This window comes from Anser brachyrhynchus, assembly GCF_964034855.1.
Source record: "Anser brachyrhynchus genome assembly, chromosome: 1".
Lineage (NCBI taxonomy): Eukaryota > Metazoa > Chordata > Aves > Anseriformes > Anatidae > Anser > Anser brachyrhynchus.
This window is the reverse complement of record NC_137694.1, coordinates 177,235,546-177,358,045: the sequence shown is the minus strand read 5'-3', so window position 1 is coordinate 177,358,045 and position 122,500 is coordinate 177,235,546. Positions and strand designations below refer to the sequence as shown.

The 122,500-nt window shown below is 36.6% G+C and overlaps 3 long non-coding RNA genes across 4 annotated transcripts; 2 read left to right on the top strand and 1 right to left on the bottom strand.

Moving 5' to 3' along the window:
* Positions 1-17,661: 17,661 nt before the first annotated feature.
* On the top strand, positions 17,662-30,891 carry LOC308187594. The gene is made up of 3 exons (XR_013944813.1): positions 17,662-17,905; positions 18,779-18,890; positions 29,674-30,891. It is a non-coding gene; the product is annotated as an uncharacterized lncRNA (long non-coding RNA).
* Positions 30,892-41,554: 10,663 nt separating this feature from the next.
* On the bottom strand, positions 41,555-47,853 carry LOC308187853. Its single transcript, XR_013944957.1, has 4 exons — positions 47,775-47,853; positions 46,728-46,814; positions 44,034-44,074; positions 41,555-42,022 (listed from the first exon to the last, which is right to left on the bottom strand). It is a non-coding gene; the product is annotated as an uncharacterized lncRNA (long non-coding RNA).
* Positions 47,854-63,348: 15,495 nt separating this feature from the next.
* LOC308199033 lies at positions 63,349-81,846 on the top strand. Of its 2 annotated transcripts, XR_013954354.1 has the most exons (4): positions 63,349-64,357; positions 64,709-64,934; positions 68,753-78,746; positions 81,065-81,846. It is a non-coding gene; the product is annotated as an uncharacterized lncRNA (long non-coding RNA). The 2 variants fall into 2 exon arrangements; XR_013954355.1 differs by lacking the exon at positions 81,065-81,846 and having other exon boundaries at positions 64,760-64,934; positions 68,753-69,832.
* The last annotated feature ends 40,654 nt before the right edge of the window (positions 81,847-122,500 follow it).

Genomic DNA, 122,500 nt, shown 5'->3' with positions numbered 1-122,500 from the left:
TCATTTGGAATGATTAATTTAAAGACAAAGACAGCCAGGAAGGAAGGAGGGAAGGAGGGAAGGAGGGAGGGAGGGAGGGAGGGAGGGAGGGAGGGAGGGAAGGAAGGAAGGAAGGAAGGAAGGAAGGAAGGAAGGAAGGAAGGAAGGAAGGAAGGAAGGAAGGAAGGAAGGAAGGAAGGAAGGAAGGAAGGAAGGAAGGAAGGAAGGAAGGAAGGAAGGAAGGAAGGAAGGAAGGAAGGAAGGAAGGAAGGAAGGAAGGAAGGAAGGAAGGAAGGGGGAGGGGAGAGACAGAACAGACAGTATTTGGAGTTTGTAAAAGGTATTATTTCTCCCACAATTTTGTGATTTATTTCCTATGAACTGTGTTCATGTAGAATACATTTTTTTTGCTATTATTTTAATAAATCAGGAGTATCAGTTCATATAAACTCTGATTTACCAAAACTCACAAACTTTTCAGGCTTGAACCTAAAGACTATCTTCCTAACAGTAAAATAAATAGAACACAGATTTAAACCCCGTCCAGTTTCTTAATTGGTAGCTCTCACCTCTGGCACCTCTTGGCTTGTGTGAACTAGCACTTTTCCAGGTGATGTTTAGTTCTCAGCAGGCAGGATGGACAAAGACAATGGACGGACAAAGTCAATGGATGGACAGCTCGGCAGCAGGATGGACAAAGTGAGTGGTCTGTACAGTGCCAGTAATCCTTAACATTAGCCTATTCTATTTAATAATATAGATGCATCTAGTGAAACTGGATGCTCATAGTAACTCTGTCTTCAGCACTTTACCATCTTTCATATAAATCCATGAGCAAACTCTCTCTTATTTCTAGCCCTACCAGAATTACTTTGGAGGCCATAAGTTTTACTAATGGGTATTTAGATTTCCAGTATGCAGCTTTCTTGGGACTTATGGAATCAAAAGCCAAGAAGCAGCCATAAACATAGCATTTGCCATATTCCACTCAAACTTTTTTCCATACAGAAGTCTCAGGCAGTCAGTGTTTATGAGTGTCTGGTGTGAACTACCCACCTAATTACACACCAGTGAGTTATCATACCTCTAGGGTCTCCATAGGAACCATCTAAAATGGAGTGGTTGTGGCTTTCAGCCATGCCTAGGTTCTTGCTTTTAATGCTGTGGTTTGACTTAAAGGCAAGTCTTAGAGATGACTGAACGATCTCTTAAGAGAATCAGTTAGATATACCCAAAGTTTTCAGGTATTTAATAGGGCATAAACAAATATTTTTAAATCATTGAATCATTAAAACTTAGGAAAATTTTTAAGGTATGTATCAACAACATCAAATGAACAAAAATTGGAGTTATAGTCTTTGTGAAAGGTTATGATCAATTGAAATAATAATAATAATAAGTATCTTAAAAGGTAGTAGCTTATTTTCATCCTCTTGTTTCTGCCTAATTTTCAGTCAGGTTGGTACAGAAACGTAGAATCAGTTAGACTGGAAAAGTGATCATCAAGTGATGATCATCAAGTCCAACCATCAACCTGACTTATCAAGCGCCATCACTAAACCATGTTGTTTAGTGCCATGTCCTCATGTATCTTAAACACCTTCAGGAGGCAGGCTCCACTACTTCTGTGGGCAGCCCATCCCAATGCTCAATCACACTCCTTATGAAGAAATTATTCCTAATATACAATATAAACCTCCTCTGGTGCAACTTGAGACTGTTTCCTCAAGTCCTATCACTTGCCATCTGAGAAAAGAGACCAATACCCTCCTTGCTGCAACCTCTATTCAGGTAATTGTAGAGAGTGACGAGGTCTCCCCTCAGCCTCTTTTTTTACCAGGAAAGGATAATCTTGTATTTGATATTCCTCTGAACATTTTCTTTCACAGAAGGTTATAGGAGGCAATTTAGGCAAAATTGCTCTATTCCAATACAGTTATAATGAAAACAATATTTAAAAGCTGGTAAGGACTTAACTTTGTCTTCATCCATCGTTCAACAATATATTTGATTAAGTGTTTATGTGACAAGGCTTTGATGGGAGAGAGGGGGAGACTGCAGGTGTGGTCTCTGTGAGAGGAGTCTAGGGGCTGCAGTCATGTTGGACAGAGTCAGTTCCAGCTGCCTCCAAAGGAGACCCACAGCTGGCCAGAACTGAGCTCATCAGGGATGCTAGTGGTGTGATAAAATCTTTAAGAAATGGTAAAAATGCTGTGTAGCAGCTGTGAGAAAGGAGTGAGAAGAATATGACAGAAACAAGCCTGAAGACACCAAGTTCAGTGAAGAAGGAGAGGAGGAGGTGCTCCACGCAATGGAGCACAAGTTCCCCTGAAGCCCATGGACAGAACCATGGTGGAGCAGGCTGTTCCCCTGCAACTGATGGTGTACCATGGAGAAGCAGGTAATCACATTTCAGCCCACAGAGGAGCCCAAAGTAGAGCAGGTGTATCTGGCCTGAAGGAGGTTGTAGCCCATGGAGAGATGACTCTTGGACAGAACTGCAGCTCATAAAGAGGACCTGTAGAGTAGATGATCTGGCAGGAGCTGCTGCCCATGGGGGACCCATGCTGGAGCATGTTCCTGAAAGACTTCACTCCATGGGAGGCATCCATATTGGAGCAATTCTTGAAGAAAGTGTGTCTGTGGTAAGACCATGTTGTATCGGTTAGGGAAGGATGGCATCCCATGGGAGGGACCCCACACTGGAGTAGAGAAAGAGTGTGAGGAAGAAGCAGCAAAGATGAAATGCAGTGGACTGATTGCAACTCACATTCTCTTTGTGCCACTCAGGGAGAGGAGGCAGAAGAGTAGGGAGGGATACTGAGCCTGGGAAGAAGTGTTTGGGGTCATGGTGCTTTCTTAGTTTTATTTTTATTTCTCACTGTTCTTCTCTTTTATTAATGGTAATAAATTATATTAATCATCCCCAAGGTGAGTTTGTTTTGCCGGTGACAGTAATTGATGAGTGATCTACCTGTCCAAATCTCAACCCATGAGCTGTTTCATTGTATTTTCTCCCTCTTTCCTGCTGAGGAGGGGGAGTGAGAGAGCAGCTGATCAGGCAGCTGGCAGCCAGCCAAGGTTAACCTACCTCAGTAATTCCTTGTGCCATATGCATGGTTCCATATTTTTCTGTTTGATTATAGTACTCAGAATCCATACCTTTGGGAAATAATACTTTTAACATCAGCCAGGACTATAGCTTTACAAGCTATAAGAAAAAAAAAAAAAAAAAGTAATTTATTCCTAGGAGAGTCACAATAAAAACAAAACAAGTTCTATTATTTTATTATTTATTTATTTATTTATGTTTTCCCCCTTGTCTTTTTGCTGCCAGCTGACTCTATGGATATCACATGCGTTGTTTTCATTTCTGTACATAGTAACCCACATGAGAGTTCATAAAACGTGCACGTTCCTTGTGATTTGGAAATCTCAGTAAATAGTAGAAATATATTAAGTTTGCACACTGCTAGTAGAACTGTTAGGGAATAAGAAACAATGACCCATACAAAAAGTCAGAACTCAACAGGGATATAAAGTATATTGATCATAATATAAGAAACCTTCCAGAAGAAAATAGTACAATATTCACCTTTTTCAAGTTTCAAGGTAGCTGCCTAGACAGTTGAAACTATTATTTTCATTATTATATTATTATTGTTGTTGTTAATTTTAATATTATTTAAACGCATATTTAAATAAACTTTGTGACAGAAATCTTATTCTTGTACACATTAAGAGTTGCAACAGACTATCTTCCAAGTATCTGCTTGTGGCTAGATAAATGTCATTTGAAACGAAATTTATTTAATATGTAAAATGATTTTTGGAGTTATCTAAATCTCTACATGTAGAATACAGATATAGGATTTTTGTCCCCTGATTTAGATGTCTCTATTAAGTGTATAAATTTAGGTGAAATGAACTTGGCCTTTAAGGTCACTTTGCCTCTTTTCAGCTGAGGTTCAAGAGATACAGTTCGATACTAGGAATTTATTTTTTTCCAGTTGCTCCCTCACATAGGTAGCAGAGATAGTAGACATTGCCGTAGCGTGATATCTGATCCCTTCCTCCAGTACATAGAGATGTTTTAATCACCTGATTCTTTGTTCTATTCTCAGTTATACATGGAAACATGTGCAACATATGGAAAAAAAAAAAAAAAAAACCTTAAAACATTTTCTTCTCTGCTACTTTCTTCTGTTAAAAACTGATTCTGGATAAGATTGATAAGATTTTCATATAAGCCTGTAACCAGTGATTCTTTCTGTGATTCTGGGCCTTTAAAGGTAGCTATCTAGAAGGAATCACTAGCTATGGGGATGTAGGTGAAAATTAGATGAGATTAATCTCAGTCTGAGAAGTTTAATTGTGGATTTCACATACGAAAAAAATAAATGAATATTGCTAATTTTCAGAAAAAAGTCCCTAATGAATTTGGTGGTTAATATTTGATAATGTTGAAGGAACTTTTAAAATATTTAATAATGTTGAAAGAACATTAAAAACAATAAAATATAACAATGCTTTAACACAACAGAAAATTTCTGTCCCTGCATTTAGGAAAAAAAAAAAAAAAAAGTCTTTGGCATTGGACTGAGTTAGACACTAAAGAAATAGTCTGAAGCTGTTCTGCACTAGATCTCCCAAATCTCTGTCCATTACTGATATATGCCTATAGCTGTTTAAGTACATTAACTTAGTCTTCAATAACTTCAAGAACTTATTAAGATCTGCGCGTTTAATCATCATTTTGGTTTATAAGATTTTGTGAAGCCTTGAGATAAAAATGCTCAGCCTGTCAACGCACTGATAAATACTTTACTTATTTACTGCCTTTTTCCAATCACTTCAGGAAGGAGTAAACATCATTATATTCTCTGACAAGCAAGGTAGAATTCAGCCAGACTGTTTGAACACCAACCAAAAAGTGAGAATTCCCTATCTCCCCAAACAAACATAGGCCTCAATCTAGAAGACGACAGCAATGCTGTTCCCATTTGCATGGATAGAGTTGTTACTTACATGCAAATAATAATTTGGCCCAGTAATTCTGGTTCAAAAGCAAGCTGGATAGAAAGTATAAAGTTTGGTGTTTTTACCCATTCCTGTTTGTGGGATTATATTACCCGGGTCCCACCAATATGTTGTTCTGTTGAATAATGGAGAATTGTGAAGCAAGATTGGCCTGTTAGATCCACACTACCTAATTGTCAGCTCACAACTACGTATTGGATTTACATGGCAAAGCTGAGGGGGGCTGCAGGGGTGGCCTCTGTGAGAGTCCAGAAGCTGCCCCATGTTACTTAAGAGCAAGCTCCAGCTGGCTCCAAGAGAGACCCGTTGCTGGCCAGAGCTGAGCCAGTGAGTGACACTGGTTGTGCCTCTGTGCAAGCAGATTTAAGGAAGGGGGAAAAAAAGGAAAAATAAAAAACTGCTGTGCAACAGCAGCTGGGAGAGAAAGGAGTGGGAAACAGCCTTGTAGAAACGAAGGTGAGTGAAGGAGGGCAGGAGGTGCTCGAGGCATGGAGCAGAAGTTCCTCTGAGGCCTGTGGAGAGGCCCCTGGTGGAGCAGGCTGTCCCCCTGCAGCCCATGGGTCCCACATGGAGCAGATCTCCACGCTGCAGCCCGTGGAGGAGCCCCCGGTGGAGCAGGTGGATGTGGCCTGGAGGAGGCTGCGGCCCATGGAGAGCCCCCGCAGGAGCAGGCCCCGGGCCGGAGCTGCAGCCCGTGGAGAGGAGCCCACGCAGGAGCAGGGGGTCTGAGGGGCGCTGCCGCCCGTGGGGGACCCGTGCTGGAGCAGTTTGCTCCTGACGGATGAACCCTGTGGTACAGACCCATGTGGGAGCAGTTCTTGAAGAGCTGCTGCCTGTCGGAAGCCCATGCAAAATCAGTTTAGGAAGGACGGCATCCCATGGGAGGGACCCCACGTGGAGCAGGGGCAGAGGGTGACCATGAAAGAGTAGAAAAGATGAAGCATTATGGACTGACTGCAGCCCCCATTCCCCGTTCCCCTGTGCCGCTTGGGAGGAGGATGTAGAAAGGGGTGCATGACGGGGAAAGTGGGTTTAGTTTGCTTTAAGTTTCTCAGTGTTCTTTTCTGCTAGTGATAAGCAATAAATTTTATTAATCTCCCTATGCTGAGTCTGTTTTGCCCATGATGATAATTGGTGAGTGATCTCCCTGTCCTTATCTCAGCCCTTGAGCCCTTTCCATTACATTTTCTGTCCCTTTCCCTTTGAGTAGGGGAAGTGAGATAATGGTTGTGGTGAGCTCATTCAGCTGCTCAGCAGGGTAAAAGCACTACAACTGCATAAGCCTGCTTGGGACTACTCCAATTTACATTTATTACAACACTATCTGGGCACTGTTCAGGAAATAATTTACTTATTGGATCTCTCCAAAAAGGCAGTGGGATGGGTACGTTAGCATATTTTATGCCCCACAATTCTCTGCAATGATCAGATTCTCCTTCAGAAGGCAGGCTTTGCCACCTTAGCCCTCCCACATGTTTTCATGTACATCCCAAGGCATGTAGCACACAATTCTAACTGTATTCTGTAGAAAGCACCACTGTTGGAGAGTGCAACATAGCCCAAACTTTTTATTTCAGGTATATGGAACCAGCCAAAAAACATTCAGTTAGGATATAGAGGAAATCCATAAGGCTCAAAACCCCTTGGACATGATAGTACATAGCTTGCATAAGGTCAATTAATTTTAGGAAGGGCTTAATCAATATGCCAGGGATCAATCCAGGATATTTTCTTTTATTTAACAGCATATACATAGTCAAAGGTTCCTAAACCTCAACAACTGATCATGGAGGCACTCAAGAAGATAAAAAGGAGAAGCAGGCAGTGTTTAACCCCACTGTTAATATAAGTGCAACCTCTGGAGAAAGAGGCATGGTATGATGGGACAAGAAGGCATCACAGAAGTAACAAAATGGGGCTTAAGTGGGGTAGCCTCCAGCACTTGCATGTATGTAAGGAAGTACTTAAAAGGTACTATTATAGAGAAATTCCCCAAGCCCTTTTTTGGATGTCGAAGTGCTTAGGTGCCTCTCTACAGTGCCTGTATATTGTCATGACAAAGACTTAGCATTATAGTGTATAATCGGGAACATAGTCTATTTTTCATTTTTCTGCAATATGACGTTGTCTATATTCTGCTAGTTAGTTAGTTTGTTTGTTTGCTTTGTGGTTTTCTTCTGTCTGTTTTGTTTGTATGTGTATTTTTGTTTGTTTGTTTGTTTGTTTGTTTGCTTGTTTTGGTCTACCTGTCAAATGTTTAGCAGACATGTTCAAGCACATCCATAAACTCCTTTGAATACTTATACATCATGAGAGATTAAGTAAAGCTGCCTGTATATTCTCTTGAGAGAGATAATTCTCAGGCATTCCTACAGTACATACCATACTGATATATCTTGTATTTTCACTAAATTAAAGAATGAACTGTTTTCAATTAGTCTATAATTTAAATGGTTAGAGATTAACAATTTTGTATGCCTTGAGAATAATTTTTGTTTTACAGACTTAGTGTCACATCTCTAATTCACATAGCAAGGTGGAAGATTCTTGGTAGGCACTCCAAAATATTAGTAGAGCTAAAAAAAAAAAAAAATCTGGTCACACATAAATATATATTTTTTGTACTCTACATTTCCTAGATACATATGTTACACCTTGCATCCACTAATATTAATCTTGATGTCATAATTTGCATAGCATGTTGCTTAGGAAGATAAAATTTTAGCAGTGTGGGACAACAGAGTGCTATCGTGAATAAAACGTGATGTGCTTCTGTTACTGTTGTATGTAGTCTCTGGGTTAGTGAAAATATGAACTGAGCAATACATTAGGCAATACTTGGCCAAGACTCTTTAACAAGGCACGGCCGTGTGTGATCTCTGTTATAAAGTCTGCAGAACTAAACCAGATTTACAGGATTCCCATATGTTATGAAATTAGATATGCCTAAATTAAAGTTTTGAGGTACCAGATGTAGTATGGAGAAGAAATGTGAACAGCATATTTTTTTTGATCACTTGTCTCTCTGTACATCTGCAATTAGCTTTAAAGTGGGGAAGGTAGAGTTAAGAAAGGAAGATAAGGAGACATCTCTCTACCTTCTTCTATACATATATATATATGTATATGTATATATTGCCTTCAGATGAGAATACTCTTAGTCAGCATCAGGTATAAGAATACCTTTTTTATTACTGATGATAAAAAGTGTCAAATAGTTAATGACTATCTTTGAACTTTGCAACTCAGAGGCACATACTGCATTTGACAGAGAAATACTCTTATTCCCATGTAAGCAAGAATCAGTTCCATCTTTCGTGGCTTCCACTGATATGCCACAGTTTTAATGACTATTAAATTTTCCACATCAGCTAACTGAGTCATAAAACATTTGACAGGAGGTAGCTCTCAACTTTTGCTTCTCTTTTTTCTTTCCAACCTTCTTGCAACACAACATTTATGAAGCCTCTTCATGAATATTTTTTTTCCCATGTAAAATGAATTAATAGTTTGTGTCAATTCTTTTTCTTATTATTTCTAAAAACATCTGTGCTGATAGCTCGTTTTTTCTTTTTCTCTCATAACATGGGAAATGTAAAAAAATAAAAATTCTATATTAATAAAAGGTATCCAGAAAGAGATATAAAAGGTTAAAATTTCATAACTATTGTTTTTAGTGGCATAGAATGAAATTTATCAAAGGTGATTATTCCTCACTATCCTAAAATACTTGTGGTATTGCCAAACATTTAAAAGCACCCTCAAATTTTTATTTTCAGTGAAATCATATGTTGCTGTTCTTTTCATTTTTACAGAGTCTGTTCTCAGCTTAAAAAAAAAAATCTTAAAAGTTTAAGTAAACAGATTTTATTCTTTTTAATAAATACTGTTTCTTTATGCAAGATTTCCAGCTGCAATTTGAGGAAAATTAATGTAAACAGTGGATTCAGCTGTTAAACAAGTTAGATTAGGAAATACGGTTATAAAATGCCTTTTTATATAGATAAAAAAAGGAAAATATCAAGGGAAGGGGGGAAATAATTCCTGTTGTTCAGACAGGTATATATATTTTCATCATCTGGTTTTAAAGTTACAAAAAATGGATTATAATATCAGACAAATCTCATCAAAGAAGTTAGTGGTACTTTTCACTCAGATTTTTTTTTACTTCAGACTTATCATAAAACTGTTATTTGTAGTGTACAAAAAAAAATATGATTGCTAATATTTAAGCTGTTGATTTTTTCAGGTTTGTCCCTCTGAAAATCTAAGCACAAATTTAATGTGAAAAACTAATCTGTGTACAGAAAAATGCAGCAACAATGACAACAAAATGTGAGCTATCTTTCTTGGTGGAGTCAAAATTACTTTGAAAACTAGGCAAAGGTTCTCACACTTGCCATTCTGCATGACAGAAGCAAGATGAATGACAGTTCTTCTGACATCACCTTGAAGAAGTCAGACAAGTCATTCTTTAATATGCTCTTTATCCTTAAATTGCTTAATCTGCATATTAATTAATTAAATATTGATAGTGCATATCCTCCACAATAAACTTACAATATGACATTCGATTAGCTTAACGTAGTTTTATCGTCATTTATACCAAAGTGGCATTAAATCATGACAGTATCCAACAAGCAGGTTTAAAAAATTGTGAAGTCTAAGCAGCTATCCTTATAACATACCCTATCCAGTCCAAGTATTAAAACAATTTTTGCATCTATTCAAAGCACATTCCAGTCCTAGCAAATACATGTATCACATTTTTGTCCCACTGCTTAACTACCAAACAACCCAAACACTTTCTATGCCAGGAATAATATCACTTGTGATTGTCAACATCTTTTAAAGTTTTTCTCCAAGTTACTAATCAAAATTATTTCCGAACTATTTCTATTAATTTACCAATACACACAAAAGGATAGATATAGTATTTTCTTCACCCTAAATATGGTGCTTTCAAAGTGCACCATTATTTTCACTGGAGTGGGACACGATATGAAAGAGAAAATAGCCATCTTCTAAATTACTGATGCAGTTATTTTCATATACAAATTATTCCTGGAGATCTCCCAGTTCCTTTGAGTGCTTCTAATTTGGAACAGCATGGTTTTAGTTGGTGGAATGCAATGAGAGTATAAACCTGTGTTATGTCTGAAGATGCAGAAATAAAGTCATTAGCATATAGAAGCAATACATTTTACATCAAGGGCAAATCAGTTTTCAGATGGCTGTTTTACCCTGTTAAAACATTCTCCCCAGGATCCAGATTGCTCAATATTATTGACACTTCATCAAGGTTGGCCAGTGTACTGAGAGAAAGCCCAAGTGAAATACGTCTCCCCTCAATATTTTAGCTCAACGCTATCTTTTGATACCTTCAGCTTTCCAGTCTCTCAGGTTTTCCAGGTTACAGATTGCATTTGATCACTTTCAGAATATTTCCATATCTTATTCTTTTTTCAAATAGTTTCACAGTAAATTAAATATCGTATAGCATTAAGTCCAACCAGAATATCAAAGAAACTAGCATAACCTGACAAGAAATAGTAATTTTAAAAAACAAGGTGAAAGAAGATCTCCTAGATCAGATGGAAATAAATCCCATTGAATTAAAAAAAAAAAAGCAGAAAATAAAAATTCTATAGCAAAAAGTAAAAGCCAATCTGACTGTTATTATATACAAAACTTCAGATTACGTCAGGAACTAGAAATCAAACTAAGAGTTTATTGAGGAGCTTTCTTGCATTTTACCTAGAATTAATGCTGCATTATTCATATGTCTCATATGAGACATTATTGATGCTCATGCTTTTTTCATCACAATGTGGGTAAGAGCTACCCACGATCATAGGCAATACTGCTGAGACTTCGGAGAGGGTGGTATAACTATGTTTACACAGTGCAGAATGATGATAACACTGCTTCCTACATCATCACGGTATTAATACTGCTTAATTTACTTTGAGATTAAATAGATCAGTCTATTCTGCTTTTGACTGTGGTTCTGGAGGCACTGCCTTTCAGATCTCTGCATTAGAACTGTGAAATATTTCACAGTCCTTTCCACAATTTTCAACAAAAGTTGAATTAAAAAAAAAAAAAAGCGACATCAAGGCATTTAGCTTTTTATTATTTTTTTTAATTCACTCAGTGTCTCTAACAAGCAAACAGTCATTTCATGCCCCTAGTCTGTCCTCCTTTTCCTGGGATTCCACTCAAGTTTATAGCCTTTCTAATTTTAATTTTTCTCACAGATATTGGTCACACATTGGCTTTATTTTCTCACTCCCAGACCTGAGCATCTCTTCCCATTCCTGGTTTCCTTTTTCTACTCCAGAACAGTTCTTGAGGGGAGGAGGAAATTGTGCACCACTACTGCTTTCAGACTTCCACCGCTTCAATATTCTGGGTCAATACCTTTGATGATGCTAGCAATGGTCTACCAAACAATCAAAACAATTAAAGAAGGTAAATTTTCATTATGTTAACAATAATTTGAAGTGAAATTGTTAAAAAAAAAAAAAAAGACAGATGACTTCATCTTTTTTTTTTTTTTTTTTTTTTTTTTGGTGAAAATTTGGCCTGAAAATTAATATTTCATTTTTCCACATTGGAAATATCTCTTTATCAAGATTTTGATATGTTTAAATGAAATGTTTGTACTTCAAAATGCATCTGCAGAAGACAGAAAACTCAACAGAAATTTTCTGCTATTCTTCCAAAGTTAATATAAATTATGTCCAAAATGATTCTCAATAAGATTTTAGACAGAAAATGTCCATGAAAATTTGTGTCTGTTTAACAAGTCTCCAAGATGGCTAAAAATATGTGGTTACAAAGAAAACTTCATCCAAAGTCATAATCTGGTTTAATTTCTTCCAGAGGTAAAGATGGTGCTTCTTGACTATAACCTCCATTTTTGTTTTCACTTTCATTCTCCAGTTCAAAATAATTAGATCTACAGATCCTAGAACTCAGCTTCCTCTGATATAGTTTGCTTTTGTCTTAAATGCATCTCACTTGAAATGAAAGATGGTATGTTATGTAAATATTTAAATTGTATTTACAATTATAGTTTTGATTTCATCACAATATTTCTTTCCAATACATAGATATAATATAAGGCTCTTCAAATCTCCCATTTTTCAGAAACAGACAACAGAAAGAGGGATTAGGGTAGGAAACAGGTATTTAAGATTTAAGACAAAAAGAGGTGCAGAAATGTTCATATTAAAGCTGAGCCCACAGTACTACTTTTCCCCTATCAACATAATTTTATGTCAAAAAGGAGTATATCTTCATGCTCTATGATCATCTTCCCGTAAATTTTGATTTGTGTGAAATCTTATATGACTTGACTTTCAACTTTAAATTATTTCTGAACATTGATATTACATATTTTTCTATTTCTCTACCTGTTTTTGTCTTGCCGACATGCTTAGATAGTATTGCAAAGAAAAACAAAAGCATACATAAAATAAATAAAACAAAAATGAAAACAATACCAAACTATTCCAAAAACACAGTACTTGGTGGATAAAAGATGGTTTCTGTAAAAAGTAGGTAATGAAAAATTAAAAGACCTTACCATACAGCTGTATTCAAATCTTTCCTTCCAGAAATGCTAATACTTTGCTATTAGGAACCATTATTGTGGCTGCAGACAGCAGTCAATATCTTCAGACTTTATAGTGTGCTAGCTTTACTACATGTCATGCTGAAAACATTTGAATATGGCTATGCGTAACTCATGGTTTAATTTTAGAAGATAAAGGTGAAAAAATGTAACTCCTCTGCTCATAAACAGCATTCCAGCTGTTACTCCACTGGTGTTTCAAGCATTTTCAAGTAAATTTATGTTTAGGTTTTGAATGACAGTAAAAATGCTTCACAGATGGCACAGGTCTCTTACTTTCCTCACCTTGCTTAAGATAAGACCTTAGTTCTAGACATAAAATAACTTAATTACTCTAGAAATAAGATGCATATTTGCATGTGATTTAAAACATGTCAGTAATCATTAGAAAACAGAGGTGCAGAGCACCACGTTTCTCAAAAAACATCCATATCTCTGTTGAAATAGTAAAAAAGTTTTATCTTTTACATCTTTCATCATTTAATGAAATCTGTAACCCAGAGTTAGAATTTGGAATTTTTAATAGTTCAGTTGGAAGGGATCTTCAAAGATCATCTAGTCCAACTGCCTGATCTCTTCAAGGCTAACCAAAAGTTAAATCAAGTTACTGAGGATATTGTCCAAATGCCTCTTGAACAGAGGCAACAGGTATGAAGCATCAACCACCTCGCTAGGAAGCCTGTTCCAGTGTTTGACCACCTTCGTAGTAAAGAAATATTTCCTCATATCTAGTCTGAATATCCTCTGGTACAGCTTTATGCCATTCCTGTGTGTCCTGTCCCCAGTTACCAGGGAGAAGGGACCAGCATCTCCCTTTCCAATTCCTCTCCTCAGGAAGTTGTAGGAAGCAATGGGGTCACCTCATACCCTTTTCTTCTCTGGACTAGATAAACCAAGTGTCCTCAACCTCTCTTTGTAAGGCATGCCTTCCAGCCCTTTTATCAGCTTTGTTGCCCTACTCTGGATGCTTCCAAAAACATTAACATTGTTTTTATATTTTTGAGCCCAGAACTGCACACAATATTCAAGCTGAAGATGCACCAGAACTAAGTATAATTGGAAGAAACATCTCTTTTGATCATCTGGCTATGCTGTGTTTAACGCATCCCAAAATACAGTTTGCCCTTTTGGCTGCCAGGGCACACTGCTAACTCAGGTTGAACCTACTGTTGACCAGCACTTCCCAGATCTCTTTCTGCTGAGTTGCACTCCAGCCACTCATCTCCCAGTCTGTACTTGTATCTGACATTACTCCATCCTAGCTGCAGAACACAGCATTTTCCTTTGTTGAAATTCATGGCATTGTTAATCAGCTAGTGCTCTAGTCTATCTAGATCCCTCTGCCAAGCATCTTGTCCCTTCGGGAAATCAACAGCTCCTCCCAGTTTAGTTTCAACAGCAAACTTGCTGAGAATGCATTCCACTTCTGCATCCAGATTATTGATAAAAATGTTAAATAGAATTTGCCCTAGAATTGAGCCCTGTGGAACACTGCTGGTGACTGTCTGCCAGCCAGATATATCCCCATTCACTACAAGACTTTGAGCTCTACCATCAAGCCAGTTCATCACCCAGCATAGCATGAACCTGTTTATCTCACAGCTGGACAATTTGTCCAGAAAGATGGCAAGAGGGACAGTATCAAAGGCCTTACTGAAATCCAGAAAAAAATATGTCTGCCACCTTCCTTTCATCCACAACACAGGTGACCTTATCATAGAAGTGGATCAAATTACTAGGGCTGGACTTTCCCTTGAGGAACCCATGTTGACTATGCTTAATAACAGGCATAGTCATTAATTAATTGAGTACTTAGGATCCCTGGACAAATTGTACGTGCTAGTAATTGAAGATGAGTGTCCACAATAAAAATAAATAAATTAATTAATTAATTAATTAAAAAATAATTTAAAAAAAAAAAAAAAGCAAAGACATCACCTTACTAGGATAGTCTAGAAATAAAGAAGTGGGAGATATTCTTGCAATCCAACCTTTATCCCAAGCTTCCTTCAGGACTTAAATGTTACATTCTGGGTGACCTTCTCTTAATTTAGGACTTGTACCAAGCTAATGAAATCACTTCAGCTGTGAAAGCATAGGTATCCATTGACATTTGAGGATCCCAAGGGTATTCAAGAGGGCTACAGTGTACAGAGCTGGTGGAAAGGAACCCTAGGAAGCCTGGGTTGGTAAGAGGTGAGGAGAATATTCTATGACATCTACAAGGACAGTAGGCATCTAATTTGGACAAATGAATTTACCCTTAAATGGTGAAGCAGAGAATCAGCTCTAGATTGTAAACACCTATCTTTACAAGACTAAACATATGTGTTTTACGTAAGCTTAAGGTCTAACCCATGAAGTTGACCTTATGAGAGTTTAGGGGCATCTAGATAGCTACTCAGCTTACTCTAAAATTGATGGTTATGTTTGATCGTGGAATCATAGAATCATCTAGATTGGGAAAGACCTGAAGTTCATCAAGTCCAGCCATCACCTAACACTACCAAGACCACCACTACACAAATCCCTTCTCTTAGATATCTCTAGGGATGGCAACTCTACCACTTTTCAGGGCAATCTGTTTCCTAACCTAACCACTCTTTCCATGAATAAATGCTTCCTGACATCTAATCTAAACCTTCCCTGGTGCAACTTGAGTCCATAAGCAACTTGAATAATGTAGACACCTGCTCCTAATGGCTGCCTTTTGTAGATGATTTCCATTTTAAAATGAAAGGATAGGGTTCAGTTATCTAAGTATAAGTGTTTCCTGACATTTGTGAGATGTGGAAAATCTTGCTTTACTTATAGCTGTCTCCCTAGAGTAGTGCAGGTTTCCTCTACATTCTGGGTTGTACAACCCAGCCATCTGCAGACGCATTGAATTCTCTTTGGCAACTCAAATGCCATTTGGTACTCATGGCAAGGCAGCTGAATCCTATCACATATGACTGACACTATGTGGGATTAATCTCTCTTCTTAGAGTTATCCATTCCATATGCAACTTTATTATTAGGAAAAAAAAAAAAAACTGTACACAAGGCAAAGACTAAAACAAGTTTTTCAAAATATGAAATCAATTGAGTAAAAGGAGGCTATTCCATTTCTTCAGCCAGATATTGCACAACAAAAGGCAAAATAGGACTACTTCACAGGACGTATAGTATTTTCAACATCCACCAGCTAATCTTATTAGACATAACCAACTTTGGGAATGCTGTTAACTAACTGTTGACACTATAAAGTCTATTACAGCACAAATACAGATGCCTACGCATTTTGAATGACTCTTAAGTTAACAGAGCTGGGTACCAATGCAGATTTAGGCACCTGCATGGCAGTCAGATTGTGCAGTTATCCCTTGTTCTCAATGACAACGTATGCCTATAAATTAACATGCCTGGCCCTGAAACCAACTAGTACAGAATGGCCACATCTACAACATGAAACTCTTTTATCCTCCCTGGGGAGAAGGCTACTTGCAAACTTCCGCTTGGACATAGATCCTTTCAACCTTCTAAACCTCAAACCATACCTGGAATTTGTTTGGAAGAATGATGTTTAACATGAGGGAAAAACATGACAGGGACTATTCTAACAGTTTAACATTACAAAAAAAAAAAAAAAAAAAAACTATTTTAGCTCCTATGAGCATTTCCAGGCATGTTTTTAATTTATTGGTTTGATGTCACCTTGTATTCTAAATAAAATGAATAGTATTAAAATATATTACGTTACTACTTAATGTAAGAGACCAATTTTTCATCTAAGTGGATTGGAAGAGGGGAAAAAAAAAAAACATTTTGATGCAAATGCCATCTTCATTGACTCTGAGCTGAAAAAAAAATAGTATTTATAGTATTACTACAGAGAACATCTCAACAAGGAAACATAATGAACTGTCTGAACTTAGAAAACTCTCTCATTTCCCCAAAAGTTACTTGAGTAACTACTTGTGCTCAATAGGTTTTCGTAGTTATTTGCTAAACTCACACATAATAAAAAATAAGCAAACAAACAAACAGAGCAGAGGATAGGAATCTTAGTATAATCAAGGGCTTAAGATAACCATATGTATATATATATTGATATATTTTGGAGGGTGTTTTTTTTTTTTTTGAGAGAGAGAGAGATTGTTCCTCTTATTGATGACTTTTTTTTTTTCCCAGCATACTGACATGTAAAATCATGTCTATCAATTATTTGCACAATAGTTACAGCTAGAATTACTGATATTATTTCATTCACTGAAATCTTTCCCTCTTCTTTTTTGTGAGCTGGGCCAAATGGTAACATATTTACGGTCTAGTTGCTCACCAGAGAAATATTTGCTTTAACTCTTGGCATGTTTCTGGACAGTTACATAGGAACAGCTTAAAAGCCTGACTTTTCTGACTTGGAGACAAATGACTAAAAAAGGTCACAGAATCACAGAATGATTGAGGATGGAAGGGACATCTGGAGGTCATCTGGTCCAACCCCTTGCTCAAGCAGGGACACCTACAGCATGCCCAGGAGCATGTTCAGACAGATTTTTAACATCTTAAAAGATGGAGACTCCACAGCCTCTCTGAGCAACTTGTTCCAGTTCTCAGTCAAACACTGGGTGATTCATATGTTAACAGCAGACCCAGCACCAACCCAAAGACCTTAAATACCATAATATTAAGGAATATTCAGATGAGGAATTACAGATTCAAGGTCAGCTCCTTCTGTCATTTACAAACCTGGAATCATGCTGTTGCTGACAACAGAATCATGTTATCCCAGAGGAACTGTAAGAGCAGTTTGTTCCTCAGTAGATCTTTTAAGTCAAAGAACTGAATGAAAGATTTGAATTTAACAAATGTGCAAGTTAGGTTATAGTAACCTAGTAGTAGGTTATATTTGTGGTGTATGAAGCATGTTTGTTCATTATTTCTCATGGCTATATTAAGAAGGAATGAAGGGAGTCGCCAGGTGGCTGTAAGGACCTTGAGGCTCCCTGCCTGTTGCTGTCTCAGAAGGAAAGTTGAGAGAACTCTGTGTAAATATTACAATTGCAAAATTGATAACCCACTGTCCTATCTTAAGACAAACCAGCATGACCGGTTAAGGAGGGAAAAACACCACATACCAAGCGGAGGAAGACTACGGCCTTCATCCGTGTGACCACCAGAGGGACCGGAGACGACCCCCTAGCAACAGTCGATGCAGCCGCAGTAGCAGGAAGGGGGGCTACGTAACCCAGGAAGAACTCGGTGATATAAGGGACTGTGAAAGGGGGGGGGGGATGTGCGCCGTTTGAGGAGCATGGACTCCCCGGCCGCCTAGCGCTGTTTTGCTTGTTGATCGCTTACTCAATAAACTAATTCTTTCTGGCCAAAAGAGAAATTTATAACAATATTAATGTAAATAATACATTTACATTAATAATAAGGTAATAAATACCTCCCTCTGTGACTGAAAAAATGATGTAAATAAATTCCTTTTGTCTTTCAAGATTTTCACATTAAGCAAAATGTACATTTCAATGACAGAATATTTTAAATGAAATTTTTGTAGCTGACCCCAATATAAAACGTATATTTTCTCAAGATACTGTTATGATCTTTGGAATTCACTTTGCTGCCATGTACATATTTTTTATTTTTTTTTTAATCTACAAAATAGGAAACTTGATCACCTTTATTAAGGATTCTAACACTGAAAAGCGTGAAAAACTTCATATAAGCAATCAATATTCTTAGGTCAATAGTGCAGTATGTGCTCAGTGCAAAAAAAATCCAAGAAAAGAGGATCTACATTGTGATTTTTGTAATGTATATTTAGACATCAGTGTTTTCTACAAGTCTTCAAAAATTACCATGTTTATTTTTGTTCTGCAATCACTTCAATTAATCAACTTAATTAGAAAATGGTAACATTCTAAATAATTTGCTATAAATAAACAATTTTTGCTCTGCAATTAGAAATTTTATTTTCTTTTACAGGAACTCTAAGAATTATCATTATTTGAGTTAATGCTTAAAGATATATAATGGCAAGTTTGGGGTTGTGAAGAATGTGGCTTTGCTTCACATTCTATATTATCCTTCTCTGTTTCAGGCTGTTTTCTGTCACCTCTTTTCCAGATGACTGCAGACTTGCGAATGTGATGCCCAACTATAAGAAGGGTCATAAGGAGGATCTGGGAACTAGAGGCCTGTCAGCCTGACCTTGGTGCCAGGAAAGATGATGGAACAGGTAATCTTGAGTGCAATCACACAACATGTGCAGGATAACCGGGGGATCAGGCCCAGCCAGCATGGGTTCATGAAAGGCAAGTCCTGCCTGACCAACCTCATCACCTTCTATGACCAGGTGACCCACCTGGTGGGTGAGGCTGTTGATATAGTCTACCTAGACTTCAGCAAAGCCTTTCACATGGTCTCCCACTGTATTCTTCTGGAGAAGCTGGCAGCCCATAGCTTGGACAGCTACACTGAGTTAAAAACTGGCTGGATGGCCAGGCCCAGTATGGTGGTGAATGGAGTTAAATCCAGCTTGTGACCCATCACGAGCGGTGTTCCCCAGGGGACAATGTTGGGGACTATCCTTGTTAATATCTTTATTGATGACTTTGATAAGGGAATTGAGTGCACCCTCAGAAAGTTTGCAGACAATACCAAGTTGGGGGAAAGTGTCGATACGCCGGAGGGTAGGAAGGCCCTACAGAGGGACCTGGACAGGTTGGATTGATGGGCAGGGGCCAATGGGATGAGGTTCAACGTGGCTAAGTGCCGGGTTCTGCACTTTGGCCACAACAATCCCATGCAATGCTACAGGCTTGGGGCAGAGTGGCTCGAAAGCTGTGCAGAGGAAAAGGATCTGGGGGTGCTGATTGATGCTCGCCTGAACATGAACCAGTAGTGTGCCCAGGTGGCCAAGAAGGCCAACGGCATCCTGGCTTGTATCAGGAATAGTGTAGCCAGCAGGGCGAGGAAGGTGATCGTTCCCCTGTACTCTGCTCTGGTGAGGCCACACCTCGAGTACTGTGTTCAGTTTTGGGTCCCTCCGTACAAGAAGGACTTTGAGGCCCTGGAGTGCATCCAGAGAAGGGCTACAAAGCTGGCAAAGGGCTTGGAACAGAAGTCCTATGAGGAGTGGCTGAGGGAATTGGGGTTGTTTAGCCTGGAAAAGAGGAGGCTCAGGGGAGACCTTATTGCTCTCTACAACAACCTCAAAGGAAGGTGTGGGGAGCTGGGGGTCAGCCTCTTCTCGCTAGTAACTAGTGATAGGACTAGAGGGAATGGCCTCAAGTTGTGCCAGGGGAGGTTTAGATTAGAAATTAGGAGACATTTCTGCTCAGAAAGAGTAGTCAGGCATTGGAACAACCTGGTTGCCCAGGGTAGTGGTGCCATCACCGTCCCTGGGGGTGTTCAAGGAAAGGTTGGACTTGGTGCTTAAGGAAATGGTTTAGTGTGTGACATTGGTAGAAGGGTGATGGTTGGACCAGATATCTTGAAAGTCTTTTCCAACCTTAATGATTCTATGATTCTAATGATGAACCAATTCAGATCTAGTTGTATACAGTGATTTTTAAGGTATGATGTAGTATTCAGCTTTTCTTACTAGATAAGCAATTAGGGAGTATTTTCTAACTGGACTGTGAAGTGCCTAGATCCATATTATGAAAATTCTATTTAGTTTACATTATATTTCATTAAAAAATAGATTTAAAAAAAAAAAGTAAAAATAAATAAAAATAATTAAAAATTGCACAGGTCTAGAGAGTTCTGCTGGCAGCAGAGTAGTTAAAAGTCCTCCATAATTCTTTGGCTATGTTTAAAAAAATAATAATCATCATGTTATTATTAACTCAATTAGACTATTACCTTCTAGACTTCCATTTTGGTACGTAAGGTAAGAATAACAATCCCGGTGACTCCATCCTTCCCCACCATACACTTTTCTTATCTTATTCTCCAAAGACTGCTTCACTAATTCTGGGAGGCAGGAATAAGATGGGTAAAGGTCCCAGATCCTGAAATAACTAAACCTGTCTCACCTTTTTCTAGATGCCATGAGGTAGAATATAATACATTTAGAGTGCTTAATGGAGTATGCAATCAAGATATTTAAAATCATTCATACAACAAACTGTCCCTAATCAAGTAAAGCTGCAGAAATTATTTTCATGACTCACTTCCATGGGGAAAAATATATATATATAATAATATTTCAACTGATTGACCTTGTCCCAGAGTGTCACAAAGAACAGAACTTCATTGCTAGACCATGGTAAAGAGCATTCCCATAAACAATCAAGAAAGCAAAAGAAAACAATGAAAAGAGAATGAGGTAAAGGATTGGCAGATTATAATGATACTCGAGAAATTTAAACATTAAGTGTGCATAAATGAATAACAAGGATCAAGTATCACAGGCTATTTTCAATAAGAATAATAATACATACAAATTAGGAGGGAAAAAAGATGAATCTGTTAAGAGCTGATGACAATTATATGTCAAAAGAAAGGAACAAAACATAATCCAATCACTTTTAACCTACTCTAACAAAATCAGAAGTATGTACGTATTTAATTCAGGGATCCTTTTTGAAAGAACAGAATGAAAAAACAGGTATACCTGCATAATTCCTATGGTTTTACATGTGGTAATAATAATATTAATATTTGCTTTTCTTTGGAAATGACTAAGCATTTGACTATTAATGAAAAAATATCAAAATAAATGGCAAACCTGAAAACAACAACAACAACACAAATGGAAAAAAAAAAGGAATATTTTGAGTATAAAGGAAAAATCTGGAAGCTACAGGTTATATTATTTCTATTAATAACCACATTTTTGTCTGAAATCACACTTTCTAACCCTATAGTGTAATTTCTGAGACAACATTGTATACCTAAGAGTAACTTGTGTTTAGGTAATTAGGGGTAGTCCTCTGATTCCAGTAGATCTTTATTTCAGTGGGGCTTCTCAAAACAGTTTTTTCTTCAATACTTGCAAAACTAGCTGATGTGATTTGAACATTGGGGAAGAATCAGTTTTGTTTTAAAAGAAATAAGAATTAGAATGTCATAGACTAGCTTTCACCTAGAACATCTGGAAAGTATGAGAAGAATGGTGAATGTCCATTTTAAGCAACAGAATGAGTTTGCAAGTATCAATATATGAACTTCTTCTGACACAAATAAATTAACTCATTATAATACTGAACTCCAGATTTTTCCATTTCTTTCAGGAACATTTACCAAGAAGAAATAATGGGGTTACTAACAAAAGTGCAATTTAAATTCAGAGACAAAAAATGACTTACATTTGGATAATGAGACTTTTGGAAATATGCAGGATACATGTTTAAATTTTGTACAGAAACAAATTTCATATTTGTGTAAATAGTTATAGGTAATTGTTTAAAATAGTCTAATTCACCACACAAAAGCATAGCCACCATTTTCCTAAGAAATCCAAAAAGAAACTTAAGCTTGAATAAAGGCTTACCGTTTAAAAAATAGATTGAATTATTGTAGAATCATAGAATAGATTGGATTGGATGGGACCTTAAAGATCAGCTAGTTCCAACCCTCCTGCCATTGGCAGGGACACATCTGACTGGACCAGCTTGCTCAAAGCCTCATCCAACCTAGCCTTAAACACTTCCAGGGATGAGGCAGCCACAGTTTCTCTAGGCAGCCACAATTTCCATTCTTACCACCCTCTGAGTAAAGAATTTCTTCCAAATATCCAATCTAAAACTCCCCTCTTTTAGTTTAAACTGTTCTAGTCCTATTACTACAATCCCTGACAAATAATTCCTCTTCTTCTTTCCTGTAGAATCATAGAATCAATCATAGAATCACAGAACAGCTTGGGTTGGAAGGGACCTTAAACATCATCTAGTTCCAACCCCCCCTGCCATAATCAAGGATGCCACCCACTAGATCAGGTTGCTCAGGGCCTCATCCAACTTGGTCTTGGAACACCTTCAAGGATGGGGCATCCAAAGCCTCTCTCAGCAACCTGTCCCAGTGGCTCACCACCCTCTGAGTGAAAAATTTCTTCCCCGTATCTAATTTAAATCTACCCTCCTTTAGTTTAAGGCCAGCGCTCCTTGTGCTATCACTACACTCATGCATTAATGAAGTCTTCATTTCATTAATTCTTGTCTCAAACCATATATTCCATTCAAAATTTCCTCCTAACATCTAACTTAAACTTCCCCTTCTTTTAGTTTAAAACCATTTCCTCTTGTCCTATCACTGCAATTCCTGACAGAGTCTCACTCCTGCTTTCCCATAGGCCTCCTTTAGGTACAGGAAGGCCACTATAAGGTTTCCCTGGAGCCTTCTCTGCTTCAGTCTGAGCAATCCCATCTCTCTCAGGTGAGTAGCAGAGTTGCTCCAGCCCCTGAATGACTTTGTGGCCATTCTCTGGACACATTCTAATACTTCCATGTCCTTCTTGTGCTGAAAGATTTACCATTAAAATAACTTCATTTGTATAGTAAAATAAGGATAGTATCAGCTTAATATAGAATATATATAATATATATTAGATGATAGCATATAAATAATGTGTAGTTAATCATAGTTACAAAATAACATTAGAAATATATGTATACCTGTACAAGTAAAATGGAAGGCTTTATTAGCATTAAAATAAGTCATATTCAGCATATGAGGATCTGGAATAAAATTTTGTATTTTAAAAGTTTTATTTAAATACGTGAGTGAAATTATTTGTTTTCACAGTAAATTAGTTCATGTAGTGAAACTCGAGAGGTTCACAAAAATTTACCTCTGCATGTCTCGTTTAGACGGTTGTTAGGGCACACAGAAATAGGCACTCATCTAATAAGTAGCAGCATAAGTTTCAATTTGAGTTCCATTATTTTAAGCTCCATATTTAGATTTTTAAGATTTTAGTATTTCTTATTTGATGTTGAGAATTTTAGAACTTTATTAGAACAATATACCAGTAACAGTGCAATATAATTAAATTATAAAAGAGATTTTCTTATTAAATAAGGAAACACGAAATGCCTATTTTAGAAAGTTTCACATATTTTTAAATACAAAATGAGAAATCCATCAAATAAAAGGTGAAAATAGAAATATAGCCTTTCTCCCAAAACAAGAAAAAGGAACAGATACTTGTCTTTCTCATTATTTTTCATTGCTGTGATGGTTAAGGGATTAGCTAATATCTTGAGGGGTAATACAATGCAGAAGGAATCCTTAAACAGACATCTGTTGAATCAATCAAAGCCTCATCACCCATCAATAATGAGCTTGTCATCTAGAATTAAATATTTTCTTCTTCCTTTTAAATGGAAGTAATCCACTTCATTGTAGACACCTCTCTCTTCTCTTCCTCTCTTATAGCATTATCACGTTATTTGGCATCATTAATATTAGAGTGTGTTCTTGTCTCAAGACACCTTCAACCTTTCTTTAGGGATAAACAAGTTAGAGAAACAGAATGGCTTCAGACACGTCAAGCCATCTGCACAGAAATATGTCCAGTTGACTTTTGAATATCTCCATGGATGGAGGCTTTACAACTTCTCTGAGCAACCTGTTCCAGTATTTGGTCCAATATTTTACCTCACAGTGAATAATTGTTTCCTGACTTTCAGATGGAACCTCCGGTGATCCCATTTATGCCCATTATCTCTTGTCCTGGCACTGGGCACCACTGAAAAAAAGCCTGGCTACATCCTCTTTGCACCTTCCCTGAAGGTATTTATAGACATTAGTACAATCCCCCTGAACCTACTCTATGAGAACTGTCTCAAGTCTTTGCTTTTTTTCTCATAGGAGAGATGCTCTAGTCCTTTAATTATCTTCATTGGACTCTCTCCAGCATGTCCATGTCTCTCTTGAACTGGGGAACCCAGAACTGGACACAGTACTCCAAGTTTGGCCTCCACCACCCTCGACCTGCTGGCATTACTTTGCTTAATGCAGCCCTGTATACCATTAGTTTTGTTTGCAGAAACAGCACATAGCTGGTTTATGCTCAACTTGGTGCCCACCTAGACCTAGAACTTAGGTCTTTTTTCTGTCAGGCTGACATCTGGCTTGGTGGCCACCATAAAATATTGGTGCCTGGGGTGCAATGTTTGGTTTTGTCAGAAGCTGCTTGTACATCCTTGATGACCTTCTTGTATTTTTGCCAATAATCCAATTCATCGGGATGGACCATCCTTGAGGTTGGAGGAGGTGATTCTTGAATTCTAACCAACGTTCTTGGACGCCTCTTCCTTCCAGGGCCTTATTCCATGGGATTCTTCCAATCAGATTTTTGAAGACACCGAAGTCTGCTCTCTTGAAGTCCAGGGTTGTGAACTTGCTTGTAACTTTCTTCTTTATCCCCAGTGTCCTGAACTCCACTATCTCATGGTCACTGCAGGCAAGGCTACTTGCCACCATGGCAGCCCCAACAAGTTGTTTTTTGTTTGAGAGTACGAAGCACATCAGAGCACCTATTCTAATTGGCTCTTTCATCACTTGGGTGAGAAAATTGTTATTAGTACTTTCCAGCAACTTCCTGGGCTGCTTACACACTGTTCTAATGCCTTTCCAGCAGATACTGGGTTGGTTAAACTACCTCAAGTGGATCTGGACCTGTCAACATTGAGGCTACTTATAGCTGTCTGTAGAGGGCCTCATCCAGTTGTTCTTCCTGATCAGTTATCCCATAGCAGACAACAACTATGTGTTCCACATGTTAGTCTGTTCTGTTCTACTGAAATATCTGGAACCTCATTAACAGATGCAGTCTGACCTGCATCTCTCCACAGGAACAGTTCCAAGAAACTAAACTGGGAAAGCTGTGGAAACAGTCCATTTGTGGGTAAAAGAGTGCACTGAGACAGAGAAGAAAAAGGCAATCTAAGACCTGTTGAACAGTATTGGAAGCAAAATAGAAAACTAATAAAGTATACTTTTCTCTTTGTAGTGGAACGTTAGTTTCCAGATTATTTAGTTGTTCGGCTGGATTTATCAGGGAAACATGGAATTATAAGGAGATGTGGGACCTGTAAACAATTTTCAGAGGCAAAAAGAGAACTGCTTTCAATTCTCAGTTTCTATTTATTTACAAGTTTTTAAAATATAAAAACTATAGGTGAATTCTCTAAGTCCTAATTTGAATGACCACATGGACACTTTTGATATTAATATGTACTTTCAAACTCTCTTGGTTTCTTGTCTGTTATTTTGGACTAAATGTTAAGTAACCCTACTATAAGTCAATGGAAATGCATAAGGAGTCTATAGTGTCATCTTGCAATTAAAGTCATTAAAAGATATTATTCGATATATGGTGGTAGGTACTTGAAATTATCCTGACTACTCCTCTGCTTTACTGGAATGTACTGAAAGATAAATATATCTATATATATTAAATAGAGTTCTTCTAATAGTGTTTTTTTTTTCTCTTTTTCATTTTTACAAATCCTTTTATAGTGAAAAAAAGACCTTCCATCCATATAGCATCTTTTTCCTAGATCCATACCTTTACCCATTTACAGGCGGCTTTTGTCAGAGTCAGGACTCTAGAGTAAGTGTTTTGTTTTGTTTTGTTTTTCTCTTTATTGTCTAGCTTAGAAAGAGGTTTCAGTTTAGGAAAAGACTTTCTATAGAAAGATGGTTTGCTAGAAGGTACATCAGGAGATATGACTGTAATGTAAGTTACTTTAAGTCTTATTATTGCAATAAATTTCTGCTTAGCTTCCCAAGTGGGTGCTTTGTTCCTGAATATTCCTTCCTGTTCCCTTTTATTCATAGAACAACAGAAGTGAATGAGTAAGTCAACAGAAGATCCTAAAGTGACAGGCTTAGTCATTGATGTTAGCCTTTATGAACCCTATAGACTCCTGTTTAAATAACAGTTCCTTAAGGAGACATGAGCCAAAGTTATGATCACTTTTAGAAGGGGCTATTTACTACAGATATTGGAACAGAAGAGCATTTTTCTTCAGTGTCTGGGAATGTTTCATGTAATACTTACATGTAAAACTTAGGCTGGTAGAAAAATAAACACATTCATTAATTTTATTGTCAAGTATGTCAACCTGGGTTGTTGGAGATAGTTATTTTAAATATGTATATAAATAAAGAATTCATTACTGCAATTCTTTTTTTAATTCCTTTTTTTTTTTTTGATGACCATTTATGCATGTAGAATATTCAGACTGATGTGCTTATGTGTAGATAGCATGGATCCAGATTTCAGTCCATCACAAATACAGTCTACCTCCATTCATTTTTGTTTATATACCTGCACAATACCTGTGTATTTTTTTCTTGTCAAATACCAAGGACCTTTCTTTTTTAAATGAAAGTACTGTACAGATGGTATAAAACATATTCATAGCCATATAGATGGCAATAAACATGTTCAGAGAATCACATTTACAGTCTAAATCTAAGTTTAAATGTATCAAGCATTACTTAAACCTTAAAGTCAATAAAATAAATTTAATTCATGTGAGTATTCACCTCTAAAGTGGTAAACTATCGCTACTTCTTCACAGTTCATTGGAAGGATGTTTTTTCTCAGTGTGTGACAAGTTTCTTCGCACAAGTGTTGCACATTTGCAATTAATTTAGGTTTTAATGGGACCGTTGAAGATAGTTCATACAAAATTATTCGTGAATTTGAAATATAAACCTCTGAAACTATATATTAAGTTCAAAATCTCTGCCCTGGAGGATCTATAACTGGTGTTCTTCCTTCTGCACAAATTAACTGAACTCCCAGTTATATGTCTTAGTCAGTTCTTGCAGATTTTTTGTTAAACATCTTCATTTGAGGCAGTGACAATTTTCATCCTAGGTCCTCCTTTAAATCATAGAATCATAGAATCAATGAGGTTGAAAAAGACCTCTAAGATCATCTAGTCCAACCTTTAACCTAGCGCTGCAAATCCACCATCAAACCATGTCACTAAGCACTACATCTACATGTTTTTTGAAGACCTCCATGGGTGGTGTCTCAACTACTTCCTAGGCAGCCTGTGCCAATGCCTCACAAGCCTTTCAGTGAAGAAACTTTTCCTAATATCCAACCTAAACCTCCCCTGGCACAACTTAAGACCATTTCCTCTTGTCTTATCTCTCAGTGCTTGGGAGAAAAGTCTGATTCCCACCTCACTATAGACTTCTTTAATGAAATTGTAATGCACAATAAAGTATCCCCCGAGCTTCCTTTTCTCCAGGTTAAACAACCCCAGCTCCCTCAGCCACTCCTCATAAGGCTTGTTCTCTAGACCCTTCACCAGCTTCGTTGCCCTACTTTGGACATGCTCCAGCACTTCAGTGTCCTTCTTGTAGTGAGGGGCCCAAACTGAACACAGTATTAAAGGTGTGGCCACACCAGAGCCAAATACAGAGGGACTGTCACTTCCCCGGTATTACTGGAAAAACTGTTTCTGATACCAGCCAGGATGCTGTTGGTCTTCTTGGCCACCTGAACATGCTGCTGACTCATATTCAGACAGCTATTGACCAGGGTCCTTTCCACCAGGCAGTTTTCCAGGCACTCTTTCTCCAACCTGTAGTGCTGCATGGGGTTGTTGCGCCCCAAGTGCAGGATCCAGAACCCAGGCCTTATTGAAGTCATATAGTTGTGCTCAGCCCATTGGTCCAGCCTATCCAGAGCCTTATGTAGAGCCCTCAAGCAGATCAACACTCGCTCCTAACTTGGTGTCATCAGCAAGCTTACTGAGGATGCACTCTATCCCCTTGTCCAGAACACTGTTAAAGATATTGAAGAGAAGTTATATATATATTCTTATTTACTTATATATATATATATATTCTTATATATTTTTCTTCATCACACTTTATTTCTTAGTTAGGGAGGGGGGCAATGCTCTAGGACAAAGTTTATTGTATTTCTGTGAGTAAAAATTTAAAATAAAATAAAATAAAATAAAATAAAATAAAATAAAATAAACTGCTACCAATATAACCATTTTCCCTCTTCACTAGAGGAAATTTCATTCAAAAGGATACAGGAGTTCTACCTGTTGACAATAAAGACCAAAGATGATATTAGGTAGAGAAAGCATGTAAAATTTGGCTTAAGATAAAATGAAGATATACAGAAAGAATTACATTCCAGGGGTATATGATCATTTCTATTTCTCCCATTGAACAATCTGTTCAGTTTTCTCAGCCATGAAGGTATTTTCTCCCACCTTTCTCTCACAATAGATAATAAGAAAAAATGTCAGGAAAACTCAAAATTATGGTTCTTTAAAAGAATCTTTAAAATCTTATGCTGTAACGAATCCATATTTGATGTATGCTTCCACTAAAGTTACTCAGGAATAACATCCTTTCCCCCCCACCCCCTTTTGTTCTCTACCTCTTGTTTTCCTATGTTTTGTGACTATATTTAGAAAAGCTAACATCCACTTATTCTTTTAATTACAGCTAGTAAAGGGTCTGCTGTCATTTTAAAAGGTGCTTTGTGCTATAGGAAACGTTCATTGAAAATGTTACATATGATGCAAAGAAATGTTCTAAGAATTATTTTCTATGATTAAATAAATAAATAAATCCATAGCTTCCGTAGCATCCTTTACAGTCCATTATAAGTGCTATATTCAAATCCTTAAGGAGTGATATGCAACTTGTTGATATTCTTTGACTATCTTCTTTTCTCTGTTCTCCTCATTGCCCCATCAAGATTTACAAAGCAAATAAGAAAGTCAATAATTAAATAGAACAGGTTTCAAAGGCAGATTTCTGCATATTCTAACTGTATTTCTCTTGCAGGAATTTGTATAAAATTAAAATTTTAACCAACACTTTTATGAGCACAGTTAACTTTTAAAATGACATAAACCAGGACTATTTTGTTTCAGCTTCCTCATTTCATTGTGTTTTTCTCCATTCTTTAAATGTAAATATGTTAAAATTATATCGGTTACATGTTTCAATGTCATTGAAGTTTGTGGTTGTTTGTTTGTTCATTTGTTTTGTTTTGTTTTGTTCTCACCTAGGTCCCTGAATACCAGAATATTCTTTACATGAAAATATAGAAATTTCATGAGAAAATTATTCTACACTGATCTTCTTTAAACCATAGAAATTAAAACAGGAAGAGATCCACTGAGATAGATGTGAATTCCCACTACTGGAAAACTCCAGATGAGCTTAAAAAATACATTTGATTCTGCCATCCAGACTACATATTCTGTTTAAACATATTTCACAAAGAATGTGGAAAGTGGATGAAGGCTACTTTGTTCTCGAGCCCTTGTAACAGAGACATTTGCATATCATTCTTAAAGAAGTGATAAGAAAAAGGAAGGCTGGAAACTGTGCAGGTCAATATCTTCAACATGAGACAGTTTGCTCTGTTCCCCTGTACAGTCAGAAAGAGCTGAACTTCCAAAAGATTAAAAGTCTTTCCTAAATTCTTTCTGGTACAGCACATGACTGTGCCTAAAGAGTTTAGCATAATCTACTCTTTCAGCTCACCTTAGTCATTACTCAGACAGGCTGTACAGATTTACCTCTTAATCTTCATTTTTAAATCAGTCCCTTCACTGGTTATTTTTTAAAAGCCATCCAATTTGTCAATATCTTTCTGCTAATGTGGTAGCCAGAAATTAATACAATAACTTTAAATAACTTTCAAATAGCTGTAAGGGGCTTTATTGTTGTTCTTGTTGTTGTTATTTATTCTGACTGCTAGCACTTTATATCGCAAATATATGTCCATAGGGCCAAAATTTTAATATTGGAATTTAATTTGGCATTCACAATCAACTGCAAGATGAATCAGTTGTAGATACAGATGACATATTAATTTTTTAGTGCTGAATTACCTTTACCTAATTACCTGTCAATTATGTAATTAAGTACGCCGATATATGCATTAATTTTATCACAGGCAATCTCACAAGTTTTGTGTTTTGTTTTTGTTTGTTTGTTTGTTTGTTTTTTTGGTTTGGTTTGGTTTGGTTGTTTGTTTGCTTCCAACTCATACTTGTGAGTGCAAACACAAAGACCCGGGCAAAACCATAGAAAAAAGTAGACCATGCATCTATTCTGCAGCAAACTGCAGTCTCCAAGTGTGCCTAGGAATGCAATGCTTGTCCTACACATCCTCTATAAAGCCCTTGAGAATCATTTTAAGACATTTTTTGTATATTCAAGAAAATCATATTCTCATGAGTTACTAGTATATTGCAAAAACATATTCTGTCCTTCTGAAAACTGTTTTTGAAAACTTGATGTGTGGCACCCAAAAGGTTGGTTGAACGCTAGTTGGAAAGGACATTTATAAAATGGTGCTACTGTTACAGCCTTTTATTTCTAAGATTTAAGCAGAAGATTCAGCTGATTAGCTTTCTCCTCTCAGGAACCATTTGTGGTACTTGTATTCTAACAGTTTGGGAAAGTGTCACAGCACACAGATGGTAAATGGGTAAATACTACATATGAGGGAGAGTCCTACAGGTCAATATGATATACAGCAATTCTCAGCAAACAGCATGAAAAGTATTGCTATATAAGCACAGCAAACACAGAAACGAAGCTCAACACCACCTAAACTGCTGGATGCTGCAATAAGTCTTGAAAATGTTTCTATGAGCATATAAGCTGACAAATCATGAAGAAAGACTTGTTGTGAGGCAGTGAAGGTATATACTGAATGAGTCTGCAGAATTGAGGTATAAAATAACACTGTCAGAACAGTAGATATAGGTAGTCTTGGCATTACTAAGCACTAAACAGAGGCCTCAAGATAGAGAACCTTAAAACCATGTTACTGCAAAATTAGTGTTAGTTGGAGAGTTTCAAATAGATCATAGTGTGGTTATAGATCCACAAACATTCATGTTTCAGAGGACAAGAAAAATGGTTTGGACATTATTCAATATCACTGATTACTGTAAAGAAATCTCTTTATTTATTTATTTATTTGTTTATTTTATTAGTAGCGGACAAAACATTTGCAGGACTTTTCAAAATAATTAGTCATAACAGGCAAAAAAAGTTTCTATTTACAGGATGAACACACCCTAATAAACCTTAAAAAATGTTGATTACTGCTTATTTTGTGCAGCAGACCGCTCAGAATGCTTGTGCTGCCAAAAGATGTTATTCTTTGAGGAATTCTAGTTTATTTTATATGTTCCTTGGAGACTTACTGAGTAAAGGAAATAGAAGACATTATGTGTCTTGTGATCCTGTAAAGAGAAATCTTTCTTGAAAGATGTGTAGATAGCACATTAGCAAGCTAAAAGCATGGTATGAAGGTTTCATTCGGTTCTTTTTGCAAACAGTTGTAAATCAGAAACACACTTAAAGCTGATGAAGTTAAACACTGATGAAAAAAAAACTAAAACTATTTAATGAGAATCCAGCTGAAAGTGTTGAAATTTTACAGAATGTTTACTGTATGTCAGTATGTAGAAAATATGAACAAATTTAACTGTACTAAACTCAGTGACAGGAGAGCAAGAGCTTATGGAGTGTGTGGTACAAAAAGGTTATGGCATTCCAGTCTGTTGATATAAACTGCAAATAAAACTGAAGTGAGAGCTTTTACAACTGGCATTTTCCTCAGGGTTTAATGCAAATCTGAATCTCAGAGATGAATCAATCAATCAATCAATCAAACAAACATCACTTATCAAGATGTCCATTTCTTCTGAATTTAAACTGATCCCATTCCCAATAATCTAGATCAATGAATATAGATACAGTTCCTGGAATTACAGATGGGGGTTTCAGTGAGCCTTTTCATTGAAAGAACACAGCTGGAAGATTACATGATCTGATATTAGTTAATCTGAAATGTAATTAGCATTTACTTGTAATCAAGTGCATATGTCAGCATATGGTTCCAACTTTGATTACTGTACATGAAGAGTTATGATTACATGTGGCTATTTACCATTATTTTCTGATGTGATGCATGAGGAATGTCCATAAAAGAATGTTATCCATAAGCGTATTCCTTCCTGCCCTATAAACTTGCATAAAAAATATGTAGACAAAGCACACAAAGCAAGAATGACTGCATTGACAAAGAAATAGCAATTTAAGATATTTCAGTATGTTGAAATTACCTCACAATCAACTAAGAACTTCTTCCCACACTAGCTACTGATAAGGCAGTTCTTTTTCAGGGTGCCAATATTTGTAAAACAAAAAGATTGTCAAAGTTGTCACAAGCAAGCTTGATGGGGTCAAAATCTGAAGATGTTTATTCTTTTTATTTAATGAATACTTCAAATTTTACTCTTAATTATTCAAAAGTCAAGACAGACACAATTTAACTTGAAGCATGTGAATACTACCTTGGATGTGAGCACATGAAGGTAATCACATGCTCTGGTGGATTAGGTCATGAATATATATTGACTTCAGTGGATTTCCAGGAAAGGAAAGTCAAAGCCAGGTAGTATAGTCTTATACTGAGTCTTAGTTTTTTGTTGAAATATATATTGCAGATAAACAGTGATGAAACAAGAAAACAGTGACACAGAGGGTAACATTCAAAAATACGTACATCTCTTCTCAGTTTTGCCAACAGCAAGAATATCTGTAACAACATTAAGAATCATTAAGAAATCATTAAAATGGGATTAACCAAAGACTTCTGAACGAAGTCTCTGCATGTCAGTGATTTTCTTGTTCTAGATCCACTGTTATTTAAATAAGAGTTTCATATCCTTTTACCTTTGCTTGTGGAATTTAACATCAATCCTCAATAAACCAAATCCATAAGTTAAGTTATACCTCCTTTTAAGTACGACTTAAGGTTAGATGGTATTTAGGAGCTTATCATTTTCTGCTGTCTTGTTCTTAAAAATACATCTTTCTGACCCTGTGGTTTGGTTTATAGTGATCTCATCAAAATAATACCTTTGTCTTACCCAAATGCAGCCAAGAGAAAATGATTTCTAAAAACAACCCTATTATTGGATAAAGTCATTTACATTTATATGAAAATAGAAGTATAGGATTTTTTTTCCACATTTTATCTATTCATTTTCTTGTCACTCTTTGAAATTTCTCAAGCAATTTATTTTTAAATTTTCTTGTAGTACAAGTCATCTCCTGTACTGTAGTTAAAAAAATGTATATCTCAGGATTAGTATTTGCAGATTTAACAGTTGATAACATGCTAGTACAGTTGTGGAAGTTAAACTTTTAGTCTCAGAGACAAAATCCACAGTGTGGATTTAATCTGTTCCTAGAAAATGATACTTATTTCTCATCTATTTTCCTGTAAATTATGTCACTCATAGAAGAGACCAAACAACAAAAAAGTAAATTTAGTTTCTTAATGTGGTCTGGAGAGTGTTACACCCTATCTATAGTGTCTCCAATGATGTAAAGGAAGGAAGGAAGGAAGGAAGGAAGGAAGGAAGGAAGGAAGGAAGGAAGGAAGGAAGGAAGGAAGGAAGGAAGGAAGGAAGGAAGGAAGGAAGGAAAAGAAAGAAAGAAAGAAAGAAAGAAAGAAAGAAAGAAAGAAAAGAAAGAAAGAAAGAAAGAAAGAAAGAAAGAAAGAAAGAAAGAAAGAAAGAAAGAAAGAAAGAAAGAAAGAAAGAAAGAAAGAAAGAAAGAAAGAAAGAAAGAAAGAAAGAAAGAAAGAAAGAAAGAAAGAAAGAAAGAAAGAAAGAAAGAAAGAAAGAAAGAAAGAAAGAAAGAAAAGAGAAAGAAAGAGAAAGCTTTGTATAAGATTATGAAGAAAGATATCCCAGATGAAGAAGCATGTTGTTGTTCCAATAGAGGAAGAATGAAGCAAGTAGGATTTTTGCTAAACAGTTTAACAAACCAACAAAACAAGCAAAAGCAGTTTTCTTCTTTTACAGTTTTGATCTAATACAGTCTCTGTGGCTTTGTTTTCTTCTGGAAAGAAGCAGACGTTTCTGTGTGCTCCTTCTTTTTGTCATCAGGAAGCAACTGACAGATGAAAGGCTTGGCATTAAAAGCTGAAGTTACACGGTACCTCTGCTTCACAAATAAATATACACATACATAAAAAGAATATATATATATCCATGTTCATAAGCTGGATTTCACTGATAAGTGCAACATTGTTACTGATAGCAGGAAGCTTTGCTGCAAGGAGCTGCACACATTTGTAGAGAGATACAGACAAGATAAGAAAGCCCAGGAGATAAAGAATATACTTGATATGTTTTAAAAGAGAATAGTAAACAAGAAGCAAACAATTTCTAAATTGCACTATGCTGTCCTTTAACGCTTTCTTCTGCCTACAAAGAATTCCAGTCTCTTATGTACAACAACTTGCAGCCAATGGTAAATGGTCATTGCAATGTTTCTTCTTAATCTACCCTTCTTACAGTACTGCAAAGTACTGCTGAGGTTAGCAAAGTAAAAACTCTGACACTAGATACATCAGTGACATAAGCATAATCCCAGGGAGTAGACTTTCCTGTGGCACATGCCCAGCACAGATAATTATAGATTCATCTGAAGAAAACATGGTGGGTACTTACATAGTCTACCTTTTCCCAACAATTAGAACTGAACTGAACAGAAAACAATAGCTTTCATATAGACTTTTTATTTATTTATTTATTTTAATCTTCCTTTAGAATTTATCATGAACTGCTTACAATCTCTAGGAAGACTGTAACTCCTTATTAATTTCTGTAACTTCTAAATAGATTTCATAAAAAAGTGTACTAAATTGTGTTTAAGTGGTGCCTGCTTTGTCTGCAAATGCGCTCCAAAATATGCACATTTCTGGTACTGTAGTCTAGAGTGAGAAATGACATGAGGTAAAAAGTGTATCAGAATAAGAAACTGGATCAGCTTTTAAAAGCTACACTTTTTCTTATCAAATGATTAATAATTAGCACCAGAAATGTTACATAGTCAGATTGTGTATTGTATAATTTCAGTGCTCCTTCAATCAAGAGATGATATGAGGAATTTTTAAAACAGAAAATTATACAAACACAACTACAAAGTCTGTAGCAGCCCTTATTGACTATTTTCCTCCAAATACACTCTCTGGCCACTCTGGAGAGTGGCATGACCAAGCTAATAGGGACTTATCAGAGTGATTTTTATGTTGCACCTGAAAATGAGAATTCTGGTCCTGTGTGAGAACTCTTACAAAAATTAGTGGTCACCTCTTACACTCCAGAATGGAGTCAGTCTGGGTTTAAGATATAGATATGCTAAGCTGCTAATAAATTTCATGGCCCTCCGCCACCCATATTTGCATTTTTTTTAATTATTTTTATTTTTATTTTTTTGCTGTTGTTAAATATGTAGTGACACCCTGCCTATATTTTACTGTGTCTTTCCTATCCTCTGCTGGAAGTCTTTGAAAAAAATTACTCATCAAGAATTTATGTTCTCTCTTACATAGGAAATGGGCTTCAGTGACAAATTCATTACCTAGACACAAGACTTATATTTGCAAATGTTAGGGTTTTTGCTTTGTTTTCTGGAATCATTTCATTAATTATTCTGACTTTATGCTATAGCATGTCAAGAAAGCAATTAATAAAGGAGGAAGAGATAGAGAAAATAAGATACAGAAGTTTGAACCTTTTAGATGGCTCATTCTAGAGCCTGTTCAGCACTTTTCCTCATAATGAGTGCACCACGTTTGCTTTGGCATATTATGTCTCATCACCTCTGTAATGTTTAGTGCAGTCATTTATTTAAAGGCACTTTTTATATTGGAATTCATATTTGGGTTTCATTTCATATGGCTGACTCATGCAGTGTATACTCTGCATGTTTAAAATTGCTGTAGAATATTTCATGTTCAGAGATGGTACAAGTCTGTCCTTTTGTATGCTACTTTGAGTTCCTCTTGAAAAGGTCTCCATGGTTCTCTAGAGACCAAATTTTCTACAATGGATTCAGTTTATAATGACAGTTTTGCACTGGCAAATAAGCATATCTGATTTTTCCACCTTTACAAAATTATCCTGTTTTCTAAAATTCATATGATAAAAACACACCTGTAAACTCAAATATTAAATACACATTATTATTGAAGTTGTAAAAATACATGTCATTGCTTGAAGTAAAGGAGCAAATTTTCTAAGAAATGATAAACCATTTCTTCAAAGAAAAAATACATTGAATAGTTTAAAGAGGAAGATCATGGTCCACAAAATTCTATCTGGAAAAGGAGGAAAAAAGAATGGATTTTGTTATAATTAGGCTATATTTTTTAAATTTAACTCTAATTTTTATAGAGCTGTTTCATTAAATTTAGCTCCTACCTTCAGATTAAACACCATAGCAAGCATTTCAATCTTTGTTTTTCATTCTTCAAAAGCTTTAGTCAGTATGTAGAAGTGTGTAGAGCTAATTGAGCTAATTGTAGAGCTAACTGATGAATTACATCAGTTGAGTTTCTTGCCCTTTTTAATTTTGTTGATTATTATTGCTGAGATCGTTTTATTTATTTATTTATTTATTTATTTATTTATTTATTTTATCTAGAAGAGTAGAGCTTATGTGTTGGCAATAACTTAAAGGAGCTACAAAGAGCCTTAGGTACTTTGGATTTGTTTTGACGTGATTCCAAGTGGGGCTGACTAAGGATTTAAATACCTTTTTTTTACCTTTTTTCTGTAGTGGCTGGTCCTGTGATTCAGAAAAAAACTTGATGTTGTAAATATGTAGTAAATATGGCAGTCTTTCATCTGCTCTCAGTATACAATTTATTCTGAAGACTTTAGGCTGATTCTTCCATTATTTATTCATTTATGATTCTTTGACTTTTATTAAATAGAAAAAAAATACAATCATCAAACAAAACAAGCAAGAGAGATGGGAAATAAGAGAAGATACAGTGGCTTGGAGCATTGAGACTTCACTTCAGGTGAAAACTGCAAAGTGGGTGTTCACCCATCCCTCTGACCCCCAAGACAATGCTACTTCTTACAGCAGCTTACAACCAGGCATAACGTTACAAACCATGTCTTGCAATGTACCTCCTTGTAACCACATTCCCTCCTTCTTTTCCTATTCCTCTTTTCTCTCTCCTTTGATTCAGAATTCACATTCTTATTCCCTTCCCCCTGAACTCTGTGCTGCTGAGCTGTATTACCAAAGAATGGTAGCTCCAGCCATACCCCATGACAATACCAAACTTTGACTTTTTGGAAGTTATGCCTTCCAGTCATTTCTTTTTTCATGTAGTCATTTTCAACAGTTTTTGTTGTTGTTGTTTTCCTATTTATGCTACTTCTCTTTTCTAGAAATATTTCCATCAAAAATAACCATATTTATATAATCTTACTTAAATTAGAAAGTACCTTTTGTATAATTCTAGGAACACTCTCCAATTGTCATATTTCTGTCATATGATTTAAGACGTCTCTCATTCTGTGCTACATTATCGTTCCTATTTCCACAATTTCCTTTTATGTGTCTCAGTAATTCTTGATGTATCCCTCTGTCATCATTTTATAAAAAGGCTAGCGCAAGTATTATGAAATTACCTGTGGGTATGCTTATGTTGTAGTTCTCTTACATACTTCTGAAATACATAAGTAGCCTGTATGACAGTATCAGCCACCCACTGTCCAAACTGGCAATCCAGAAGTCTGCATAACTACTTTTCTAATCAATTAATAAATACACAGACAATTTCCTTGTGCCTAAACAGCATCAACAATTCAAATGTTGGTTTCAATCCTAAAGCTAAAGCATTTCCTAGAACGGGAAAAATATTCAGTCATACTCCTGCTTTCACTTGCAGGCATCTGTGTTGCTCTTTCCTCAGGCAGCTCTTGAAAGCCTTCCATTTCTTTTTTTTCTTCCAACAGACTTTCTAGATTACTTTTTGGGTTGTATTACTCCCTCATGTCACTGCTTCTTTTTCTGGAGAAATAAAAAAATAAAAAATGGCCATGAGATATTGTAACTTTGAAACTGTTTTTTTGTAACAATAAAGTTGCATTACATAGAATAATAGTCTCGAGGATCAGTTATAGTACATATGAGTACAAAACAAAAGCACTCTGCTCCCCTTCTCTCTAGAACACATAGACAGGGTAGCAAAAGGCAGACTGCCACATACAGCGTAGCCAGACAAATGATTGACAGTGCTCAGGAGCCTCAACATTTTTAAGCTGATCACCTCAAGCACTAGAGCAAAGCAACATTTTTTTTAATATTATTTTTTTTCCTCTCCTTGCATTCCTCTCCCACAGAGTACTTTGGAAGTAGCATTTGGGGCTTTCCATAAAATCAACCAACAGGAATTTCTGTTCAAACTGTGGCTGCTTATAAGCTTCTCTGAATACTAAAGCAGTTAGCATAGTTTGGATGGCAAATTAGAATAGAGAGCAAAGAGATACCAGCTGCTAACTGAGAAAAGTGCAAGAAGCTGGAACTGGCACTTAATTATCTTTGAGACCTCTACTGCTCTGTCAAATCTAGCTAAAATCAATAGATTCAAAAAGCTACAGGAACAGAGAAGAGACATCCACATGCACAGTCAAATGCACACACGAACCTTGCTTCCATAACAAACATTGCTACAAAGCCAATTTGGCTTGTGTATGCAAGAGATGTTCCATGCTGGTTAAAGGGACAGCACATACAGCAATGAGTGGCCGCATCTGCATGAATCCCTAAGGATGCGTACTTGGGTTGCACGAAGTCGTACCTCATTTGTAGTCTGTATGCTGCAACGCTGCTTTGCTGTCCTTCCAGAAGCACACACAGTCACAAAGAGATTAAGGAAACAAAGTCAAAGGTTATTGCATCCAAATGTTCCCCTGTTTATTGGGCTGCTCATGAGGAAATATGGGTCCATAAGGCACACCTATTTTCCCAATACTCAATAGACTGGAACAGATGGATAATACCAATCTCTGCTTGAATCAGAAGGTAGATAATGTCAGTTTGTTCTCTATGATGCCTCTGAGAATGGCATCTCAGCAGGTTATGTTTTGCCTTGGACAGACCTCAGAAAGAAAAAATAAACAACCAACCAACCAAAAAAAAAAGTCAGTGGACTAGATGAAACTGGGAACAAGAAGCAGACATAGAAATGAGTAAGAAGAAGTGAACAATGTAAATTTAATGCATAAGGCAGGAAAGTTACAAAGGCAAATAAAGGGAGAAAGACATATACTAAGAATCTTTGTCGAACAGTTGACTGAATGCTTGATCAAGAATTGGACTTATACTTCCAGACTTCTTAAATCATATCTAACAGGTCAAAATCTGTCAAATTACCATTCCTCTAGTGAAATCCTTTTCTATCACATCTACATATATATTTATATATGTATGTATGTATGCATGTGTACGTATGCATATTTTGCCAGTTTAAGTTTTGTCAGAGTTTAAAATAATCCTTTTATGGCATTCAACTTTATCTAACTTCATACATAAAGGATTAGATTGACCTGAGTCTAAATCTTCAGAGACTTTTATTTTGCATTTTAACCTACACCAAGGTGAAAGCAAGTACTATTTTCTCTTTCCTGGTGTATTCTCTCATCTATTTATGTTAAAAAGATTTCCCCTCCTGAATATTTATTCCTTGACATTTAAGGCAAAAAGCATCACTTAAGCATGTCTCACTAACCCCAGCAATGTAATAATAAAGAAATAACTTGATGGATTGTATTTTATTTGTCTGCATGTGTGTCAAAACTGAAATGCTATTTATTATGTGAACATTTATTATTACTGCTACTACTACTTTCGTTGTTTTTGTTGTTACAGCATTCTTTCATGCTTATCTCTGTCCATTTTCATGTATGAGAATGGGGTTTCTAGAAAATATCTACAGAGTGTTAAAAAGGCACCTCAAGTCTCATATTCAAAACAAGACTGTATCATGGGCAATGAGCTACTAACATCCATTTTGACAGTTCATGCAGTAACCACACAATTGATCACTTCAAATTATTTATTTTGAATTACCACCATGACTCCTGACTGTATTTTTGTAAAGCAAGAGTCTTTCATGAGCTTACTCGAGGACAGACTGGCCAATTTGTCTAACTACTCATCCATGGGAAAAATCCTGAAATGAAAAATAAAGTATGTAATATGGCAAAAGAAGCAGAATCTTTGAACTGAGAAAGGCACTGAGGATATTTCAAAGGGCTCTTCAAAAAATGACTGAAGAATGTCGCTTTATTTTTTATTTATCCAAAGACTTCTGCTTAAAATCAAAGTTTGTTTTGGTTTGTTTGTTTGTTTGTTTCCCCTGAATTTTGTATACCCTGCTTTGCTTTCACTGTGACAGATACCATAAGCTAGATGTGGAAGTGTGCAGAGTGATGATAAATGTTCCTAAAAATGCAAAATTTTTCAAGAGATGGCAAGAGACTAAAAGTAGGACAAGCTCTAGAGTGAGGGCAACAGACAGAAACAAGGTGATGCCTAAACCTTACCCTGATGCAGCTCTTAAGGGAGTCATGGATCCAACAAAAACCGTCTGGTGACTCTTCATCAAAGCCAAGTGATCTATAGTTGCAAAGAACATATTTTAATAAATAATTTATACACTTATAGATTCACATACATAATGGATTCATATTTCTTTACCTATAACTCTGGGTTCCTGTGGTCCTTAATGTTACTTACTTATTTACTCATTTTGTATTGAAAACCCACTTATGTTCCAGAGGAAGCATTTTTAAGGCAACAGCATACCCTGGAACAGACAGCACAATCTGATGGTCATGAAAATGTGAGTGTCAACATATTTTCTTCATGTAAAAGAAAACATTATTTCAAATGATTATTTCTCAGAGTGTTGTGACTGTGCACCGTTAGAACAAATAATAAATGTTAAACATTACTTACTAATGTGTGCTTATAAAGTGCATGTGTGCACCTCTGTGAGTTACAAGACACTGATGGCCTAGAAAAAAGGAGGCTCAGGGGAGATCTTATTACTCTTTACAACTACTTCAAAAGAGGTTGTAGTGAGGTGGGGGTTGGTCTTTTCTCCTAAGCAACAAGTGATAGGACAAGTGGAAATGACCTCAAGATGCACCAGGGAAGTCAGGCTGGATGTTAGAAAACTTCTTTATTGAAAGTGTTGTGAGGCATTGGATCAGGCTGCCATGGGAAGTAGTTGAGTCACCATCACTGGAGGTACTCAAAAGATATGCAGTGGTGGTGCTTAGGGACATGGTTTAGTGGTAGACTTGGCAGTGCTAGGTTAACAGTTGGACTTGATATCTTGGAGGTCTCTTCCAACCTACGTGATTCTATGATACCTACTTTAACTAGTGTAACTCTATTAATTGCTTGGTTCTGAGATGGTCTGTGATGGTTTAGCCATGGCTAACAACCGAAGTGCCCCCTCTAGCTGCTCACTCCTTCCACACACCTCCAATGGGACACCTGGAGAAAATAAGGACAGGAATGAGAAAGTTCATGAATCAAGAAAAAGACAGAGCAATTGTACTAGTCACAGTTGCAGTCAAAAGAGACTTGACTTGGGAAAAATTAACCTAGTGTATTATGTGTTAAAATAAATATATCATTAGTAATTAATGTAGGGGGAAACAAAAAGACAAACACAAAAACAATACTTTGCCTTCTTCCCCTTTCCCAGGCTCAACTTCAGTTGTTCACTCCACTCTTGTACTCTCAGCCTGAGAGGTGCAGGGGATGGAGAATTTCATTTCTCCTTCCTCCACTTTTCCCCTGTTCTGGCACAAGTCTTTCCCACAGACTATAGACAATCTCTGGTTTGGTGCCCAGATCACCTTCTTCTTCTCTGACCTCAGTGTTTCCTCTGACCCTTATTTCACCACTCCACCCCACAACCTCCCCCCCACCCCCAGCCCCCTTCTCCTCCTCTCCAGCATTTTCTACCTTTTCTTTAAGACATTTTCCCCAAGGTGCCACCATCTTGGCTGCTGGGCCCAGCCATGGCCTGTAGTGGAGTTGTTGGAGCCAGCTGGAACCAACTGTGTCCAGCATGGGGCAGCCCCGGCCTCTCCTCACAGAGGAGCCCTGCAGCCACCTGCTGCTGGCACCTTGACAGGTACATAAATGTACTACATAGAATCACTGACTGAATCATAGAATGGTTCGAAGGGATCATCTAGTTCCAACACCCCTGACATGGGCGCAGATGCCATCCACTAGATCAGGTTGTCCAGGGCTTCATCCAGCCTGGTCTTGAACACCTCCAGGGATGGGACATCCACAGCTTCTCTGGGCAACCTGTTCCACTGCCTCACCACTCTCTGAGTGAAGAATCTCCTCCTAACCTCTATTCAAACTCTCTGCACTTTTAGTTTAAAACTATTCCCCCTTGTCCTATCACTATCTGCCTGGGCAAAAAAGTTGCTCTCCATCTTTTTCATAAGCCCTCTTTAAGTATTTAAAAGTTTCAATGAGGTCTAGTGAATAGCATCTATGGCAGCACATAAAATGTTATTTTTTCAGGTCTGACACACATAAAATACAGTCCTCAGAAAGCTCTGTAAATATATGATTTTCACTATAACCTACTCAAGCTTGTTGTTTTTGTTTTGTTTGTTTTGTTTGTTTAAACGGGAAAAATATACTAAAACATGTAAAAGCGTAGTCTTTTGTCTAAGCTCTCTCCTCATAAAGTACACTTTGTTGCTGACAAGATATGCATGCTTATTTTGGTTGTCTACCTTACCACAAACACACCTGATGTGCTGGATGTAACACATCACTCCTGACTACTATGGCGTGGCTGTGCAGTGCCCTGACTGCAGAGTTTCCACTGGCAGCACTTGGCTATTACATATGTATAGTTTTTGAGCTGCTTGGCTAGCCCTAATCATTTCCTGTGTGATCACTGCATTACAAACTGTTTTTCTAGCTACCAGCATGCTATCATTTTTTTGTTTGCCTTTCTTTTACTGTTTATATACTTTTGATGCATGAAGATAAGTAGGTGTGGTTTGATGGAAGGAAGCAGGTGGAGTTGTCATTTCTGAAACATACACTCATAGAATGATTTGGATTGGAAGGAACCTTAAAGATCATGTAGTTCCAACCCCCCTGACATTGGCGGGGACACCTCCCACTAGACCAGTTTGCTCAAAGCCCCATCTAACCTGGCCTTAAGCACTTCCAGGCTCAGGACATCCACAACTTCACTTGGCAACCTGTTCCCATGCCTCACCACCCTCACAGTGAAGAATTTATTCCTTATATCTAATCTAAACCTACCCTCTTTTAGTTTAAAGCCATTACCCCTTGTCCTATCACTCCACTCCCTGACAAAGAGTCCCTCCCCAGCTTTTCTGTAGGCCCCCTTTAGGTACTGGAAGGCCACTATAAGGTCTCGCCAGAGCCTTCTCTTCTCCAGGCTGAACAAGCCCAACTCCCTCAGCCTGTCTTCATAGAAGAGGTGTTCCAGTACCTTTATTGTCTTTCTGGCCCTCCTTCGGACTTGTTCTAATACTTCCATGAGGGAAAAAAAAAAAAAAAAAAAAGAGAGAGAGAGAGAGAAACATGAGATAAGATGCTTGTAAAGATTCTTTTCTGTAGAGACAAGACTTAAACAGGACTATTCAGGATGACAAACCATATCTATCATCATCATGAATTTTTTGTCCAAAGCACTGCTTCAAGCAATTTATGAGGAGGTAGCTTCTCATTTTAACATATTGACATGAGGTTACATAACCAAAACCAAAGAATTTAATCTGACTTTGTGTATTTAGGGAACTATTTGAGATAAAAGATGTGAATATTATAGAATATTTATTCTCCTTCTGGAAGGAAGGAAAAAAAAAAAAGAGGAGGAAAAAAGAGAAGGGGAGAAAGAGAGGGTGAGAAAGAGAGGAAAAAGGGAAATTGTAAAACATTGATCTGTTATCATTGCTGAAGGATAACGGCAGTGTAAATACTGTAACTGATTGTTTTTGTAAATAAAATATATCTCCAATAGAAAGTTGTAATTTACCTTTTAGTTGTGTCTGCATTTTTTTTTCAGTTGTGTCATCAAGCAAAAATCCCCAACTAACAAATGTTAGGTACTGAAATTCCAGCATTAGGAATTTAAATGTTGATTTAAATACTTGGTAATAATTGTACATGTCTACATATAGGCAATCTTTAACTTGTCTGTTGTGTACAATATTTCATTGACTCAGCTGCATAATTTTTTTGCCTCAAGAATTTAACAGAAGAAGGAAAAGGTGAAAGGCAGAGGAGAAAAGGGAGAGAAGGAAAGATGTCCTCTACATCTTAGGTATCTAGTTGCAATCCTGTGCAAGCACTAGCCAATCTACATCTATTCAGAAGTACAGATATCTCTAATCCTATATTAACGTGACAGTACTGGCTTCCTTTGCATGGAAGACTCTTTGGCTGATATAAAATTATCAGAACACATTCCTAGAAAAAGATATTTTCCCTCTTTCACCAACCATCAATATAGAGGCACTGTCTGTCAAGCTCAGAGATCCCAACATACTGAGATAAGTTATCACAGTCTTAAGCATGCACACCAGTAGGGAGATCAAGCTTTGGTGCACTGTAATTATGTGTATGTTAGCAAGAAGCAAGGACCAATAGAAGACAAGCTCTAAAGCAAGAAAAACAGTGCTGAGAAACTAATAGTTGCATGATGCACATACAGGGTAGTTTTTTGTTTTTTGTGTTTTCTTTTTTTTTTTTTTTTGGGGGGGGGCAAAGTGTGTGGGACATTTTCCTTCAGTAAACACTAGTTTTAGTCTGCTCTCTGCAATGGAATGCTCATTTGCAGGAGGAAGGCATTAGGTGTGTCTCTGAAGGACATCCTTCAGCTGAGTCTCATCTGGAAGAAATCCATCTGTGTGCTCCAACAGTTTACTTGATATAAAACCAAACCATTTCAGTGGGAACCATGGAACGATTAAACGAAAAGCAGACTTCTAATCCAAACTAAAACACTAATGCAGGTTTGGCCTCTTGTCTCGTAAAATAATTCTATTTGCTTGCATTAAATAAAAGTAATTTACTCACCAACAGGCATAATCATGTTATGGTGACTTAAATATTACAAAAATGGGCAAGACAAAAAAAAAAAGTCTGCTTTATAACATTTTATCTAGCTAAAAATTCTATTTCTTTGCAAATTTTGATTATTATTTCTGAGTACATAAACAATTCTTCATTGGTATTAACACTGTCCATTCATGTTAACACTGTGACACTTCTGAAGCCCACTCATATGTATAATGATATCTGGGATATAATCCAAAAATTCTAACCTAATTATTATAATTATGAAAAAAGAAAAGAAAAGAAAAGAAAAGAAAAGATAAAATGGAGAGAATAATAATTCCTCCCCCCCCCCTTCCCCTCCTTGTCTCCTTGTCTCTCTAGGTTGCTAGTCTTCCAGAGGCTGACACTTTTTGTACCTATGAACTGTAATTACCACAACTGAGCCCTGAGGTCTCTACTTCCATAGTATCAGCAAGAGAAGGTGAGCAGAGGACTTCTATAACACTACTCCTACACTTAAAGTTATGCATGTACTTAAGTGCTTTGCTGATTTTGATGTAGGTGAAGATCTGGGAGGGAACTTGTTACTTGAGCCGTGTACAGTAGTTGTTGAGTATCTGTAAATTCCACCTCATTGATCGGCATTTTTCAAGTAGTCGTATTATCTCACCACTGACTGATTGATATTCATCCTCCAGTGATGGAGAAGAAAGCTTCAGATGCAGTTTTGTTGTTGTTGCTGTCATCAATTTTCACCAATTCTGCTAATAATTCACATTACATTCTAATGTAATAGCTAAATCAAAATAATTGTTGATCAGTCCTCACATTTGACTGATAAACCTTTTTAACTGTTTCCTCCAGCAACTGTATTTCCTGAAGTTTAGTAAATTGGGTGTATATTTAAGACGGCCAACACTCAAACACTTCACTAATAGAGTTGCATGCTTTACTGATCTTAACAGTTGGATGGTATATTTCATTTGTGTTCATTTGCATAATTTGCTGATTAAACTACGTATTTAATCTGTTGACCTTTACTCTGTACTTATCCCACATTTACGGAGATGTAATCAATGTGCAGACTTTATTGAATGCAGCTGACATCTCAAAGTTTACTTACCCGTTGCAAATTCTATTTAAAGCTATCAGCACACTGTCTCATTGGTGTTTGCTGGTGGTCTTTCTCTTCATCCTGAGGGTGCAGTGACTGGAAAATCAAAATAGTGCATGTAGATAATAAAGAAATAATACCCATTTATTACCTCACAGAATATATCTACTCCTGGAATTCTCATAGATGAAAGAAGCACATTATGAAAGGGAGATGTGCTGGCTCTTTCCAGTCCACTACAGCATAACTACAAATACATACTACCCTGCACAAACAAGAAGATATTCATAAGTACTTCACCCTTCTTCCCTCTTGATCCTGTCATAATATCCATTTATGTGCAGAAATAGCTGTGGAAATAGTATAATTTCTGCTTTTGATCTAGAACAGCCCAGTTCAGTTTTGGTGCCCAGGTCCTTCTTTGCAATGGTATATGCAGAGCACGTGATCTTAGTCGTATCTTTCCCAGCTCTTCCAGAAACAGACAGCTGTTGTTCCACCTGAGTAATGGTGGAATGTAAACAACAGACTGACAGGCAGACAAACATACAGCTGGTAATATTCAAGGAGCACAGATTTCAAATACTAATTTGATTGTAGTCAGTTTAAATGAAACATCTAAGGAAGTTTATGTTAAGATGATCTGCCCTGATCTGAGTTTAAACTAATGATGAAGGAAACTTTTGGACACCACAAACAATGAAAGGGGAGGAGTGGTTAGCTAACCCTGTCCTTGGCCTAACCTAGCAAAACAGCAGTGGGATAGACTTTCAGATATTGGAAAGAGAAAAAGAAGGAATTCCCCTTAGGGATGTAAAAGACTTACTGTAATCCCAAATTGGTAAGTAATGTTCAAAAATCAGCAAAAATAGACCCAACGAGAAAAGAGTAAACAGTCACAGATTACTTGGGGGAGAATGGGGGGGGGGGGGGGGGGGGGGGGGAGGAATGGAAGTTAAAACCAATCACATGATCAGGGCTTTTGGAGTAGCTACTGAGCAGACCTTCATCTGATCAAACCAGTCTAGAGCAGGAAAATAAACATGCTGTTCTTACCACACCATGCATGTCTGAATTGCTTCTAGGTCGTGGAGTGCTTCCACTAATATTGAGCAAGTGACATCTTGGAGAGTCTTGGAGTGGATAGAGGTTGCATGAAGTACCCCTTACAATTTATTGGCTGAGAAAGAACTAGACAGGAAACACCTGCAAACTGAGTCCTGGCAGAAAGCCCAGTGTCAATTGCACACACATACACACACACACTCTTCATTTTGGTCTCCATCTGGGACCAAAATACAAGAGTGAGAAATAATTTTTTGGCAAGAGCTATATATAAACCACTGTTTATGGATCAGTCAGTGGGCAACAATTGTTTTAAAATAACTATTCCATCTTCAGCACACTTCATTATCTACATTTGTTATCTTCTCATAATCAAAGTTTGAAGTTTTCAAAAGTCCCCATTCTCCACACCAGAACAGCCATTTTATTTTTTTTCTATTTGCCACTTATTAGGTTAGGAATCACTTCCTAGTGCTGAAGACCAGGTTAATTCAGAGAGAAAACAGGATGTGGGAACGGCCTGGTGTCTAAGGAGAGAAGTATGAATCACACTCTTTTTACATCTGAGACCAAGCCATATTCTACACATCTCAGAGCAGCTCCAGCTGCAGCTGTAACGTCTCTTTAAGGATGTCATTGACTGCCTAAGGACTGAGTCATAGAGCTGGGTCCAAGACAAGATTGTGGTGTCTTCTTCAGAACATCATCTGACAATCTCCTGGCCAATCCTATTCTGCTGCAAGTTGTCTAATGAGATCTTATGTGGGAGTCATAAATTCTGTTTATCTGCCTGCAGCTGGAAAGCCACACCACTTCTACCACATCTACCACTAAGTACAAAATGAAACTTTTTGTCAGTTATGGTGGGCAGCATGATATTGTTGATGACATTTATCCATTTTATTAGTCAATTTGAATCATAGCTTGTCACTGACACTGGTGAGAATTTGTTCTTCTATTTAAGTAGAGGAAAATAAAAGCTTTCAGAAAATGAGGTGGAAATTTTCAAAAGAAGGCCATGGAAAAGGTTTCAATTTTTTCAGCTGGAGAATCCGGTTTGGTTTTGCACATCTGTATTTAATCTGAGAATAAAATTGTGTAGGGAATACTATAAACCAGGATGCAGAAATTGTAAGCCCATCTGAATAAGGCAAGGTGAGCCTGTGGTGATCTTTTTGGGGATTTAGTAAAAGTGAATGTGAAGAGCTTTGAGAGAAGAACATACAGTGTATCGAAGAAAACCTCAAGGAATTCCTATCATTGACGAAACAGCATAACCAGAGGGGAAAAAATGTTTCTGAAATAAATTCAGTCTCAGATGGGCAGCCCAAGGCTGGCCTAGTCAGTAGCCATGCGGATACCCAAAGGCTGCCAACACAGAACACAATGAAGGAACTGCAATTAAAGCTGAAGAAACAGAATCAGCAGGTGGCCCCCAAAATATCTGTAAAATGGAAACCCAGAGGCAGCTAGAATTAGTGACAATGGAAAATGTGCTTGAACTGCTAAAGAGGTAAGACAGTGAACAAGATCCCAGGGATCCCCACCAGCTGCAATGGCCATCTTTGACGATTACACCCACCCTTAAAAAAAGGTTAATATCTAAGGAACACTTACTGAAACTCTGCGGGATTAGCATAAGGCAGTAGGAGATTGCTCTCCTCCAGGCAGAAGGGAAAAGGCCTATAAGTTTACAGTGCTTATTTCCACATGAACTTTTTTTTTTTTACTGTTTGCAAAGAGATGCTGTATTTAGCAACTTCACTATGAGTCTGGTATTGTACCACTAATAGCTATGAAACTTGTAGAAGTATGGGGGAATAAGCTTTAGGAAAATATCTGTTAATTATATACTTTAATATGATAAAAAAAAAAAAAACAGTGGTCAACAACATATTACTGAATCTTTCAGCCCTTAGGTACTTCTGTACTATGACAAAAATGAAAGAGAGTAGTTAATGGAACTAACAAAAATTAAGGAAATAAACACAAAGTCTGTTTTACCTATAAGCATATAGAAAATAGGTTTCAGGAATAGAAATCAGGAAAAAAAAAAAAAACTTCTGTAAGCATAAAGAAAGAGAATAAATCTAAAATTTACCATATACAAGCAGCTTTCATCTCCAAAGTCATATAGTACCCAGAATTTGTGCAGCATTTGTGTGGATTAACAAAGCTTCTGGAGCCATAATGCCCTATGTTGGTAAAAAATGAATCTAAACTTCAGATTGTCCAGTGACATTCACAACAGAAATCACAGTAATTTATGTTTAAGGTGGAGGGAGCCAGATATTTCTTATCAAAAGAGACATAATCCCAGGTGAACCAATAAGAGTGAAAGAAAATAGAGTGGGAAAATAAAAAAAAGAGTGAAAGAAATAGAAACTCCAGTACTGACAGCAACACAGTAAGAAAGTACAAGAAGCCCCTTCAAAGTAAGAAAACTGATTGCCAACTAGGAGGTGTGGTTATAGTGAAAACTGTATGAATTTCATAAGCTACAGTGGCAGAAAAATTCAGTTAAAATTTTAGCACTAAGGATAAGGAGGAAATGTTTTATTTTTTGTTTGTTTGTTTTGGTTTGTTAGTTTTATTAAGAAAATAAAATTAAAGAAAAGGTTGATGCATTTCATCCATTTAGGGAGATCATGAGATAAGTGACTGCACCTGATGCATTCCACTTCACTATATTGTTCTTAATAATCAACCTGATAACCTTTGCCAAAAGTATCTTAAAGGAACTCTTCTTTGAAAGCAGGAGTCTGTAGAGGGATATCTGTATGACAATAACCAGATTGCTAGTGCAGATGAGCTGTATATGCTAAATACTGAGCTGAGCTAAAGCACATTCTGCTTTAACTGCCTTCTACAGGATCTCTAGGGTTATAGCAAATTTATGATTAGTTTAAGAAACATTTTCACTAGCCTGACAGGCAAAGTGAAGTAAAGGGCTATTGTAGGTTGTGATGTATTTCAGAAATGGAGAAGGAATGTAAAGCTTTGTTTCTTGTTATTAAGAAACCATTCACTGGAGCTGAAATAGGTATACTTGGTCAGTTCTTAAGTATGATCAAAGCCAGGATCATGTCTGTGATAATACGCTTTGATACTCAACATCCAAAATAAGTTGCACTGTGCAGTCTATGAGATAAAATAGCAGAAGTGTCACTAGCAGTACAGAGGGGTGGACTTCCTAAGGGAAATAATGTCAGAGCAAGGGACAAATTGCAGTTTTGTTGTTGAATGACTTGTGGAAAATGGGGAAGACTGAAGTACTTACAATCTGCTTCACTGTTGTCACCTAGAAGCAATTATTCACAGACACAAAAATATGATTGAGATATTGTCACCATTTTTATTCTGTTTGTACTTGGGTGTCACAGGACTCTTTGGGGTACACTTTCTTGTATCTTCTGCATGGTTAAAAGAGCAAATCACTTTTTGATCTAGCCATGTTTTTTGGGAAAGCATAGCTGACAAATGGACTGTATAAGAATGTGTGGGTGACTGCTCCCTGGGCTGGGCAAGCATCCTGTAGGCTGGATAATGGACAAAGATCATAAACTCTTGTAAACTATTCAAAGATGAATTTAATCTAATTACCTCTTTTATCTTTATATATCTCTCTGAAATACTTATTGTCTGTATGTGAACTGTAAGCATTTTTTAATCTCCGTTACATTGTTATTTTCTGATGTTAAAAGTGAGCTGTGAATACATATTCAATTTCTAAGGTGTGTCAGTTCTTAAGATTGAAACCTTAGATCACTGTTGTAGTGCAACACATCCCAATACAGTAGAATTCCGAAGCATGAAAAGGAATTTTCTCCATCAGTGGAATACTTAAGAGAAACCTTTAATACACCCTGGATATTTTAAATAGCTCTTGTAATTTCTGTGCTTAAGAAAGAACTGAAAGTCATCTGATAGCTGGAATTATCTACGAAAGATTTAGCAGAGAGCAGAACACTAGAAAGAATGCCAGAATCTAGATGACTCCTAACACATTTGTGACAAAATAATACTCTGTTATCATTGTATTTTCACTGGGGCTAAGAAAATTTGCTTAACCCAAGAAAACTCTGGGTGTACTACACTATATTATGAAAAAAATCCAAGTTTATTTTTAGGGGTTGTTTGGTTGGGTTTGTTTTCTTTTTTTTTTTTTTTTTGAGTTAATTTCTTCAAACTGATTATCAAAATATTGTAATCAATTTAATTAACATAGAACACAGTGTGATTTCCAATTTTACTGAAAATCAAGAATCCAACTGGATCATCAAAATGTGCAGCTGGATCCATAAAATATCTAATTGGAGCATCAAACTATGTACTGCAGCACATAGGCTATAGTTGTACATTTTGAGGCACTAAAATTTGCAGCTGAATCAATAAATACTGTTTATCAAGAGGGTATATAAAAAAAAAAAGAAAGAAGAAAATATGCAACTATACAACTGAATCAGGGAGATGTTAAATGTGAGCCATAAAAAAGGTCAGACATTACATAAACACTGTAAGTACTATGGTGTAAGTAGAGCAACAAAATACATGAAAGCAGAACTAACAACACCTGCAAAATAGTCTTTCATAACACTATTCCAAGCCAAGAATCATCTCACAGGAATTTAACTTTGAATAGCATTTCTTTGCTGAATATCTATGAAGTGTGGCTCCAATGATGTTTTTATAGCTATTGCTGACAAAAATCATAAAAAGGAGATAAAGAAAGGATGACTTTTTTTTTAGTGGAACCTTTGGTGATGCCATGCATTATGATTGTTTTTCACGGCATAGCTCACCTTGTCTTGGCAGCTCATGAGGATAGTCATTATTCAGTTAAATAATGGCTAGAAGCGACAACTGTTTTTGAGTTATCTTCCAACTAGACACTGTTGTTAACTGTCATCACTACATCATCTCTATTTATAATTTCACAAACCAGGATCTGAGGGTAGATCTGAAATTGATATAAGTCATATGTAAGTTAGTCCAGCTTCACTGCACTCATGATTTACACTAGCAGAACATTTATGTCAACTGAGTGTCTGGTCTTCCCAATGTAAGTCTGAGATTTTCCTATGAAGCTTCTTGCTTTGATTTGCATCAGATAAGGGACAGATGTGCCAGAGTGCTCCAACTGCTGTGCAATGATGCAAAATAGTTATAAACCCAGCTTCACCTGCCAGGTTTATGGCTACTTTGGCATGCCAGAAGGGTGCAACACAAAGAGCGTGTATCTGTGAATGTAGACTCAAGCGTCCTACAGCTAAGTCATTCTGATTTAGAGGTGATTACCCATTCATGCCTTCAAGTTTGCTATGTAGATATAGTATGATTTCCTTCTGTCTCCCACAAATCCTTTTTTTTTTTTTTTTTCTGAACATGTGCAATGACTATAGAGATATCTTTAGATTATAGATGAAGAGAAATCGTACAGGCTTTACGGAATATATTTGTGTAGGAATAACTCTATTAAAGGAATAACTCCATTAAAGTCAATGGATTACAGCAATGAAACTGCAATACAGCTACAGAACAGGTACGTAAACATCCGCAGAGAAATAAAAACATCTATCCACAAAACAGGAACTGCACAGACAAAAAAGGAAAGGTACTGAATCTTTTAGAGGGAGATTTACTGCAAATTGGCTGCTTCTATATGGTGGATCAGAATGTATGTTTAAAAATGTTTGTGTTCCCTCTTATATCTAGGTGACTAGAAAACATAAGCTTTATAAAATAAACTTTGGATTAATTGCTTTGGCAGTGTTCTGTCAGCATGCTCTTTTCTCTAAAAAAAATAATAATAATAATAACATTTGTCTGGGCATTCTTGTAATTCACAAGATGTACTGTGCTTGATTATTTTTTTCTTGAACTATAATTAAAAGAGACTAAAATAATTTAGAAATATTTGTTTACCATCAAGAGACAGTAGTGTTATTTTTAACATATTTTCAGAATGAAAATTGTTGAAAAGAAAAATAAATGATTTTTTTTAATATATATAGTAATGTATGTAAGAAACGGGTTTATTTATTTCTGTTTTAAAAGTCTACTTAGGATGAAAGAAATCATGCCTTAAAAGCTTTGACTAGCTTCTTTGACTAGCTTCTGACAGGGGAACTAGAGTGACTAGCCATATTTATTATAAAGATCCAAGTTTAGGTGAGATTTGTGCCACTGCCCTAAAAAGACTAAGGTTCTTTCTGCCCTGTGATGTTTTGCTGGGATAGCCATTAAAAGTCTTTTTCTGACCAAGTTTCTATCTCTGAAAATTTTGTTCCCTTTTCCTTTGAGTACATATTTTTGTCCACACAGGTGGTTCATTGACACGAGGATTTCTGTAGGAAAAAGATCTGATGTTCTTACCTGATTGGTGCCTCTGACTACGTCTAGGTAGTGATATGAAGTGTCTTTTTAGAGAATTTTGTCTATCACTCCAAGACCACCTGCAGAAATCATCCTAGTCCACCTCGCAAAGGCATTCCTTGCTTTGTCTTCAACATCCTTCTCCAAAGCTCTATTTGGATAGAGCTTTCACTTAGCTGCATGTCCTAGAGGTACCATCCAGGGGGCTGGCACTGCGCTGACATCTTGCTGACAAACAAATGTACTACTTGAGGGTTCATATCTCAAACTCATTACATTTTGTAAGTGTTCGGATATAGCTGGAAACCATGTCAGTTATTAGAGCATGTTTTAGTCTTGTAAACACAAGACTAAATACTCACACTGGAGTAATTTCTCATTTCTAAATTTTTCATACTGGAAAAGTCATTAACTATTAACATTTTGTATTTTTTATGTTTTATGGTTGATGTTTAAGGACAATAGAGTTCCTAAAAAAAAAAAAAATCTAGTACATTGCCTGTTTAAATCAAGAATAAGTTCTGTTTCACCAGCATCTATTCTTTTCCTGTCTTGACTGGCATGACAGCACTTCCTAGTGGTCACAGCCTCCATGCACACCACCAGACTTTCTTAGCTATCCAACTAGAATGTTTCTTTAACATATGCAGCCCATTACTATTCAAATTCTTTCTGTATCTCATTTATTATGCATCTCCACTTACCTATTTTTCCATTACAACATTCTTCCCACCTTGTCATCATCATACTGGTATTATAACATATATGTCTCATATCACCTCTTCTGTGTTCCCACTCTTAAGTTTTGCCTTTTTCTACTAATTCATAAATTCATGACAGTCCTCTTTCTATTAACTCCTGGATATATATATATATGTTTTTTGTTTTTTGTTTTTTTTTTTTCCAGTTGTCTTTTGCTTTCATTCTTCATCCTTAGGAGTCTTCGATATTAATTACTATTTCAGTTGTCTTCCCATTTGATTCACTATTCTTTCAAAACACTTACTCAGCCACTCCATTTCTATCCCAAACTATCATGGATTCATGGGTGTAATTCTAGCCAGAAAAAAAAAAAAAAAAGAGAGATGTTATATTCTGTGATATACATATATCTTAATGCCATGCCATTTTGCTGCAATATGGACTAAATAATGTGTTTGGAAACTGGAAATAATATGATGCTTTCAAAAAGGAAAAAAAAAAAAAAAAACTCTTTCATGATGACCACTTAAATATCAAAAGGGTATCAAAATTCCAAAGACATGACTGTATCAGATTCAAAATGAAATCTTCAAAGCTCACGTTGTGTATTATTTTGTTAATAAAGTTCCTAAGGTGCCCCAAATATTTATCTGCAGGCATGACCAAAACTGCCTGAGTCTAGGCATAGCTGAGACAGCAGCATACATGCATTGGATGTTCCTGTCTACTTGATAAAGGACTACAAGTATGCCAGAAGCCCAATAACTAATTACTTTATGAAAAATACAACCACTTAAATAGGAATATTTGAGTGGTTGTTCCAAGATGTCTTTTTTAGATTGAGAGCAGTCTCTATGTGCAAAGTAGGATGAGCAAAAAGATGTAGAAGGCATTATTCATACAATAAGATTTTCTACCACAAAGGATTTTCCCATTATCAGAAGATACTGACCTTGACAGTGTTAGGACAACTGTGACCTCCCGTGCCAACTTTTATTTAATGAGAAGAGGGCAGTGTACTTACATTTAGGAGGAAGTTCTTCACTCAGAGGGTGGTGAGGCACTGAAACTGGTTGGCCAGAGAAATTGTGGATGCCCCATCCCTGGAGTTGTTCAAGACTGGGTTGCTCTGGGCAACCTGACCTGGTGGATGACATCCCTGCCTAAGGCGGGGGGGTTGAACTAAATGATCTTTAAAGTCCCTTCCAATCCAAGCTGCTCTGTGATTTTGTGATACAGGTGTAGGCTAAGAATTCTGAACTGAGGACTTCAGTTATAACCTCGTATTCAAAATTTCCTATCTTGAAAGAAATTGCCTAGTTTGTAAGAAATATTCAGTATTTTTGGATAGAATTTGTGAGCCACCTAGTTCTTTACAGACATGTAAAATTAAGAAAAATGAAAGCTTTAATTCACTAGGAAGTAAGGCATATAAAGCTGAGGCACTGCAACAACTTTAATATTTGGGGAGGAGAGAGAAAAGAATCTACCCTTCAGTCTTGATTTGAAGATTTGCAGATTAAGAGAAACAGAAAGGTATTTTGTTTTACATCAGAAGAAAGCCTTCTTTGTTATAATTAATTAATTGATAACAATAACAGTTTTATTAGTGAGTAAATGAAATTAATGGATAATGAAAAAGAACCTAGTTGCTATATATTTCTAAAATCTTTCACTAACACTTAATTAAAAGCAAAAAAAAAAAAAAAAAAAGATTGCCAGTATCAGTAGGTCTATCTGTACAGCTACTGATGAACTTTCTAAAGGGATATTAGAAAATGTATCCATACCACTAGGAGTGACTAGATCTAGGCACTAGCTCTGGTCCAGTTGTTACTGAAGCTGGTGGCAATACAGTGAAAAGTGCTAGTGATTTAGGTATTTAAAGCTGATGTGTCACCTTTCTGCAGAACCACCAGATTCTTCTGCTATGTTCCTCACTCTTGTGTTGTTTCTGTACCTTAGCTCTGTAATATTTACTGAGCTATCACATATCTTTACTACATCAACAGATTACTGCTCCGTGCATTCACTCGTTTCTAGGAGAAAATAAGTACATAGATCACATCATACTATACCAGGAAACTGAGTGGTGTAGTAGAAAAATATTCAAACAGTCGATGTTGCATAAAAAGAGTGTTTTACAGCAAAGAAATCACAACATGTAAGTGGCTGTCCAGATATGTAATAAAGTGATTTCCCACTTTTTGTTAGCCCAGTGCATGTTGTCTGTCAGCACTCAGCAAACAACACTAAGCAATAAAGCTTATCTGATAAAGGGGTTACAATATAAAGTGTAGTTGTTGTTGCTGTTATTGTTATTATTACTAATATTGTCATTCTTTGGTGAAAGACTGAATGGAGTTGGTACATGAAGAAGGTTGTCTGAATCAAAAGAATTGCCCCTATATTAGCAAGGGTGGAGTTTAAAGCAGAGTCTGGTGAAGGACAGTATTAACTTAGTGTATAAAAGATGAATGCAATATATGAAACACATAAAGGACAAAGAAAGGAGAATACTAAAAATTATTAGATGAATGAATGCTGTAGGAGGAAGGAAATATCTAAGGAGGTATTATTTAACCCATTAGGCAATCTGAATCTTTCCAAGTAAGAGTGTCATTTTTATTAAATTGTGTTAGATTAGTTTGATCTTTATGTTCTTCCATTACGTTATATCAGTACCTATAGTGTTGTCTGTAATCTCTAAACACAAATTCTTGCTTAAAGGTGGTTTACCTCAGCAATTTATTACTAAATCTCCCATTCAGAATCAGTAGCTGATCTCTCAGCACATCATGTAGGATAATCCAGTTTTTCTCCAAAATCACAAGTTGCTTTCATGGTAGACCATTACAAACTCCAGCCCTAGAGCAGACAACATGCAACAGGCAAACAGCATGCACAAAAGAATCTTCAGAAAAAGGGACTAAAACCCCATCCAACTCTTTCATTAATCATATTATATCCCAGTATGTGTAAGCATAAATGTCTACTTAAGAGCTACATTCTTCAGATCGTCTCTTAGAATAAATATTCTTTGGGTAAAAGCAAACATAAATAAATTTAAAAAGTAAGAAAATAAGATAGTATGACACCTTTCTTCAGAAAATTAATTCATCCAAAATAACAACTACATAACTTTTCTAAGTGAGTTTTCCTGAGTAATATACTCTTCCACTGATAAAAATAAAAATGGTACTGCTATCTTATTGTGGAAGCATTTGGAAATTCCCTATTCAATCCCAAAAGTACCCAGGAAAGCTTAGACAAGGACAGAAGTCTATTACATCAGGAAAGATGCAAATTTGAATATTAAACATACACATTTTTCTCCTCAAAAAAAACCAACACAAAATAACCAACCAAGCTAACAAACCAACCAGCCAACCAACCAACCAACCAACTACACACACACACACACATATTATTTTGATTTCTATCCAAAACATCCAAGAAAATCACTTTTAAATAATTATAATTTAAAAGAAGAATATAAATAGGGAGCATTTTGAATTACTTTAACTTAAACTGACAGGCTAAAATTAGTCCTGGAAAAGGATCCCAAGGAGAAATGGAGCACACAATTGAACATCATAAAGATAACCTTCAAAACCGATTTCTCATTTATGTCTTACTCTTTTTTTCTTTCCTTCATTTTTAGCCCTTCTTTCAGTAAAGCTGAAACTCTGAATTCAATAGGCGTTAAATTTTTTGATGTCTTTATGTGAAATTGGCTGGATGGTTGCACTTAAAAAGTTGGCGTCAATGACTCAATGTCCAAGTGGAGACCAGTGACGAGTGGTGGTCCTCAGGAGTCAGTACTGGGACCAGAGGTGTTTAACATCTTTGTTGGTGACATGAACAGTGGGATCAAAAGCACCCTCAGCAAGGTTGCCAATGACACCAAACTGTGTGGTGTGGTTAACACGTTGGAGGGAAGGGATGCCATCTGGAGGGACCTTGACAGGCTCGAGAGGTGGGACTGCACAAATCTCATGAAGTTTAACAAGGCCAAGTGTAAAGTCCTGCACCTGGGCTGGGGCAATCCCAAGCACAAATTCAGGCTGGGCAGAGAATAGATTGAGAACAGGCCTTAGGTGAAGACTTGTGGGTGCTGGTGGATGAAAATCTCAGCATGAGCTCGCAATGTGCGTGTGCAGTACAGAAAGCCAACCATATCCTGGGCTGCATCAAAAGCAGCGTGGCCAGTAGGGCGAGGGAGGTGATTGTCCCCTTCTACTCTGCTCTGGGGAGACCCCACCTGGAGTACTGCATTCAGCTCTGGGGACCCCAACATGAGAAGGACAGGGACCTATTAGAATGAGTCCAGAGGAGGGCCGTGAAGATGATCAAAGGGCTGCAGCACCTCTCCTGTGAAGACAGGCTAAGGGAGTTGGGGGTATTCATCCTTTAGAAGACAAGGCTTTGGGGAGACCTTATAGCAGCCTTCCAGTACCTGAAGGGGGCCTACAAGAAAGCTGGTGGAGGGACCCTTTATTGCAAATTCTGGTGATAGGACATAGAGTAATGGTTTTAAACTCATAAAGGGTAGATTTAGATTACATATATTTAGAAAAAAAAAATCTTTACTGTGAGGGTGGTGAGGCACTGTAACACGTAGCCCAGAGAAGTTGTGGTTGCCCCATTCCTGGAGGTGTTGAAGACCAGGTTGGATGGGGCTTTGAGCAACTTGGTCTAGTGGGAGGTGTCTTTGCCCATGTCAGGGGTACATTGGGTGATCTTTATGGTCCCTTCCAACACAAAACATTCTGTGTTTCTATGATTCTAGGAATTGTCTAAACTAGAATGAGTTCTTAAATCAGTTCTTAGCCTTTAGTCTAAATGTAAGAGAACATAGGCCTTGCTTTTACATGATGATTTAATGTATTTTTTTACTTCATATTGTTAAACCTTTATTCTCTGTTTTTGACATCAAAATTATTTCTACGGAAGCTAATAGTTATGTCAAAATATTATATCCAGTAGTGAATAAATAAAATGACATCTGTTAGCTTTGGGGACCACCTGTTAGGCCAGGGAATATGGATGTGATGTTAAATTTAAATTATATTAATTATAAGCACAATGGGATGGTATAATGGCCATTATAAGGGACTAGTAGCTTTCTGATTTCTCTTGTGAAAAGCAGGAAGTGTGGCTGTAACCAAGGGAGTTGCAATGACAAACCTTAATGAAGAGATTATATTTGAGAAGCAGAGAAAAATAAAACAAACAAACAACAACAACAACAAAAAGCAGCTTTTGTGTATTCAGGGGTATTGGGTTATGTATATATTTGTAGATGTTCATTTATGAAGGCACTTAAGAACACAATGAGCTAGAAATATACATAAAAATGTCAGGTAAGTTACTGCGATCTAAGACAGATTTCAAGATATCAAAACCTGGTAGCACAAGCCTTTCCTTCAGGTAGCTTGTTTTTTCACAGTCTGGCACTGTCATTCATTAGTTGTTTTTGATGCCAGCATAATAACATAAATAAGCTTATCATAGCTAAAAATAGTGGACAGATTTATGCAGAATATAAATGCAGTGATCAAGAGTGTCGGGGACAGAATGTTCAAAGAAAATACTGCTGCAAAGTCATATTATGTATGATTGTATGTATTATAAAATATATATCATTATGTGCTATATATTATATATACTCACACATAATATGTCTGAGATTGAAGTATATCAGTCCTGCATATTTTGAAGAGATCCAATTCTGAAGTAGTTTTATTCATGAAGATGACTTTCTCCTCTTCTTTAATTAATAGAAGTTTATACAGATAGCAAAATGTCAAATGGCAAAAAATTGTTAGTTGGTTAGTTATCTGAAATGTGGTTTAGTAGTCTCCCTCTTTCTTTCTGCTCTCTTGAAATTCATCATGTATGCTGGTTAAGCATTTTACTTGCTTTGGCTTAAGCTTTGTAAGATATGTGAGGTTCTGTATGGTTTTTGCACTTTGTGTTTTCCATGGTTTCTCTTTTTCCTGCCTCATATAAGCTCTCATATATTTTTCCCTATATTTATTTGCAGGTAATTATGTCAGTTAATTCCATTTTTATTCTCTCCAATGGCATTCTTCTTTATATACTCTTGCGTAAGAAATACACATTTATAACTCTTCCCTCTTTGCTATCTCTTTCCATGTTTCCTTCTACAAAACCCACTAAACTCTGTTGACTCTTTCTTTCTGTTGAATTTTGTAATGGTAAAAATAGCAAGAAAAATGGTGCTTGGGTTCAAATGCCTAACAAAAATCCCTTGGGTTAAGCAAGGTTAAAATGCCTAACAAAACATCACGTCTGTTGCTGTCTTGAATTCCATTCCATCCACACTTTCCTCATTCAGTCACAAATCCTCAGTCTGTCAAATCCTTTTGCAGATTCCTCTGAGCAGAATAACACTTTGCACTCTTTTTAAAGACATCTTAAACGTACTTAAAGTGCTCTGTAAACAATTATAAAAGATATTGGGAATACAATGATTTTATATGTATTGATTAAAAAAAGTCAGAATCTGGAGTAAAGATTCAACCTTACTGAAACCTAGACTGGTGACTTCATTTATTTTGTTTCATTGAGTTGAATGAGAGAGTTAGATAACACAGTTTCCTTTTTTTTTTTTTTTTAATATATATTATATATATATTTTTTTTCAGATATTATAATGAAATACATTCATAACAAAAAGCAATTGAAAGGAAAGAAACCTGAATGGTTCCTCTACTAATATATTTATTTATTTATTTATTTGTTCTTTAAAGGAAACCAGATCCAACACAAAGCTTTTGCTTGAACAGGTGAGTAACATTTTTGAAAAGAAAAAGGACATTTTTGTATGAAGACTTTTACTTCTATTAAAAGCTTTCCAATAAATATTTGAATCTAGATTTAGTCCTGACACAGAAACTTAAAGAAAACCTATAAATACATGATTTAATCTTTGTGTCCCAGAACTTTTGGATCACCCCTGTTGTTTTTTTTGTTTGTTTTGGGTTTTTGTGTGTGTGTGTGTTTTTTCCTGTCCCTCTTAATATCAGAATTTCTGTATATCTTTCATTACTTTTTCAAATAATCTCTTGGAGTTTATTGTATGTAAAAGTTGAACAGACACTATTTTAAAGATATCTGAGATAACATCCAGTTGTACTTGCTAAGGAAATTTTACAGAAACTTGAACAACTGAGCAATAGAAGACAAGATCCTCCTTTCTTTCTTTGCATTTGCTTTTGAATCTTATTGAAAAAATAAGGAAGGAGTAGACTTAAATAATTCTGTGTTCTAAGTCTTCAGAATACTTCTAATAAAAAAAATAATAAAAAAAACTTTCATATTGCAACAACACCTTGTTTTTAGCAGTTCTAGCTGAACCCAAGTCTATCATGAAATATTACCAACTATAGACAGTGACACCAGTCCACAAGGCTGTGGTATGAATTAAAATGTGCTTATAGTAATCTACTTTTTAACAGCTTACAGAGGGTTCTTACAATTAGTTAAATCATCTAAAAGCCAAAACAAAACAAACAAAAATCTTCAGCCATCAGCATTATATGAATCATTCTGAGAAGCCTCTAGGCTAGGATAAAAGAACTTGACATAGGTAAAAAAAGACAGAAGCAAGTATTATTCTTAACTATACAGGAATGAATTAGAAATAATTCTAAATATCAATTGCAGCTCTTAACTGAATATACATTACATTTTAAATGAGTCCTATATTTTTAATTCCTAAACAGTATAAAAGGTGAGGACAAACAGTGTCACAGTTTTAAAGAAAATTACATGCTCTTCTGATTTTATTTTTGATGGGACATTTTTAGTTTAACAACACATTAAAGATTAAGCTGCATTGTCACTGGCAAACATATGCTTTATAGACAAAATGAAGCTCAAGAAGTGAGATAATAGCATGCTAATATAAAAGCAGAAGACACCTCTCAGGATTCCTGCTGCATCACAGCACTATTGTTTCTTAGCCCCTTTACTTTTCAGTGCACACTGTCGTGAAACTGTAAACTCCAACATGCTCCTGCTGTCCCATCAGTGTTTCCTCTTCTCTATATGACAGCTTCAAAGACAACTGAGCTTCACTGAGTATTCCACTGCAAAATTTCTTTTTCTATTATGTTTGATAGACTAACAACAGAAAGAAACTAGGATTTTCCAAAATTAATTCACTGCTCCTCTGCTGAAAATGAGACTGTCTGAAGCTTGAATATAACTTGGCATTAAGCAAGGCAAATCAAAGAATGGTGGTTTTTGAGAGCAAAGCTGTATATTTTTATTTATTTTAATTTCAACTCTTCTGTACACTTGACAATTGAAGCATGATTTCTCCCTTATCAAATATGAAAATTAAACGTACTCTTTGTTTCAAACTTTCCCAAAGAGAAGGTATGACAATCAGTTCTCCCTCCCCAAGCCACTTCTGTCTATATTCAGACAAAAATTGATGTTTCTTTCAGTTTGCTATTAGTTCGTATCATAGAAACACAGAATGTTTTGGGTTGGAAGAGACCCTAAAAATCACCCAATGTCTCTAAACTTCATGAGATTTGTACAGGCCCACCTCTTGAGCCTGTCAAGGTCACTCTAGATAGGGAACTCTAGATAGGGACTTCTAGATATTCCTTCCCTCCAATGTGTTAACCACACCACACAGCTTGGTGCCATTGGCAACCTTGCTGAGAGTTCTCTTGATCCCACTGCTCATGTCACCGACAAAGATGTTAAACACCTCTGGTCCCAGTACTGACTCCTGAGGACCACCAGCCATCACTGGTCTCCACTTGGACATTGAAATATTGACGCCAACTTTTTAAGTGCAACCATCCAGCCAATTCCTTACACACCGAGTGGTCTGTCTGTCAAATCCATGTCTCTCCATTTTAGAGGCAAGGATATCATGGGGGACAATTTCAAATGCTTTGTACAAGTTCAGCTAGATGATGCCAGTTGCTCTTCCCCTATCCACCAGAAGTCCACCAGATTTGTCAGGCATGAACTGCCCTAATTTAAGCCATGTTAGCTGTCACCAATCACCTCCTTATTTTCCATGCTCCTTAGCATAGTTTCCAGGAAGATCTGCTCCATGATCTTTCCATGCACAGAGGTGAAACTGACTGGCCTGCAGTTCCCCAGGTTTTCCTTTCTTCCCTTTTTAAAAATGGCGGGTTATGTTTCCCCTCTTCCAGTCAGTGGACTGCCATGACTTCTCAAATATGATTGATAGTGTCTTAGCAACTACATCCACCTGTTCCCTCAGGATCCACAGATGTATCTCATCAGGTCCAATGGGCTTGTGAACCTTTAGGTTCCTTAGCTGGTTCAGAATCTGATTTTCTCTTACAGTGGGCATGTCATGATTCTCCCAGTCCCTGCCTTTGCCTTCTGGGACTTGATCCATGTGGCTAGAGCTCTTGCCAGTGAAGACTGAGGCAAAAAATTCACTGAGTACCTCTGCTGTCCCCATATGCTGGGTAACCAGTTCTTCATTTTAAAAAAGTTTTTAAAATTCTTTTAGGCCTGGATTAGGATTAGGCTTCCATTTTCTGCACAATACTACCCTTCCCTCAAAAAAAAAAAAAAAAGTCTAGAAGATTTCTTTTTGATGTAAGTTAAATAATTAAAAAGGTTAAGGACATATTTAAGTATTTAAGTGTAGCTATGCAAAAGCTGATTATGTGTACAAATGTGCAAGAAAGAGAGAGAACAGTAACAATTAACAACAACAAACTGTGCTTAATTACATGCTTTTGGAAGGACTTCTTTTACTAAGGAAAAGTACACCAACACTGAATGGTGCATTTTTTAACTCTGCATGTTAGCAGTTCTGGCAGAAAGTGTTACAGAAACCCTGCCTTTGTTATCACTGTGCCAAGGCAACTGTCTCAAGGAAATTTCCATCAGAAGTTGCTGGGAGGTAATCAACTACAGAAACATTAAAACCAGCTAAGTACCTTCCCAAGAAAATGATTACATGAAAAATTGTAATGCCAGAATGCACAATATGAATGGACTCTAGCATTCATCCTGAAAGAATTAGCTGTTCAAAAGGTATGTAATGCATTTATTATGGTTTAAATTTTCTCAAACAGTATTTTAACAGTACCAAAAGTTACACGACTATGCTATTAAAAAAAAAAGTAATATGACTATATTCTATACTTTGTTCATTGTCGAGGTTTTATGACCATATCAAATTAATTTCTTACTGATTGGTTAAATTAGGTTATCACTTCCAGGGGGGGAAAAGAAAAAAAAAAAAAAAAAGACATTTTCCCATAAGGTCTATGAATCAGGAATGGATTCAGCAGTCTTAATTTGTTGTGACTGAAGTGTGTCAATAAGAAATGTAGGCATAAAAAGAGGAAAGGGCCATTTTCATATGTTTCATTTTATGTACAGCCACCACATTTGTGTTTTTTTTTTTGTTTGGTTGGTTGTTTTGTTTTTTAAATCTGTAATACTGTCCATAATAAGCAAAACTTCCAAGATCTCCCATTCTTAGTATTCTCTGAGACAACTGTACAAAAATAGTTTGAAATGGAAAATGTTCAATCTATTTTTTTTCTCCCCTGGGGTTTCTCAACTGTTTGGTTAGAGAATGACTGCATTCAAACATACTACCATTCTGTCAGCAGTACTCAAAGATTTGTACTTTCACTGCATGATAAATGAAGTTTACACAGTTTATGTTGTGTGAGGACAAAGTCTAGTGATTCAGTGACATGAATGTGATTTGTAAGTGTCTGATTTGGTTAATCATTAAACCTCATGTAGTCTTAAGGTTTCAGGAATTCTGCACAAACATGGAAATGAGACAGGCAAAATCCTTGGGTGGTCTAAATCAATGTGTAGTTCCAGGGAAGTAAAGAAAAACATACCAGCTTCTACCGCCAAATGATTTGTCTGGTGAATATTTTTTCCACTTATACATGGTAAAGAACAGATTACTGTTTAAAATGAATCCAGTGTTTAAAAAAGTTTAATTGTTGACACATCAGTCATATACACTTTCCCTTGCGATGTTGCTCAGCATGCAGTATGCATGCAAGATATATATACAAAGTAGATGATTACATCATATTAACTACAGTTTACAGATATGTAAACTTTTTTTTAAAATATATACAAACATTTCATCTGTTCTAAAAGTTGATTAGTCAGTGTAGTGATAGTTACAGAAGGTCTGCATCAGAGTAAAGAAATATAGAAGTTTGGTCTTCTCAGTTTCTTAACAGGATATTAAGAGATAACTCATTCACTGTCTATAAAAATGCCGTACAAGCAAGATAGTCCTGAAAGAAAAATGTTATTTCCTTTACCACATAAGAAACATCACCAGCCAATGACTGGACATTGACATTAGAAACCTGAGAACTATAATGTAGTAAAAAGCTAAAATTTCATCCAACTTATATCAAAATTGGATGTTTCTAAATATTTTGTTATGACTCAAATAACGATGACTTGATAGCTTGTTTTGTCTTACAAAAAAATACAGAATAGATGATCTAAATAGTCCCTCCTAGTGTTAAATGCACAAATATGAACTGCATTTGGAAGATGGAGAAAAAAGAGATGGAATGTCCTCATGCTTAGGGACATAAGCTAAACTTAACTACTGTAGTCATTAGAAATAATGTTAAAGTGGAGTAACTATTTTCCACTAGATTGTCTGCTGCACTTTTCCATAGTGTTTTTCACAGACATAGTTAAGGTACCACCTTCCTCTGTAATTTTTTGGTATCAGCACCCATCCTATAGTCTCAAAGCTCCAAACTGCCCATGACCTGTCAAACAAAGGCTCAATGTCCCTATGCCCTTAACTTTATGGGAATACGCATTTATTGACTGAAGGGATAAAAACATGTAGCTTGCTCTATTGGTATGTTTATCTTAATATGAGATCTACCCTCAGGCAAATATTCTAAGTCTCCAAATACCATTTTCAGCTATATAAATATCTCTTACACAGAAAACAATCCATGTTTTCAGACAGTCAATGTCATAAATAAGTGTAATAGGTCACCCTGACAGGAAACTTCTTTACTGAAAGGGTTGTTAGGCATTGGAATGGACTGCCCAGGGAGGTGGTTGAGTCGCCATCCCTGGAGGTCTTTAAAAGACGTTTAGATGTAGCCCTTAGTGATATGGTTTAGTGGAGGTCTTGTTAGTGTTAGGACAGAGGTTGGACTAGATGATCTTGGAGGTCTCTTCCAACCTAGACGATTCTGTGATTCTGTGATTCTGTGAAACATACCCAAGAAACTCTGCTTTTCTGCTTGAGTGCAAGACATAGAATCATACAATGGCTTTGGTTGGAAGGGACCTTAGAGATCATCTAGTTCCAATATTCCTGCCATGGGCAGGGATGCCATCCACTAGATCAGGTTGCCCAGGGCCTCATCTAACCTGGTCTGGAACACTTCCAGGGATGGGACATCCACAACTTCTCTGGGCAACCTGTTCCAGTGCCTCACCATCCTCTCTGAGTGAAGAATTTCCTCCTAATCTAAATCGCCCCTCTTTTAGTTTAAAAGCATTCCATGTCATTATCTGAGTGAGCAAAAAGTTGCTCTACATCGTTTTTAAAAGACCATTTTAAGTACTGAAAGGCTGCAATGTGGTCCCCCCAGAGCTTTCTCTTCTTCAGGCTGAACAGCCCTGGCTCTCTCAGCTTTTCTTCATAGCAGAGGTGCTCCAGCCCCCTGTTCATCTTGGTGGCCCTCCTCTGGACCCGTTCTAACAGATCAAAACCCTTCTTGTGCTGATTGCCCCTGACCTGGACCCAGTACTCCAAGTGGAGCCTCACAAGAGCAGAGCAGAGGGGGACAATCCCCTCGCTTGACCTGCTGGTCACTCCTCTGCTGATGCAGCCCGGGATGAAGTTGGCCTTCTGTGCTGCATGTGTGCACTGCTGGTGCATGTTGAGCTTTTCATCTACGAGAACTCCCAAGTCCTTCTCTGCAGGGCTGCTCTCAATGAGTTCTTCTCCCAGTCTGTACTCATGTCCAGGATTGTTCTGGCCCAGGTGCAGCACCTTGCACTTTGACTTGTCGAACCTGGTTCACATGGGCCCAATTCTCAAGCATGTCCGTGTCCCTTTGGATGGCATCCCTTCCTTCTGGTGTATCAAGTGCACCGCTCAGCTAGGTGTCGTCTGCAAACTTGCTGAGGGTGCACTTGATCCCACTGTTTATGTCACTGATAAAGATATTAAATAGTAGCAGTCTCAGGACAGACCCCAGCAGGACACCGCACATCACAGACCTCAACCTGGACATGGAGCCATTGATCACCACTCTCTGGGTGTAGCCTTCAAGCCAATTCCTTATCCACTGAATGGCACACCCATCAAATCCATATCTCTCCAATCTGGAGATCAGGATGTCACGTGGGACTGTGTCAAAGTCCTTACAGAAGTCCAGGTGGATGACAACATTGGTCAGTCTTCCTTTGTTAACTGATGCAGCCACTCCATCATAGAAAGCCACTGGATTGGTCAGGCATGATTTGCCCTTGGTGAAGCTGTGCTGGCTGTCTTAGATCAGCTCTTTGTCTTGCATGTGCCTTGACATTGCTTCCAGGAGTATCTTTTCCATGATCTTCCCTGGCACAGCGGTGAGCCTCACCAGTCTATAGTTTCCCAGGTCCTCCTCTTATCTGTAGGTTCGTGCCCAGTGCACCCCACCAATAAGCACACAGAGTCAGAATCCCATGAAAGCTTAGGGGTCCTAAACCAGTTATAAAAATAACCTTAGCAAATATGTCATGAATACTCTTCCTTTTTATGCCATGACTAGCATTCCTATTTCTGGACAAATTACTATTTATTTTTTGTTTGTTTGTTTGTTTGTTTCTATATCAAGAAAAAATAGAAGACGAAGAAGAAGATGAAGAAGAAGAAGAAGAAGAGGAAAAAGAAGAAGAAAGAAAAAAAAACAGCCTTATGGTATCCACAAGATATTTTCCTTTATATATTTGTTTATATTTAGTTCTGGAATAATTTTCACATATGTGTTTTAAAATGTCTTATCAACAAAAAGTTAACATTTAATCTCGTGCCTTCTAACCTCTCACTCACACTTGTTAACATTCTCTCAGTTTCTCAGCAAACAAATGTGTCAAGTTTGATCACTGCAACTGTTCTGTAGAAGTTTCTTTTGTACCTTGAGCTGCTAATAAGAAGTGTTGATATGCAGGGTTTATAGTTTGTCCCTTGCTTAGAACATCCTGATTACACAAAGAAGAATCTTCAGATGAATACAGATTCAAAGGAATAAATGAACATCTTAAATGATGGCAGTCCAGATGTCAGTATTACCTTCATGTAAACAAAATTGTACTAAATGGAAAGAAATTTATTTGAATGAAATTAAAGTTATCCATACAGAATTCCCATATTAGAGTTTACTGTTCTCAGTCATCAAGCGTATTCCCTTTCCCCAGAACTGCTGTGTTCTTGTCCTCCATGTGCCCCTCTATGCATTCACTTCTTATGTCACATTTTCTTTTATTCACTTTTATAGGTAATGTTATATTTTTGTCCCACTCTATCTGTACTATTGTTTTCTCGCTCTAATAATTTTAGAATTTATATTGAAAAATCTTACCAAAAATAATGAAGAGCTAATCTCTGCTTTGCCACCTTGCAAAATTGTTTTTTTTTGTTTTTTTTTTTCATTCATTGCAATTGTTTCCTTATTTCCTTACCCTCCTGGATATTTAAGAACTGATCTAGAAAACTTAATTTTATTACTCTTTCAGTAAAATCAGTGGGCCTTACACTAACAGCAAAATAGCTTTAAGGTTTTAAAAAGCATTATTGCCTTGATGAAAAACTGTAGAAGTAAGCATATATTTAAATAAATGTATTGCTGACTTAGGTCCATAGTTTCCAAATCAACTAATTTGCTAGAGTCATAAATAATAATAAAGAAAAAAAAATATTGCTTAAAGAATTATGTGCTCTCCTACCCGGTGGATAAGCAACTAGTAGTAACCTTAATGTGTTGCTCACTGTAACAAGAAGAGGCAGCATGTGCAGAATACTTTATTTAAATGTATTGAACTTTTGACATATGTTTTTTTTTAGAAATGATGGAAAAAAACTTAAATCATATTTTACAGTATCTTTGCATATTACTGACTGGCAATACTAAAACAAATCTTTTTACAAATGCTTGAAGTACTCCTCTATCATACAAGGCTTAGGCAAGATTCATAAGACTCATTCATGTATCGTTGATGAAGGGCTACAGAAAGGAAAAGTTTAAAGTGACCTTCTATCTATCTAAATTACTGCAATGAAACTGTAAAATGAACATGTGAAAAATACCATATGATATTCAGTGGCATACACTCCTAGTAAGTGATCCTTTCACATCAGTTGCAGTACCAGATGCTTAAACTGTAACTGGGCAACACTGTCCTAGGTTGTTCTGTCCTTACATTTCTTATCCTGCAATGATGAGGCAGAAAATGGTTCTACTGTATCTTGTTATAAGACTTCCACAAGGTAAAGTAGTTGGGTGTTCAGCATTTAGGGGGTCTTTAAAGAGCAGCAGTTGGTGTAATAATTATTGATTGCAAGGAAATAGGGTCTCCTCTCTGCCTCATCCTATTAAACATTTTGCTGGGAGCCTGAAACCTATGATACTGCACCTTATGGTGTCTGTTGACTTAGACCTTGCACCAATCGATAACACAGATGACCATACTGAGAAACCTGATGCTCCAAAGAAAAGACTGTGCCAAGTGGTTATCCCAGAAGCTATATGGTTGCATCTGGACAGTCACACTTATACTGACTGTATATTAAGAAGGCAGTGACTAAATATTTCTACTGCTTTTACTCTGATCCTGAGTAGAGTAGAGTAGAGTAGAGTAGAGTAGAGTAGAGTAGAGTAGAGTAAAATAGAATAGAATAGAATAGAATAGAATAGAATAGAATAGAATAGAATAGAATAGAATAGAATAGAATAGAATAGATCAATTTGAAGGGACCTTCAAAGATCATTGTGTCCAACTGTCTGAGCTCTTCAGGCCTAACCAAAAGTTAAAGCATATTAATGAGGGCATAGTAAAAATGGCTCTTGAACACTGACAGGCATGGGGCACCAACCACCTCACTAGGAAGCCTGTTTCAGTGTTTGACCAGCCTCACAGTAAAGAAATTTTTCCTAAACCCCAGTCTGAACCTCCCCTGGTGCAGCTTTATGCATTTCCCATGTATACTGTCATTGGTTACCAGGGAGAAGAGATGGGCACCTTCCTCTCCAGTTCCTTTCCTCAGGAAGTTGTAAAGAGCAATGAGATTACTTCTTAGCCTTCTTTTTTTCCAGACTAGACAGCCCAAGTGTCCTCATCCTCTCCTTATAGGACATGCCTTCCAGTCCTTCTACTATTTTTCAACTTTCTCATACTGAATTGAAACTCCTTGAACAAACTAGGAGACCGCTAGCATATGAGAACAGAATAACAATTCCCTTGAATTCTAAGTTTTCATAATTAAAGTTTTCATAACTTTATTAAAAACATGACTGTTTGACAGAGAACTTCCATCTCTGCCTTGAAAAGGAAGTTGCTATGTTTCTTGTGTATCTTCCATGTCACCTTCTCAAATACTTGTTTAAAGTTGCAAGCTGTCATGCCTATCCTCTGCAAAGCAGTGATCCTCTTACCTAGGATTTATGCACAATTGCTTTTGCAGTTTTGAGCATGAGAAGAATAAAATGTTAATGCCACTTTTCTCACGAAACAGCAAATAACATTTACAGTCATGAGTCACAGCTTCAAGAAGACTGAACAGGGAGAAAAAGATAAACAAGGAAATATTCTTACTGGAACTGTCCACTATCTAAATTCAGGAACCTCAGTTTCTCCTCCTCCTCTGCACCCTCCTTCTCCCTTTGCATGCTCCATTGCTTGGACATCATGTGTCCATTCAGCAGCAGAGAGAACTGCATAGCAGTTGTTGTAAGAATTGTGAGCTGAAAGGCCAAAGTGTGAAATGAAAGCTTGGCTGCATAATTAATAAGCTTTTTATATAGGACAGTTCTATCTTGTTGGACATAACTGAGCTAACAGTTATTGTTGAAATGAAGAATTATAAAATAATAAATAAATAAATTGAGAGAAAAATAATAACATGCCCGGTTTAACAACTGAAGCTCTAGTACCTGAACATCGGTATGGAACTGAGACTTAAAGGGGAGTTGCAGTAAAGTTATGACAAGAAATTCTCAGATATTTATCATCTTTCTTATTTAGTGTTCTCATATTTCTGGCTAGTTGGGTACAAATTCATGACTGATTCATGTAGTATATCAACTGTTTTCAGAGTGTATTTATAAAATATTTCTAATGGCTCATCATGGAATATTTTGCTTTTTGATTAAAAAAAAAATCAATGCAGCAGTGAGAATGAAAATGAGAGAAAAAAGTTGTCACTTGTTCAGAAAGCTTTTAAATTGTGTTTTGTGTTCATGTTCATGTTAGCTTTTTTATTTTTGTTTTTTTTCCTGTCACTGTGTCTACCCTTCTTCCAGGAGGACCAAATCTAGCAATTACATTGCAAAAAATAATACACTGCCTCACAGTTCACATATTACCAGGGGAACTGGCAGGATATGATTTGCAAAAGTGCTGAGCTCATGTAACAACAAGCAAAGTCCACAACTGCTGTACCTTGAACACATCATAAGTTCTGCTGTAGCAAAGATTCTGAAAAAGGGTTTGTCAATATACCAAATAAGGCATCAAAATTAGAAACTTTTGTCCTTTTTCCACTTCAACTTCCTATTTGTGAAATGGTGATAAAACAGCCAAATATTTTACAAGAATACTGTGAAAATACATGCATTATTGTCTAAGGGGCACTTGGTTACTGTACTGACAATGGCAATAATTCTCCATAACAAAATTAATAATTCTCCAGGACAGGACAAGTTTTAAAATAACATGCAGAAACTGACATGGTTGCCAGAATACATCACAACTTCTCACTGATATTCATTCATCTATTCAGGAGGCAGGAGATATGGAAAAAATGGTCAGTGGACACATTTTTGCATTTACATAACTAAAAGTTGGCTTAAAACACAAATGTTTCTGCAGTAACTAATGATGGAAGACTAATAACATAAGATGGCAGTAACTAATGAAGGAAATAGCAAAGGGATCTTACAAAGTGTATAGAATGAGCAGGAAAATAGAAAAAAAAAAAAGGAGAAAATCTGTATTGATACTTGGTGCTTTGTAGCAAGTTAAAATTGCTCAGTACAAATAATCGTGAACATTTCAGAGTTTTCCATATATACTTCTAACATCAAAATAAAATGGGGCCCAGAAAACACATCTTTAAAATACCAATTACATATATATATACTTTTAGGCAATTGTCTATCTCTCTTTACAAGTAAAAAGTGACCAGTTATACACACTATGGTATGGCTCTGTGAATTTATTATTTACTAAAATGGTATAGGAGTGAAATTTTAAAATGAAATATGTACAACAGCCTACCCATCCTTAATTGGCCTATGAACTTATCAGTACAAAACCAAAACCATCTGTTTTTAAGAGCACAGAGGTGATTGAGTTAGACAACACCTGGACATCTTTAATTCTCAAAGTTAGATTTATTAATTTATTTTTTCTGAACAATATTCAAATACTTGCACCTGGATTCCAAAGAATATCAAGTTATTGTGTCAGCTTGACATCTTTTTTTTTTTTACTATTTCCTTTTTAAAGAACCACGAAAACATCATTTTATATTAATGAAAGTATGCAGTATTTTTATACATATGCCCTAAAGTATAGTATTTGCCTTTTACTCTTTAGAAACACTCTGCCCTATGGACAGATGTGACCATCAAATTCAATGCCTGCAGCACATTTGCTGACCTTCAGCAAGCTCTGACTTTTTTATGTTGCAACATTATTTTGTTTTATTATTTTAGCCAAAGAGAGCAGTCTGTGATCAGCAAAGAGAGGCTTTTATCTTAATCATTGGTCCCATATTGATAAATATTCAGATTTTCAGTCTCCCAGGAACACTGTTCAGTATTTCTTGGTATTGAAATAAAGCAATGAAATCATTTCAACCAAAACTCGATACACTAAAGCTCATAGTCCCATTACATTAGTAGCATAAGATCTTTTTTGTTTGTGCTTGTTTAATGTTTGTCCAATTCTAAGCTTGCAAGCTACAAAGCTTTCACATTAAATGTAGCTCCATTTAATTCATGAGGAATATTTAAAAGGTATCAGACCTTGAATTTGCTGTATCTGGAGGGAAACATTTTCTTTATTCTTACTACCACATTCTGGTAGTGTTGGCTAGTGATTAAACATGTCAGGGACCAAGAAACAAGTCGATACATAAAATAAATAAATAAATAAATAAACAAATCAGTCTGACGCTATTTATTAGTGTCAGTGAAACCTGACACTAATATAAAACTGGAATAATGTCATTATTGACATTATTACATAATTGTCATTATGTAATATATTAAAACTGGTACTTAAAAACAATTTGCCCATAGTGTCTTGGAAGTGAAGAGAGGAAATTAAAGCACTTCTCAAATAATCTCCGTAGAAAACATGAGTATGGAAATGGAATTCTTTATGATGCAGCCAATACAGCAAGTTATCTTAATTCCTTCACATCACAGACATTCAATTTATCATGCTCAGTTCATAGAAGAAGCTATGTATTTTTTGTAAATATATATGCATTAGAATGAGAATGCTTAAAACGTAATGATGACTGTGACTTTGATAATCTCTTGCAGGAAAATCAAATTACACATTTTTACAATTTCTTTCTTTGTACATCAATTTCACACAAATATTAAGAAGAAAATCAAGTAAAATGTAAACTAACACAAAACAACCTGATTGTTCTTATAATAATAGATAAAGAGGTAAAGAGAAAAGGAACATTTGCATTCTTAAACTCTGGTGTTTCGGGTTATGCAGTGAATTCAATATCAGGACGCTGCCTGAAGTAAGAATTTTTTCTCTGCTTATTTCTTATCTTGTTTAAGATAGAAAACTACTATAGAGTATCCAAAGAAGGGATGTGAAAATGGTGAAGGGTCTAAAGGGGAATATGTATGAGGAACAGCTGAGGCCCCTTGGTTTGTCCAGCCCAGAGCAGAGCAGGCTGAGGGGAGGCCTCATGGCGGCCTGCAGCTCCCTCACGAGGGGAGCGGAGGGGCAGGCGCTGAGCTCTGCTCTCTGGGGACAGCGACAGGACCCGAGGGAACGGCATGGAGCTGGGACAGGGGAGGGTCTTCACCCAGAGGGTGATCGGGCACTGGCACAGGCTCCCCAGGGACGTGGTCACATCACTGAGCCTGCTGGAGTTCAAGAAGTGTTTGGACAACACTGTCAGACACATGGTCTGATTTTTGGGTGGCCCTATGTGGAGCCAGGGGTTTGCCTCAATGATCCTTGTAGGTTCTTTCCAACTCAGGATAGGAGTGATGATTCTACGTAAGATTTTAGATCAGGATGAACCTACAAAATATCTGTCCAAGTCACATTGTCTTAATAAATATAAATTGTTTGAAGCTGGGAGAGAGAAAGAAAGGACACACTATACATATTTTTAATTTTTCATATTATATTTCAATATACAAAATCGTATAGGTATGTTATAGGCATATGTAATACTTTCTCCTCTACTCAAATTTGTGTGAGAATAAGATTTGAAATATTAAGGTCATAAGTACCTTAAATATCAGAAGTAAAGGAATTGTGCACTCTGAATTTTATACACATAAATGATCTCTTTATTTTCCATGTGCCTCAGCATATTTTCCGTGATGTTCTGCTCCATGTTCTTACCAGGCACAGAGGTGAGAGTGTCTGGCACAATCCAAGAAAATGAAGTTTTCTTTTCATGAAGAAAATGGCAACAGAATGATAATATCATTAATCAAATTAAGTTGTTTCTGATCACTTTACTTCTCACCAGCAGGATTTATCAAATGTCCACGTACTAAATGTGGTTTATTTTCATTTGTTGGGCCTTTTTTTACAAAATTCCTAGGAATTGGTAAGACAAAGAGAATAACTACAGATACCTCAGCTTTCCCAAACTATGTTAATATTCTCATGAACGAAATTTGTTACACTGTTCACATATAGTTAGTATAAATTAATGTTATGTATGAGACAAAAACTGAGTGCTAATGACTTTCTAAAACTAAAAAGTACATATTTATAAATTGTATATATACCTCTTTCTAGAAATTATAGATAGCAAGTCATAATGTCTCTTAAAATAGAGTTTTCACTGGATAACCGGACATACAGGATTTTAAAGTGAAAAATAACTTATGTGAAATTGTGCTTTACCTATCTAATCTTATAGCATATATAATTGTCGGCATAATATCTGAAAGTTATATAACCATTATGGATTTTTTTATCCTCATAATGTCTGTTCGATGCAATACGCATGGAGAGCATTAAATCCCCCATTTTAAACATGAAAAAAGAGGAGCACAAAGAAGATTACCACTTGCCTAAACTGACATGGCTGATCTGTGGGTACACTGGGAACTATAAAATTCTTAACAGTATGGTCCCTTTTATGGATAAAAACTTCTATAGATTACTTTTCCTATTTCATAAGTATGGCATATGAAAATAATTTACGATATTGCAAATAGAGCTAAATAAACACAGCAAGAAAGGAAGCAAATATAAATGCTTGATTCGTGCATAGTGCAGATTTTATACAATTTCATTATCATATAAATAGCTCACATATATAATCTTTCGTGTGTTAATTCTGATAAATGTTACAGTAAAAATTAAGATTAATTGAGACTGCTTTGAAAGATTTGCTAGGAGTTATATCTGCAGTACTTTTTAGCCTAGTTACATTATGTTCTGAAAAGTTTCAGTATTCTATTAGTGATTTACGATATCTACTTACTTGTATTTTTATAGACTGCTAAACTGTGTAAAATTGCTTTTTTTCAGTCAACTTTTGATGCTTAGAATTTTTTATTTTTTGTTAAGGCTGAGTCTTCAGAATATACAGTGATCTGCTAGACTGAATTGCTAAGTGTTTTGGAAATTAATACATGATTGCTGAGAAGAAGCATTAAATCTGAAAATCTGCATAAACCTACAAAGGTTCACAGCTAAAATGGGTTACAAAAAGAAATTGAAGGTCAAACATTATTTGTCGTCATTGAAGGACAGTAAGTTTTCTCACAGTCACAAAGGTAACTAGGGATATTTTAATTCTTCCTTTGGATCTTACGCATGCTGATGTACTGCACACCTTTCTATGTAGATATAGATTCAAATAAGGTAGCTGAGAGCAGGAAAGAACTTTATCTAGCATATTTAATGAAATATGAAGTGATACACTAGGAGTCTGACTTACACCTGGTGAAGATATTTTGTCTTTGAACAGTGAAGGAAAGATGGTTTTAAAATATAACTAAAAGAAAATGTTATCATTTTATTCTTACTTTGCACAGATTTACAAAAATAACTGTTATATGAGATAAACTATGAAAAGCACATTTCAGTACTAGAACCTTTAATTTCACATCTGTACCAAGCATAGCCTTTCATAGCCCATAAAAAGCTTTTTGCCATGCTACTGCATCATGAAAAACTGTGACCCAAAGTGACTTTTTTGGGTATCTTCATTTACATCAGTAGATTGTATCAGAATCTTATTGAATCCTATTGTCTTTCAGCTGCAGTTCAGCATTTGCAAATTTTCACAACAGGAATTAAATAAACTTAGATATACTGTCTTCTGCATTTACCTCTTCTTCTCCTACATACTGCTAATTTTCTTTTGAAAGTCATTCACCCAGTTATGTTAGATTACTACAAGCAAATCAGATTTTCTTGTATTGCATTAACTGCTCTGCTGCCTTGGTGCTCTCTCTGAAAGAAATGGGCACAGTGTATCTTCAGCCAAGAGTGCCAAATTCAACAATGCTCATCAATGAAATTCCCCAGAAAACTTAATAAAATATGAAAAACATTTATCACATTTTCAGTGAATAAATGCCATGTCCCAAAATTAGCGTCATACTTTAAAATCACAAAATAACATATTAATGAATAGAGCTATTCTTTGTTGTTACTTTGCACTCTTTAGAATTCTATAATGCATATCATGCAAGTGTTCCTCTGGGATGAAACAGCAATAAATCTTTAATAAACTATGAACAACATTTCAGTCTGAGTGACAAACACTTTGCTGCAAAAGTATTACTGGATAAATTATATTAAAAATAAACAAACGATGAAATATTATTAAAAGTTTGCCTCTTTTTCCAGATAAGTCTCGTATTAGAGTTTGCTTAGAATTAAACACCAATAAATCTTTAATAAGGTGTGAATGAATATACCAATCGCTTGAGAGTTATTGACACATCAATATCCATAGAATAGTATCTTATTAAACTATTGCAGTTCCTTCCTTGATAGACATTATATATTCAGTATTAATAATGCATAAGCATTTTTAATTCATTTCTCTTGTTACACCCCGTCCTTACTCCTGCAGCAACATTATTAAAACTGATTTTATAAATATCATTTTCTCAAGATACATATGTTAAATGTGACTGGCACCGAAGAGTTGTAAATGTAGCTGAGCTTAAAATTCCCAATTTATTACTGATAAATAATACATGGCTTAACAAACAGAAGCATGTTGCACTTAAACTGTTTTTTATTTTTTTATTTTTTTTATTTTTTTTTTTACCAGATTGACCCAGAAGGAAGGAGAAAGCTCTGTCTTTTACAAGTCTGACCTGTATTTATACATTACTAATTTGCAAAGATCAGGGAGCTATGCAGGTGTGGATGCTGATCTTTTCGCTTTGACATTTGGTTTCTGAGGGTTCTCATGGCAGTAGCATCCACATCTTTCTTACATTCCCACATGTCAATTGCTGTTATATTAAAGTCATGCTCCTAATCTAATTTAGAGTACCACATCCCTCTAAAGACAGGGAAAACTCTGTTCCATTTGGTTTTTGTCTTCACCTGACACAATGCCACTCACAATTGTTTTCTACCAGACCAAAACACTGAAAGGTTCTGCAGTGACTTTGCCCTGCTGTCCTCCCAAGTCAGTCGGACAAGCACAGAAAGCAGCTGTGGTTAGAAATGTGGCAGTGAAAGAACTGTATTTTTAAATTAGAGATTTACACCACTTTGCAGAATTAAAATTCCACAAAATGAGGGAAGAGCTGTATCTACAACCTGCACTGTTACACTGCACAACAGTGAATCCAAGCAATTTTTGTTAATCACTTGATGTTTTTAATTCATAAATGTCAAATCATTTTACTGTTATTAGTGAATGATTTCTTTTGAGACTTGAGCCCAAGTAAAAGGTAACCATCATTTCCTGAAATCACTGATAAGGACACTGAAACTTGGTGATATGCTGTGATTGGCTTGTATAACCCCTGTAGTCTCTGGCAGGGCTGGACCACTTGAAAGTATTACAGTGCTTTTTTGAAAATGTACCTTTTATTTCATGTTTCTGTAGATGATTTAACACTCTTTTAGTGATGTACTTAAATTGGAGGATCAATATTATGAGATTGTGTTGTCACTAATACTGGTTTTGGTAATCACAGAATGACAGAATCACAGTATGGCCGAGGTTGGAAGGGACCTCTGAAGATCATCTAGTCCAACCCCCCTGCTGAGCAGGATCACCTAAAGCACATTGCTCAGGATGACATCCAGGCAGGTTTTGAATGTCTCCAGAGAAGGAGACTCCACAACCTCTCTGGGCAACCTGTTCCAGTGCTCTGTCACCCTCACAGTAAAGAAGTGCCCCCTCATGCTCAGATGTAACATCCTGTCTTCAGTGGTGATATTTAGGTGTTCAACTGGAGTCCTTCTAAACAGATGGATTCCTATTGACTTCCAAACTTTGAACACATGACAAAAGGACAATTTTAGGGTGGAAGGTAAGTATAAGGACAGATATGACAGGAAGGCTTCTGAACAGTGGCCTAAAGTCCAGCTGGAGTCTGGTCACCCACGGTGTGCCCCAGGAGGAAATACTGGGGCTATTGCTCCTTAAAATCTTTACTAATGACATGGATGATGGGACCAAGTGAACCCTAAACAATTTTACAGAGCAAAAGTGGGAGAAATAGTTTATATAGCAAATAGTTATTCAGAAACATTCAGAGAGACCTCAACAGGCTGACAAAATGGGCTAACAGGAACCTCATGAAGTTCAGCAGTGGGAAACACCAAGTCCTGCACCTCTGGAAGAGTAACATGAAACACTAACACAGGCTAGTAGCTGACTGTGGTAAGCAGCTTTGTAGAGAAAGACCTTGGGATACTGGGAGATAACAATCTGACCATGAGTCATTGATGTACCTTTGCAGTAAAAAAGGCCAATGACTACCTTGGCTACATTAAGAGGATTGTTGCCACCAGGCCAGGTGAGGTAATCCTTCCTTTCCCTTCAGAAATGGTGAGACACATCTGGAGTGTTGGGTCCAGTGCAGGGGTCTGTAGTGAAAAGAGACATAGACATAATGGAGCAAGTCCAGCAAAGGGCCGTGCAAGTGATTACAGGAATGGAGAATGAGAGTTGAGAGTTTTCAACATGGATAAGAGTGTGCTCAAGGGGATCTTATCTATCTGTATAGATCCCTGATGGCAGGGAGCAAGAAAGATGGAGTCACATTCTTAGTGGTGCTCAGTGAGAGGACAAGAGGCAGTTGTCTCAAATAGAAATACAAGAAATTCTATTTAAACATCAGAAAAAAAAAATATTTTGCTTTTTGTTTGTTTGTGTGGTTGGTTGATTGGTTGGTTTGGTTTGGTTTGCTGTGAAGTTGCTCAAACATTAGAACAGTTTGCCAGGAGAAGTTGTAGAGTCTCCATTGCTGGAGATATTCAAAGTCCCCCTGGACATAGTCTTGAACAATCTTCTCTAGCTGACCCTGTTTTGAGCAAGAGGTTGGATTAGATGTCCTCCAGAGGTGCCTTCCAATTTCAACCATTTTGTGATTCTGTGACATAGCAAGCAAGTTGTAATGAGACTACTTTTAATAGTGTGATATGTGTTATGTATAGTATATATTCTTTTCTTAACTGTGTAAACACAGGGACAATTGAAAAATATATTTATTCAGTTTACAGTCAAAACGTATAATTAGAACAAGCAACCCAGATCCATCAGCACCGTTAGCAAAGATACCTCAGAAGAGCAAGAGAAATGAAGAGACTGCTTTGTTATCTCTCTTCTGCAATCATTGAGAGATTCTATTGGCACTTCAACCCTTTAATTCAGATTATTTCTGAAATCAAAGAACACTGTAAAGTCACTAAAATCTGTTTTATTCTTCTAATGACATTCCTCGGCTGTCTGAAGATGCCTTATATTTACACTATTGTATAATGCTTAAGCTCTAAAAGCCCTGGTGAATTAAATAAAAATTTGTAAGACACAATGCTGCCCATGATACTTTTTACATGATTAAATCACATTCAGGTCTAGTAAAGTATTATGAAGATCACTTCAGTAGCACCATCGACATAGGAATAAACTGAAAATCAAAGGGATGACAAGCTGAGCAGTGAGAAGTATACATGGCGATCAAAAGAACAGTTATGACCTGTGTAGTACTCTCCTCAGTTAGCTCTGAGATGTTCTTTCAAAATTTTAAGATTCCTGAAAATTCCTCTATTACAGACAGCTCAAATGCAAAACAAGTTCATTGATTTACATTAAATCTCAAACTATAGTCTATCCATTGCCTTTTCTATTTCTGTCATAGAAATATCTGAGTAATGGATTAAATATATATGTATTAATTGAGCTTTTAAGAAAAATAAGCAAACAAACAAAAACGGAAAAACAGTACTTGCAAACTGAAATGGAGATGGTACGTTGGAAGAATGCTTACCATCTGCTGAAGAGACGATGTTTTTGATTTTTCTCTAGAATGATGAAGGAAAGAAACTAAAACTACAGCAGCTGCCAAGTGTTTCTGGTTGATCCACTTTACATCTAAGAAGTCTGGTTTACTTTCCAAAAATATGTCACTATTAAGATGCATTTTAATATATCATTAAATTTGTTGTTTATTGATGTAAAATCTTGGTTTGAGGGGAATAGCCTTTTCATAGCATTAAGGCTATGTGTTATGTCTGATCAATAAGTGAGACAAGCAACAGTTATAATTTTCATTTTATATTATGTGTTTTAAAAAATGCTTGCTAAATGATTTTATTTTCAAGAGCTATGAGTATTCAGTGAAGACTGCTTGAAGTAAACAAGAGTTTCAAAAAGCCCAGCTTTCTGAAAGTAACAGACAAAATGTGAGGGTCTTTTCTACTGTAGTTACACCAAATCCTGTTCTGTGGGGCACTTATCCTGCACTTCATATTGAATGATAAAATACTTACTGAATCAGTTTAGAGTCTTCATACTCACAAGAGAGGACTGGGCCTATATTTAGAAGATACTGAACTGTAGTATTAAGAGGACTACTTCTGTGATCCATTTCTGAGAAACTTCATCTGCAAGTAAATATGACTAAATAGTCATGCCACCCACTGAACAGGAACAGAGCACATGAATGTTTTGATGTCTGAACAAGACAGCTATAAGAAGAAGATGTTCTACTATGAACAATTGAAAGATGAATCAATTAGAAAAAAAAAAAATAATTGTTGCTAAGGCATCTGAAGATACATATTTTTATTCTATTACATGTAGATTTACAGACTGTCCTGGTTCCAGTTAGGACAGAGTTAATTTTTCCTCATAGTAGCTGGTAGGGTGCTATGTTTTGGATTAGGATGAGAAGAGCGCTGATAACATGCTGATGTTTTAATTGTTGCAGAGCAGTGTTTACACCAGGCCAAGGACTTTTCAGCTTCTCGCTCTGTCCTGCCAGCGAGCAGGCTGGGGGTGCAGCAGGAGCTGGGAGGGGACAGACCCAGGACAGCTGACCCAAACTGGCCAAAGGGGTATTCCATACCATCTGACGTCATGCTAAACAATATATAGGGGTGGCTGGCCGGGGTGGGGGGGCCGGCTGCTCGGGGATAGGCTGGGCATCGGTCAGCGGGTGGTGAGCAATTGCATTGTGCATCACTTGTTTTCTTACACATTATTATTGTTAATACTATTATCATTATCACTATTATTATTATTATTGTTATTATTATATTCCTGTCTTAATAAACTGTCTTTATCTCAACTCACCGGCTTCACTTTCCCGTTTCTCTCCCCCATCCCAGAGAGGGAGGGGGGAGGGTGAGCGAACGGCTGTGTGGTGTTTAGCTGCCAGCCGGGTTAAACCACAACACAGACACAATAGGTGAAATAACAAGAGGAAATTCTCAAGAAATGAGAAAGAAGGAAACAGAAAACTGTAGAAATTTCACTGTGTGCCTTTTTTTAGCCATAATGACCTTGACCTAATGAATATGAGGAGGTGTTAAGGGAAAAAAAAAAAAAAAGAAAAAAAACTTAGATTTTTGAATAGATATGAGTAGTCTGGGATCCATCTGAGCAAATATAGCTGTCAACCTCAGAGCTAGTGTTCTCAGTTTTCTGAGAAACATCACTCCCATTTTGAAAAATGGTAGAAAGGAGGACCTGGGGAAGTAAATACCAGTGAGCCTCACCACTGTGCCAGGGAAGATCATGGAAAAGATACTCCTGGAAGCAATGTCAAGGCACATGCAAGACAAAGAGCTGATCTAAGACAGCCAGCGCAGCTTCACCAAGGGCAAATCATGCCTGACCAATCCAGTGGCTTTCTATGATGGAGTGGCTGCATCAGTTAACAAAGGAAGACTGACCAATGTTGTCATCCACCTGGACTTCTGTAAGGACTTTCACACAGTCCCACGTGACATCCTGATCTCCAGATTGGAGAGATATGGATTTGATGGGTGGACCCAGAGAGTGGTGATCAATGGCTCCATGTCCAGGTTGAGGTCTGTGACGTGCGGTGTCCTGCTGGGGTCTGTCCTGAGACTGCTACTATTTAATATCTTTATCAGTGACATAAACAGTGGGATCAAGTGCACCCTCAGCAAGTTTGCAGACGACACCTAGCTGAGCGGTGCACTTGATACACCAGAAGGAAGGGATGCCATCCAAAGGGACATGGACATGCTTGAGAATTGGGCCCATGTGAACCAGGTTCGACAAGTCAAAGTGCAAGGTGCTGCACCTGGGCCAGAGCAATCCCGGACATGAGTACAGACTGGGAGAAGAACTCATTGAGAGCAGCCCTGAAGAGCAGGACTTGTTTACTCCCTGTAGGCACACACACATATGTATAAAACACTTTGTATACATCTGCATACACACACACACATATCAACACAGACACGCAGAGCACTCACACAAACAGCACCAGTGGTCTCATCCCTCTCCCTTCTTTAGCTAAGCAGGATAGCGGTTAGCTGATGAGAATATATATATGCATAAGTACAAGGTGCAATCCCTCCAGCCACTGTGTTCATCGTTCCAGCCACTGCCCTGGCCCTGGATTCCAGTCTCCCCAGTTGCTGGCATCTGTACATAAGAGCCTTCCAGGCTCTCAACAGGTTGCCCCTTCCTCTGAGTCCCTCATTTGTGTTCCCTCCACTGCCATTGTGCCTCTGCAGTCCTCTGGGTTTGTGGAGATGGGCTTTTGATGGGCTAATGGTTACTACGATGGGCCGATGGGCCTGAGGGTAGTCAGGGCAGGGTATTATCTGGGATCAATCACCTGCCGTTATCTCTCTGGGTTCTTTTGTGGGTGTATAAATAAGCTTTTTATCACACAACCTAACACAAAACATGGCAGATAAATCATGTTCTAAAACAGCCTTTTACTATTAAGGGAATCTAGAAAAAATATCAGACATAAGCATGTTGTAGACCTCATATATAAACTCTTTGTATTTGAGACATGGCTAAGCTTGCAGTGAGTCCTGGTATAATAGACATCTTTGCCTCTCTCAGGTAGTATTTCTAACATTTGTTCCTTGAATTTCAAATACTATGGTCATTTAATGAAGTTATCTAAAGCTTTGGTTTCATTGTGAGAATAGCTTTTCTAGCATTTTTAATTAGAACCAAGAACGTTCATTTCTAGTGTCTTTCTGCCCAGCAGAGAGCATTTTTACACCTTTGTTTCAAGTTATGGTATCTGCAGAAGAAGTGAAATGATATGAGACACGTATACCTTCCCTAAAACAGACCAGAGTAAAAGACGATAATTCAGTGTATTTGGTGCATGTTTACTTGAAAGTGTATTCATATGAGGAGTTACAGTTCCAAATGGGAAGCTTCCTAAAGGGTATATATTTAACATTTTTATTATTCTGGGAACAGTTTTAGTGGCTTCTTTCTTCTTTATTACTATTAGGGGCACAGGTGAGTCCATTGAATTTGCTTTGTAGTGCTGTATCTGTCAGATACAGTACTTCAACTTATATTTTAACAGATTTTGTTTGATCAGTTCCAAGTGCTGAGTAGTTACTTTTGTACGTCTTTCAGTGCTTGGCAAAGTCATTTTAAGTACTCATGTGTATCATAAAGCATCAGTATATGTTTAGAAGAAATAAGTGTTTTTCTTTCAAGTGTGATATAATATTTAATAGCAATTCACCCTCTTTAGTGGGAAATATAAAAGTGCATTAATTAAGCTTCCCAACCCATATGTGACATTACAAGTTTCTGTAATATTTTGTTTTACTGAAATAATGAGAGGAAAAATTGAAAGAATTTAAAAAAAAATAGGAAAAAAACAAAGAACAACTAATTATTTACCCATGTATTTGGTCAACCCAAGAATATAAGATGGAATTCTAAGAGAATATAAAACAAAATAATCTTTTCTAAGTACTTATGACACAGTGGAAAACTGGGCCATCATTGTTTCTCTCCATAATGAAAGGAGATAATAAAGTTTATCAAAATGTGTACTCTTCAGAATAATGCTATTTTAATTAAGCTGATTCATTTTTGTATTGGACACAGTAAATACTATTGCTATCTAAATTATAGAGGTCAGCAGTGTCTATAATGAATTTAGTACCTCAAAACCCAGAAAAGGATTTCTCATTGTGTTCATTAGTAGGCGCAGCCAATCTAGTCCTCAGTTAGAAAAGCAGATTCGTAATGATACAATGATTCAGTGGTTTCACTGCATGAGTTTATGAACATCCACAACTGTCGTATTAACACAGGGTCACAAGAATGGAATTTTCTGTGAACTGACACCCTACAGAAACAGTGAAGACAGACCCTGCAAGCCAAGGAGGCAAATTAAACAGTAGCCATAAATTTAAGGCCCTGTATCAACAGGAGACTGGACTTTAGTTTAGAAAGTTCAGTGAAAGATATAGTAATATTTGAGTAGAACAGAATTCTAGAACAGAGTATTACTTTCCATTTCTGTCTACTGTAGGTATTATGCATCATATAATAAATTTCATAAACTCTTCAACTTCAATTTTAAGACTACGATTTCTCACCCATCTGTTCTAAAATGTCACAATTCAGATAGTAAAATCATTTCTATTTTCCAGCCTGAATGTACTCACAAGCTAAAACTGCATGTTCTTAGTGTTCTCTTTCCCTGACAAGTATATTGAAAGGTTTTTGTTTGTTTATCTGTCTTTCTCAAAGTGATTTCATAGATTGTTACTCATTGTTTTAACACCTTTATCTTCTTATGATAGAAATTTGCAGAAAGAATGTATGATTTACGTTATGATCTGAATACAGCAAAGACATAATTGTCTTCAGTATCTTTTGAGATCTGTTTTCATGGTTTAGGACTGACTATTAACCAATAGCTATATATATATATGTAAGTAAATGCAACAGATATTACATTCTGCTCCATTTCTTCAGCTTAGTTACGTCCAGTCTTTTCAAGCACTCTCTGGAACATGTTAGAAGAATTTCTACAGCTATAAAGCAAATAAAACGCAATTTCTCTCAACAGTAATAGCATTCCTTGCTGTTCATTTTTTAAAAATATTTCATAATTAATATGCATACAATCATTATTTAAATGTAATTTGCCAATTGATTGACTGCATGTCAAGTCCACATCTATAAGTATATTCATTACTGTCACCAAAGAACTTGAGTTAGTTAAGTAATGGATGTTGTATACCCTCAAGTGTATAGGCACTGAAAGTATAACATGTACACAAACACAAGCAGAAAGAGTAGTGTGGTTGATACTTCCTAAGCTTTTGCTTTTACTTTAAGGTATTTCTAAGGTATGCCTCACATACCACATGATTAAATTAACATTCTATCTTTAAATGGGTTTATTCATGGGGCATGTATATGTGATGAAATAAAAGTAATATTGTTCACTGTAATGGCATCTTTCCCTTTCTACTGTCTCTGGTTGACTCTGGTGCTTTACTTTCAAAGACAATCTAACTTTTCAAGAAGCCTTCAAACTTTTGTTTAAAGTCACTTGAAATCTTCCCAGATAAAAGAGGAGATTTGACACTGCAAGAAAATATTGTATGCTAATTCTAACAGTGGATGATTAAAAATGTATGTATGCTTTTGCATGTAAACTAGTTGTGCATTTTCCCACCTGCTGTCTTTGCTTCCCAGTGTGCATTTACCTGTACTACATTTTGTTGTAAATACTTCAGAGCATGTTTCAGTAAAACCACAATAAAATGACAGTACTAGGAGAGCTCATATTGACTTCAGATCCAATTTTGTAAGGTTGTGCAGACACATACACAGATACTAAAGCTCCCTAGTCCATATTATTTGTTTAAAACAATAAAGAAAAAATAATATTAATTATAACAATCACTACTGATTTACTTTAAAACTGTCTATCCTGACCTACTGTTCAGCCAAGCCACCATTTTTCCATTGATGTATTATGGGTATCAGAACAAACAGTGGTCATTGAAAAGGAGTGTAAAGCCATAAAAAGTATAGAATGGCTGTAGAAAAATTTGGGAAAGATGTTACATGCCTTGCCTTAAGGCAGTGTGAGCAGAAGCGGAATCTAAAGAATTAGGTAAGTATTTTTACAAGGCCAAAATTATAGATGGACAGAAGATAAAAGAAAAAATAAAAAGGGTCAGAGTTGTGATTGATGTTAGGCAGAAATGTGAAAAATGATTGCTCTGAAACACGGGAAGCAAGTACAATGATTAAAAGGTTGAAAAGGTGACAATGGACAGACTGATGGGCAAGGAAGACAATCCTAGCAGCTATGCCTTTTACAGGCTGGAACAGGGCCATGAGGATGTCATGGATGGCAGAACAGAAGAAGTTGCAATAGTTAAGACAAGTGTCAGGGCACAAGGAGTGAGTAAAAACGAAAAGGTCAGGCACCGGAAATGTTATACAAGGAAGGTGAATGGATTAGGAAAGGGCTACAGTCTGTGAGCTGTGAAAGATGAACAAGCTGAAGATGAATACCAGGTTATGAGACTGAGTGACAAGGAGGGGGATGGGGTTGTCAACATTGACAAGAAATGGGGAGGAAGAATGGCTTGAAAGGAAAAACGAACAGCTGAGTTTTGTTGTATGTTTAAAGTCTAGCTTGCAGGCAAGATGTAATCCAGGAATAGATGTCAGAAAGGCTGAAAGACAGGTTGAGGTAGAGAGACGAAGGGAAGGGAAGGGAAGGGAAGGGAAGGGAAGGGAAGGGAAGGGAAGGGAAGGGAAGGGAAGGGAAGGGAAGGGAAGGGAAGGGAAGGGAAGGGAAGGGAAGGGAAGGGAAGGGAAGGGAAGGGAAGGGAAGGGAAGGGAAGGGAAGGGAAGGGAAGGGAAGGGAAGGGAAGGGAAGGGAAGGGAAGGGAAGGGAAGGGAAGGGAAGGGAAGGGAAGGGAAGGGAAGGGAAGGGAAGGGAAGGGAAGGGAAGGGAAGGGAAGGGAAGGGAAGGGAAGGGAAGGGAAGGGAAGGGAAGGGAAGGGAAAAGCCTCCCTGCTTGGAGACCACTGAATTATTTTTTTTCTCCATTTTTTTCTATTCCAATTGTCCTGGTTTTCTTACTGTGTCAAAATATCACCTGCCTTTCTCACCTCTCATTTTTCTAGTATCATAATTTCACTACCAACAGTTTCATCATCTATTTGCTTCTTTCTTTTTCATTCTCTCTTGGTTACCTAAATTTGAATATTTTTTTTTCAATATTTCTTTCCCTTTCTTGTTTTGATTATTTGCTTCCCTGGACAAGTATCAATTAAAACTGAACTGGTGATTTGCTCACTTTGTTATCATTGTTCTCTCTATATATCTCTATATCACAATTATACTATCTTGCCTTAGTATCAGGACCTGGGTTTACAGTCACATTGTTTTACATCAGAAGACATTTTATTCGTATAACAAATTACCATTAGGAATAATTTACTTCACCACGTGACATCACATTAGCAATGAAAACAAAATGACTATACAGTGCTTTACCAAACCACCTCTTAGGTCCAGCTGAGAAGACCTAGACCTTGCCTTCATGTGGGATAATTTAAGAGATACCAAGTTATGCTTTTGACTGCATCATGTGGGTTAAGGGCTTTGATAGGCAAAATAGTGGTGTATACTCAAGGGAACATAAGACAAAGGGGAAGGAAGGGGGTGGGAGGGTGGCTCTTGTTATAAAGATGTCTGTCCTTCCAAACAACCACTATGTATCTTGAGGCCCTGCTTCTCAGGAAATGGACGAACATTGCTCATTGATGGAAAACAGAATATTTTTTTCCTTCCCTCTGTGCTTCCACACAGCCTTTGTTTGTTTTTCCCTCTGTCTTTTCCCTTCAATTATATGATCCTTATCTCAACCCATGTGTCTTTTTTCCTTTCCGGCATACTTTTTCTATCCCCCTTCAGTTGCCCAGCAGGGTAAAATCAGGAAAAAGAAGAAAAAAAAAATGGAAGAAGAAAGGATGAAAGGGAAATCATTGTCTTAGCTTGTACTGTTTTGATGCAGAGGACGAGGGGCAAGTTGAACAGAATGACACATGCATGTAAAGAAAGTGAGTGACACTATGTTAGTGGTTAATCATGTGCAGCTCCTGACCCTCCCTCAATCAAAGCTGGCTTGGGTCTGCTCTTCCTGAGCATGATGAGGGGGCCAGGAGTAGTAATGAAGCTTGTGGCCTGCAGGCTGGGTCTCAGCTGGCTGAGCAGCAACAATATGAAGCAACATATACAGAGAGAGGCAAACATTTATTTATTCGTTTGTTTGTCTTAAGTTCTTTTAAATGAAAAACAGATTTAAATTAGGAAGCACTAGGGTCATGAAAATATCCCTAGGGGGAAAAAAAAAAAAAAAAAAAAGACAGCTTTGAGATTTTCTAGTTTTCTCAGAGTTAGCACTTATTCAGCATTACATTCCATCCTGTTATGTGATGACAGCATAGAACAAGTTTAAATTCATTATCTGTCAGATTAAGATAAATAAGACACAAAAAAAATTAGTGAACCAGACAATTGTATTGAATTTATTTGTTGCAAGCACAATTGGCAGGCAGCATGTTGTACAATTGTATTTGGTAGCTCATAAGGGAGAAAGGGGAGGAAGAATTAACTCATGCTTTGATCTTTTCCTTATCCTCCTCCAGCACCAGAAGCCTCCAATTGTGAGAGACATTCCTGCTAGTTCTGATACTTTGAAGGATTATGTCCTTTCCTTTTGTCAGTTCAAAACTGACTTTCTTCTGGAAGGTTTGGACAAAGATTAATCCTTGCTAGGAGAAAGACTGCATATGTTTTGGGCAAGCCACTTGACTCTAGAAAAGATCTTGGTCTTGGCTTTTCCTCCCCATTAAAAAGGATCAGGCTCAGCTGGGTGAGCTCCAAGAGCTCTGATACGACTGCTCTGGTTGCCTGCAACAGATCATCTGTGGCTACTTAAATTTGTTAGGTCTCTAGAAACATCGAGGGTTTTAAAATTCCCCTATAACAGATCAAAACAGAGCATGGATTTCAGGAGTCTTGGCACCATTACACTGTACAACTGCTGTCTTAGATAATATGTATTCTTTCTGTGTTTATACACTTTTTCCTGGTTTATTAAGCTTCTTCACAGATGGCTTGAATACTCAGCCAGTCTTCTGGTGCATTTGGGACCCCTCTCACCACCCACACACTCAGAAGCCTGTAAATAGCCTGTGGGGAACAACAAGAGCTCTGACCTTACAGTTCCCTTTGGACACTAACTAATATTATATAAATAATCTACTGCAACAGCAGGGTAAGTATTTATGAGTCCTGTGTGGGAGTCATACTCAACACAGAGAACAGTATTTCAGTGAAACACTTCAGATCACACATACTTTGTTTTATTTCCTTCTTAATCTTACAAATAAGCAAATCTTTTTCTGTTATGTTCACATTGTATCACAGTTTGAAAAACACTGACATAACTTGGGGAAAGCTCAAGCTGCTTCTGAAACAATTCTTTTGGTCTAAAGTTTGGATATTCTCTCATTTGTATAATCAAATGTCTATCAGTAAAACCTCTCACAGCTTCATTTATCTTATTCAAAATATGTCTCAACTTTTGTTTTCACTCTGCCTGCATTAAGCCTCATGTAGTATTCTGATAGCCTGATTGCAATATACATGTCTTATTTCAAGTCTGTTCTTTATTCCCAGCAGCTGTCATAGTTTTCCATTTCTATTAGAGTAATATTTGTCTTACTTTAGTGACTTGTTTTATTATATTCAGTCAGCATACCTATACTTTATTATATTCCTATTCCCTCACTACTTTCTTTGTTATTTTGCCTTCTCCCCAATATTTACCATATTCACTTAATATCCTTCTTCTGTTAATATGTGCTTCCACCAGAACTTCTTTTCGTTTTTGTTTTCTTATATTTTTTCTCCTCTGCGATTTACCTTATTACCCTTGCCAGATATTTATATCGCACTCACTATTTGTCTCTTTTATGTGTTGGTTTTAATATTTATTTTGGCTTCTCTTTTCCCTTCATGATAAATCCAATATAGTCTTTCTCTGCTTCTCAGATTGAAATGTATCTCACCACAGTACATAGGAAGTTTATAGCAATGATGTGGCAACTAGTAACTCAAACTCATTGCTCCTTTCAAACCAGTGACAAAAGTTTCAGATCCAACAGAGCAAATATCTTTACCTCAACCTTGCTGTCTTCAGTGCTATTGTTTTTAAGTATATCTGGATCCCAAGAGCTTACAATAGTGACCTCCTTGTATGTCAGTACATGCGGTAAAGGCACCGGATGAGGCATTCAGTAAAGAGAAAAACTACCTCCCTTAGAAACTAAGAGGATCTCCTTTTGATACCAGGTTCCCTCACAATCTCTTCTCCTGTCATCCCAATTCCCTTGCAGACCCAAAAGAACAGAAAACTTGTCTTTCTAAATGAACAATGTGGCAGGTTCTGCAGACCTAGTTCTGAATGGAGAAAGGAGTCTTATGCTTTCTCTTGACTACTTTCTCCCCAGTTAAATGAATGCAGTAATTAACTACTAAAGATTAGTGATTGCTCAAGGAAATTTTAATTTACTGACAGTGGGGAAAAAAAAAATTAATAACTTGAACTATGTCCTGTCCCAAGTCCAGTGTCCATTCCTCTTTTGAAAGTATAGTTTAATTTTTATTTTACAGGTGTCAGAAGGATGTGGTCCTGAAAACATTAGTAATGTTTCACAAAAAAAGCTTGCCAAATTTTGCCCTAACTCTCAAGTGCGTACTTGACACCTCTATGCCTTAGCATTGCCTCCTACTTAAGCTGCATTACGCTGTGACAGCTGATATCCAAAGAGCGTGATTCAAGGACCTTACTGCTATTTCAAGTCAAATCAAAGTAGTCCAATTTTGTTTTACACTACAAGAGGATGAAATAGCGGAACAAAAGCAACTTGGAATTACTATACTTTGAATTTGAAGAGAAAGATAGTGCCAAGATTAACAGAACGTGGAATGGGATTCTACAATCTATCACTACCTTTCCCTCAGCTGGAGGTGGTGTCATCAAGAAGATGTGTCAGGATTTCTGCAGAAAAAGGAAAAAGAATGTGGACAAACACAAAAGGAAAGCACATTTCACTGAAGGCTATCTTGAGAAAGGAGGTGCTGAGAAGGACCCTTATATGCCACTCAAACGATCCCCAGTCAGTCAGTCCCTAGGACATTACCTACTCATGGTTTTCACTTTGGCACAAGGTACAAAGTATCTGAGGAAAGCATCAGAACAGAAATCATTTTATCCATGTACCAACTCTGTTTACAAAGCAGAAGAACAGTCTGATTCCCTTTATTTTAAGAAGTTTTCATCTCTGATCTTAATGTATGATACACAGCCTTCACAATGATTGTAGATTTCTGTTTAGTCCTGTGTATATAAGAAAGCCAACAAGGTTTTATGGTTTGTGACCATACGTTCAGAAAGGAGCTACTTACATAGAATGTATAGAACCAGCTCACAGAAACATCTCAAGGCTTCCTCTGACAAGCCTGAGGATGGATTTTTTTATTTATTTATTTTTTATAATTTTCCTGAAGACAGCCTGCTTTCAGAATGAAAGAACTTAATAAGAAGTAGCAGGTCAAGGATAGCATTGCAAGACACTGCTAAAGGATTAAAAGACTAAATTCCAATGTATTGGATAAATCGGTAAGGTAGGTTTCATATATTGATTACATATATTTCTATGTCTGGAGTCAAAGATTATTCGGGAAGTTGATTAGAAAATGTACCTTTCAGCCATATTGCTTTCAGCTTATCTAAACCTGACACTTCAAGCCATGGCTATGCATAATGAGACAGAAAGGTATTTCTAGTGAATTTTATTAATTTGCTTCAGACAGATGAGTTTGACTAAAAAGTTAAATATTCAAATATACACCATCTTGTTCTTTGTTGTTTGCACTTTTAAGACACTTTGTATGCCTTTCCTTTCAGAGGCCTGGTATTTCTGGACATGACAGAAATATGAGCTTATAAAATCTTGTGAAAAAATGTGAATAATTATTAGTAGAGGAATTTAGGAAGGGGGGATTTAATATCACCTCTGCATTTTTTTCTCAGGTTACAAAAGGAATAAACAACAGCAAATTAAACCGGCCTTCTTGCTGTAGCAGTAGTAACCATCCCAGTAGGGCACAAGTTCAGCAACTTGAAAACTCAAAAAAAGCAGAGTCCCAAATCCATATATTAACATACCTCAGTTTAAGCTCTTCATTACCTGTCTGAAAGTCAGTATTTCTTTCTGCCTGGCTCCTTGTTGAAGAGTTCTTTCCAAATAGTATCCATCTGATTAAAGGTAGGATTTTTTTCACCAATGTGAATAATAACCAAATTAATTGCTAAAGCAGCATCGTTGTTATCTTCAGGTAAGAATGGAATTGGATATATTACTATTTGCACATCTCTAGAACCAATTCCATTATGTATAAATTGGAATTTGATTTAAGCATCTAATTTATAAATATAAGACTTTAAACCAAGACTTTGGTTTAAATTTCCAAGCCATGATTAATAAATCTGCCTAGTAAATCAGTCTTTTTTTTTTTTTTTAACAAATAAACTCTGCTTCATAAAATAGATCTTAATACCCACAGTATATGAAGTCCTGACTTATAAATCACAGATATGACTTAAAAATCAGTCATATTGCTTATAAATCAGCAATGCTACTTTAAAAAGTGCCATGCTTCTGAAAAAGGTGTGAGACAAATGTTCCTTACTTTATATATGTATATTTAATTTAGGTATTTAAAGTGAAAGCAATTATAAAGTTGCTTCTAAAATGGTTATTTGAAAAACAGCACCTCAAAGGGATGATAGAGCAGAGGGGGAACTTTATTGGTATTCATAAATGTGCACCTTGCCATTTGTAACTGTCTTTGTACTCTCCCCTCTGCACAGGCTGCCTATCAGAGTTGTAGTATGCTGTCAAGATTGTTGCAGGTCTGATGCTTGTTTTTCTCCTGTTTGCTTTTTTCAAATATGCCCTTGCCAGTCTTAGGAGCAAGAGATGGACTGCTTTAGTTTATTCATTTCCAGACACTATTTTAGAGGTTAGGGTTAAATCACAGTTACCACCTCCAACTTGAAGTAGGCAGAAAAAAATCACAGGAAGAGATTAGCAGATTCTTAAAAATACTGGAAGCAAGAAAATTTTCTAATATTCTTCAGTGATTTTTTGCTTTTCTTATGTTTAGTGGCAGCATTTGTGAATGATCCCATATCCTCCAGTCAACTATTCAATACCAACAGACTTTTAGAGCTGACTTAAAAGTACATAGGAAAAATCAACCAGTTCTTTTCATAAAGTTCTTTAATGTTTTGCTTGGTCTTTATTTGGTTTTGCATTCTGAGTGCTGGCTTTTCTGCGTTTGTGTTTGTTTTGTTTTGTTCTGTTTTGTTTTGTTTTGTTTGAGAAATGAGTGCTTTTTATTAGTAGGAGAGAAATAACTATATAAAGTAATGTATAAAACTATAAAGTATAATTGCTTCAAATAAAATTTGTATGAGCTATATATATTCATTCAAGTGATTTCATCACTGTACCTTACAGTTGTTCACCAGTTTTCAGCGCTTAAGAGTGATAAAACTCTTTTCATATATAGAAATAGAGGATTTCTTTCTCCCCCATCTAAACCCAGAATGTTCCCCACACAGCTCAAAGCTGATGAAGTTTTCCTCTGAGATGGGAAAGACTCAGATTGTCACCATCTTGCACTTCTCCCATGTTGGACCAGCCCCCTTACCACAAGGCTGCTAGTGGGATGGACAGAACAGAGATAAATGTCTTTCAGTTTTCCCACCTTTGTTTGTGTATTATATCTGAATCAAAGCAGGGATTAAAATGCATCCCTTGATAAAAGTAGATCTTTTGGACAATCATATATTTTTTCTTGCCTTCTCTTTTTCTCATTTCAGTAAAAATCTCTAAGCACCATTTTTTTTTTTTCTCCAGCCAGTATTCTCAATAGAATTATTTTTTGGATTTTTTTTTTTTTACTGTATTAAATCTGACAGTTTTATTTATTTATTTATTTATTTATTTATTTATTTATTTATTTATTATTACTGGGAATATCCTTACACCTGAGAAGTCTTAACAGCCAAATTCTCATCTTACCCTCATTAGTCACACATTTTTTGTGGGGACATGTGGTAGTGTAATATTTTTCCTGTAAACAGTATCCAGGAGACCTGATAAAGAGCTGATATCATCTTGGAGCTAAAGAAATGGAATTTAATAGATAAAATGTAACCACTTAACCATTTGTGTACTGACATATTATGGTCACTCTAATGATGTAGTACTGTCACTCTCGCTGTGACAGTGCAAAGTAATAAACAAATTAAAATTTTCAAGAGAGCTCATTAACCTAGCAGAGATCTATACTGACAGAGCAATCATCTTTCCTGCAGAGACAAATATGATCCTGTCACTAAGGCATACACTAGGCAACACAAATCTCTTATCCTGTGTGCATGTGTGTGTGCATGATCTGTGTTATTCTGGTTATTGCCCTTATCCTCCCTATGCCACAGTGTCGTTTCTGTAAAATGAAGCTTATTGAGGAATTCAGTGGATTTGTATTTATTTATTTATTTTTATTCTCTGATTCTGGCAAGATCCAAAATACAAGTAAATGCCTTGCCTGGCTCACAGTTATATTGGACACAATGCCTTATAAAGGCGATTCCTGGTCACAGCTGCATCTCTAGATTCTACAGGAAAGCCAATAAATAACAATAATCCTAAACTGTTTTGTTTTTTGTTTTTTAATCAATTTTGTGTTATTGTGGTCAGAAATCATTTCCTATATCAATACACCCTGTATAAGCATTGTGAACTTGGAAAGGGAGAGAGGAATGAATACAAAGCCAATAAAAAACAAGATCACTACTCTGTAGGGTATGTACATGATACAATACTGTGATGGTATGGGACAGAATCTGAAATTACTGAAGGAGCTGGGGGGGAAAACCTGACTTTTATGTTGTTTATGTTTCTGGGGTTTTACTTCTGACTAAAGGTAGCCTCTCCCATAGTCTGAATGAACATTAGGACATTAGGAGGCAGGGTCTGTTGGGTGCCTACCTGCCAGACAACTTCCACTGTACTTTCACCAAGAAGGAATGTGCTTCATGTGCACAACATTAATCCTCTGATGTTAACCAAAGCATAATATGTAGGCAACACGAGACACTCACTTTCAAAAGCAAATACAGACAAAACCAGATACCAGAACTCACTTTGGCATCATTTCAAGGAATGATACAAGTAAATATTTTCTAACAATAGGAATAATTCAATTCCCAAGTGAATGACGAAAAAGTTACTGAAAGTCAAATAGCTGATTCCACAAATGGAGCAATATTATTGTTTGGGGGGAAAAAAAAATGTACTGTGGCATAAAAATGATAACAGTCATAACTCAGAAGACAGGTTTTGGATAAATCTTTGATATGCATGTATTTATGCTGTGAGAATGGCATAGAAGATAACACATGAATGAGATGGAATCAGAGGGCTTCAAGGTGAGTCACAAAAAAATCACAAATAATTCTGTTTAAAATGTAAATCCATAGAAAGTTTTAAGAAGAAGAAAGGACAAATAAAATATAATTTTCATTTTTTAATGCTTTTTGTGTTAATTCTCGCTTCATATTGATCATATTTTCATATTCATATTTTCATATTTTCATATTCATATTCTTTTTTTTTTCCTGGAAGATTGATTGCTGACAAGAAAAAATATTTGTCATGTGCAGCAAGAAAAAAATTCTTTACCTAATGACTATGTTCCTTCATATCACAAACAGAGTAATATATACAAAATGTTTCTTTTGGTATTAAACTGAACATGAATTGCCCATACATACTTTTTGAAAACATCTGTTATTAATTTAATTATCAACCATAGTTGTTTTTAATATATGCAATGAGAAAGGGGATAGACTTTTTAAAATAGTGAAGATTACTTGTATTTGTTTTGGGATTTAATACAGCTCTAATTTTTCATCTACTGTTTTGTTGTTGTTTGTTTATGTTTGTTTTTCAATACAATCTCTTTGAATAGTAAGTAGGTCACACGCTGAGTCAGAAACTAATGGTTTTCTTGAAATCTGCTGGAATTTTCCAAGCAGTAAGGACTACTGGGATGGCTACCAAGGTTTATGCATACAAAGGTGGCTTTGTTATCTTTTATTTCAACCCTTTTCTCTCTACCTTATCCCACTAACTTCAGTGGGACAGTTGTCCTTATACATTTCATGCCAATAAAATTCAATGAAAGATGGAAAGTTTATCAGAAGTAAAATTTACCAAAGAGCATTACAGATTTATACAACATTAAATCTTCCTCTATGATAAGTGGTGAAAGGTTCATATGTAAGCATGTTTCTAAATGCGCAAACTTATTATTTTAAAATATAAAACATGCTTCATTTAGATGATTGATTCAAAAAGGACAAATCAGAATCCCAACCATGATAGAAAAAAATAATTAGCCTCAATAATAAATGTCAAGTCTAAGCAGATGGAGGAACATATTCTAACTAAAAAGTAGATGTAAAGTGCTATGTGAAGAGAAATCAATAGCACCTAGAATTTGAGATTCTCTTATTGTTTATTTGTTTTACCTTAAATAAATAGCAAAATGTTAAAGTACAAATAAGCACTCAATTACACCAACAGTGAAACAAAGAAATAAGTCCAGGTAGGTAAGGTCCTGACTGTAATGAGACTTAAACAGTGCCTTAAGTATCTTGCTGAACTGAGGACAAAAGAAGGTAGGAAAAAGGATGGCTTCTGTAACTACTTACAGTAAGCCTGTTTTACCTACCAATCTCCTATTTATCAATATTTAAAGTTAAACACATTCTCAGCAATTAAATGTTACTTCTAGAATATTGCAAAAGATTTTTTTTTCCCAAAAACTTTACCAGCTCTGAAGCTATTGATACAATATTAAGCAAGAAAAACAGTGGTAAAATATCTTTTTTTCTGCTCTTTATGACTAAGTTTTTCATTAGTTGTTGTCCTGAGGACTGGAATGATATGTTTTTTATTACTCAAAGATGCAGGTTCAAAGTTTGCTCCCACTAAGATGAAGAGAAAGGGGTTTGTAGTTTTTTGCCTGTTTTTATGTTTGTATTTTTTTAAATACTGATTCTATTGAGACAGAGGGAAGAGAGAAGAACAAAGGAACAATTAGTCAAAATTTCAACTCTGTCTCAGCACCGAGTTTGGATATAGATTGTTCTGTGAGAAGGAGGGGATCATAAACCACTCTTCACTATTAAGCCTCTCATTATCGGTTGCAAAAGCTTAGAGGAGCAAGAAATACTGGATATGTTAATTCTTGTAATTTAATTAACACTACTGATTTCCATTGCCATCCTCCTCACACTTAGCAGCTACACATCTCTCACCTCCAATGAGAAATGGATACCTTTAGGAAAGAGATTAAAAAGTCAAGAGTTGGAGCCCTGCAGCCCATAGTTTTATGTTCATGCTGATGTCAATGAGCAATTAGAAACAGTCTCTGTTATGTTACCCTCTGTACACATTTTTATGAAGTATATAAATCTTGCCTCCAAAGATTCACAGTGAAATTATTTGTGTGAAGTATTTCTTCTACAAAGCTAGCTTCAGTATTCTATTAAATAAGTATTGAAAATTCCTTTGCTAAAGGTCATGAAACCTTAGCATGATTCAGTACCAGAATGTGCAGTTCTGAAACTGTTTGAAATTGAAGAAATTCAGTATTAATCAATGAATTTAAGAGCTTGTTACAAGAGAGTTTCAAGCATGTTGTTTCTCCTATGTGAAACAACAAAGTCAACATCATTTCATATATCAGGGTAATTTAATCTCTCTGAACAAGCGAGATAAATACACTTTTTTTCTTTTTCTTCTTTTTCTTCTTCTTTAATCTTTGTGAATTGAAGCATAACACCACTCGCAGATATAATACTGTCTCCCTCTACTTGATATTTTACTTTATGGGTCAAACACATGGAACTAGAAGGAAATTCCTGGTTCATTAAGTTCTAACCTTTGCCATCACAGATAACTGTGTCATACAATCCGTTCATAAAATAATTAATTTTAAGGATAAATAGGACTTCTTTTTTTTTACTTTTTTTTTTTTTCCCCACTGCTACTGCTATGAAGCTGTTCCAATTTCCCATTTCGTATGTTAGAAAACAGTATAACCTCAGTACTGGGACTTAATTTGAATGCTTTCAAATAATATGTGAAATATGTGAACTAGCTATTGCTGAAGCAAATTATTTTATTTCTTCTTTACCCCTATTTCATTTTATTTTGTTTTCCAGATTATTCTTTCTATCAGAAAATCAATTTTAAGGCCTTCCGTAATCCAGCTGTTTTTCTGCCATTTGATATCATCATTAACTTAATATCATTACTAAAAAACAATTTGGTGCCACACCAGAAATGGTATGACTCACACATGCTGGGGACTGTGATATTGTGTCTGATTTAGTCTCTGCTAGTTTCATTCTCACCTGACATAATTTCTATATTTCTCTACTGTTAGAAATATTGATGTATCCACCCTGTCCCCATCTTTGACATTCTAATTGCAGGGTGGTGAAAGAGATCTAGTTCCTTAGTCAGTCCTTTTAATTGATAAATATAAACCACTAAACCTGTTTTTGCACTGATTCAGCAGCCCCAGAGTTTAAATTTTAGCTTAGATGAGTGCTGTCTAGGCTAAAAAACACTGCATCTAGCTAAAAACAATATTTCCTACATTAGTTGCATAAATAGATTTGAGAAATTTATTTTTTTATTATTTTTTTTTTTAATGCTTGAAGTATTGTTGAAAGTGTATTTAAAGTCTTCTGGGACTTCTCTTATACATTACTTTAGCTAACTTTTAACAGGGACATATAAGTGTTTCAGAAAAAAATAGTCTAAAAATGAAATATAATTTTGACTTCTTACTGAGAAGTCTGTAAATGAAAAGGCATAAATATAAATCTCACTTCTTTTAATATTTTTCCAGTGGCTAATTGCCTTTATTTAAAAAAATAATAAAATAATTAAAAAGTATTTATAACATCTCATTTGGAATTTTCTAGCTACTTCTTTTAGACGACGATTCTTGTTCCTCTTTGGTCAAGCAGTTGAAAGAGCTCGCTGGCATTCAGTAGTTTCTCCATGTAAAGGTGCTTTGTACGTTGTAATCAAGGCTACTTTCAATCTCTTGTTTATTAAGACAAATAAATGGTGTTTTATAAGTTTTAAAATATAAGACATTTTATCCAGTTTGCACAATTTTAAAGTTTTTTTTGTTTGTTTTTTTTGTTTGTTTTTTTGCTTCTTTGCTGTACCCACTCCAATTTGTCAAGCACTTTTAACAATTATGATGTCACAAGTCTTTGCAGAAATCCTGTACTAATCTCACTTATTTTGTATGTGTTAAAAAGTGCTTTTTGTTACTCCCTAAGTTATATTTTTAAAGAACTACATAGCTTTTTGGCACAGCATTATTCTGACAATTCATTTTAATTCCTTGCACAATATTACCTTTAAAAGTGTTTTCAGGACTCCACTTTCCAAGTTATAATCTCTACCCATTTAATTTCTGTGTATATATTGAGCCTTAAGTGATCCATAGTATTTAAAGTGTAATTTGCTGCCCAGATCTTTCTTTAGTAGACTACTGAGTCACTTCCAAAGCAAAACTTAGGTGTGATTCTGGGCAGAATTTGTTACAGAAACCAGCCCCAGAAGGAAGAAACTGGATGAAATTGCTCCATGTCTGGCTGCTTTGTCCTATGTAGTTCATTAACATCCATTATCTCACATTCATGATCTCATGCACTCATACACCTTCAGTTTCATGCACACATACACCTTCAGTTTTACGTAATATTAGTAAGCATACACAAACAATAATTTTATCAATCTCTATAGTATGTGGACAATCCAAGCGGTGAACTTCTAAACAGTTCAGGGATCACCAACTGGAAAGAATGTAGTTAACATCTGCCATAGGATTATTTGATTTTTTTTCCTTCATAATTGCTACAGATAAAGATATTAAGAGGCAAGTGGATTTTCCTAGAGAACTCCACTGGCAAGAGAGGGATCTTCAAGGATGTTTCCCTATTTGACTACTTTCTTGAGAAGTGATTTTCATTCATTCATTAATTTGTATATTGTGTGCTGCACTGCTATTTTATAACATTAATTTTTAAATCAGAATGTCATGTCATGCTGTCAAATATATGATAAAAGTCTAAGATTATTAGATGTATGTTACTAATTTTATCAACAAAATTTTTACTATCATCAAGGAATGAAATGTTTGACAAGACCCATTTTTTCATAAAAATGCATTAGCACATAATTGTATCTGTGTATTTTACTCCTCAGTCAATTGACTCCCATTGAAGTTTGTTCATTGTTTCACTTTGGATTGCTCTCAGACTAAGTATGTTACATTTACCTTATCACATTATTTGTTTTGTTAATTTGTTTTTAATTGACATAATAAAATATCTCTCTTAATTCCTTATTATACTCAGATATATTTAGAAAAAAATATATACCTTAAATTCATGTTAGGGCATATTATTCAGGTCCTGAATATTTCAAAGTCTTCTATTTTCCTTACTTCTTTCCTTACTTACTTTCCTTACTTCTTTCCTTACTTCTTCCCTGAGTTATCAATTGAAAGAAAACTATATCCTTGTATTCATATCCTTCTACTCAAATATAGAAGAGATGTGCTAAAGAAGCATTTGTATATCTACAACACTATATATAATTTACCATCTTTTTACTAATTTACTAAAGATTACTGATTAGGCTTTCTGCATTCCTGCTGTGTTTAAAATAACCTCTTTCCTTATTAAAAGGCTGTCAACCACAGTTTTTCCTTATGGTTTTCAGCTTTCCAAACATTTTTTTTGTACTAAATATATTTATATAATTTAATAGCTGCTTGCCCTTTTTCCCCTAGTTTGGTTTAAATTATTTTTTTAACATTTCTAACTCACTGTTTCTTGGTATCTGCCAGTAAGGTAGACTTTAATCAAAATTGTTTCTCTCCAAGAAAGAACCCTGAATTGCCTATATAACATACTCCTTTTAAATATTGTAAATCTTTTGTTTGCATTTTTCTGGTTTTATTTTTCAATCCTTTAATTAGAATTTTGATTAATTCTGGGAAAATAGACCTCCTGAAAAGAAAAGTGAGCAGATTATTGTTTTAACTGTCTTCTGTATTACACAAAGGCAAGCCTTGATCCCGTTCCTGTATGTAAACTAACGACTTCTTGTTCCCGTATGTAAACTAATGACTTTTAGTCATTACCCCATACTCTCAGTCTTTGCTGAACAAGATACAACCTATACTCTAGACATTCCAATCACACAAATCACCCCTCCAGATTCCAGCAATATCATTCATATTAATTTTTCTCTAGTGAATAAGTATTTCCAATTCCTCATATATGTTTTCCAAATTCCTAAAACTTTGCAATAAGCAACTGAAAAGCTTAGTATTCTTGGACAAATTGTTTCAGTTTGCTGACAATCAGCAGAGTTTGCATCTGCCCCTTGTATTTAAATTTATTTCAGAGGTAATGAGTAGATTTTATTTTCACTTAGGATTAAACCTACTATTTTAATCTGATGATATCCAGTCATGTGTGTATATATGTCATTTGTATACATTTCTTCTATGTCCACAAGCATAGATATGTTTGTAGGTGGATCACCTGGCTGTGACATGACCTTAAAACTCAAAATTACTCTACAAGTACAGCCATATAAATTCAATATAAGCCATCAAACCAAACTATGATTTTTTTTTCTCCAGTGTCATCACATTAATCTCTTTATTACTCTTCTTCCAAAAGATAGTAAGCATAGGACAGATATTTAAGACACAAATGTTCATCATAATCATCAATTCACATAGTTTCTCTTTGAAATTATGCCACATGTGGAATATGTACAAGATACTTCCTAATCTGAGGCTTCAGCAAACCAGCATACTAACATAAGGGAAAAAAGAAAAAAAAAAAGAGAGAGAGAGACTAGTCTTTCCCTAGTATTTTTAGGGAAAAAAAAAAAAAAAAGCCATGAAGATGGAGAATGATGAATATTTGCCATTAAAACTGCACAGAAACCTCCAAACTTTGAAACCTCATTCCTTCAAGGTTTTGCACAGTGCTTTGGACCACTGTGCATGGCACAGCTGATGGGAAGTTAAAGCAGTTTCCGTGTAATCCACTAGTCTTTTTGTGCTATGATCTTTTCCTAAACTCAATCCAAAGAGAATGTGAGAAATTCTCACTCCCAACCACAGAGCCTGTCTTCTTAAATTAAACTACAGAGAACCCTGTGCTTCCAGCTCTCAAAGTCCCCCATGTATTCATCATAGCAAAAGTGAGGGCCTGTTAAACATTGTTATCATCTGAGAAATGGGCAGGCAAGGGTGGATAGCACAGCTGACGAGTAGCTTACGCACAAGCGCCGTAGGAGTCTCTGCTAGAGAAGAATTTCAGCTGCAGTTCCAACTTAAACAGGCAAGAAAAAAAAATACAAGGATAAAAGTAGAAGAAGGATTTGAAAGCAGCACCTAGGTGGGAATCTTGTGTGCAGTCAAGAAAAGAGGTACACTAAGCAGAAATGAAAGCACGGCCTTGATAGGGAAGACAAGAACCTTGAACATGACTAAAGGGATGGTAAGCAGGGAAAGAATTTTAATTGGGGAGCTTCATGGCCTGAGTTTCAGGAGATAAAACTGACTTTCACAGCAGCATTCTGCAAGGATTGAAGGGGAACAAAGCAAATAGTCTGGCTTTTATCATAACTTGTGCAACAGTTAAATAGAGTTTTATATATGACTGTTATCTTTAGCTTTTTAATGATTTTTGAAAAGATTTGGGGAGTGGTCAAAAGAGAGAAAGTTTATTCTGTGCTATATGAAGGATATATTCTGGAGGATAGTATGGTGTCATTCTAAACTGACCATCAGAGTAAAAAATACTCAAGATTTGAATACTCTGTCCAACACACACATGAGGGCCCAAGTAAACAAAGAGAACTCAGCATGGAGAATAAACTCTTTCCAGAATGTATCCTGCTCACAGTAAATCATTATGCTGTTTCATGGAGTTGTTTTATAAATCTAGTCCCTTAAAAATACGTGTGTGTGTGTGTGTGTGTGTGTAAGTATGTATATATATATGGCCCTGCATTGCTAAAGTAATTATATTACTGACATCTGACATCTTAAACAAAATTTTGGATTTGTTCCCTGAAAACCTTTATTTGTCACTTAAAAATATACATAAACTTTTACACTCTAATATTAATGAAAGAACACAATAAAAAACTCTGCTCATGACAATACACATATGTAACAGTCTATAATGGCTATGAAACAAAAGCAACACTAGAATTTAAAGTTAATTAACAGCCTTCAGGTAATTCACTGACTGAATCTTGCAATTATTATATTAACACACCTTATACTTAAGAACCTCTACTGTAACACTTTTGACTTCCTAAATCATAGGTTCCACATGTGTGGTCATGTTCCAGCCTAAAGCAATTTTTTTATGGATGATATGTTTAAAATCAAAAGAATTTGAAAAATAAATCCTGATATTATTTGTGGTGTATGAAGCATGTTTGTTCATTATTTCCCATGGCTATATTAAGAAGGAACGAAGGGAGTCGCCAGGTGGCTGTAAGGACCTTGAGGCTCCCTGCCTGTTGCTGTCTCAGACGGAAAGTTGAGAGAACTCTGTGTAAATATTACAATTGCAAAATTGATAACCCACTGTCCTATCTTAAGACAAACCAGCATGACTGGTTAAGAAGGGAAAAACACCACATACCAAGCGGAGGAAGACTACGGCCTTCATCCGTGTGACCACCAGAGGGACCGGAGACGACCCCCTAGCAACAGTCGATGCAGCCGCAGTAGCAGGAAGGGGGGCTACGTAACCCCGGAAGAACTCGGTGATATAAGGGACTGTGAAATGGGGGGGGATGTGCGCCGTTTGAGGAGCATGGACTCCCCGGCTGCCCAGCGCTGTTTTGCTTGTTAATCGCTTACTCAATAAACTAATTCTTTCTGGCTAAAGGAGTAATTTATAACATTATTTTAGCCATGAAAGTGCAATCCAGCAAAAATAAAGCATATATGTATATGTGTATATATATATACATATAAAGTTATTTTCTACTTTATCAGTGTAGAAGGGCTGAGGTCATACAAGTTACATTTGTCAGGGTTACATTGCTATCTGTTCAAAGGAGTAACATTTTGTAAATATCATTTCTACATTTCCCTTTTTGTGTTATCCGTTTACTTGTAGAGCTAATAAAAATGGCTAGCAGGCCTCAAGGGTTGCTGGAAACTTCAACTCATGTCTCTTGTTTTAGGCTGACAGTCTTGAGAATGTCTTTTTTTTTTCTTTTTTTTTTTTTCTTTTAAGTTTGTGAAGTAATAATAATATTAGTAAAGAAGTAACCAAGCAGTTTGTATATGTCTGGAATATAAGAAAGAGGTACCTCTGTTTTCATTGTATCTAGGAAGAGTTGTTATTTCTAGAGCCATCAAGAGTTTTTGAATTGTAAAACTAGAGGTAATGAACACTCAGTTCAGCCCCATTTGTTACTGAAGTCCAGATATTTGCAACTGTTCCTAATAAAGCTAAGTAGCAATTTGCACAGCATCCTTGAAAGTACATCAAATATTTGAGGTATTAATATATCACTAAGGTTAGATGTCAAGAATAAAATTGAACCCCGAGCCTGGTGAACCCTGAGCCAAATTGTGCCATGGTCTGCACAGTGGATGCAGTGATTAGGCAGAGAAAGCAATCTATATGCAGATACATTAGGACCTGCTGATGATGCATCCACATTGGAATTTACTAAACATTTGGACCAATGCGTGGCTTCATTACAAGCTATTGAAGTTCCAAGCCAAATGGAAAAATGTAAACCATCACCTCTAGAGATATTTCCTTTCTGTTTTACTCCTATATTAAATATTAAATTGATGAACACAGGCCATTTGCACTCAAACCACCAGTGAGCTTAAGCTATGTGTGGGTTAAACAAGTCTTACCTAATTTTACATTAGGACAGAAGAATAGCAAAGCATTCACATGTCCAGTATTGGTGTCAGACAGCAGAGTACAATACTTGTACAGTTCAGAAGTACAACCAGCAGAACAGATACTTGTAAACCTCTCTACACAGCTCAATTCCAGTTTGTTTCTCCCTTGCTAATGATGGTTTCCAGATCCTCGTTGGAAGGCAGCAGTGGCCAGAGTTTGAAAGCAAATTCAAATTGCATTAACCACACAAACTCAGATTGCAGTGACACATCTATTATAGTTACCACTGCAATCATTTTCTTGCTCACTATATATGTGGATCGCCAACCAGTAGCTGAAGTCTTCAAGGAAGTGAACTACTTCACCTCATTATAAACTTCTCACTCAGATAGAGATGTGGCAGAATCTGAGAACACAACGATTAAGAAATTAGCTTGAGACTACTGAATGTCTTGCCTGAAGCTGCTATTAAGCTTCAGAATGGGGTGAAATGTTTACATTCCTCCTGTACCTCCACAAAAGGATGTTGTGTTACCAAGTTTCTAAAATTCAGAAGGCTCTTCCCTAAAGAATAACATTTTCCCTTTTCCTCTTACAATGACAGTAATAATAATTTTAGTATTAACAGAATAAAAAAGGAAGAGACTTGATCTATGACAAAGATCCTCTTATGTAGTCTTTCCACAGGAAGCTGTTCACAGTCAATGTGACACCATAATCTCTGATTCATCCCATCACTATTATATGACAGTTAAATAAGGTAAGTACAGCAGAATTGCTAGAAGGAACTGAAGTGTTATTAACTTATTTCTTATTACATTAGCCATAATAGTAATTCCTGAAGGCTTATGTATATTACAGACATTATTTGAGACATTAACACCCTCTTCTTGATGGAGAATTCTCAGCTGTGTCTGCTACATGCTCCCCTCCCCATCATTATACACCACTAACTGCTTCCCTTCCATCTTTGTTCTTTTTTCTCCTGCATATAAACAAAACACACTCCATTTGCAACAGAAATATCTCTCTCCTAATTGAGGTTTCCAGGGAAGCAAAGTGAGATAATTTAATTATACTCCAAATAGCTACTCTACCTCAAACTCTTATAATCTCTTTAAATCAAACCTCATATAATGGATGGAGAGCACACAATGTTACAAATGTAAATAAGTATCATGGGCAATACATAGCTCAGTGTAAGACTGACAAATGAAATAAAATATTACCTTTACAGCTCAATTCTATAAAAACAGAGCCAAACACAACATTCCCAATCTCAGAAACAGGAATAATACTCTACGCATAACACTGTGTCTAGCTATTTTGAAGACTAGGGGATGCACTGAAGTAGTTCAGCCACTTTTGGTCACCTCAGAATAGGAAAAAATCTGACAACATATAAATTGTACTTTGCCAGAATTAAACTAATCGGCCTTCTTCCAGGCAATTAGCAGGTGTTTCTGTCTATCTGTATAGTTACATGCCCTCTATTAACACACTCTCTGAGCATTTCACAAACTTTAATGAGCTTGTCTAATGCAGATGTAGAACCTATGCTGCAGCTCATCAGTACAAGATAAGTGAGGTGAGGCTAAGAATGGTCCTTGATGGAACATCAGTGTTGAAGGGCCTGTACTCAACAGAGTGCACAGAAGTTTAAAAGTGTTGATCACTCACAGTTATTCAAGCTCCCTTTGATTTTATTTTTTATTTTTTTCACAAAACTGGAATGGTAGCAATGGGGAAAGAATAGGGTTTAATTCTAAGTAAATTATTTATGAATGTCTTCTCTTTATGTTAGCATAATACTCACCATGAACTAGAAAGTTTAATGGTACTAGGAACACAGTTCTGTCTCGGTTTTTGTAATTTTACAGAATTATACCTACATGAGATGCTTAGGGGTGATCATGAGGCTCAGGGGGGATGTTATCAGTGTTTATAAAAACCTGAAGGGTGGGTGCAAAGAAGTTGGAGTCAAGCTCTTTTCAGTGGTGCCAGGACAAAAGGCAACAGGCACAAGTTGGAATACAGAAAGTTCTGTCTAAACATCAAAAGATTTTTTTTTTTTTTTTTTTTTTTTACTGTACAGGTGACAGAGCACTGGAACAGTGGAACAGGTTGTGCAGTGAGGCTGTGGTCTCCCTTCCTGTAGATCTTCAAAAGCATCCTGGTCAAGGTCCTGGGCAGCACACTCTAGGTGTCCCTGCTTGAGCAGGGGTTTGGACTAGATGACCTCCAGAGGTCCCTTCCAACTTCTACGATTCTGTGATTCTGTGATCCTGTGACTAGCCCTCATTACATAAGATTAAAAACCAGCATCATTTTATACCTACAAAGGGACTGTGATTATCAATTAGAAGAAAGATAGCAGATTGAGGAGCTATGTTGAAAAGACAGAAGATAAAAGCTCCCTCCTTCCCCCACCCTCACAACAAGATATTAGCATTTATGTTAAATAGTGAGTTTGCTGCCAAATAATTTGTCATTCTATTCTCTTTAGTTCTTTTCTGTGTATGACTATGAGTACTTCTGTGGCCTTGTGGGAAAACTATTTCTTCCTGTGGCAACTACAAATAGGAGCCTCCTAATTGCTGGCCGATTATGAAGAATTTGGTGACCTCCAGACTAGACTGCAACTGTATTGCACTTAAATACCTGTAACCTCACACTTTAAGCAGATATGGGTAGGGGGAACAGCATCTTCTGTCGACTGGCAGAGGGTATTTCTGATTTCATCCTTCACTGAAAAGATGGAAATACGTTATAAAAAATTGTTTCTATTAACTTAATAGCAGTTTCTGAAAGCATACAATATTTTAAAGGATGAGACACTATATGGACATACAACAAAGAGATGTAAGAGAGCAGATCTAAGGCCATTGCGGCAACATGCAACACAGGACAAATTCATAAACTAACCTTTCAGAAGCATAAAGATAAATTATATCGTAAACACAGATCTAAGAATTTTTCCATCCAAATGAAAAATGAGACATGGCGCGAAAAATGTGAAAGCAGAACAGGTCTTCCCTGAATCTTTCTCCTTTTTTTCAAATAAATCCTGACAGATGATGAAGGTAAAATCACTGATGCTGTAGATGCAGAAGGTAACGGCAATCAGAAAACAGTAGTGATTGACACTGGAAAAAGAAGAACAGGAAAACTGAACTAGGATGCTCTGACAAAACTGTCACTGATAGGCAGACTAAAATTAAACTGAAATAAACGAGAAGAAAAAAAAAAACATAAAGAACATCATTTTTGTCTCCAGGAGCAGAAAGAAGAACAATAATTTGAAATTGGAGAGCATGTAAGGAGGATAGAAGAAACAAAAAATTGTCAAGCCTGAAACAGAACATAATAAAGAAACCATTGAAAACAGACCAATTCAAAAAGGCGCTTACTGAAAGGGCACACAGAAGTTTGTTCCCTGTATCTGCCATGGGTACAAAACCCAGAGAGACTGTTGTCAAGCAGGAACTATCGGCAGGAACTCCCCTGCCCCACTCTTTTACGATAAGAAGACTTTTTTTTTTTTTTCCACAGATTTATAAAATACTAATCTTCTAGAACCTCTCAACTGTAACGTTTGACTAGAAAAAAAGAAAAAAAGAAAAAAAAAGTAGCTGTATAGTAAAAGTAACATGGCATTAATTAGATAGAAGTGAGGCCTCCCTTTAAAATTCTGTTTACTTATGACATCTTTGTCTTTTACATTTTTTTTTACCTGTTACCTTTTACCTATTACATAAAATTAGGAGGTGCTCACAGACGGCAAGAGAAAATATCTATTACACAAGAAAGAAGTAACAATAAAGATTAGTTTTGAGGTTCATTCCTTCTTCATAATTCCAACCTAAAATAATCAACAAAGGACAAAGGTAAAAAGCAAAGCTCTTGAATCACTTGAATGCTGCAGACTCAGAAGGAAGATACAGTCTTATCAACCTTGTGCCTAGAGATATACTTTCAGGAAGCAGAGAGAGGGACAACGTGTCTGAAACAGCTCCCATAGTATCTGTGCTGCCCAGAGTAAACATATGTAAGAGTTCTTAACCTATTCTTTTGATGTAACCCCCTGAAGATTATCTTTTACTGTCATCACTGTTTTGGTGGGGTTTGTATGTAAGGATTCCTTACATTGAATACTGCAAATACAAATGTAGATGAAATGTTGATCAGATGGATAAATTAATTTTAGGTTCACATTACATCAGATCTCTGAAGCTCAGTAATTCTATGTGAAAAGTTAAAAATTACCACATAGGTGTATCACCTGGTTGATATGTCATACATTTTAAGGTACTACCCTTGTGTCCATCAGACAAAGTCAGGTAAGCATATGAAAATATAGAGGAGGGATATCACTATAATAGTGCTCACAAAAGAAAAGGGGGGGCAAAATGGACCCTGATAAATAAGAACATGGAAATAATATCTCTGTACTTTGGGATATTGGAAGGTCCCTTCTGTGGGATGGTAAAAAATTAAAGCTAGTGAAAAGAATCCATAATGAGTATGCTTCAGAACGTTGCTTGGGAAAACAGACTTGAATTTAAAAAAGGAAGATATGGATATAGTGATTATAATCGGTAAGAATAAAAGTATTAAAGCCTGTGAGAAAAGATATGTTAAGAACTGATACAAGTACAAAAAACGAGTTCTTTGCAGTCTGGGTAATTGTGAATTTTTTGACAATGGTACAGTGGAAATGTTTTTTACCAGAGCACTCTTTGAAAGAAATAGGATTATATTTTATTACAACATATATCAAGATATACTTCTACAAGTAGTGTCCATGAATAACCTCATTAAATTAATCTCCATACATGTAAAAGACCTTAAAAGTATAATAAAAAGGAGGGGAGAAAAAAAAAAAGACAAAACTTACAAAGTTCCTAGCAGACATCAGGAGATCCACTTCAGAGAGGCAAGAACCATTAAGAGGATGGTGTAATACTAGACACACAAAACTCACTTATCAAAAAAAAAAAAAAAAAAAAAGGAAAGGAAATAACAGATCTCAAATATTACTGTAGGATCAGACAATGCCTTAAGCCAGTACCAACAGGCTTTTACAACAGTTTCAGGTGCAGCAGAGTCTGGCTCCTCAGCTTTCACATTCTGCATCATCTGGTGCAGCTGTTATTCTCCAGATGTCTATAGGCAAATGGGTGGGATTCATCTGCCTAACTTAGATGTTTAGTAGTTAGATAATCTAAATTTTAAACAGAGCCATAAAAACCTTGCTTATCACTCCAATCCCTTTTTATTATCAATAGCAAGGAAGAAGAGCCTCCTGGGGATTATTTATCTCCTCTTGGAGTAACACAGGCCATAAGAGTAGCTTAGAAGTAGATTACTAATTTACTTGTATAAATTTGGGGTAGATGAATCCCAACAAACATTTTAACTGGTGAAATTTGATTATTTTCAAGAAAACAAAGCTTTAACTACATTTCCAAGAACATTATTCTGGTTGACAGAACTGATCTGGACAAAACCTGCCCTATTCCATGGTTTCTCTGCTTATAGGCTTCTAGTAATTTTATGACAAATTATTTCTTAAATAAACCACAGCTAGATTAATACAGACTTCTTCTCCTTGTCTTTCTGCTTTGCAAATAGTCTTCCTGGCCTTCTTTCTCAGGCTGCTGTAATAAAAATTGATTCAATAAACTGGACCTACTTGTGAACTTTGATTTCATCATTCTCTTACTTACAAAGAAATTATCAATATTTATTTCCTTATCAGTTCAAGCTGCCTATTGTGTACTTGGCTGGGAATGCTTTGTAAACTACCATCCCCAGAATGCCTTCCCGTTGCCATGACAGAAATCTGCCCAAGTAGTCTCAAAACAACTTTAATCTTTTGAATGAGTAAACTGGATAGCTCCATTTCCTGCCATCTAATTTGCACTTGCAAATGTCAGTTTGCCTGTAGAAATGCAGATCCTTACACATGTAATAGTTGCATCTACACATGTTTTGAAAATTTGCCTTCAGGCAGACAATCACATTATCCCAGAGCAAATTGTTCCTTTTCTTAAAAGCAAAAAAGTTACCAAAGCTTCAGATGAAAGGGACACTTCAGCTAAAGGTCAGGAAATCCAGCTGTAATTTGGCTTTAACTAGTGCTTTAGATCTCAACTTTAAATTCTAATTAAAGATTGAGGTAGAAGTATGAAATTCTAATGAGGAAGCTGTAGGCTATATTTTTCAGTGTTACATCACGTGCTCTGTTATTTCTAAAAGCAGAATATCATTTTTGTGTATTTAGCATAATTTGAAGGCTTGTTATTCTCACAGAGAGGAACATGGAAGTTCTATGTGTAATACCTGAATACTGGTATAAAAAAAAAAAAAAAATTCACCATATTCTCTTATTTAATTATGCTTTTTTTTTTTCCCTGCATTTTCATTTTTAAAACCAGTTTTTGAAAATTCCAGAGAGTGACTGTTATTCTTAGTCACAGTTTTTTCTTTTTTTTTTCTGAAGGCAGAGAAACCTGATCTCAATGTCCTGTTGAGATTCTTCTTGTTTCATGCCCTACATGCTGGCTAGTAATCAAAACAAAAACAAAACAAAACAAAAAAAAACACACAAAAAGCAATATTTACCATTAAATTTTTGTCTTTGTGATAACAAAACTAATTACAAAACTGTTAGCTGGCATTTCAGCATTTGCAGACACACTGACCAGCCTGAACTGTCCAATTTGTCCAAGGCTCGTGCAGATTGTTACATATTCCTTCTGTTGGCTTCTGTTTGTCATTTTTTTTTTTTTTCAGGTACTTGTTCACTTACTAGAAACACACCTTACATCCTCCAGCTCCCTGAAGTGGACAATATAATTTAAGGCCCAAGAAAGTGCATCATTCACCATTCCTATGTAGAGATCTTTGCTCTACCTTTGCCACCTACCTTTGTCTTAAAGCTAAATTAGCTTTCTTGTTTTCCAGATATTCAACGGCAGGTACCATGCATTCAAATTCCTGTTTGCTATAGCACTTTGTAATGACCCTGTAATGATTTCTAGCTTCTCACTCTTGCATCATCGCAAGAAAGTGGCATTTGTCCATGCACACTTTCAGTGTCCTAAATATATCTGGATAGGTTGCTTCTGGGAAACTGAATGAGTAGCTGTCCTGACCACGTCATTCTCTCAGTATAAATGCAACCGTTTCTGCCGGTTTTACCCAGCTGGGCAACTGAACTCCAGGACAACCACTCTCTCATTCCCCCTCCTCAAAAGGAAAGGGGGAGAAAATTTAGTGAAAAGGGCTCATGGGTGGAGGTAAGGACAGGGAAATCACTCAAAAATTATCGTCACGGGCAAAACAGACTCAGATTAGAGAGATGAATGCCTATTGCTAACAGACTAGAGCAGTGAGATACTAAAAGCAAACTAAAAAATCCTTCCTCACTTCGACCCCTTTCTCCATGAAATGGTGCAGGGGAATGGGGAATGGGGGCTGCGGCCAGTCCCTGATGCTTTACTTCTGCCGCTCCTTCACGGTCACTCTCTGCCCCTGCTCCACGTGGGGTCCCTCCCATGGGATGCCGTCCTTCCCGAACTGAGCCTGCGGGGGCTGCCCACAGGCCGCAGCTCCTCAAGAACTGCTCCCACATGGGGCTGTACCACGGGGTCCATCCCCCAGGAGCAAACTGCTCCAGCACGGGTCCCCCACGGGCGGCAGCTCCCCCCAGACCCCCTGCTCCTGCGTGGGCTCCTCTCCACGGGCTGCAGCTCCGGCCCGGGGCCTGCTCCTGCGGGGGCTCTCCATGGGCCGCAGCCTCCTCCAGGCCACATCCACCTGCTCCACCGGGGGCTCCTCCACAGGCTGCAGCGTGGAGATCTGCTCCATGTGGGACCCATGGGCTGCAGGGGGACAGCCTGCTCCACCAGGGGCCTCTCCACAGGCCGCAGGGGAACTGCTGCTGCGTGCCTGGGGCACCTCCTGCCCTCCTGCTGCACTGGGCTTGGGGTCTGCAGGGCTGGTTCTCACTCTTTGCTCTCTCAGCTGCTGTCACACAGCAGTTTTTTCCCTTTATTAAATCTGGTCTCACAGAGGCGCAAACGAACTTACTTGCTTGGCTCTGGGCAGTGGCAGGTCCCTTTGGAGCTGGCTGGAGCTTGCTCTTATGTAATATGGGGCGGCTTCTGGACTCTTCCCAGTTTATGCTACCAGTGTTAGGCATTTGTTCCTTGTACTGTGAACAGTACAGGATATAATATGGTTTTTTTGTTTGTTTGTTTGTTTGTTTTTGGTTGGTTGGTTGGTTTTAATTATTTTTTTTCCCTGTTTTGCCTCTTTCTTCTGGCACCCCTTCGAAGGGGCAGAAAATGCTGTGGGATGTTGACTGTCTGTTCTCTTGGTTATGCATGACCTTCATCCCTTTCTGATTTCTTTGCCTTCAGAAATGTGATTTTCTTAAATACAGCACATCCCACTGCTGGAGTCTTGATAATATTAATTGTAGTTTTTTGAAATTATTCAACACAGCCTTCTTCATAATGGTTTCCAAGGCCATGTGATCAGATTGCATGTCCAGCTTGTGCCCAGAGCTGAATGGCTAGAATTATTCAGTTCAAAGCAGCACAGCTAGTCATTGTTTCCCACCAAGTTTGCTGATGGCACCAGACTGTGGAGGACAAGTTGGTACATTCAAGGGCAAAACGGCCATTTGAAAGGACCTAGACAGACTAGAGGGAGTAGTGATTATCAGCTCACTGGAATCTCTTGAAATTCAGCAAAACTGATGTAAAGTCATGTATTCTGGAAGTAATAACTCCTTGCAGCAATACAGGCTAGGGCCTGTCTTACTGGGGAGCAGATCTGTTGAATTGGACTTGCAGGACTGGATAAACAGCAAACATGAGGCAACAGCATGTCCTGGTGACAAAGATCCTCGGCTGAGTTAACAGGAGCACAAACAGTAGACACAGAGAAGTGACCATTCCCCTGTAGTTAGTACTCTCTAGACCACATTTGGAACATTAGGTAGTTTTGGCCCTCCAATACAAAGAAATGCTAATAAACTGGAACGAGTACTGCAGAGAGGCATCACAATGCTCACAGGCTGAAGCACTTGACCTCTGAGCAGAATCCAAAAGAACAGGATTTGTTCAGCCTGGAAAAGAGAGAGCTTTGGGGCAGACCTAACTATTCCCCCTCAGTACCTATGGGTATGTTACTGCGAAGACAAAGCGAGGCTCTTCACAGTTCTTTGTGATGGGAGGACAAGAGAGAAAGGGGCATAAGTTGAAAAAAGGAGTGTTTAGACTGTATATGGAAAGAAAAACCTTTCCAGTCCAAGGACAGGCCAGCTATGAGTCAGGTTGCCCAGAGAGGTTATGCAATCCCTGTTCTTGCACATTTTTAAGGCTTGACTAGAGACCTGATCTCACAGCTGACACTCATTTTAACAGTGGATAGGATTAGAGACCTTCTGAGTTCCCTCCTAACCTGAATAATCCTACAATCCTGTTAATAACCCACCCCTCGTAATGTTCCTGTCTGGACATTTCTGAAACGGCTTCAAGTTTCTCAATTCTCAACTTTTTTTTTTGCTAGTATGTCAATATTCTGCTCCTAATACCTCTTCATAGGGCTACTGCCAGCTAGGTCCTGATTAGTTGATGCCCATTTCCTGACACCTTCTCCAATTAAAAATAATAATAATAATAATAAAAAAATCAGCTGTAACCGTGTCATTATGTAAAAGATCAAATTGCAGAGTTTGAATTAAGTTGTTCTTACTAATTAAGATATGTTCTTACTAAGTTAATATTTTTGAGGATTCAGCCAATATTTTAAAAAGAATTCCACATAACAAAAAAAAAGATTGTTTTCTTATGTTTCTTGTCCTACAGTGTGGTCAGCTGTGGATCAATATTGTTCAAAAAATAATTACCTACATTTAGGTACCTCACTGCGAGATAGATGTTTAAGATGCTGGGGTGGTTTCATAATGCTGGTTAGCTAAACTCCACCATGCCACTCTCTCACACCCCCTCTTCAGAAGAACAGGAGAAACTATGATGACAAAAAAGGCTCATGGGTTAAAAAAAGGACCGTTTAATTTAAGAAAAAAAAAAAAATCAAAGATCATGCAGAAGCAAAGGGAGAAAAAAATATTCTCTTTTCTCTACTTCCCATCAACATGAACAGCCAAATCCTGGGAAGTAGAGCTTCAATATGTGTAGCAGTTGCTCAGGAGAACAGATGTTTTCATAAAAAGAGCCCCCTCTTCTCCCTCTCCTTTCCCATCTTTTATTGCTGAGTGTGACACCATATAGTATGGAATATCCCTTTGGTCGCTTTAAGTCAGCTGCCCTGTTGATGTCCCCTCTCCACCACTTGCCTACCCTCAGCCTACTAGGTTTGGGGCGGGGAGGGTGGACAGCCTTGATGCTGTGCCAGCACTGCTCAGAATCAAACAAAACTTTGGTGCAATATCAGTGCTGTCCTAGCTACAGCACAGCACTACATGGGCTGCTGTGAGGAAAATCAACTGCATTCCAGCCAGACCTAGTACAGCTGCCAATATAATCTGTGGACTTCAAGTCAGCAGAACCTAAAGAGTGATTCAGATGTCCTGCCAAAAAGGTCTTGAGTCATATGTCAAAACTTGTAAGGTTATTTTATATTCCCTAGTCTTTCCCAAGTAGCATCATACTTTGTTCCAAAAAAAGAAGAGGTTTTTAGTAATCTGGCTTGCTGATCCTAGGAGATGTCTTAGACACTTTAGGGAATCTCAGGTGGTACTAGTCGTCTGTATTTACCCAACTAAATCAAGCTGTAGCTCTAGCAAACTATAATGGCAGCTTAGATACCTTGTTTGTATGTGAACATCTGCATCTATTCATTAAATATATGTCTTCATGTGAAGCTGTCTCCCAGAATTTTCACTAGATCAAAGTTTCAGGCTTGTATTTGTGATATAGTGGAGGGAAATCCCAAAAGCCTACAAGCTCTTTGTATACCTCATCGAGTCTGCCAGTGCTTCACGTACAACACTTATAATATTTTTATAGTTTAAATGAGCAATAAGGAAAGCAAGAAAATGTACTGTGTGGTAAGACTCTTTGGATCCTTATACTGTTTTTTAAAAATACATTTTTTGTTTGTTTGTTGTTGCTGTTGTTTGTTTTTCCCAAGGCTATGTCTACTCAAGGTATGGAGCACAGAAAAGAAAGTCTGCACCTGGTTGAAACTGGTATGTTCCAATTAGCACAGTGCTGCACCCATCCAAAAGATGAAGGCATCTAAACTGCTTTCAAGGCCCAAGTGAATGCTATGCTGCATGGATGTATGAGTTCAATGCAATGAAATCTACGTGGACACAATAAATAACTTTGGATTGCCATCTAGTGTAGTGCCTCCCTTTTCAAGATATAAATAATAGAACTGAAGAGGGATAGGTAGACATTTTCTGAGATGTTACTGATGATCGTGGCAACAACAAGAACAACAACAACAAAACAACACAGGATTCTGTCAAAATATAAACTGAAAGATTTTAAATGCATTTTTATGTGCAAAAGCCAGATGTGGAAATGAGACAATGTGGATGAAAACCATCAGAATTTATACTTACCACTATCATCCATGTGCTTTTTACTTCATTGGGGTGGGCCAGACATGATTCAAATATTGCTAAAAGGACCAAGATAATTTTGGTGCATATTTGAAACATAAAGTTGAAATTGCTAGCATTACCAAATGGCATTGCCATACTCCAGTGGAGAGCCACAAAAACGTTAAGGAACACTTGAGGTACAAGGACAATCTGATACAATTAGGTTTTACACATGCCATTGTTATCCATAGGTTTGTGCCCCATGCGCCCAATACATCCCAGTGCTCCACACACACAGAGTCAGAATCCTCATGAAGGTCTTTTGTTTATTTCTGCACCGAATCAGGTGTTAGGTGATTTTTCGCAAAGCAAGCACACATCTGAATTGAAGTATAATTATTTATTATACGCAGCCAACTGTGAAACTATCTTCCTTGTTACTTCTGATTGGTTGTCCTAGCTCGCCTAGTTTATCTCCTGTTGAGTATGTGTTACAGGTCCATGTTCAGGGCCAGAAGTGGGCAGGTACCTGTTCCCTCATTTCCATACATTTTCATTTTGATGGGAGTGTTTTTTTAACATGCTAATAGACTTAATGAGCAAAAGGTTACTATGGGTCAATCTGCAATCTTCCTTTAGGCCATTTCCACATTCTTGCTTTCATCTCTTGTCTCCTTTGTTTTCTTTAGCTTCAGGCTACACCATCACACAGAAGCAAGATTTATTCAACATTTGGAAGTGGAAATCCTATTGATAGATTTCCTCCATAACTCAACTAAACAATTATATTGTTATGTACACATAGTATTAAAATACAAAATAAAATATAAATATAAAATATAAATGTAAATAAAATATTCAACTACATAATGGGAGGATGTAGATTAGATGGAGACAGGCTCTTCTCAGAAGTGTATGTGTGGTGGTTTAACCCTGGCAGGCAGCTAAGTACAACACAGCTGCTCCATCACTCCCCCCACAGTGGGATGGGGGAGAAAATTGGAAAGGTAAAAGTGTGAGAATTCGTCTGTTGAGATAAACACAGTATACTGGGGAAAGCAAAAGCTGCACTCACAAGCACAGCAAAACAAGGAATACATTCACTACTTCCCACCGGCAGGCAGGTGTTCGGACATTTCCAGGCAAGCAAGGCTCATCATGCGTGACAGTTACCTGGGAAGACAAACACTCTCACTCTGAACATCCCCACCTCCTCCTTCTTTACCCGAGCTTTTATTGCTGAGCATGATGCCACATGGTATGGGACATCCCTTTGGTCAGTCTGGGTCACCTGTCCTGGCTGTTCCCTCCAAACATCTTGTGTACCCTCAGCCTCCATGCTCACAGGGCAGCACGAGAAGCAGAAAAATCCTTGTTAGTATAAGCACTGCTATGCAACAACTAATATCATCAGTATATTATCACCACTATTGTCATCTCAAATCCCAAACACAGCATCACATGAGCCTCTTTAAAGAGAGCTAACTCTATCCCAGACAAAACCAGGATAAAAGGTCTACATAGGTCAAGAAACAATGGACATTGAGCTGCAGCATGAGAAATTCTGACTCAGTGTAAAGAAGAATAATCTTGCCTTGAGGTGGACAAATATTTTAACAGGTTTCCCAGAGAAACTGTGGTATTTCTATTCATGGAGAGAGTCAGAAGTTAACTGGACAAGTTCTTGAGCAACCTTCTCTAACCAGGCATGCCTTGAATAAATGATGCCTAGAGATTCCTTCCAACTTATGTGATCCTGTGATTTTATGAAATCTGTGCTTTAGTTCACAATGTATTAGGAAGCACTCCCAGGCTCAATTTTGGCTGTTTTAGTCAATTGCAAAATGGATGATAAATGCAAGGAAATGAGAATAAGGCCATCATCCCAATGAAACACTGAAAACTGAGAAAACTAACAGATTTTAAAAATATACTAAAAAGCTCTTCAAGACCAATCACTAATTTCTGGCTCTATTATTCACTTCTCCCAGAAGTGCCTCCTAGAAAAGCAGTATAAATCAATTCACAGCAGATATAAATAAATAAATAAATAAAAGCCCTTTTGCTCATAATGTATTAATGTATTTCACAAAAACAATAGAATTCCCTCATTTGAAAATGTATTTGAGACATTTCAGGATGTTTTTCCATTTTAAAATGACATGTTGTTGCTGTTGCTTTACCATTATTACATTATGTTAGCATTTTAACACCTAAAGGAACAATATGAAAGTTTTAGTTACAAGTGTCTATGGAGTTCAGGACATACTTAGTTGTATTAACTCATTCAACTTTGGTAATTTTGCAACTCTGGTTTTGGTCTTTTTGTTTTGTTTAAACTGAAGGAACATGCTCAGAGGGTGTTTCCACATAGCAAAGAGCAGTTCACAAAAAGGACTAACATTTTTTTTTGGTAGTGACTGAACAAGTCCTCAAGCCATTTGTGAAAAAATTAAACCTGAAAAACCCGAAAAACCCAGGAGGGTGCATCTTGGAGGAAACAGGTTCTTTGATCTCATTAGTTTATTGAAAGTTTGTAAGTTCTTTTAACTGCTTTTATTATTATTATTATTATTTCAACATAGCTAACATAACAAGAAAACATAACTTGATGTTTTTTAGATTATAGAAATTGTAGATTATAGAAATTGAGTGTGCTTGCACATTAAGATGGAAGAGATGATATTTACTTCCTATAGTTATTTCCTCCTTTGTTAGTGATTAGTACTACATAAAGGTTCTGTGATACTTGGAGGAAAAAAAAAAGGCTTTGAAGCAGAGGCAAAAAGCATTGATTACAGGAGGCAGTAATGGACCTTCTGTTCCTGCTATCAATTTTTTTTTCCTTTTTTTTTTTATATTTTTATTTTATATCCCATAGTAGGTACAGGTCTAGTAGCAACTATCAGGATTAGTCTCCAATTATGCAAAATATTAATTACTTCTTAGAGGATCACCAGAGTAACTTCAGAGATCAGAAGGTCTGCACAACAGTAGATCTTTACTAGACTTTTGTTCTAATCCTTCGCTTTAAATCTGAAATACGGCCTGATAGATTTCATAATAATTGATGGGAGAGAAAGTCTCTCTTTTTTGCTTTTTTTTATTATTATTTATTTTTTTTCTTTTATTTTTGTTTAACTCCTCTATTATAGTAATTTGCACCTAGACAAGTAGCTCATATTGAATTATCTCTAGGACCAGATGATGCAATTTCTGCATTGTAAGTAATGTGCTTCATTTAGAATCACAGAAAAATAGGGACATCTGTTGGACATTCTCTTGCCTCCAGGTAAGATCAGCTGTACCTAACCTATTCTTCACAGGTGTTTTTCTCACCCTTTCTTACAAAACTGTCAGAGATTTTGATTCTACACTTCCATGGATAATCTTTTCCAATATCTGCACTTTCTTACTTTTATACAGTTCTTTTTCTAAAGTCTTAACTAAATATATCTGATGCCATTTAAACACATCCACTGTGGAGACAGAGAAAAGGAGTATAATCTTCTCACAAGTCTTTGTCATATTGAGTGTTGAAGGGAAAATTAAAATTGTAACTGCTCAGCAATGGTGATCCAGGACTAAAGAATGATCTGGCAGGGAGAGCAAGACCCTAACTGCAGAAAGGGTTAAACTTGCTGGGAGCAGGAGTGCTCTTTATATTTAAATGCAGATGTGTGCTTAATTTACTCCAGAGGGTACAATCAAATTTTCCCAACAGTATCTTTTGTGTCCCCTCATTCTCACCTTTACTGCCTCTGAACAGAAAGTTATCAAAAATGAAGAAGCTGATAGTGTGAAAGATTTGAATACATCCCTTTTTTAGTAGTGAGGAAAAGCAAAGGATATGATGGACACAAAATAAGCTGGGCTTTTGC